General features: G+C 39.1%; 1 protein-coding gene across 2 annotated transcripts; it reads left to right on the top strand.

Moving 5' to 3' along the window:
* The first annotated feature begins 54,095 nt into the window (after positions 1–54,095).
* On the top strand, positions 54,096–123,243 carry gabrb4 (gamma-aminobutyric acid type A receptor subunit beta4). 2 transcript variants are annotated; one of them, XM_023275408.3, is made up of 10 exons: positions 54,096–55,524; positions 57,379–57,473; positions 91,572–91,639; positions 94,142–94,362; positions 104,360–104,442; positions 109,814–109,951; positions 113,404–113,556; positions 115,309–115,565; positions 116,210–116,299; positions 116,603–123,243. In XM_023275408.3, the coding sequence occupies exons 1-10, from the start codon at positions 55,445–55,447 to the stop codon at positions 116,954–116,956; spliced, it is 1,539 nt and encodes a 512-aa protein (XP_023131176.1). In that variant the 5' UTR covers positions 54,096–55,444; the 3' UTR covers positions 116,957–123,243. The 2 variants fall into 2 exon arrangements, with proteins under 2 accessions (XP_023131176.1, XP_023131178.1); XM_023275410.3 differs by lacking the exon at positions 116,210–116,299.
* The last annotated feature ends 6,286 nt before the right edge of the window (positions 123,244–129,529 follow it).

Raw genomic sequence — 129,529 nt, 5'->3', positions numbered from 1 at the left:
TCTTCGCCTAATGAGTGTGACCTTTTGGATGTTTTGTATTCTCCAAAATTAGTCTCTAGGCTCATTTTCCCCCTACATTCATTATCGTATATTGAAAATTCAAATAAGGTGACTTGCTCTCAGGGTTCGTGTGTGTGTGTTGAGGCTTGAGCCACAGGTGCACGGGTTGTCAAGACCGGTGGACAAATGCAAGATGATTTGTGGATGTGCTGCTTTTACTTTCATGAAGATGGAGCAGCGTGTTATGCTCTTGCAGATGTGCGCATTGTGTTGTCAGATGAGATCATCACTGAGCTCCTACCAGCTGTGGAGCCCCCTTGTGGCAGCTGGAAGCAGCTGCTTAAGTAAATGAACAATTGCTTCCATCACTATACATCAAACAGTGTCATGTTCGTGATGTGTTAGATGCGAGGAAACGTGTATTTACGGACGAAGCTCTCCACAAGTTGAAGCAGGAACTTATGCATGCCACATCAGCTAACCATCAACTTGGCCTAATTAGAGCTAATTACTTTCACCATTTAATACCATGCAGTTCATTGAAGCTGTCAGCTTTTCATTTAAGCCATCGTCTAATCTGTCAGTCAGAGGTTCACCCTATCCTCTTCCTACTCCGTTTACCCGGTAATCAAATGCAGTTTTAGTGCTATCTTTCTGTAGACTTGCCCCTCATAATGGTGCCTTCTACATCTTAGAAATTTGTGTTTGCAGGGCTGTGCTCTGTACAACACCCAGACTGCTTTGATCCTGAGCTGTGCAGATTCTAACAGAGAGAACCATACAGAGCAGAATCTATATTGCAACTATACAGCTGTGTTAGATTTTTACAATAATAGATTTCCTTTCATGACAGGAATGTTTCTGACTGAAATGTAAATGTTCGCTACAAAGGCAACCATTGCATTGAAAGCATTACCTGTTAAATTAAAAAAAAAAAAACAGCTAATAAAAGATGATAAAACATCATGTTATGCATAGTATTGATTAGTCTTTGCTGTTATTTTTCCTACCTTTTCCCTAAAAATGGCACATCCAGAATTATTCATGCCCTTTGAAATTGTTTCACAGTTTTGACAAAATGTATTTTGGGCATCATTCCAAATGGTTCCGATCATTTCTATTTAAGGAATTATGACAGACTGCAAATTGAGAACAACTGAAGCAGTATTTTCATAGTCATTTACTAATCAATTGCAAGTCATGGAAAAAAACACAGAGTTTAGTGAGCTGCTGTCCATCACTGAGAGTGAGTTACACATTGTAGCTGCTCTGAAGGAAAAAGAATGGTCATAGAGTTATATTACTGGTGTTTTCAAGTACCAGTGGCCACAATGCAAAATATAATCAAGAAGTACAAGGAGTTCTACACTGTGAAAAGTCTCAAAGGGCGTTGTAGGAAGACTAAAGTGACGGCTGCACCGGACAGAATGGTAATATGAGAGGCCAAGAAGAATACAAGAATCACCGCCAAAACCATCCTGATGAAGTTGAGCAATTTTGTTACCAACATCTCAATCAGACACACAGCAGATGCGGAACAAGACTGGTCTCCATGCACACCAACCAAGGGAGTCTCCAGTTCTTCAACACAGACTCACAAATGCTCACCAGGACAAAGATTAAAGGTTTCGACCAATCAGTTCTGTGGTCAGATGAGGTGAAAATTGAGTTGTTTGGACACAAAGATGTGCCCTTTTTTGGTGACAGAACAGGAAAGCATTGAACCCTAGTAACACCACTGCCACACTCAATCATGTCGGTAGGAATGTAATGCTTTATGGGTGTTTTTCAGCCAGTCAACCTTGTCAAAGTAAATGACATCATGAGAAAAGAGGGTGGCATTAAGATTCTAAAGGAACACATCAGTCAGTCTGCTGAATCACTTGTCCCCGGGCAGCATTGGTGCTTCCAACTAGACAATGATCAGAAACATACGGCATGAAAATGTCAACAAAAGGTTAACAGAAACAATATGAACACGATGGAGCTGCTCCAGAGCAGAATCCCATCAAGAATCTGTGGAAGAAATGAAGACCAGAGTGATGACAAGGAAACCTTCAACCTCAAAGACCTGGAGATCATCACAAAGAGAAGAACTAAATCCCAGTGGAGACGTGAAAAAACAACTGTTAACCATAATAGGAGCTGCTTGATTGATGAAGAGAAAATTTAAGACTTTATCAGTGATTACTGAGAAAGAGTGTGAATAATTTTAGACATGGCATTTTTAGCTAATAATTAGTTCAGATTTATCATGAACATGTCAAACACATTTCCTTACCATCTTACCATCTTTTGTCACCTATTTCTGTCATTTCCAGCCACCAGAAATTATTAGTTATTTAAAAAAAATCACTATAAATCAGAATTTCTCTGGAGTATGAATCATTTTGGGATTAAGTGTAAAATGCTGCATCATGCTTCTGAGGAGTGGCAATTTATGGAGGAAGTGCTGTGATCATCACTTAAAAATCAAACAACACAAATCACTGTCAACCCCACAATTAAATGGAAAATACTGTTGCTCGTTAACAAGTCCTCACACCATCCATCAATCTGTGTGCTTCCTCTAACTGCTCCTGACTCCTCTACTGTAAACAGATACATTTGTCGGTGCACGCCAAATTAGCAGAAGGTTGTTGAGTTTTAGCACAGATCGCTATCACAGATAAAGGAAGTAAAAGTTGACTCCTGCTGTACTGCGTGTCCCCACACAGTCCCAATCTCCACCCAATTAATTTCCCTTTGCGCTACGATATCCCAATGTTCCACTGCTTCCACTTGGGCACTGCTGATGGGGCCCAGTTGCTGTGTAAGTCATTTTTTTTTGTACATATGCATCTTTTTAGCTTCATTTAGTCAGTAATTTTTGCAAGGGTATTATTTCAATGTATAATGAGACCGTGACTACCACTTGGTTTCATGCTGCACAAATGGAATCCCCTCAAAGAGTCAGCAGCAGTTTGAATTCAGACCATTTAGCTCAAAATAATCCCAGATGGGACTCTGGCATTTTTCCGCACAAGATGTGAGCCGCTCTGAGGACAAGAGGTGCTCATGGCCAAGCGCCGCTATACAGCTATGCTTCTCGGTTCTGGTTATTGGCACTCGGGGTGCTGCTGGTTTTCTATTCCATCACCTTGTTAATTGAAGCTCATTGCATTTTCTCAGCATTCTGCTCTTTCATCAGTCCTTGATTAGATGGCAGAAATGAAGGCCAGCAATGTATTTAAATGGAATCACTGCACGCTCGTCCCCAGATGTGTACGTACTACGGGCCTCGTGAGACTGCTTGAGCACTGCTTGTCCCAGTAATGCGTTGCAGTCTATTTGATTGTCGCAACAGAAGTTTACGTTTGCCCTGAAAAAATAGTTCTCTGGAGATTGCACAGACTGACTAGATTAGACTGACTTAAGCTCCCAGCGGTGTATCTGTGCAGTTGCTTTAACTTGCCATAATACTATGAGGCTTTAGCGCTTAACCATTCACAACATACATGTGTGCATATCTATTCATGAGTAGACGATGCATATTTTATTACATGCACCAGGAGGAGTAGCCTTTGTGATGGCTGGCTTTCCCAGTCTTTAGCCAAACAGAAAAAGCAAGTCACTTACTTCTGGAAGGCAATATGAAAGTTCTAGTTTTAATTCAGATCTCCACACTACTAAAAACTAGGTGTAATGTCATACAAATGCACCCATAAAATTCAAGTAACATGTACTTTTGGTGTAATTCTGCTGGATGGTAATAGGAAGAAGGCCTTTTCTTCCCTGTTTTTTTTTATTATGGTAACATAAGTTTTGATAGCATGCAGTATCTGTATCACTTGAGCCACTCAGTGAACAATCAAGTGCCTTTACAACAACAACAAAAAGTTATTCTTTAATAAGCTATCTGTGAAAAACATCCGCTCAATTAAACACTGGCCTCAAGATAAAGTTTCCTGTTTCATCTCTATATCTGCCATAGTAATTTAATTCCATTTCAAGTGTAAATTTGTAATAACTCTCCAGCTGAAGCTTTAATAAACTTTGCTCAGTGCCGTCCTCGACTCACCCTCTTAAATTCTACCACGGTTGTCTGAGCTGCAGAGGAACGCACTGAAACAGAGAGGAGTCTGGATGTTCGCTGTTGAATATGGCAAAAGGAAGCGACTATTGAATCAAGTGATACATCTCCAGTGACTGCCATTCTGAAGGCAGAGTAATTCTCAAGAAGGTTTATTGTTTCTCTCTCTATGCGAATGAAACACACTAAAGCCAACATATGAGGTATTTTCATCATGTTCATTCATGAAAAATGTCATCTGAAGAGCAATAAACATTCATTCTTTTTTCGATATGTCACCAAAGAGATCACTATTCAGCAATACTATGGATGATCACTGTCTTATAGCTATATTGCTATTTGACATCTCTAAAAAGCCAAAAAAACCAAATCAGAGTGCAGCAAAGTGCTGAACATTGTAATTGCGATTTGATTCGCAACATAATTTAAAGTCAAATTTCTGCTCAGTATTTATTGTATAATAGATTTCAAATGTGGTTCAGTATTACCCCATAAAATACCATCTAAATATGAATTGCTGTATATTCTAATGCAAGCGTAAGATCTTAAAGATATGAATTGCTTCCATCAGGCATTTATTTCATATTTTAAATTAGCATACAACAATTAAACAGAATAGTTATCACAAACAATGAGACTGTATTAAGTTCAGTAAAGTAATAATTCCATTAAGAAAAGAATAGCACCGTTCTATAGCTGCTCTCTGACATTGTCTTATTGATAATGTCATTCATGGCTCAGTAGCTGCATCTAAGCACTGCACATTCTGCAATCAACTTACATGAAGTAATAATCATTAGAAATAAATGATCATTAGACATGCTGCATTATATATATCCTAAATTGCAGCCTTTGAGATTTTTTTAATTACATTGTTTGAAATTGCGATTTTGATTCTGTTTGACTAATTTTGCGCACTCCGTCTGGGCCCCATTCCCTCAGCACACAGCAGCCGTGGAAAGATATTGCCGCCTTTCTTTCGTGTCTAAATGTCTGAATGCTCACATTCATGAAATACTACAAAGTCCATGTGAAGGTGGTGAAGTGACGTGATTGAGGGCTAACAAGTCTAAAATCTCTTTAAATGTCAAGTTGTGTGAAAGAACACGCTGTGAGATGATGCATTCATGAATATCTGTTATCTTTTCGAAGATAATAAATTCTTACAGTTGAAATACTGAATTGACATTCTCCGAAGGCGTCATAAAACTGAAAAGTTTCTTAAAATTTCACTGTAAGCACAAAATGTTCCGAAACTTTGGAGGGACTGAAACTGCTGTGATTTCAGTTCTTTCTGTGTCGGTACATTAATCTCAGCTGCTAACTCTCAGTCGTAGCTGCTGAAGCTAAATAGAATAATAAGGACGCAATGAATAATGCACATTTAATGTTAATATTAAAGGAAGGAAATTCAGTAAAAGGTTTGTTCTGTAAGAAGGCATTGGTAATACTAAAACAATGATGAATACTATTGACAGCGCTCATAAAATTCTAATAATGTTGGAAGAGGAGCTGCATTATGAATGCCTCTTTTTAATCCAAGAGAGAATTATGAGACGTAGTCCTCATTTTCTAATAATGTGATTAGAGCTGTTGGAGAAAGATTTTACAGTGGTGCTCTGTGTTTATTTTTTAATTGGCCTTTTTGTCTTCATTGCGCAAATCGCACAAAGCAGGAAGGTTTGGGAGGATGATGTGCAGCTCGGAAGGTCTTGTGAATTTTGCAAGGTACACACATAGTAAGAATGAGCCATCTGCATGTCATGTGTAAGGCCATTAGCGTAACACAAGCCCTCTGGTACGTCTAAATGTATTTTGTGCTTTTGTCTCAGCATGCTCTCCAATAGTGAAGGCACGTGCAGGGTGTATGCCGCATAAGTCCTCATGTAAGAAGATTGCGATATCGAGCTTTTCTTAATTTCCTTAACAAAAGGTTTGATCCTTCATCAAGTACCTGTAAAAACTTCAAAGTTCTCAGATGTACAGATTCACACAGGCCCTGGTGGTTTGAGCTACATGGAGCATCAGTGAAAAAGAACCTGCCTGCAAGTGAGCTCTATAGGCTTCAAAGAGATGTGGATTTTATGAAGCAGAAACTACGCTTTCAAGGTTTTTGGGATGGAGAATACCCAAAAGAATAACTTCTTTCCTGGAACATTTCCTGCAGCTGTCATTCACACAGAACAACTTCAGATCCATGATTTAAGTTGTGGTTTGACATCACCCTTTATTTTTGCACAAATTAATTTATTGGTAATCTAACTAAATGTACACAGTCAAAAAAGACCTTTTAAATAGTTTTAATTGTAATTTTCTGAACAATTGTTATTTTACAATTTTCCTCTGTTTTGTTACTAAAATCACTACAAAAATGTAATCAATTATACACTAACTCTAAAATAAACAGACCAAAACTTTAAATAATGTCCACCTCAAAAAAATGTATTTATACAAATGGTAATTTGTCCATCCATCCATCCATCCTCCATCCATCCATCCATCTATTATTTATACACCCCTTAATCCTCATTAGGGTTGTGGTGAGGCTGGAGTCTATTCCAGCAGCAAACACACTGGACAATGGCGATTTGTGCTTTTTTCTCTGCCAAGGAAGCGGAGTTATGTGACGATCGACATTGGTCTGTTTGTCTGCTAGCAACATTACTCAAAACTGGACTAACTGGATTTGGATGAAATTTTCAGGGAAGGTCAGAAATGATACAAGGACCAAGTGATTAGATTTTGGCAGTGATTTGCCTTATAGTCTGGATCCATGGATTTGTTAAAGATTTCTGTATTATTGTGAGATAGCGGCATGGCATCACTGTAACTATGACAACAAGTGAACACTGTTAGCTGCCTGCTCACGATCACATAATTGCTACTACGAATCGACCGCTGCGGACTTATTGGGACTTATCCGTCCGAACAATTGATTAACTTGTGGGGGTGTTTCAGAGTCCCATCAATTCCTGCTGCCCGCTGCTTAATTAGGTCATGCAGTATCAATGCATAACATACACATGTATAACACACGCCTGTGCAAGGTCATTTTGTTGATATACAACTATATTAAATGGCCACATTTTTTGGTGCCCTGATTTCTGCCACAAATTTTTTCAAGATTACAGTGGTTGGAAATGAGACAGCGACTGAACAGCCTTGACGTAGTTCTGCGCTGCTGTGCTGTTCTTGTTACGATGTTTGATTGCAAAAATGCATATTTGTTTTTTCTTTTCAACTGATATTTACTGTTGTTTGAAAGAAAAATGTATAAGGATTTTTTAAAAATTGGATTTTTTTTTACTTTATTTTTCCATGTTTTGTTTGTTAAATCAAAGATAATATCCAGTACAATCACAGAATTAAAGTATTAATTTTCATGAAAAAAACTGACCAAAACTCTATATTTTTACAAATAGCAATTTGCTCTTTTCCAATGTGTGACCATAACATGACACATGGCTGTATTACTGCATTTAAATCCGCTTAAAATGTCATTATTTTACAAATATTTGCTGCTGTTTTCACCATTTTTACAGTGTTTTCCACCATTTTAAACATATTTCTCTGATGCCTTTGCTGACGAGTTTTTAGCACTGTTTTATGATTTTTTGCTGCAGCGCATGGCAGTAGTAATTCAAAGTAAACCAACAGGAATTAATTATTGATGTGTTATGAGAGACAACCATACATCATTATGGCGTTTTAGGTGGAAAAGCAAATAAGAAAGAATTATTGAACAGGCACAAGTTGGGTCAGTGTGTGCTCACAGGGGGAAGGGAAATGCAAGCGTACTAAAATCAACTTGCAGTCGTGCCAAAGAAAACAAACACCAGCTTCTAAGACCAGACCTTCTGCATACGTCCATCGCTCAGTCTTCTGTTTACATTGGAGAACTCCTGCTTTACATCAAGCACATGGAAGCAAAAACCATAAATACGGTGAAAAGCACTGAGCCTGCAACCAAGGCTGAACAGTTAACACTTTGCAGCTTAAAGAAAAAAAATGTGGCCGGGGCTTTCATCAACAGCCAAAGGCATCTTCACAAGCAGATAAAGAGGAGAGCAGTGAGGGGCTGCGGTGAAAGAGAAACCACTTAAATGTATCTGGAATCTAATATCAGAAAATCCATCATAAGGGAGAGGTGGCTTATAGTAATTTGATATATAGTAACAAAGAATGTGGTTAACATACATTTACTGACACGTGCTATTTTTATCTAAACTATTCCATCTCTGTTTGTGGGAGTGGCTGAAAGGTTCTGCTTTTATTCAGAATGAAAACATAAATTACCAGCTGAGCTTTTAAGAATGTTGTGATTTCTAAGCAATTAAAAATGACTGACTACATCCCGTTTTCTGACAATCAATAAACCTGTCTGGTGACTGGAATTGATCAACATGGTGGCCGAAAGAGGCTGACAAGAAGGGTCATGACCTTTACAATGACTGGAGGAGGTATGGTAATGAAAGGCTCTGAAGCAATTATCTCGTCAACTCCGAGTTTCTCTGTATGATCGATGGACCAATATGGCCTCGTGTCTAGAATCACCTCAAGTCCTCAGTAGCCTCCTGAATGTGTTGGACCTATCAGAATAAGCAGCGCTATCATCGACACGGAGGAATTTGTGTGACTTTAAGCCCCGATTCAAATGTCATGACTCAAAGCACATCAGCAAAGCCTCGGCACATCCTAAAGGACAAAGTTTCACTTAGCACTGGCCACAATTTCCAGCGTCTGAGTCTCTTTTTTCTTTCCCAGCACACACACACACACACACACACACACACACACACACACACACACACACACACACAAGAACGCAAGCAAGTGCTGGTCTGAGAAATGTTTGTGTGTGTCACAGAGTGTCAGAGAGCTGTGCGTAGGTTTGACAGTAGCTTGTGTGGCCATGTGCAGCCAAGACAGTAGCAAGGCTTCCAGTGAAGCATATTAAATCAACAAAAGCAACTCTGTGGTAGGTCTTAGTCATCCTGTGGTTTCCATCAAGAAAGAAAGCAGAGTTATACTTAAGAAACAGTGGTCGCTGCCACTCACAATAATTCTACATCCCTGTGTTCTGCACCTGTTTTTTGGATTGATTTTTACTTTCATGCTTTAAACATTTTCATGGTGAAGTGTTTTAACAATGTAAAAATAAATGATGGTGGATAAAATATGATTCTATCTATTACAACATTAAGGAAAGTAAATACATCTTTAAAAATGGCCATAGGGCCTCACCTCTCTGAAGATCGACACCACGGACTATGTGAAACAAAGATAGGAGAGAGAGCTGGACATAGAAGTAACACAGGACATGTGCCTGGAAAGTACAAGTATCCTCCACCAACTCAAAGGCTTGAAGGGACTTTTGTTGGAAGAACTAATCCGATTCTTTATCACCCTTAGACAGAAATCAAAACAAACTGGCACCCAGCACAACTGCTGGAGGGAATGTGGAGAGGTCATGGCTGATCACACTCATATATTTTGGTCTTGCCCCCATTATCCAGGTCTATTGGAGTAAGGTGACGAGAATTATATCAAAGATCCTAGGTTTTAATATTTGCGTGACATTTATAACTCTTCATCTTGGGATCATCCCTCATGGTGTGAACACAAATGATGCTTACCTCCTTAAGATTTTGCTGGCAGCAAGTAAAAAAAGCATCGCAAAACACTGGCTCCAGAAAAACTGCCCTCCCACAGCCCTCTTTGTCAACGCTGGAAATGGAAGAAATGGAAAAAATTGTGTGTATATTTAGCCACTGAAACAGATAAACGTTAACTACTATTGTCATTGCGAGCAATTTGGATATTTTCAATGCACGCTCACACCAAAATGTGTAAATAATAGCTATACTTGGTCTGCTGTGCAAAAAAAGTGAGATGTTTATGCTTTTAGGGGGTATTCTTCAGGACTTATCAGCCTATCAACACAGAAAACAACTGGAGCTTTGTGTTTAGAACTTCTATGGTGTATTTTATCGCCAGCCATGATCTTTTCTTAACCAATAGGAAACTGACTGAAAATGACACACACGCACACACACACATGCACACACGCACACATGCACACACACGCACAAATACAGCAACAGAAAACTAATCAGTTAGTGAAAATGCCACAAAATAATGATCCCACATGGAACTCAAAGTTCTGTGATTTATGCTTCCACTGATCCTCCTACATTCATAAGCAAATGTAATTGCTCTTTTTTTGTGTAAAGTGAAACAAACTTATAAACAGACATAGGCCAAACAAAAGAATAGGCCAAAAAATTTTAAAAATGCAGGCATTTAACAGTTGATAGCATTCACTGTGAAATGTATTGATTTTTTGCACTATGATCCAAGTTAACTATTACACATTATGATGTGTTTCTGGGTTGAAAATTCCACAGACGGCATCTTCAAGTTGCTTGATGAGTTCAAGCATCTAAAGAGCAATAATCAGCAAATGTTTGGCATCTTTTGATAAATAAATGATTCAATCAGTATCAACACCTCTCCTGATTATTTTCCATTGATAAATTAACATTTTCAGTAGTAGGTACGAGCTTCACAAAGCCAGGATTTACTACAACGCTGCTGGACTTGATTATACAACATAGTACATTAAGGGAAGTATGCACAATGACTGTTGCCGAGAGCTGGATGAGAAGATTGATAACACGTACATGTCTGTGGGATTAGGCGCTGATAATACTGTCTTGGGGACATGTGTACAAGCAGCTAGAGACATCCACAAACACACAGTTGTTGCTATTACACTATTTTTCAACTCCACTGGAATCTGTGTGGAGGACGCTTTGAAAACATGTGCAGTGGGTTGCATCTGCATATTCATGCAAACTACTGCTGAGCATGTGCACCACTACCCCTGAGTGGATGTCTGTGGAGGGATCCACAAGGATTCTTGTGGGCTTGGGAAGATGATGAAATTTACCTCGTGGGCCCTTGTGTACTTGCAGATTCAGAAAGTGTAACATTAAACCACTTTTCTGCTCTACAAAGGTCTATTTTGATCTTATCAACATATTCCATGACTGCACACTACTGCCATTGTAGCATATTCGCCATGTGACACAAATTTTAGCCTACTCATGGACATCTGTAGAGGGGCCTGCATGGAGTCTCGCACATTTGGGAATCTGAAAAATAAATCACTGGGGCAAATATAAAACTATTCTCAGTAACTAGTCTTTGGAAACATCTTGTTTTTTCGTATGGATAAAGTATTATAACAGAGTCAGGCTCGCTATTTCTGTCCTGTTTCCAGTATTAGTGCCAAGCTAATGCTGCATTCGCTGACAACTGGGAACTTTGATGTTCCTGTCTCCAACCACCTAAATCTAAGAAAATGCCGAAGTGTGAAGAACTTCATACTTCGGCATTTTACATCATTCTTCATTCATCATTCATAGCAGCCGAGTCACTAAACTGTGTTTGAGTACAGCTCTTCTTCTGTCCTGTGCTGATTTTGCTGTTTCAGTGAATAGACTTAGGATTTGGGCAAAAAAGGCAGTTCTGCTGCGCTGAAATATAGGATCATTGTCTGAGTTGTCTGTTAAACATCCAAGACTAAGGGCAGTAACATGCTAGCAAGCAGATAGGCTTAGGACTGCCCTTAGTCATTTGCACTGTGCCTCATTTTGTCACTACAGATTTAAGTATTGAAAATCTCTACGCGATGGAAAAAACAGGCATTACAGCTAATCTACAATACTTGAAGTGTCTAACTGGGAGACTGATATCAGATTGGCAGATACTAAATACTAAATGATGCCAATCGCATCTTGGGCAAAAAATTTGACTGGGGAATCCCTACTTCATAGTGTATATCTTTTCTTATCTAAATCTCTTAAACAAAGCAACATAAACAAAGCATATGTTCCAAATCTCAAGCTATAACTTCAGTAGGTTCTTGACATCTCAACAAAATCAGATGTTCTAATATTAGATTTAGCTCCACTGTTCAGCATGCCAGCTCTGTTTCTCTTATCAAGATTTCTATGTTTGAGGATCTGCTGGGAATAAATGTGAAGCTACTAAATTATACAAAGGCTTACACTGTTGCAGGACCACAGATTGTACTCTGATCAGAGCATTTCTTTTGTTTTACTGGATCACAATGTTTTCATTTTTCTGGTTACAGTACTGCACAGCATGGAGATACACTGTTTACTGAGTAGAGAGATTGTAGCTAACAGTCTGACTCCAACAAACACACTGGAACATTATTTGTCTTTATACGTTCCCACAAGGGACAATTAAGGGAAGACAACGTTAGATTTTCACAGTTACTCAGTTGATACTGTGCATTTGGCTTGACATTTAATAACTCTTTGTTCTATGAATTTGATAAATGAATATTTTGATAATGAGGTGGCGGTTCTATCACACTGTGGGACACTAGTTTGAATAACACATTTCAAACTGAACAAAATAACCCCCTATTTGCTCTGGGCACAGAGTACAGCAGCAAACTAGTTTACCATGAATTTAATCCCCCACCAGTGGGACCGTGGAGCTGCAATGTCAAGGTGAGAAATGCAGACTTGCACCTCGAAGACATCCACTACTAATGATCAGATTTTCTTGGAGAGTATGTGTGGAGGAGGGGACGAATAACACTCTGCTCCAGAGGTATCACAGTGGGGAATTTTCCCTGTGGCAATGCAGTCATAACTGGTCAGAAACCCAGACTGAAAGCAGCATTATTTAAGGAACAGTAAACAGAAAATGGATGAAGCTGATTGTTATTATTGACAGTGAAGGTTTTTCTGCTTCCTCCACAGAAGAAAATGAAATTGAGATGGTGGCACCACCAAGTTTGCCCCTGATGCCTCCCACAGCTGGCTGTTTATTGAGCAGCAGCTCAGCTGTGCTGTCAGCTAAAATGCAGTGCTGTTGTTGGCGTAGGTTAGGTTCACATAATATTTGTCATCATAGATTTATTTACGAACAACAGGTTGCAATTTGCAAGATGCGATTACTGAAATTCAAATCAGGTGATGCAGATCACTTTGCTGTTATTGTCAGGTCACAGTTTTTAGCCTTGTGGATGACTGACTACTGTGCTGACAGTAGACTAAAATATCATGAAACTTAGTACTATGAACCCCAGAGTATAAAAGCTGCTGAGAAAAGGTATCCTCTGATTTTTGTCTAACTCAAACAAAAAGTTCAACTTTGGGGTTTAGTGTAAAATGTCTTGGCAGCTGTCTCATGTATTGCTCTTAAATTCAGTCAGCATTTTCTTCTTCTTCCTTTTTTTTCTGTTAATGGATAGTTCAGTGACTAACAACCCTGACTTGGGCATGGGAGATCAGTGGTTCAAATCCCAGTCATGGTCCAGCTGTCCAGTGAGGAGCCTTAGGCAAGGTCTTTAGTGCTGCCTTGCCTGCCTACCTGGTGTTACATCTACTCTCAGATGTACGTCACTTTGGATAAAAGTGTCTACTAAATGAAACTGTAAATTAATGCAGTATCCCTCCATAAGCATTTTTAAGGTTGGTATTTCACTCATAGCAGACCTGTAATAATTTCAGCCTTGCCTCCCAAACATTACATTCCTTTACAGGTTACTGCATTCTCAGTTACATATTGAGGGAAACGTATTTTCTTCTGGATCGCATTTGTTTGTGATGTATCACAAATAGACATGTGTGAGGGATGTGCCAGACCTGGTAACTCAGAAAATGGATAGTTGTATTTTATGCCAAAACATAATATTTTCCTGAACCTGACTTCATAGTTTTGGTGCCTCACTAATTAAACAGTGAAAATGAATGTAATTTTCGGGGGAACAGGTTGAGCTGGTGTATCCATACTACCATAGCTGTAGGCACTTCCTGGGAATCCACATCGAATGCAGCTTGAAGGACAGCGGCAGACTTGAATCATAAAAAATGCAGGGGGTCCTGGGGTGATGCCCACCTCTCACACTTGTCCTGGAGTCAGGGTGGATTGATTCTGTTGATAAAATGGAAGTTTTCTCAGTGCCGAGTTAGTTATTGCTAGAAATGGTGCTTAAATTTGGATCGGTTTTTATTGTTGTTTTCAGCTTTGTCCTCCACTTTACCTGTATCCCATAGAATCATATAGTTGGTGTGTTTCCAGAGCTTGTGTGGTTATCAGGCCAACAGTAACTTAGCACACGCTGATGATTAAAAAAAAAAAAAAAAAAATAAAAAATTTTAAATCAAACTTTGAAATCCTGGCTCTTCTAAACTGCTGAATGTGAATTCTTTACTCTTAAAGCTGGATAGGCAGTGATTTTCACATCACTGGGCCAAAAATCCATGATAACCTTTTAGCATATTGTAATTCAAGTGGTCTGAGAAGAAAGTAGATTCCTGCACCTCCTCCTAGCACAGTTTTCAAGTTTTAGGTTCAGGTTTTAGACAGTCACAGGACTTTTCTCCACCCTTCACTATGGGAGTCGGACACAGTAGATTAGATGGAGTTGATGAATGCTGGGTGTGACAGTGAGATTGGAGGACTTTTTTTTTTTTTAAAGACCAATTTCTACCTACCGTAGTTTTAAATCTACAAATCTAAAAACTTACTTAATCAAGAAAAGGTCAGTCCAAACCTTTCATTCCGAGTGGACTTTGGTAAGTCTTGGTCACTTAAAGCAGAACTAATAGAATCACAGTCTTAGAGTTTACAGTATTGTGAATATAACCTGTCTTGCACAGAGTCAGAACTGACATGTTGCAGTGCATTTCATCCAACAACATAAGTGCAGTAACCTTTCACAGCTGTGCAGATGGTAGAACAGAGTATAAATCATGAGAGCTTGTCAGGGATCTCGCCACAGACAGGAGCACAGTTAGTGCAGTGGAATATAAATTTTTATGCTGCCTGTGGATCCCTGTTGACTGAAAGCGCTTCACGCCTACAGGGGAGCTGTCTGCAGTTTTGGACTACAGTGATGCACTTCCGAATACACATTTTAATTAGAACAAATCTGTTTGGAAGGTTAACAGGTTATATAGAGATTTGTTATCATACCAGCTGCAATTAAAGCCTTGTGCTAAAAGAATAGACGACTATTACATGTGTTTCAGTCTATTTTATTTTCAACAATAACTATTTAGTTTTATATTTGAGCTTGGAGTGGCAGACGGGCAGAATTGAGAGAGAAAAGAAGGCTGGCATGCAACAATGCTCTCCGACTGGATTTGACCCAGGGATGCTTTCATGGTGCACGCTTTAGTGAGCTAAGCCACCGGGACACCCATTCCAATCTCTCTTTTTAATGATAAAGTGTAGAGAGTGGTTCGGACTTTCTCTTTCTCCTTTATTATTCCCAGGTGACCTTAAAGAAAGTAATCCTCACTTTCATCTCTTATTGTTTAGATTACTTGAACTTACCCTGTGCTCCGCTCTCCCCCACAACTCACTCCACCACCTGCAATTAGCACAACATACAGTCATTGTACTTTTAACCAACTGAGAGAGGCAAGAGTACATCATGTCCATGTAAGCTTCACTGCAGTAGTTTCTGAATTGTTTGAGAAAGCACATTTCAGACCGAATTTCCAGGTGTATTAAAATAAAAATAAACTGCAATGATCGGTCTTAATAATATTCTTTGAGTTTTAAATTGAGTAACGACAACACAAGTGTAATGACAAAACCCTGGATAGTTGCTACTGTAGTAATGAAATTAGTCAGATAACTTTATATAATAAATATAGGGTCACAACCTAAATATTTAAATTAAGCATATACATTTTCATTTGATTATTGAATATGTATTGTAGGGTCTTAACCATTTTTTTTAAAAATTAGTCAAATAAATTTATATTTTATTATTCTGTAAATTATAGGGTCTTAACTGCAATACTTCAATTGTTCAAGTAAATTAGTATTTTATATAATACGGTATAGTCTCAACTGTAATATTTAAATTAGTTAGGTAATTTTACATTTAATGAAGTACTGTAATGTCATGAAATTAACGGTAAATTTGTATTGTGTTTCTTCCTATATTGTAGGTGCCCAACTGTAATATTTAAATTAGAGCCAAACAGAAAACTGTCACTGAAAATATAAAATCTGTAAATATGAAGCCTTTTGATAGAAAAATTCTCCTCAGTGTTGGACAATTAAATCATCAAATTAGGTTAATATCTAAATTTGCCACTGGTAATTTGGGTTCTGCATCTGTTTCTGTTTTAGATAGCTATACAAACAACAGTGTTTAACTGGACGAGTATTTGAGATATACGTCGACTAGTTTTTGTGGGACATGAGCTAAAGTAAAGGACGAATCGTTACCATTACCATCCACAGAGCCAAACTGCATGGCTATAAAAAGTTCTCTTGCTGCTTGTTACATTATACTGTTATATAACTGCTGTTTTTGTCTGGTTTAGTGACTTTATTGGGCTTTTTAGTGCATTCTTTCATAAAGTGCAATGCATGAAGTAGTGTCTGATCTTACTTGAGCTATAAGGTTTTTCCAATTTTTAGTAATTACCCACCATAACTGTGAATATTCAGCGTTAAAGGCTGAATGAATTAGCTGCAGGGATTCATGTAAGCTCTAGATTTTACCATGTTTTAAGATTTGCAGGTCTGTTAATATAAGAAACATAAAATCAGAAAGGTTAAATCGAGAAAATATGATTTTTTTTATGACTTAATGGCATTTTGGTTGGTTACACAATTACTCCAGCACCCCCTAATCATATGCTGAGCTGTAAAGTTGGGGATTAGCCTTGGCCTATTTTTCCTTCTCACACTACAGTACAGAAGCTCTTCCTCTTTTTCGTATGTCTCCCTTTTCCCTCTTCATCCTGTTTCTTTTTGGCTCTTTATTACAGTATCACAGCCCTCAATGATCTCGCAAGAGCCCAACACACATGATAATTTAATCGTGTGCTGGTGCAGCTTTAATACTAAGCTGTGATGGGAAACGCTGCAAAGCTGAAGGTGTTGGTGTGTGTGTGTGTGTGCACGTCTTCCTTTCCCTGGCTTTTTCCGACTATTCGTCTGCAATTTTCCTAGTCCTTTATTGTGGGATATTGTACATTCCCGTGAACCTGTATATTTTTGCCTTTCCCGCAGTATGCAAGAGAGGTGAGTTTTCTTTTTACCGACTGTAAAGCTCTCACTCATCCCAGCGCTTTGTCTATTCAGGTTGATTGGCCTGGCCTGCTCTCTGGGACTTTTCCACCGGTACACTTTAATCTGTAGTGGCAGTCTGGGTCTGCTGCCTTGTTATTTGTACTCTTGTAGCACGAGCGCACTCAGTGAAATCACTTCCTATAGCTACAGTAATTGTTTTTGCTATCAGCACCTAACATCCAAAATGAATTAGGGAAACGGCTTTTGTGTTGTCTGTTCGCTCTCTTTTTTTGGACAGCAGCTTTTTCTGGTCGCTTTCTTCCATTTCTGCAACAGCAGTGTCATTACACTGTGCTCAGTGCTATGATATATAGGTGGAAATGTTCAGCAATACGTTGACAAAGAGACTGTTAACAGTTGTAAACAGGTTGGGACTTTGATGCACTACGTACATGTTTTGAGACAATTTGACACGTCACAGGTGTAAATAATGTTAACTGAGGCATCTGGAACACTGGATTTTAGCAAAGCCATCGTTAATGTTACCTGTGTTTTTTCTTTTTTCTTTTTTTTTTAACAATGAGGAGGCAAAATGTCTGCCATTTAAAACAGCCTGTTGCTTGCATCAATAATGATAAACCGTATGATGGAGATAATGAGCTGATATTCATTGAATCCTGATTTTAGTGTAAACTATAAGACTAGGAAATATTGTATAAGCTGCTAATTTTTGATTTGTTATTCATTTGAATTGTTGATCAGTTTCGAACAAAAATGTCACAGATTTGCAGATTGTAACTGTTCAAACTGTTGGCTGGACAAATATAGGTGCTGAATCATGTCACCTTGGGCACCTCAAACTTTAGATACGCATTTATTCAACATTTTCCATTATCATTGATCAAATATTCAATCAGTTAATTGAGAAGTAATAGGCAAAACAATAGATAATGAAAATGAACAGCTGCTGTCCTGGTTGTTTGACTTCCTAACTACCTCCAACAATTTTCCTGTTGAGGTAATGGGCACAATTTTTTAAATAACATTTGCCCAAAAGGTGTGAGAATTCAGATTTGACAGCGTAAAATAAGGTTTTGGGATCACAGAAACGGATGGCTGTGTACACCAGTCAGCCACAACATTAAAACCACCTGCCTAATGTTGTGTATGTCCCTCTGGTGCCACCAAACTAGATGCAGCAGATCATTTAAACTGTTAAAGCTGTGAGCTTCCATGGATCGGACTTGTTTATCTTCCTCATACACATCAGTAAGCACTGGGCGGCTATAAACCTGTCACCGGTGCACCGGTTGTCCTATCTTGAACCTCGGTTAGTATGTATTAACTAGTGCACAATTGGAACACCCTAGAAGACCTGTGGTTTGGAGATGCTCTCATCCAGTCATCCAGCTATCGCTATTTGGTCCTTGTCAGAGTCACTCAAATCCTCACGCTGCCTGTTTTTCCTTCTTCCAACACATCAACGTCAAGAACTGACTGCTCGCTTTCCGCCTCATATATCTCACTCCTTGACAGGTGTCATTGTAAGGAGATCATGAATGTTATCCACCTCACCTGCCAGCAGTTTTAATGGAGCCTTTGTTAATGTTTAATGTTTGCCTCCATGACTGTATGCAACAATATGTGCCTGGACGTGGTGTGTTTAAGGGTCAGATTCATAAACATAGACTTGAGATCTGACCAAGAGTTAGAGAGATTTAAATTCATCTGATGCCCAAAGTTGCCAAGTTCTTGACTATTTTAAACTCCCCTTGAATTCAGGGTAAATCAAACAAAAAAATATATGGCTTCAAAGCAGCTGCTTCAGACTGTTGAGACTGTGACAAAATATTTACATCCTGCAAGAATATAACAGCTACATGAAGATGCTCGGGCTTCTCAATGTTGCAAGAATCACCACAAATGCTAACTCTTCAGTCGGGCTCAGGGCAGTTTTCTCACACAAACAGAAAAAGGCAGTGTCTTCGGTGTATTTTTCCAGTGCATTGTTGTGGTCTCTGAAAACTCCCCTCTCGTGACTCACCACACCACATTGATAGGAAACCACAAATCAGAAGACACATTTTCTTCTGTCTTGGCCTTTGGTTCCCACTGATCAGCAGGAGGCTCTGACTGTTACCATGGAAGCGTGGCTTTAGCTCTGAGGAAGCCTTGGGGTAGGACAGCTAACTTTTAAGGCTTATAATAAGTCTGGCTCACATTAGATTAATCTGAGAGTGAAATTAAGGTAGGCCTAGCACTACAGAGCAGTCTAAAGTATCTCTGTGAAACTGGTCACATTTTATCTTTCTTTGAACTTTAACATTCGCTTCTCTTTAGCTGTAGATGTTTCTCAACTGTGGCAATAATTTCACCTAATATCTCTGATTACAGTACTGGCATTTGTAACCATCTGCAGTGCTGTCAAATATCACAGTTACCTAAGACTGCGTGTGGTAGGAAGTGTACCGTAGACACTCACTGAGGCAGAAACAACAGCAGTAAAATTTGGTAAATGTTTTCTGATGTGTTTTAATGTCACTCATCATGCACAGGGTTTTTATTTGTGTAACATGTCATGTGCATCATGTACATAGATGGCGGCCTTTTTTCTCTTCTGGGACAAAGGGAAAAAGAGAAGAGTCCTTCTATATTAACAATCACAGCCTCATAAGAAAGACTATCTGTTGGATTCGGGTGCAAAGTGACCTTGGCTGTGTCTGGAGTGGTGATACAAGAGGAGAGGACTGACACTGAATGTAAATCACGTACCCCTTTACTTGATTGGAGTGCCATATGTAGTCTAACAGGACACACTATGAAGGGCCACCCAAGTCAGAGGGTGCAAAAAGTGCCACAAATAATAATTCCGCCCATCGGGGGCAGGTCTGAAGAGAGAATGACAGGTTTATGCACTGATTTTAAATGGTGTGTGTCCTTCGTAAAGAGCGCAAACACAGAGTGCTCTGTGAGTGACTTGCCATCCTAACCAGTATGACAAACGGAGGCTGCATGTGGGAATACCAAATGGTAGAAAGGACGAGCTTTTATCACAGACACGATGCAGAAATGTGAGGAAGCAAGCGATGGCAGCACAAGTGTTTGGATGGGTCTACTGTGTGCGTGCGGCTTGTTCCCATCTCTGAAAACTTCCTCATACATAAAGGCCCCAGGGAAATTAGAGTGATGAGAGCGGCTACGAGGTGGCTTTTTTGCAGTGTAAGCTGGGGGAGATGTTGTGTGAATAGTTACATTCTCTGAGTCGAGGGGGCCCTCATGAATCTGGCTGCATTGAGGCGGTTATTCAGTCTAGCTCTTCACCATGAAATGTAATTCTGAGTGGTAATGAGGCAGCTTTTTTTTTCTGCACTCATGATCAGTTGTGAAGATTGAAAGCTGGAGACTCGAACCAATATGTGTAATAGTCCCGCTGCTGTTTGTGTATCCGTCTAAAGTGCCACCGTTTAAATGAGCGACACTTCTGAAATGCAGCCTAACTCATGTGGCTCTTTAACCATGACCGTGGAGGTCCCCGCAAAATGAAGAATAGTTCACAACTGTGAACTCATATTTATTTCCCTTGAAGCAAACTCAGTGAAGTTATGAATCACAATCATGATTCAAATCAGACGTTTCCTCGTCCCCACTGTTCTACTTCCAGCCACTGCGCAAAGTAAATCATCTCTTATACAAAGACTATTCAGATTCCCCATCCTCGGAATAACATTCTCTAATATTATAGCTCAGTAGGTTTATTGTTCTTTGCGTTATTTCTCCACATTTACATGTTTAACATAAGTTGCCATTGTACATAATTCAGTTGGGTTCCATTTTATTAAATACAATGTTGATTTGTATAAAATTTTGGGGGTATTTTAAATCTAAAGCCCCATAATATCCTCTAGTTATTAATCAAATGTGGAGCCTTCAGATGCAATTTCACCAAACTTTGATCAAGATTTGTTTACATGTGTGGCTGTTGTGTCTTCATGCATCTGGAATTTCTTCACATTCATTCACAAATATTAAAAAAAAAAAATATATATATATATATAAAATATTGTATTGACTAAAAAACAATGACAGCTGAAGAAAAGTTTACCAAATATACATGCCAATAATTCTGGATTCAGTGTCATTAATATTGACTGACTGTTAACTCAGTAACTACAGTCCAAAGGAAAAGATGAGTATTAGTCTAAATGTTGCTTTTGTGTTGTGCATGTATTAATGGGATATTAAAACCTAAATGCTTGAAGAAAGAAAATCTTGTTTCATTTATCACTGCAGATTGAGAAAACTCACATTTGTCATACGCTGATTAGAACATTCATCATTCTGTATATACATGATTTTCGAGCAGAATAAATGTCAGTAGGAAAGTAAATAAACATTAAACCCAGCATTCTTTGTGACGCAGCCACATTTCAGATCATACTGATGCTCTTTATGTCTTATTTGAAGGATTCAGCTGTGACTATAATGCCTGATGATGGTTTGAACCTTCATAAAGGTTCCCTGTGTCATTCATTTACCTTGTAATCTGTGGTAAACCAAATACAAATGAACCCAAATCGAAAACTTTATTCTTTACTCTGTCGTCTGTTAATCGAGATGCGACCTTTATTATGGGACAGAGAGGTTTTTTTCCCCCATCTTTTTAAAGAACAGGATCAAAGTTAGTTTCTTTGTTGAAAAAATCTTTAACCTGAGAGATCTTTTTAATTATTTTTAGGATTCTTTGTGCCTCATGTTATTGAGAAGTCCCAGGCAATGCTAATTTTACCAGTCTAAAAATGAAGATAAATAGAAATACATTGTTATAAGAGCAGCCTGTGTCTGTGACACCATGAAGGAAAAGGGCAAAACTGAGACACGTGGTGAATCAGAGCATGCATGCTGTGGGTTATTAGGCTACCAAAGCGCTGCACCTGCCTCTGTGTAATCTAATAATAACAGCTTCTCTACAGTCCTCAGTTAAAATTATCTCTCAAACTTTTTAATTGTAATGAGATCTCATAAATAATCTGAGTGACACCTCTAAAAAAGTTTTTTTCTTTCTTTCTTTCAGCACACTTTTGATAAACATTAGTACTTGTTTCCCTGCCTTTAAATACAGCTCACATATAAATACCAATGTAACAAATGTGCTGATAATGAGACGTTCCCTACTGTGTCTTAATACCACTTTCCCATGAAGAACTCTGCAAGGAAACATTAAATTTGCACATTGATCATAGCCTTTACTTCCTCAGTCCTCAGTCAACAGAATATCTGATGTAATTACAAGTTGCGTATTTGTGTTTTTTGACTGTGGTTTGTGGTATTATTAAAAAAAAAAAAATCTCTGCAGCAATTCCAGGACCTGCATGAGATCAGAGTTATTGTAATAATATTGCCACAGCTGTCAGAGGAATAAAGCCTGTTCTCATCTCCTCCTCTCAGAGAAGTCAGAGGTCAGAGTCTGTCATCCTTTGCTGGTTGCTTTACAGAATAAATGTGAAACGGGGAATTCAAACTGCAAAAATGCTTGAAAAATAAGAGACTCTTAGCTAATGAAACCCAGTTAATGAGTGTTTTGAATGTTTTTAGTGCTTGGAATATGAATGTTTTAAGAATAAATCATGTATAGAAAATCAAAATATTTTGTTATCTTTCATATTTAACTCATCTGTACAGTTAAACAAATGAAAAAACAAAAGGAACATTTTAAGGAAAAATACTCCATACAATTTTAATATATGTACATATACACTACCATTCAAAAGTTTGGGGTCACCAGACAAGTTCATGTTTTCCACTTTTATTCAAGTGGGAGCACTACTCTGTCGGAGCGACTCGTGACAAGGCTCTTTAATGTCAGCAGAGGCTTTTTAACCCTGGTTTACACCTCATTCATTGAATCCATCCTCACATTCAACATTTTCATCCTTGTACCGCAACTCTCTATTAAACACAAAACAAAACTCTACTGTATTGGTAATCAGGCCAGCAAAATCATTGGTTCACCACAAACTCGTGTCTCTGAATTGTACAACTACTCTGTGATCAGGAAAGCCACCCTGATCACAGAGGACCCCTCTGAGCCCCTCCATCACTCCTTCCAGGTACTTCCATCAGGCAGATGTTACAAAGTCCCACTGGCCCGCAAAAACAACTGTAAAAAAATTCGTTCTTCCCACTGCAGTAACCACCCTGAACGAAATGAAATAAGACACTGAACAGTACATATATTTTTTTATTGGCTGCGGTTTCTTTTTAACATTTCCTTTAGATGTGTGTACTTTATGAGCTTGTGTCTTAAGCGCGTTTTGATATGTGTTACATTTTATTGTTGGAGCCTCGTCAAAGGAGAATGTCTGTCACTGTTTGGGGCAGACAATAAATTTACTATTCTATTCTATTCTATTCTATTCTATTCTATTCTATTCTATTCTATTCTATTCTATTCTATTCTATTCTAACATAATTGCACAATGGATTTCTAACCATCAATCTGCCTTTCAACACCATCAGCTAACACAATGTAGCATTAGAACACAGGAGTGATGGTTGCTGGAAATGTTCTTCTGTACCTCTATGTAGATATTCCATTAAAAATAAGCCATTTCCAGCTAAAATAGTCATTTACCACATTAACAATGTCTAGAGTGAATATACGATTAATTTAATGCTGTTTTCATTGAAAAAAAAAAGCTTTTTTGTCAAAAATAAGGACATTTCTAAGTGACCTCAAACTTTTGAACAGTAGTGTATGTGTGTGTATATATATATGAGATATATATGATATATGTGGTCTTACAGCTGTAAACATTTGTGTGTCCAGTGGTGGCAGAGTGAACCAGCGGCTGGAGGTGAAATAATAGCAGGGGCCATTCAAAGGCCAACACAAATCCTTCAAAGAGGACTTCATCAATATGGGGGAAACTGTGACAGTTTTATGAGGAACCGTGCCAATAATGAAACCGAAAAGAAAAAGAATTCTCATGTTGGTTTTCTGTGTGCATGTCACAAATCCCTCAGACTACAGTGAGGAGGAAGCACATAGGATTGAGACACCATCCAGAGGATCTGCGTGGTATTACAGGAAGGCAGGGGGAAAAAATGAGTAGGACTTGAATTTCTCGTTCTCTCATTCATCTGTGAGAAGGCTCCCTGAATCACAGCAGTGGTCACCAGATGGTGCTGCAAAGGCAGGTTTGATCCATGTGTTGGTCGTCCAGGCAGGAGGATGAAGGAATAAGGAAGTGAAGGGGCGCTCGCATCAACGTAATCATCATAACTCTGGTGTCTGGCATGCAGACAACTGACTGATGGCGGCTATAAATCCAGCACACGAGAAAAGAGGCTATTATATATGCTGTGGAGGAGAGTGATGTGTTGCACTTTGGAAATTAGAGAGGTCCAGGGGGAACGATGCTCTGTACTTCTTAATGGAAAAGCCATATCATCACCACAGACATTTCATGCTGTACTTGTCAGTTTGAGCACCAAATGAATGGGATATTGTTGTGCAGTGTGCAGCACATCTAAGATGGAAAATGTTAATCAGGTTAGGCATTTATTTATTTCAAATGACATGAAAATCCTATTTTTTACTGAGGTTTCTAAAGTGTTGCTAATTACTTTATAACACTAAGCCATAAATATGATTGGAATAATACGCTTTAAGTTATCTCTAGAATATTTTTTTAGTTCATTCATAACTGGATAAAAGCATATATGAAAAAAATATAAATCGAAGTAACTTCAGTTACAGTTACTTCGTAGTAAACTGTTCTCTTTTGAGGGTTTGTTGGTGTTCAGTTATTATTCTGTTCATGTAAAGCTGTACCTTACTGTTGTTGGTGGTCCCGTAATGTGGTCCAGGTGAAAGGACTTACAACTGTTGGGCAGTTTCAGCTACAAAGCAATGCACCATATGTTGAATTTGCTTATCTAATCTCAGTGTGCAAAGTAGGGCTGAACAATTAATCAATTTCAAATTGAAATGTGAAACAATGCAATTAGCAAATTGCAAAGGCTGCAATTTAGGATACACAAGGTGTGGCTATTAAATAATGAGACTAATGCTGTAATTCAGTTTTGTTTACTTTCAGAGGTTGATTTTCCTGCTCATTGATCATTGTGTACTGTGTGATTCAGACATGCACACTGTGGTTTGACAGACTTAAGCCCAGTCTCAGTATTTAACAGCCACACTTCATACATTTTGTAGCACGTCTGATCCGGGGTTTAAACTGTTGTGTCAGTGGTTTTACAAATTCATGCCGTCCTCCCTGTGCGACAGTCACACTTTTAATGGTTTCGTGTGTCGTAATGCTCCATGTTTTATATCTATTACAAAGTGGATATTGAACTAAGCTTGACTTAAAGTGCATTTACATACGCTGTCCACTGCTGGTCTCCACAAATCAGATCATTTGCCATTTGATTTCATACAGTACAAACTTGCACTGTTGACTGTTCTTGGCATTGTGGATGTTGGGGTAAATATTATTATGATATGATGAGATGCCAAACAGCAGGGAAGCTCAGGACATTTTCTAGAAGCCCAGAGGTTGGCACTAAGATGGGCGGTGGGCAGGAAAACAGGAGCAGCAGATGGAGTGTCCCATTAGCAGTTGTCCTGTTAGCCGGGGCCAGCTGCCACTCTCTGGGTCCTTCTCTGGGCCTGTCTTCTCCCCTGAGTCAACACAGTAAACCTATTTTCATTTTGGGTTTGTTGTTTTGATGGCTTACTAGTGAACACAAGGCTTGCACACACAAAGCTGCTTGCACGGACCAGACGATGAAGTGCGTGTGTGTAGGATTCATTCTGCAGTCATGGACCACAGAAACATTTCATATATTAGCATTCCATTTTAAAGAGTAACTTAGCACAAGGCTGCCCTCTTATATTGAAAATGTCAAGCATGTTTCACCTCTGATTAGACTCAGGACAAGATATTGATACGGTAATATATCATATCACTTCCTCTTGTGATACTTTATCAATACTCAGGCACAGAATATTGATATTTTTATTAAAATGTGCAGGTGTTCTAAATGGATTCCCACAACCAATTTGACTTATTGGAGTCAGGACTTCGTGACTCCTCATGTGGTGCTAATCAGATGAATGAAGGTACACTTAAAGGTTAAAAAAATGGACTGTGCAGATGGCAGGGGAAAGCAAATAAGGCAGCTAATTAATTCAATCGGTGCATTAATAAAATGGAATAATAATAATGATGCACACATACAAACACTACAGTGGATGTGAGTAAATACATAATTCCTGCTTTTCCCCTGTTTAAGGGTGATCTTTTATTCTTCAGATATTGTAATTATGATAGATGATTGTCTTGCAATGTGTCAAGTATCACTGAAGCCGTTGTTATCGTGGGCAACACCTTCGATAGTATCGTGACTTCCTCTGTGATTCCCACCTATGACCTCTTTCGGGGGCAGCAGCTGTGTGGTCAGAGGTGTAATTAGCTGCACACTCAACTCCAACTAACGGTCATGTTAAGGCATCCTGGAGGACAGCTGTACATCACAGCTGCAGGATGAAAACATTAAACCACTGCAGGCAAAAACTGCATTTCAGGGAGTGTTCAATTACTGTTTAACAACTTTAAATCTGCAATGTTTTTCTTCTATGTGCGTTACATGATGAACCAACAGATGAACTAGAGCTAACATCCAGTCAATGTGAGGAACAGCTAAGGTATTATTTGTGGTTCAGAGCTATAATTGATGCTAATTCTATACAGTATGTACATTGATCAGCTATGACATTAAAACCACTGACGGGTGAATAACATCGATTTTCTGTTTAAAAAGCGCTTGTGTAGGACTGGGATATATGAGGCAGCAAGTCATTTCTTGAGCTTGATGTTTTGGTGATGGCAGCAGGGTGCACTATGGAAGGAAGGTGAGCCAGCAGAGGCAGTGTGACGTTCTGGGTGACGTTCTGCTGGGAGACATTTGGTTCTGGCATTCGTGTGATTGTGACTTTTACGCCTGAACATAGCTGCAGACTGCATACACCCCGTCATGGCAATGGTATTCTCTGGTGACGTTGGCCTCTTTCAGCAGGATGATGCCTCACCGCATGAAAAAAAAAGACAAATATTCAGGAACGCTGTAAGGAACATGACTAAGAGGCTTGTCCTCCAAATTTCCAAGATTTCAATCCAGTCTACAGGATGTGCTGGAAAAACAAGTCTGATTCATGGCAACTCTACCTTTTAAGACTTAAAAGACCTACTGCTATTGTGGTTTTATTATTGTGACTGATTGGTGTGTGTGCTACATACCAACTGTCAAAAGTATACTCTTTTAGCAATTACAAAAAAAGTGATACTGCACATGTGATTGTGGATGCCGGTGTAACTTTACAAAGGTTTTAAAATGTGTTTCAGAAATTTTTCTCCCTAGAATTTTTTGGCTGTGTCACTCACCCACAGTTTAATTTCATTTTCTTCTTTCCAGCTTTGAACAGCCATTCCATTACCGTACTGCAAAGCATTGTGGGAGGTTAGTGTACATCAGCAGCGTGCACAAAATTAAACCTGTTTAATATTCATGCTGTCTACTTCAGTATTGTCATTTTTCTTGAGTGTTGAGAAAAAAAAAACAATTACCAAACACACGATGTACAACATTGCTAGTACTACTGCTTATTACAACAACAATCACGTTAATAATAATAATAATAATAGTTAATAAATTAGGGGGAAGACTATAAATAATCTACCACTGCGTATGTGGGCACTGTGTGTGGTTAAGACGATGCCAGTGGCCCATTCACATGCTGTTGCTTCCATAATGCCCAGTGATAATGATGGGATTTTCTTTTCCAGACAGGCAGACTACATCTTTCACTCACTCCGCTCCTCCATTTGAAGTTACGATCGCATGGTGGCTTCACTTCATTCCATTCACCAATCAAAGACAAACACAAATAACAGAAACACACATGCACTTCTGTACACATGTCCCATTTTTTTCTCACAACCGTTCTTCTTCACTCATCTTTTTTTTTTTTTTTTTTTTTAAATAGCTCTTTGTTCTCTGCCCATGTCTATTTTTATCCCAGCGTTCACGGGAGGAGTCGGAGAAATGACGAGGCTTGGGAGACTTGCTCATCTCCATGGCAACTATATGGCAAGCTTACATTGTCTAATGTATCTCTTTCTTCCGCGTTGTGTAGCTTTGCAGCTCTTATCTTATTATCAGATTTGTTCGGGTTCGTGTCTTAGAGCACTACTTCTCCAGATGCTCCATGGATCCCTTTTTTTCCCCCCTCCATGCATGCTTCCTCATCTCTGCATGCTGTCCACCTCTCAGCAGCCCCCTCCCCCCAGGAGTGGATTGAACTGTCTTTTCCTCTCTGAACCAATGGGCGTGCTGTTGTAGAGTAATTCTGCTCTAACCCACGCCTCACTCATGAGACATAGTTTGGATGCTGTTCGTCTTGCTACCACTGTGGGGCCTACTTTCATGAGACCAAAAATCTCTGTGGGCTTTGTTCGGTTCATGGGGGTTTCCCCAATTTTCCCCCCCCTTTACTGGATCCTACCGAGAAATGCAAATTTACTGGCACCTTACCCAGTCAATAACTGCAGTAGGGCACCCTCTTTTGAAATACACACTGTACTACTGGCCTTGTTTATGATTTCACTAGAAGTGCACATCTATCACTCTGAACCTCTGCGCTTTTTCTGTACTGAATGTACCTTGAAATGGGATGAATTCATAAATTGTTCTCATAATAATTTGATATAAGCTCCTCTATGCATTTTATTTTATCTTTTTAATATCTCAAATTAATTCCCTAATCAACCTGAGTAAATTCATGACAGCATTTGAAATCTTGTCACTGTGTCCACTAAATTAAACAGTGTAAAAAGAAACAACCTGTCCTCTTCCATCACGGATTTCCCAACTGTTAGTCATCTCTTCATCAAAATATTTCAACCGCCATAGCTCGCTGTCTGTTTAAAAAACAGGATGTGCATTCAGTTCCACATGCGGGATTCCTTCTAGTCACGTGGCCAGGCAGCACAAACATATGCTGTCAGTGGAAGCTTCTATGTTCAGTGGCATTAGGTGCACAAAAACACATAGAGAGAGCTGTGGAGACAGTCATAGGAGCTATAATGGTACCAACATGAAGGGGGTGGGGGCTTCAGAGGACGCGCTCCAATAAAACATGAGCAGGAGACAGAAATATACCACAGAGGCGAATGGCAGACTGATGCACGCCCTCATGTTTAATACAGCCTGCACACCATTAAAGAATAAAAGAATATGCTAGCACCCAGACTAACAATGCCAGGTGAGATAATGAAGTTAATTATGTGTTGCCTTTTGTGCCAGGCCACAAGCACCGACAGATGCCAATAGCCCCGAGGAGCTAAGTGCTCACCCATGGTCCTCCAGATTGCCCCTAAAAGAAACCCTTTCACTGGTCTGCCCGTTCCCTATGGCAACAGTCGGTCCCCTCGGCGTCACCTGCCAGCGAGGGAGCAGGTGGAGCCAGCGGGGCCAGGTGGACGCTTCACCTGCCACACTTCCAGAGCTGTCCCACGCATGCCAACACAAACACAAGCGGAGGCACAAATAGTCCAAACCTGCAATATTTCAAGCAGGTTTCATTAAGCAGAACACATGGAGCCAGCTGCATACAACACATGTAAACACACAAGCAAATATAAATAGGCATATTTACATGTGATTAGAGCGCCTACAGACAGCAATATATAACACAGATGGTTGATGCTGATATAAAGGAGCTTTTTCCATCAGCTCCGTGTCCAAGTGAATCTCAAGGCCAGCCCAGCTGAGTCTGTTTGGATTTCACAGCTAATTTCATTTGTGAGAATAGTTTAGTTTTATTGTAACTTATGATCTTACACTCCATTTTTCATCATAACAAGGGCTGTTTACTTGCAACCGTTTCATCCTGCTTGTTATGTGTTCACTGTAGCAGTGGTGGAATATAACAATTTTGAGGCACATGAACTTTATATTATGCTGTTTCATGCTTTTACTCCACTTCCTTCCTGAGTAAACATTTGAGCTTTTTACTACATTACATATATTTGGTACCTGCTGTGGTTTAGAAGTGGATTTTTTTTCCACCTATTTTAGGAAAATACATATTTTAGGATGTAATCATGCCGTCTTTTATACTGGGGGCATGCCACCACTACTTTTTGAAATGGTCCGTTTTTTCCGCTTCGCTTTTAAAAAGCATAATTTGAAAAAAAATGCTCTAAAAATAGCTTGCATTAAGAAATGTTTGCTACCAAATGAAATTGCTTTGAGAAAAATGTGTATGTGCAATTTAAAAAAAACATGCAATGCAGTGCAAATGTAGAAGAAACAAATCTCTCATCAGGGCTGTTGCAAGTAAAAGAACCCAGTGCCACAGTTTGGGGCCAAAAAGCTAAGACAAAAATACGCACAGGGTTCCCAAGAATATTTCCGACAAGCTGTCACTTTGCCCTTTTTGCAGGATATGGCAGCTACTTGCAGACTGGACTATAGCCGTCTGTGATTATTCCAGAGGTGACAACACAATTTCTGGAGTATTTAGAAATTCTCACTGTGGTTGGGCACGAGGGATGAAGTATACAAATGTAAGCCTTCAAAGTCTGTCAGCAACTAATTAAATTACAACTGTTGTAATGATGATTTGTAAAGCTGCAGATGACTGATAAGCTCCTTCTACAGTCTCTTCTCATAACAAGCATTTGTTTTAAGTTTCTTTTGCTTTCCTAGCACATGCACAGTCAGCATGCTCAGTCTATGCCGAGGGATCCACGTGGACAATCCCGAACTTGGGTGGATAAAATGTACATCAAACATACACTGATGGACATACAGAAAGCATCAAGTAGCCTGTACTTGTGCAGCAGACACTGTGTTTTATATTGAGTATTTTTATATTGTCTGTCCATGATATCCTTGGTTATGCCTTTTTGATATTAGGATGTATACAAATATAGTTTAACTCTCTGTAACATCACCCATAAGTTTCCTGAGCAGTGGTTTTGAAGCTTAGTGTGGTGGTTAAAGCCATCGGCATCTTCAAAGCATCTGACTCTGCATGAGTAGATCTGAATGTCTCTGGGCCATGGACTGACCTCACACAATATCTACCCATCACATATCAAGCAGCCACATCCTCAATTATGCATAACTTTAAGTCTTAATACAATTTAAATATGTGAGTTTATATAAAAATTCACCCCATGTACAGTTGTCATGAAAGAGAAAATTGGCCATAGAAACCAAAAATGTTTTTTGCACGAAGTTCTAAACGTGATTATTTCTGCTGAACTGGTAACAGGGTCTATGCGGATTGACTCATTTTTTGAGCCAGCGTCTACTGGCCATTTGAAGAACTGCAGTTTTAGGCACGTTAGCATTGGCAGAACTTTGCAGCCCCAGAGGTTGCTACTTGTTTATGATGAATTGCCATGCATATGCTATTGTTTACAACTCAAACACTCTACTATTGTTACTATTTATTGTCTACTCTGACTTCACAAAGATCCACAAAGCACATTGTTTTATTGTATATACTGATGATTATTGACAGTTTTTTTTAACTTAATTTCATTTCACTTTTTCAGTTTCTTTATCTAAATCTTTTTTTCATGTTCACTCGAAGAGTATTTTTCCTTTTAGTGTTTTGTTTAGCTGACAGTACATCTTTATTTCTACTTAAGTAACTTCGAATGGAGTATTTTTAGGTAATGGTACTGCAAAGCTCTATATACTTATTCCACCACTGCACTTGACCGATACTGTGCATCAACAGTGACTTTAAGTATACACATTTAAATCCACACGACAGTCCTGGTACAGGCAAACGGTGTAGGCAGCTCATAATAGACCACTTTAGAAGACACTGAAAGTACTTGAGTTTGCAAAAAGTCATAAAATGTTGATTATAATCGCTATAATTGAACTTTGAGTTCGCAGTAATCTGTGAATGTAACAGACAGATGAAAAATGCACAGATAAATATAAATGAAACATAAATATTTTTGTTTTTTCACGTGTATTCATCGACTCAGTCGTCAGCCAAAATTTATTTGAATTGAAAACCTTTGCATATTGTGTCAAATATTGCTATTTGACAAAAATGTGATGAATTAATTAAATATAAAGCCTCTAATTAATTAGATTAATTTTTCCAATCACATCCCACCACTAATTTATATGTCTTTACCTTCAGCTAATGAAAAACTATTGGCGCAAGAAGAATAATCAGACAGAGTGCTCCTAATGAACAATAGAGGGAGTGATGTCATGCTGGTGATACAGGGCTGGATGACGGTTGTGTGTGACCCTTGACGTGAAGGGAGTGACAGTCAGGCAATCCACAACAGTATCTGAGGTCAAAGCCCGCCACCCTGAAATACAACGCAATCAATACTGGCAATGAGATGCGGTGTGACAAGTGGTCCATCAATACCTCCAGGCTGAAGGAGGCAGATTCATAAATCAATCCCACCGTTCGGGTTCTGATTGTACAAGAGCACATACAGTAGCAGGACAAGAGGGAACGTCAGCAGTTTGCTGTGTTTTCCCCAACAAAAACAAACCCTCTAAGCAGAAATGATAAAAGTTTCCACATTTATTAACTGCTGCAGTCTGTAACAGAGATCTGTTTTAAATGGATATGCAACAGAATTTTTCCTCTGCATATACAGTATTTTAGGAATCAAATCAGTAGTGATGAATGGAGGAAATACAACATTATGCTGCAAGACTTTTATGGAACTTGACAAACAGATTGATTATTTTGAACAGAGAAATGACAGTGATGGAATATGCCATGATATTAAACTACTGGTCCGATGAACAGTACTTGATGGTTTGGCTTTGACAACTGAAGTCAGTCCCAAATGCCATTAAAATTATATGTTTTCTTCTTTTTCATTCCTTGGCCTTGGTTGCTATCCCCTCATGGGATGATGAATGTGCAGGGAGGCAGTCGCACGCCACTTCTGGGCTGACAGTGTGGGACGAATGATGTAGTGGCTTCTAATTCTTTTTACCAGAAGAGAAACCATTAGCTTTTCTGAACTACTGCAAGACTAACCAGAGGATGTCAGGGGTTACTTATAGGAATTTCATCTATCTATCAGGGGCAGCCATCTATCTGACTCGGAAATTTCCTCCTCTCCTGTCATGCTACTGTTCATCCACCGAAGCAGGAGGTCAGTGGACATAAGTGGTGACATGTGTGGACAGTGTGATATCACACTCCATTGCCTGTTCACTGTCTGCATCCCATTCTTCCTAAAAGGGTGACTATCTGTGCAAGGGCACTAGGATCTGACCTCTGCTTCCACAGTTACCCTCAGTTGGGAAATCAATGAAGCGCGTGCGCACGAGGGCTCCCTTAGGAGAGTTCACATCTGCACAAATCAGTGCTGTTTTGTCACCACCATTTTTTCTCAGCTCTGTCAGATGAGATCAGAAGGCACAAATGTGCAACATTTTCCGCATCTACACTGGATCTTCACACACAAATAACCATAGGATACCCAGGGGACAGGTGATGCTGGCCATACTTAACACATCTCAGGAATATTTACAAAATGAGAGAAATAGGCCACAAAATCTGTAAATACAATGTTTTCTTAGTTGTATAATTCTCACGATCATGTTTCTGACGCATGACTAAACAGATGTAAATTAAAGAATTGCTTCAAAGTAGTGCACATTTTATTATGTGGGCATTGTTGTCAAATCACAAGGCTCTGCCCAGTAGACTCAAATTATCAAAACACGACCTGCACTCCAAAAATTCCTCCAAATCTCTGTTCTCTCTCAGGCTGCACATCTATTTGCTTTGCAGGCCCTTTAGTTGGCTCTGGTCTTGTCTTTGCTTGATACTGTACAGTATATGAGTTTCTCCCCTCAGGTCTCTTAGACATGCAGAATACTGAGCTGTGCACATTTAGGTTGACAGATTAGTTTACATTTGGTTTGACACCACAAGAGAAGGGCTTGGCTTGCCTGCAGTAATGACCGCTGCTTTCTGGGTTGGTTTAGTGTGAAAGCATGGCCTGCCAGGAGAAGTATGGCGGTCCAAACCCTGACCCAGTAGGACCTGCCCATGAGTTCACAGCCCTCTGCTTTCAGAATACGAGGTGAATCATCTATATGGGAATCCATATATACCAAGCAAAGCAGAAAGAAGCCCTGGGGAGGATTCTGTTTCTAAATTAGTGGCCACTGAAGGCCGCATCACGGAAGAATGCATAATCAGGCTTCAAGTGCGCTTAATTCAATGCTGACCATCTTAGGGAGAGAGAAAGAAAGAGAGAGAGAGAGAGAAAACAAGTCAGTCAGTCAGTCATGTGCTTATTTGTAATACTGACTGTGATTATAGTATATGCATCATGTGTGTAATTATGGCATAAATCATTTAAAAGACGATTGAGTCAGATGCTTGCTATTTGAATTTGCGTTACTTGATTTTAATCATTCCATGCATTTAGAGCCAGGTTTAAATGAGGCTGTCATTTTTTACATTTTTCAGATTATTATGAACAGACACATCAGACTAATATGTGCTCCTCATACCTGATTAATTTGTTCCCATCGTTGTGTAGCTACCTCTCTAGAAGAGTAGCGCAGCTGCTTTGCGATGGCTCAGGTCCCTTGGCTGAACCCCACCACAGAAACACACACATGGACACACACACAGAGGCAGACACACATGCATACACCTTCTTTCCCCAAGTGTGAGCTCAGCAGCTGTTCCTGTTGGGAGTCTCTGATTTGGATCACTATGACCGGAACAAAGTCTACACAAATCGAGAAAAAATAGACGCCCCAAGGAAGATCGGTATGAATGGATGTTGGATATGTTGCAATATGTATTCCAGCATTTGTACCTCTACACTGATGCTTTTGAAAAAGGTCTTCCAAGCCACCAATTGAAGTGTGCTTAAGCAAGGCATTTAACCTCGTAGCTCCACGGCACATCCCTGGTGGCCAAAAGCATTAGATTCTGGCGTACTCGTGTGCTCCCTGCCGTTACTGCGTCTAACTCTAGAAAACTTGGCATTTCTAAAAAACATCAGCTCAGCCAACCTTCCCTGAGTAAATTATTGCAAAAGAAGTAAAAGGCTGATGCTAATTATGCCAGCATAGCTGAGTAATATATCAAAATTAATTTTTGTTTTATTATTTCTTATTTAGAAAACTGTTCAAAGTGATGTATTGCATCCAAAGTAATACAGATAGAACACAAAAAATAAAGTGCAAATGCAATGAATAAATCTTAAAGTCTCCAGTCATTGATTGAATGACTAAAAGCTTATCTCTGTGTATGAAAGTTACATATTTCGAAGATTTTTCCTTGACAATAATACCTTCCTATCTATATTCCTAATAGTGTAGACAGATGATTGAAAATTAGATTATTTAAAAAACAAAGGAGTAGAATAAGCACTAATTTTGCATTACAAATTCTGAACAGATTTTCATTGTGTAGTGTGTTCACCAATAAAACACTCTAGCATAGTCAAAGCAAATTATGTTAAATAGGATCAAGTTTGTTATTTATGTTATGCTTATGTTTGACATATTGTTTAGAATTAGTTTATACTTCTACTTTTATTTACAGATAAAATCAGACAATTGTAATCAATCAGTTTAGAAATCATGATATTAATTTTGTTTATCAATACTATAATAAGTAAGTATATTATTGGTATTCCAAACGTGACTGAAAGTTGCGGGTTTTAAGGAAAAGCAGGGTCCTCCAGCCTCTACGTCAGCCAATCAATCCATGTATTGATGTCAACCTAATCCACGTGACCAATGAGCCCTGGTAAGCACTGATTACCCATGACTAACTCCAGTCATTTAATACCTGTCTTACACATATAGAGAATGTAGAATGCCTCAGTAAACCTCAAATCCTCATCTTGAATTTTCCTGCATCTCTCAACCAAATGTCCTCAAAATATTACAATGAAGGCAGAGTCACAGATTGGAATAAAACATTGTTCAAGCTATCAGAAATTGCACCATCAGAGAGAGTAACACTATGTTATAGATTGATGTATATTCATTGACAATGTCTTTCAAGCTAATAGTTATTTCTGTTAGCAACAGCAATAGCTGCAAAGTGGCAACACAGCATTCATTATCTATGCAAATGCAGAAAGAGAAGACAACAGCAAATCTATAAAATATGTTAACAACAGGATTGGAAGTGGCAAGATGCCACTACAGTTATGTGTATGTTGGTGTCAAACATGAAAGTTCTTGGCATAGTTAGCATAGTGTCAAATGAGCGGACTAAGCTGGCCTCACCCGGTTCACTGCAATTTCCATCATCCAATTATGCGACGATAGATTTATCGGTGGATCTGGATACTTGGATTGTGATTTGATGACCCAGATGATGCGCTTTAGTGGTTTGGCTTGTATAGTGATCTGAATCATATGGATGCCATCCAGTCACCACTGCTTGTAGTGCTTGCTTGAGCAATGCAAAATTAATGACATGGGGCAGGGGCACTGTATAGTGAGAAGATTTTTAAACCTGGTTGTAGCTCCTATCTTTATGATTGCATCTTTAAACTTAGCCTTCTCATTTAACTCATACATCCTCTCCATAGTAAGGAGGTAATTATGTTTTTGGGTCATTACAGTGAGCCCTCAATCCTCAAGACTACTGTCAGCGAGGGCTTTGTGCTCATTTTGCTCCATTTTAAGAGACAATTTTGTATTTTGGCAAGAAGACTGAGTGATATAAAAAGAGAGTTACTGATACAAAAGTGAGAGCAAAGGTTTGGTGGAGCATACTGAAGTGATTGACAGCCAATGTGAAAACAGCAGCGCGACTTCAATACTTTACACAACTCGAACGCAACTCATAGTTGCCGTTTCCTCTCTTCTAGTAGAATCCCAATTACAGAGGGCACCTGGTTGTAAATTATTTACTGAAATATAAGTGGTTTTCACTCAATAGCTTGTCAGTGGCTTGTGCAATGGGAAAAGATCATGTTCATTTGTGATCTCCTGGATCTATAGTCCTTACATGGCAGGAAGTGGTGACCCGGTAACAAACTTCTTGTGAAGATGTTTTTTGTTTTTTTTTTTTTAAAAGAGTGAATGAGAAGCTTCCAGATAATTTATGGGGAATGCAATTGTGGTCCACTGACAGTGTATGAAAGAAGCGTCTCCTGTCACTATTGCACATCATGCCACAACATTTTATTTCTCTAAATCTGTTTTGTGTTTGAATATAAGGTTTCAGACAGCGTAGTTTTTTGGCACTGAAAATATTTGCCATAAGACAAGCATTGCATCTTTGAAGGAACTTTTCTGATCTCCCGTGTGTCCAGCAGGGGGGATTTCCTCTGTGAAAGTGAGATTGATGATGGGATTGCATGGCTGAAATACGAGAGAGATGCAGCATATTGAGGTACATTACAGTCTTCTAGTACCTGATTTAAGATAGTGACTTCCAGGACATCAGCAATGGCACTTGCTGATAAATGGTGCAGTTTATATTCACAGATAGATTACAAGATGATGGACCTGATGCCTGGTGCCTAAAAGACGTTAGTGCTTTTGAATATCAAGACGTCTTTGTTTTAGACCTTTGACTTTCCAGGTCTGATAAACAATGTTTGGTCAAAACCATGAACGGAGCTATTTTCTGGTGATGTCATTCAGGGTAATCGTCCAGCTATAAGGCAGCTTGCTAATACATTTTCCAAGTTATTGACTGTATCGTTTAACATTTCAACAACTTATTGATTGAATAGTATTTTGGTAACCACTCATCCTAAGGTTAGATGGTTCAGCAGCATGTGTGAGTTAAAAGATATCCAGTAACTCTGACAAACTTGACTGTTGCCCTGGGACTTAATGGTGTTCACTCCAGCCATATAAGAACATAATGAAAAAGATTATTATGATTAGATATTTTTACAATTGCAGGTTGGTAACGGTTAATTTTTTAGCGTTGGTGTATGCCACTTTCAACTGAAGCTCAGTCATCATGAATGCATATTTGTTGTGGTTAGGTTGGCAGTCATGTGTAGGAAAGGCCCAGAGGCTTCTCCAGTTAAAGACACATGCAGAGGCTGTCAGTGTGTGAACTCTGACAGCTGAAGACATTCAACTACCTTTTGATAGCGGTTCATTTAACAGTCAACCTGGACGGGCAGCCCCAGGCTGTCATATTTGTTTTGGACTTTGTCCATGGCTTGGCTGAATGGTTCTCTCGACTCCACTGCACTCTACAAGACATGATGGTGGTGGTTATTGTGGGTCATTATACATAAGCCATCTGTCACAATGGCCCACCAATGATCTCTAATACTCTCCAACCCATTAAAAATGATTGTTTCATTAAACAGGTTCCAGAATAAAATGACTATCCAGAGATTAGTGTCTATCTCCTGTGGCCAACCTTGGGTACAGGTCAGATAGTAAGATAATATCTAGCAGTAAGTCTGGAATGCAACGGCTAAACTCATTGTTCTGTCCAGGTGAGCTGCTGAGAAGTTACAAAGGCCTTCCTCAAATGCCTGGGATTACCTGATACCACACAGTTGGCCTGGGGAGGCCAAACAGTGAGCTTGCATGCTTTCTGTAAAAGGCCCAGATTCTCCATCTCATCCAAATCACAGCCAAGGATGGCTTAACTGCTTTCTTGGGAATACCCAAGAATGGATTTAGCATGCTGGCAAAGACAGGAAAACACAAAGAATTGTAATTGAGAAGGCAAAAATGTTGGCATTTTACAACTATCGTTTAAGGTGGACCAATGTCATAGCCAGCCATGCCACATAAAGGCATATGTGACATATACTTTCATATGGACAGGAATGAATAATTGATTTAGTTAACAAAAATCGATGACCAAATTCATTACCAATGAATTTAATTGTCAATTAGTTTGTAACGTCATCATGTTTTTTGCTTTGCCTCAGAATGCTCTGACATTAAGACACTGCAACTTATTGGAGAAAAGTGTGTCACCACCTGATGTGTGTCACTGCCCAATGAGATTATATAAACGTATAAACCGCGTTTCTCATGGTCTGACGACATCCATGCCAAGCTCACTGCTGATTGATCCATTGCTGATTTCAGGAGAACTGGAGAAAAACTAGATGAACTAAAAATTCGACCAGGGTTTTCGCTTGTGTAATGCATGTTCTGTGGCCCACCAGGCTTACATTGACCCCTGCTGAAGTTTTTTGAACTACAGTTACATTGGGTTTGCTTAGTTGGGGAGTTCACCAACAATATCTAACATTCACAGTAGCATCAAGTCAGTAACATCTGCTCAGCTTCAGGTCGATGTCAATGAAGAGCAACCAGCGAGATGATCATCTTCAGTACAGCTGGGCACCCAGTTCTCAATCAGTTATCACAGAAACTAAGAATGTCCCTAGCCGACATCATGGATTAGGATAGTAGCAGATTACAGCATGTTTTATGTGACCATTATCTGCACTAATCTAGGTCTGAGTGTTCGTCTGCATTCACTGCCAGGCACAAAAGAGACAATGAAACTTATGGCAGGGTGTTTGGCTTAAAATTCATCACCTCTGGCTGGATGACATTAAGCGTCCTAGAAGTCTCTGTCATGGTGCCTGTTGCTAGCTAAACTGCCCCAATGCTCTCCACTTGTCAACATGAAACTTCCAGTAGTCCAAGGAACTGCCTCCTCAGGTCGCTACAGTAGTAAACAGTAAGAGCAATCAGGTACGATGGCTAATCTTAAATACATTTTCTATAATGGGTGTAGAGAAAACAGGTTGTTTGTCTTTTTGGAACCTTATTGACGCTACATTTCAGACATTGCTCCACCAGAGCTTTACAACAAGGTTTGTGACCACCTACATAACATTAAGGAACTGCAATTTTTATTCTCATTCCATTGCATTGTTATTCAGTTTTCAAGCATGAAAACACTGGATTGATTTTTATAATTTTAATGTACTTCAAGTATCATTCAGGAAAATGGTATTGGATTGGGACTTGGTATCGTCAAATACTAAATAACAAATGACTCAGAGAACAAACAGACTTGATCAGAAGAGCCCTAACAGAAACAACAGGATCCTGCCTTAATGCTGTTATCAGTTTGTTGCTGCAGTGCCAACCACCTGACAAAACAGACATATAGCCTCAGTGGGGTACACACATCCATAAAGGGCTTTGGCATGACATGACAGCATGTTGCCTGTGGTCCCAGCCGCGGGGGACTGCTCAACATAACATATTGAAGCAGGGTATCAGAAACTGCAGTGTTGTTGCAGTTCATTAATTCATTCATTCATTCATTCATTTATTTAAGCTGTTCATAGAAATAATAATAAAAAACACATAGATATTATAATACAAAGGTACACAAGGAGCTCCTTGATCGTCTTTATTGTTGGCTAGCATGTACCTAAAACAACCTCAAGCTAAATTTAACAGCTAATAGCTCAATAAAAACAACTGAGTCATTGTGCAACTCATGATCTGAACAGTGGATTATTTGCTTTAGTAATGTATGGAGTATTTGACTATGAAAATATTTAGCTGCAGCCCTAATGAAGGCACAGGATGTGCTGTAGGCTGTCTCGTGGCTTCAGCCCTGATCCAACTGGAAAGGTTGAAGCCTGTTAAAAGAACTGAAGCAATATGAAAAATTAATTTTTTTAGGCATGTGAGATAATATTTCAGATTCTAGTAGATTCTATCTTATTGACAGGAAAGGAATTACAAGCAGAGATTTCTTTGCTGCAGAACCTCTGAGCACCACTTCAGCTGTGTTTCCTTCAGTGTGGAGGTACAGCCTGCTACAGCTCTGAAATATGGGCATTTTGACAGAAGCTGCTAGGTGTGTTGACAGAAATGCGCATGTTGACAGATGAGCTGTGATTGGCTGTTTGGGTTTAGGCAACAGTTTGAAGGTCAACAAGCAGCTGTTTCTGAAGACCTGCCCTGAACCCTGGTGTGTGCTGTACATTGTTATTCTTCAGGCTAACAGAACTACCACCACACACTTCATTGATCAATGTTGTGCAAGTTAGGTCACAACACATAAATTACAATGAGCATTAGCGTTCTTTCCTTCCCACCTTTTTGGTCTGTGACTCCTTTAAACACTCAACACCATATGTTTTGGTAAAGTGGTGAATTATTGTATTCATGACATCATTAATATTTTATAATAATGTTGAAAACCTACTGTAAATATGAGCTCATAAGACTCATATAAAAATATCAACTCAGATGTTGTCAGCTTTTGACATTTTTAGATAATTTAGGAGAAAAACATGTCAATGGAACATTTAATTGTATTACACAGTTGCTGATTCACACTGATTGACATAACTCACTGTAAGTTTCCTGTACTAAGCAGAAATTGTGATCAGTGTTAAAATCACATTCTTTTTAAATATTTTGTTGCAATTTCACATATAAATAAAGCACTGCTTAAATTGTCATGTTGTGCTAATTTTCTCCTAATGTACAAATCTTTACATTAAAATAAGACTGATTTTTATTCACAATGCATCACTCTGAAGCAAAATTGAAATAAAAACTGTCCATTAACTGTTAACCTGATGTCAAATCAATGCTTTGACTTGCACGTTCTGCAATACAGTGACACACAATACAATGTTGCTGTTATGGGCATATAAATTTAAGCTGGACATAGTTAGGGATTCAGTAAGGTAACGTTAATAATGTTATTCCCCTTGGTCTTCATACATTGTCATACTGCAGTTAGTGGTGTTTTTTTCAGGTGATTGAACATGTTAGTTGTGCTGCTTTACAGAAGAGATACCAATCTGATGTGCTCTTTGCGTATAATTTGTTTGCTTGACATCACTTGCACTAAATCCAAATATCTCCAATCAACAGATGATGATTCATTGCAAGAGACTAATTCTTCATCTTCTGCTCCAGACATTGGATTTTTATTTTGCATGTCGGCTCTCTGTTGTTTATCACTCTTTTGCACAGGCTGCAGCTGCAGGGGTGCAAGTGCAGAGGCATGACGGCTCCCCGTGGCGTCATGCAAAGCCAAGTGTGAGGTCAAGTGAGGCCAAAGCATCTCGATCGCTCCCTGCTGACTGACTCTTAGTTTAAGAAGCTCCTTATTTGATATGCTGCAGATTTTTGTAAGGAGCAGAGGACACATTTTAAATGCCAATATTGCTGTTTGTCATCTTCATTTAATTGCAGGAAGCCAAAATCATGAGTAAGATTAATATTTATTTAGTTGTGCATTGCTGCTTGGCCCACATTTGAGACGGTCTCATTCATGTAGGCAGTAGGGTGGGGAAGTTCAACCTAAAGTGTATTTGCTAAACCATCCAGTCAGTATTTATCTTTCTTTGGAGCAAAAAATTACTAAATACTGCTTGAAACCCGTTCTGTTGCTCATCTGAATAAGTTTTAGGGTAAGATTTTCATGTCCACTTTGTAATTGTCTCATTAATTGGCTTGTACTGCCCACTGAAGTCCAGAAAATCAAAAAATACTCACAGGTATAATACTTAATGTTTAGCAAAAGCACCTGTTTTCTCCATCAGTGACCCCACAGGCAACAACGAGAACATTCCAGATTCAAAACCAAACTTCAATAAGTGACGCAGAAGTGGGATTTAGGCTTTATCCGAATATCAACCTTTATTTTTCAATTTCACATAAGTAAAACTTGAATGAAGATTTACTGGTTGATTTGGCAAATGTTCATCTAGTGAACCGACCAACCTCCATTAAAAAGCAGCACATCCACTCCCTTCTATGGGACCATCTCTCACATCCAGCAGATGAGATACTGCCGTTGCCGTTCAGTAACTGTGATTTCTTAATTAGCATTTAATAGTGTAGATATTAAATTAACAAAGTAATTTACACACAAATTTACTAGAGTTTCCCTTACATTCAATAAATTCACTCAAACTTGCAGTTAAAAAGCGTAAGGATAGCACTTTTCCTTCCAGATGCTACATAAAAAGGGGCCGGCGGGTTTTACACCTCCTGAAATATAACTCATCAATTTCAGTGACATACAATTTTGCTAGAACATTGTCACAGTTTTATTTGCATTCTCCACTTTTTTAGTGTGGGAAATGCATATTTTTTTTGATGAAGGACAAAATGCATATTCATTTCAGGATGGTGTGCTCGATGTGCAGATATTTATTATCGAAGGAGTGTGGTCATAACACAGAGGTTCAAGGTCAGCATACAAATGGAGCTGATTCAAAAGTGAATATCAGGTTAAATAATGTGTGCAATAAATAACAGCTCCACATTACTGTAAAGGGGTAATAAGTAAGATTTTACTGCCCTATCCCACAAAATGACCATAATATATCTGGGCTGGGCTGATAGAATTATTGATCAATTGCAGTGAATCAACACAACTCACCAGATGGAGAGATTTCCTCTCTATTTTGGAAATGAAGCTTTGTGCTTATTGGAATCTGAAGACATTTCCTGACTCCTGTTTCCACCTGCTGCAAGACGGAGGACGGAGCTATGAGCAAACCAACTGGCATCAAAACATGTCTTATTTTATGCTTTGTAAATTAGAATTACTTTTTATTACATGATGATTGTACTTTTCTTTCACTGCTCCACTCTCAGGTGGTTCAAGTGTCTCAGAAGTAATTAGGAATTGTGAAAATGTGACTTTATGTCAGTCACAGCAGCTAGGAGTCATTATTCTGGAGGTGTAGGTGGTGGAGACTTGTGACTTTGCAACATTGTTGAGAACCTCCTGCCTGCAGAAAGTCACTGAGATAAGTCACAGCAACTTCTAAAGCTGTGCAAACCCGTCATTCCCTAATGTAATCACATTTTTTTTTCTTTATGTCAGTTTGACATCTTAGGCCCTAAATGATTAAGTAACTGTTTCAAGCGTGAACATGGTGCGTTTGATGTGGTCCTCATTTTTGTTAAAGATAAAGAGAATCTGATTTTTGCTTTGTCACATGCATTTTAGTTCAGATTTGAATGTTTCATTCAGTTCTTTAAAACATTGAACTTACCATGACTAGAAAAACAATGCCCTCCATACTCAGCCACCCGAGCTGAGATATATATTTGCTCAGGCAATGGATTAGAAAAGTGGTACAGTGACTCGGTGATTAGCACTGTCACCTTGCAGCTTGAAGATCCCCAGTTTGTGTCCTGGCCTGGGACTGGGATCTTTCTGCATGGAATTTGCATGTTCTCCCTGTGCATGCGTGGGTTTTCTCCTGGTGCTCCGGCTTCCTCCCACAGTCCAAAAAGTGCTCACTTTCATCATGTTTAAATATCAAGCTACCTTGTCAATAGCCAATTGCCTTAACACAACAACTGTAACAGAGGTACAAAAACTGGAGTGTAGAAATAATATGCTGAGATTTTTACCTTGTAAATTTTTACGTGCCAGACTGGCTACTGTTGTACTTTTCACATCCACAAGTACTGAAGTACTGTCCAGACAGCACCAGTGGCATCTATACAAGGGCAGGAGTGTCGTCAGACTAGAAAGTAGCGTAACAGCAACAAATCCTTGTCCACAGCTGTTCATGTGTGTCGACAAGGTAGTAATGGCTATTTCTTACATTAGTGTTACGCTTTCTGCATCTGTGAGTACATGACATAAATTTAGTCATTTGCCTAAGTCTGCAAGAGTCCACGTGGACTACATAGACGTCTGTGTGCAGGCTAAAATTTGCGTTGCATTGTGGCTACTCTACAATGACTATAGTGTGTATGCACAGAGTACAAAGATGCTGATGTACTGCATATGTATGGAACACAGTCCTCCCAGGGGACTGCAAATGGACTAGAAAGTAATATAACAACATTTATGTGTCTGTAGTATCAAAAATATACCCAAGTGCATGTCCACAAGTTAGCATAATCATAGCTTTGGTCAGGAGCAGCGACTTTCTTTGTAGCCTTTGGTTGCACATGATGTCCTATAAAACCAGTTTCTATTCATATTACAGTTTCTGTTTGGATTACAGAAAGGAGATGGTACAAGTTAACTAATGAGCTGTAGAGGTTATTTGTAAAAAGCCAGGCTAACTGTTTCCCCATGTCCAGTGTTTATGTCAAGTTAAATGAATCATTTTCTCCCTATATTTACTGTAAAGACTTGACCGTGGTAGCAAACTTCTCATTTAATTCCCAGCAAGATGTATGAGAAATGTCAAACTGTTCCTTTAATACTGTACACATATGGGGGGGTTGTGGCTCAGGTGGTGGAACGGCGAGTCCGCTAATGGCATGGTTTGTGGTGCCTGAACACTAAGGTTACACAAAATTGGAGAAAACACTCTATTGGTGTGTGTGAGTGAATGTGAAACACTGTAAAGCACTTTGAGTATCTTTTAAGTAGAGAAGTGTTATCTAAGTGCAGGCCATTTAGTGCTTTCCTCCCTGAAGTTTGTGCTTGTAATTTACTTAAATATACTGTAGATTATTTTTTATTTAATAATTCATTTTCATTTCGTAGGCCCAGCACACTGTCAGTAAACTAGATTTCCATAGATATAATATGATTTTTGACTGAAAATGAGTCAGAATGCACCTTTAATGTCTTACTATATAGGGCTGATGTCTAGCTATAAAAATGATAGTGTCCATCCATGGCTCATTTAGCAAATAAGATAATATCTCTTCACGTACCTGCCCGACAAAGTCACAGAGCCTCCCACTAATTTGCTTTATGACTTCCTGCTCTGTGTCTGTGTGATAAGCTGTGATAGTCACCTAATCTTGTAACTTGTGGCAGCTGTGAGCTATCTCATCAATTAAAAATTCCCAGTGGAGGATCAGATCCCAAAAGGAATTACTAAAAAAATTATTATGCAATTATGATCTGCTTACAGCTGTGTAATTACACTTGACCACAGTTTGTTCTGCTGTGTGATGGGGAGGGGGATTGCTGAAGTCCGTTTCTTTTTAATTAACCCATATGAGTGTGGCTCATAAACTTACCGCAATGAAATGGCTCAAAAACTTAACGGAATGAAATGTTCTGAGCTCAAACTATGAATGGACTGATTCCATGTGAGCTCCAACCTGTGACATTTCCTAAATAATTATAACCGAGGTATGTTGCTTTCTGAAAATAGCCCTGATTCATTTTTAAGTGAATGCAGACAATTGATGTAACTGTGTCCACCTGTGCCTATTTGAATTAATTCCCATGTTACATTTTTAAACCAGAAAAGCAAGTACAGGAAAAGATGTCACACACAGCAGAAGCATCATGGTTGACATTTTTCTGCAAAGAATCTTAATATTCATTTTTCTGCACTCACTTTCTTCCAGCTACACTGCATTAAAAGGCCATGTCTCTTTCAATGTAAAGCCTGAAGAATGCAGTTTCCTCCATAAAGTGTATGTTTCTGAAAAAATGGAGAATACCACACACTGCAGCGTAATGGACAGGACATGCTGATGGAATGTGGTTCAGTTCCTGGGAGAATTCCCCGCTCTTGTTTCTGATTGGAGGAGGGAAAAAAAACAAACACACTTACATGGGAACAATGTAGTCCAAAGTGGACAGAATGCTCTGTACTGCAGACTTCTGCAAGTCACAGAACAGGTATAACTGTGTTTCTTAATGATGCTGCTCACTCCTGTTTATTTATCTTTTCTATTTGTTTGTTTGTTTACCAACACACTTCACGCTCTTGCTGCACCTACAGCACCTTGCATCGCTAAGCCAACTCCTCACTACGGACTTAAAAGCTTTTCAATGCATCTCAAAATATTTATGAATCTAAATACAGTTATTTTTCTTCAGCAACTGAGTGCCAGCAGTGAATGCTGCAGAAACCAACCTATAGAGTCATATTTGCAGACTCAAGCATAAAAGTCCATTTGGGCAGAGACTATTGACTCACTATTGGGAGGATGGCTAATGGCACTAAAAGAACATGTTTTTGTGCAGAGATGGATGAGGTTATCCTACCAGCACACGGTGTGCTGAACCACCTATTTTGAAAACATGGGCAGGATTGTATAATCTTGAGGGACAAATAATTATTGCATGTACATGTGCATGGTGCGTATGTGCGCGCGCAGCCATGCATGATTTTGATCGATTTTCAATCTATTCCTTCTTTTTCAGCTCAACTGCAAGGCACATTGCCTAAGGTCTGTTTCATATTGTGAATTAATTACTCTCCACTGAAACTGTGCTAGAATGTGTGTGTACGTGTGTTTGTGTACACACGCGTACTTTGTTATTGCAAAGGAAATGACAGTGCAGAGTATTATTTCCCATCTGCCACATCCAGACCTCATACTTTTGAATGCATTAACTCCACGGCTACTGCAAATGCATCTCCCGTGTCAATCACACTTCTTTGGATTTGAAAGATGGGGGGAGAGAGAGAGGGAGGGAGAGAGGACCAGGGGGGTGAGGGTACAAGGTGGTGGCCACTCTTCACTCTTTGAGGTGCTGTGCTTGTTAAGAAAAAAAAACAAACTTAAATGCAGCTATGTGCACTGGAAAGCCTCTGCTCGCTGAATTTTAAAATACCTTTGGCACCATTGTTTTTTTTTCCTCCTGTGTGTATACAAGCTGCAAGCAGTCACGCAGCTGTTTCCATGGCAATATCTATCTGTGTGAGGAATTCATTAACCCTTTCTCGCAGGAGTTCCGTGTAGAAATCCCACGTAGAATACAGATAGGAAAAGAGGAAGGGATGCTACTGTGCTATTTTTGACAAAATGCTACTATTTATGAAGTGCTACATATTTTTGGCGTGTAGTGGTGAATCCATGTTTGCTTTGGTGTTGACATCCACTGTGTTATCAAGACAACAGAAAGCTGCTGCTCTCATGCTTTGACATTTGAATTTAAAGAAAAACTGACATGAGGACACGTTGAATGCAAATAATGGCATTACACGAGTTACCCTTTTGGCAGAGAAATAACAGCGTAACCAAATGATGCCTCTTCTTCACAGCTTCGAGCCATCCTCACAGGGAGAAATAGTAATGCTGTGTTTGATAAAAGATAAATCAATGACGTGCTGAAATCCATCTAGCTGAAAGACAGTGTAATATAAAAGATACATGGAGCATAAAGGAGAAGAGGAATCTATTGCATACACATGCAGACGGCATGTACCTACTCACACATGCAAAGACAAACAAGCACACTTACATACACTCACCCTCAAGAGGGAGACGGAGATAATGCTGTGACTGACTAAACACTTTGCTGGACGACATATGCGTCACAGACGTGCTGTTTTGATATTGATAAACCATTGAGAAGATTAACCTGCTGCCAGACCTTTACAAACACTTAAATATTCATTTTGATTGTATCAATAAAAGGCCGCAAAGGTCTGGTTAAATATGCACCACCCCAAATGTTCTATAAATGAAATGCACTGAGAGTTGCAAAGGGACATGGGTGAGGTAAGGGGCAGAATTACAGATTGGTATTAGTGTTTGTCCTCCATCAATAGCTATTTAGCATCAAGTGTTGTGCCTCACCCATGCTAATTTTGGAGCTGGCAAGCCATGTGACCGTTGGAGATGTGCGCTCCTCTGGTGTGGAGGACAGATGAGTGTTTCAGGTCAGTTAGTTGTGTGCTGCCTGCAGGGTGGCGAGCCTTTAGCTTTCTCACTTTGGAGAATGAACAGGTAGGCAGTGTGTTAAGCTGCTGCTTTCACTGTGCACTCTGTATTACATGAAATTGCACCAAAACACACATGAAGAGTTGTTTCACACAGGCTGGTGTGGCACATGATTAGTATTATTCAGACCCCCTGAGGATAGGCATTATCATTTCTGATATTTTTAAAATACATATTACATTTTCCTCCGATTCCCTTCGAGGGCTGTGACTTTCTTGTTTATGGTCAATCAGCACACGTTCATTAATTTCCAATTATGCTGGAACATTGCTGTGAGCTAATCTAACATCAGAAATGAACAATCGAGCATGAAACCCAGAGCTGAAGCTGACTGTGTTTTATTTTTATTAGCCTGTTTAATAACGGTGAATGGATGTCATTCACGCCAGTCTGAAGCCATAAATCACAAACAGGATTTCCATCTGCCATCCTGCCCTGTACACTGTATGCTGTGGATGTTATTCGTGTGACGCATCATTCTGGCTTGTTTACATGGTTTTCTTTTTCCCTGCAGCAACCTGAGGTGGACAAAGCATTAGCATGCATTTTTCTTTCTTTCTTGTCTGCCATCGATGATTTGAGTGTAAACAGTGCTCCTCACAAGTATTTGGAACATTGTGGTGCAGTTCAGCCTCAATGAGCAACACACTGCACTTTGATTGGGCTTTCTGCCGTAGCATAGCAACAATTGCCTGGTAGCCTGCTTCAAGGTAGTGCTTCAGAGCCGTGTGGCGTGTGTTTTCAAAGCCTCCAATCTCATCACTGTGGTCAATGAGTGGCGTGATGTACATTGAAGTAAAACCTTCATTTTCTCAAAGCTTTAAGGTGCACTGTTTGACAGCAGGGGAGGTGAGCTGACCTCTCAGTGTAACCAAGGTGGGAGATATCAGTGGAAAATCATGGCAACGTCGTATGCATACAGTACCAAATGAATACACTGTGCAAAACCTGGCACAATGCTTGCATAGACCACATGTTTTAGCTTGAGTCAGACTCTACAGGGCTTTTGGAGGGTTGTCCAAGTCATTCTTAATTAGGTCATGAGTCAGGAGGTCAGCCAAGCTCTGTTTGGCTTGTGTGTATCTGCCAGTGTTCAGAGACCTGTGGATGTTCGGACGCTGCTGTCAGACTTGTGTTTTGGTTTCTCCTCTGGTATCTTATTTTGCTTTTGTTATTCCCCCACTCCTCCATCAGTTTGAGCTGTGTAACACAATATATTAAAGACACAGGTCGTAAAGTTCAGACTTGAATCAGGCCAATATTGCAAGCTCAGTCCCTGCAGGTGGGTCTCCTAGTCGGCTTTCAACAGCCAAAGTGACAAAAGGGAAACCCATTTTCCATAAGAAGGCCTTTCTTACAGAGAGACCGACCAAACGTAAACTTAAGCTGTTGTCTCACCTCAGAGACTTTGTCGCTGTAAACTTAACTTCTTCACGAGAAGCCCTGATTGTGTTCTCTAATCAGAGGGAGTGCACAAAATCCCACAATACATGAATGTTAAATGAACTCTCATTGTGTCATCTCCTTTCCTAAAACGCAAGTGTTACACTCATGTCAAAGACTGATGCTGAAGTTGAATGAAGAAAAAGATGAAGCATCACTTAACTGTATCATATGTTACTTTAAGTCGATTGGGGTGTTTGACAGATATGAACAGCGAGAGGAAAAGCGAGTGACTGGAAGGCACCAATGCATTAACCATGTGATACTATTTATATCAGAGGAGCAAGGGTGACCCAGTAACTCACATGTGTTATGCAACATATGAATGGAGCAAAAAAAAAAAAGGAAGAGCACATGGTACATGCACATCTCAGGGACTTGGATCTCCTTGTCATAGATGCCAATTACAGTTAATTGCAGTAATCAGGGGATGCTGTGAATGGTATGACTATTGTGAGTGAGAGTGGCTATAGTGGAGAGCAGACTGAGCATGCCCAGACACTGAGAGGATCCATCTAGCCTGCTGTCACACAGGTTCCAACTCCATATTACAGTCCATTATGTACTTCCACTCTTCTTCTGTGGCTCACCAACTTGACCTATGCGAGATGACTGCTTTTAAAGAATACATATGTGGTCTGCTTTTTCAGCCATTGTCCAGCATGCAGTTACTGCTGCCTTGGCATCTATCCATGAACTGACTGAATTAGAAATTCAAGATTAAAAATTAGAATACATCAAGCCAGTTATACCCCGGTGAATAATTTGAATTTTAGTCCTTAAATTCTATTTTAAATTTGGATTTAGTTTAATTATCTAGCACATATTGTAGGATAAAGGCCTGATGGTGAGTGGGTGAGTTTAATACACCAATCAGCCACAACATCATGACCACTGACAGTTGAAGTGAATAACACTGATCTTATTGGTACTATGTGGTGTTCTGCTGGAAAACTTTGGATTTTGGCATCCGTGTTGATGAGACTTTGACACCCACGTACACGTTATCCCAGAACAAGCAGATTCCTTCATGCAAATGGAAATCCTAAATGTCACTGCAGGAAAATGGACCTCACCAGATCACAAAAAAATCTAACAACCAGGAACTTCTTGGGGAACATGACAATCGCCCAAGATGTTGATTTGACCTCCAGACTTCCTAGACCCCATTCTGATCAAGCATCAGCTGGATGCAGTGGAACAAGTTTGATTCCCAGAGGCCCCACTTCACACCCCAGAGAACCCAGAGGATCCACTGCCAGCATCCTGGTGCCAGATCCCATAGGACACCCTGAGAGGTCCTCTTGTCCAGGCCTGACGGTTCAGAGCATTTTTAACGACATAAGGGGAGCCAACACAATATTAGGCAGGTGGTCATAATAATATACCTGATCGGTGTAAGTTAATGCACCTTTTTCAAAACCCAAATCACCGAATTGCTGATGATTTAGCAATTGCTTAAATTATGGTAAATACGACTATTTGTGTGTCCCTTTTACCAACCTACTAAGACTGAACAAATAATCAATTTCAAATTGAAATTGCAATTTAAATCACTGGAGTTAGCAAATTGCAAACTCTACAAGTCATAGATATATGTTATGTATCACGTCTGAGCCAGTTTAAACTTGTGTTAGTGGTTTTACAAATTCATGGCATCCTTCTTTGTTAGACAGTCACACTTTTGATGGTCTAAGTCTCCATCGCATGTTACGCTGTCAGAAAAATTGCTCTTAGATATTTTCCCAAATTATTCAGACCTACAAGCTATTAGAACAGATAAATTGATATAATTTTATTCAGTGTACACATTGACTCCAAACATCAATCTCTCCCGTTTCGAAAAACGAATTTATTGGTCCGATTAGCAAGTAGAAAATGAGACATGTGCAAGATATTTCAACCCATTTTAAACCAAACATGCAGAAATGGTGCAATTGCTGTAAATCTAGGGTATAGAATAGTTAGAGATGCTCCTTTACTCTCCCAAAAAATGCTGCAGTCCTTTACGTGTGAAAAGAAACAAATGCCAAAAATCAACATCTAATATGTTTCTAATATAACTGCAATTTGAATATACACAATATCATTCAGATAAAAGAAAACCTTTAAAATTTGCAATTATTACAAATGATATTTTTGTTTTGCTTCTTTATTTAAAATGTGCTTGATCTGCTGCTGTTATTGAATGTGAATTTGATTACTAGTTCTGTTATTTCTTCATGAATAAAGTGTAATAGAATAATTTGATTATAATTATGATACATTCTTGATATCCGATGAGTTCCTTTTAATACTATATAGTAATATGATATATATAGATATTTATCTTATAAAATTTTATTTTTCTAGGGCTAATTAAAAGGACTTCTTAAATAGTGGTTGCAAGCAATTAAACAGACTACTCTCTCTGAAGCATCTCTGTAGATAAGGGTTATGTGATCTCTCATAGAATATACTTTATAAAACACTCCTTAAAAGAACTTGATTTAGATTTAGTACTTTAACCTGACTTATTCAGTGAAATTAAAAAAAAAGAACTGTCTGCATGAGTTTTCTACTGCATCTCAGACCTTGAGTTAAGATTTTATTTATTTATTTATTTATGCATTTTTGGGGAGGATTTTGCCTTTATTCAATACAGGCAGTGTAGAGAGACAGGAAACATGGGGAATGAGAGGAGGGGAATGGCACGCAGCAAATGGTCCGGCCAGCTGGGAATCACCGCTCAGAGCATTTGTGCCCATGTGGTATGATCCCTAACCACTTGGCTACTGGAACGCCTGAGTTTTGTTTGTTTTGTTTTTTGGGTCAAACTAACATTTCCAATACCACAACTGAACTTTCAGTCAGTTCACCGATTCAAACACCACATTTTTAGCTGTCAATTATGACTATTAACTCCTGTGATGCAACAAGTATGAACTGTGAAAGCCATGCATGAGTCTTGGTATGTTAATTGCCCACCCTTGGGTGCCGGGTCTCGGTCAGTCATGGTGCTCGTCTTTGATGTACAGTATGTAATTGCAATTTCAAATGTCCACATTTTGTCCAATTATTAATAGGCCATGTCTTGTCCAAAGATAGAAACAAATGTGTATAATTTGTCTGCTTTATTTGCATTAAGGTGACATATAAACCTGAAAACAACACCAGGAAGTCAAACCAAAGTTATTTTTTCCTCTTTTCCGCCTAATATACTTTTTGTTTACAGCTGTGACATTAGCTTTGGGAGGGGAAAGTGCATTTTCCTCATTATGGAGGACAGCAGAAGATATAAAATAGCAACAAATGTCTGTTGCTATGTTTCCAAATTTAAAAAAAAAAAAAAAAAAAGTGAAGCTATAGTCTGATCTGTCACAGTGCTCATGGCCCTGACAATGATGATGATGATGGGGGTGATGATGAGGAGCAGGACAATGATGATGAAGCAAAAGTAGAGTGTGATAAGCTGCCCCTGACACGCCACATTTCTTCTCCATGCATTATTGTAAATGGCGTTTCCCCTCTTCTGTCCTAACAGAAATGGCTCCATGGTACATCAGCTGCTGTCTGCTTTTGTCCCACTGACACCACAGTGGTGACAGCACTCGGTCTACTCCTTTAAATGAGCCTTTGCGCATAGCCTTCGAATCACCACAACTGCATCAGTGCTGGCTGGGTTGCTTAGCAACTGGACAGCACAGAGATCCCTGAAGAAAACCTCCTCCTCTGTATAAAACACAAGCTCTGTGTGATTCTTCAATTGTGATGTGCGCGTTGTTGCCAATTTCCAGTAAGCATGTTTATGGTTCCAATCGCAAAAAAAAAAAACAAGAGCGAGTCCGGCTCCGTGGTGAGGAATTAAATAAATAAACAGAGATTGCGCGTGTGCGTGTTGTTTGCGCGCGCACGCGTGCGGCTGAATGTGTGACTGTGTGTGTAGGTGCGTGCCTCTGCGTGTGTGTTTAAAAAAAAAAGTGGCAAAGTGGAAGAAATGCATGAAAACGCACCGGCACACACTCCCAGCATCCTAATGGGCTTCAGAGAGAATAGACAGACAATTGAGCGCATGAACCGCCTGTCGCTAAGGAATTCACCTTAGGTGTCCCCCCCTTCTCCCCCCCAGCAGGACATTATTTTAATTTCAACTAGAGAAAAAAGAATCGGAAGGCTCGAAGGAGACGAGATTCCCTCATCATCATCACCATCATCATCACCATGTCTCTTTGGACACTGGTTCAGTGTCTCCAGGAGAAGAGGACCGGACCACATTAACGCGCTCCTAACGCCATTTAACGTTGGGCAGCGGAGGCAAGTGGACTTTTCAAATAGGTTTGCATCTTTGACATGTAGTCTGACGCTGTGATACATGCATTGGCGTATCAAGGGCCATCCATATTTCTCCGGCATCTAATTTTTTTTTCACCAGAGGAGTGATATAGCCTGCTCTGACGTCTGCATCAGATATTACCCAGTGCTTTTTCAATGTGCATTTTCCCCTCAGTGACTTTGCGCTGATCTACATCATCATCAGCAGCAGCAGCAGCAACCTGGGGTAAAGAAAAAAAAAAACAACACGGAATGAAGATTTCATTTTTCTTTTTTTTGAACCCACCGCTCCCCTTCAGCCGACCAGCGTTTCCAGCTCAAACAAATATCTTTTAACAACATCACGTTGTGGAATAGTCTGGGCGCCGGAGCCTCGCTGGAACCATGCCTCTTCTGCAGATTTGGACTGGGAAATTTCATCCACCAATTTGATCTTTAGCGAGGCTGCTGCTCACTCATTCATGCCAGTGTTTGTTTGTTTTTTAAGGGGAAGAGCACTTGTCATCACTTTTTAAAAAGTATTGTGTGTGCTTTTTTTATTTTTAAATTTTTGAGCAAGATGTCTGATCTTCTGGTGTTGGTCGAGGGGCTCTGTGACCTGCACGGATTTCCATAGCTGGGGAACAAACAGTGGGGGCCAATTACGAGATTTAAAAAAATAAATAAATAAAGAATACAAATCAAGAAGCCTGTTTTAATGAAGACATCGCATGCGTAGATGTAGGCTAGTTTACACTGCATTTTTAAAAGGCAATTCTTTTTTTGAATTGCCAATTTTTTTTTTACTTTGTGCATTTTCGGGGAGGACCACAGGACTGGTTGGATTATAGAAACTAAATACCAGGATTTGTGGAGATGTTGGGTCGTCAAGAAGATAAATTATGTGGAATTTTCTCTGCTCTGGCGGCTTTGTCCTTCGTATGCTTTGTTCAAAGGTAAGAAAAACGTCGCTTAGAGGAGGAAAGAAAAAAAGGAAAAAGCTTTCACACCAGTAGACGTGATAACCGGTCAATAAAGGGCTGAGATGTGGCAAATCGCATTAACGGGGTACCCAGGCCTACTTATTAGGGGCATCGCTGCCGATATATTCCCCATTAGATGCTGCTGTGACGCGCGCGAGCGTAAAAATATGCGCGTGCACGCGGCGGAGCCTATTGTGAAACGTAACCTACTCCCGATATCAAACCCCAGATATACGTGTGTGTGTGCGTGTGCGTGTGTGTGTGTGTGTGCGCGTGTGTCGGAGTTTCACTGCGATCCTTTCCTGAAATCACAACCCTCTTTGGGCTCCAGTGTGATTAGATGATCGGATCAATCAACCGATCATCGATGGATCACGCTGTGATGAGCAGCTACATGTATGAGTCTACATTCCAGATGCCACTCGGCCTGCAGCCCTACTTATTTACCCGGTATTCTCATTCATATCGTCATCTTAATTGGCCCGTTTTATTCACAAAACTGGGCAACATCTCAACCCAGCAGGTTGTGATCTTCTGAGGATTGTCAGAAATAAGCTGCCGTTTAGGCTATTTAGTGTTTACAGCATAAATCACTGCACAGTCTCCTGATCAGTTATTGTTTTGATGCTAAAGCCACTCATGTATATCCCTTGTGGCCTTATAGTCTGCAGCAACCTCTTGAGACTGAAGTGCTTGCTGAAAGCTGGGCTGCACTTTTTTTTCTTTATTCCATTCCCCCCCAGTAACCAATGAAAATAAGTGTAATCCTGCTTGTGTTCCAGATGTCATTCATATTCCCTCATTATGATGCTCTCAGGTGTCAAACCCACAAGTCGTGGAAGCGGCCAGCTTGATGAACAGCTGCACTACCTATGAGCTAATTGAACAGTGCTTCCCAGGCTGAGCCCAGGGCTAGTGCTCCCACCAAGGGAGCAATTTCAGCCCACTTCCTCCCCCTCGTCTCCCTTCTTCGTGCTCGTTCTGCACCTTCCCTCCCCGCTGTAACAAGGTACCTCAGCTGGAGAGCTGGTCTCAGTCAGGTGATGCAGGTCACGGCACCAATGTTATAGGTGTCAGTCAGACTAGAACGGGCCATACGTTCCTCCTGGGGATTGTCTGTCTCCAGGCTCAGACCGACGAGGCCACTGACAGCATGATGGGAGGCTGTGTTATAACCCTGCGCTTATTTAAATGCACACCAGAGTCTGGGCTTCTTGCTGATAGAGAGCCAAAGAATCACTGTTTTGAAGGAGTGGCGTCAGCACCCCCAGATGATCAGATTAATATGCCGTAGGTGGGGAAGAAAGAGGGAATTAAACGCACAAGGCACATATTTAAACCTTTGCCATGACAACAACACAAGTGTTTTCAATATGATGCACCTGAAGCTGCCACACACAAAAATGCATCCACCAGATCTAATTCCTCAGTGTGGTCATCAATTAAAATTTTATTCTAATTGCTAGGTGGTGACAGTCGACGATGTGAAATTAAAACTGAGGCTCACTAAGACTGGCTATGGAACATCTGATGAATTAACGCTTTCTTTGGAGGAAGTGGGAAGCATGCATGGATGGATTTATTTGTGTGTTAGGTGTTGTTTAATGCATCCTAAATCCCCACTTCCCCCTGTCAAAGCCTCACCATGTTGACGTAAAGGCTTCCTCCTCAAAGGCAGCATTCATGTCATTAATGCTGAGAACACAGAGTACGTGCAGTAATCATTTTCAGTAGGTGTGCTGTGGAGACACAAAATGTCTGTGACAAAAGTATCAGACAGTCCTATTTTTGTTGCTTATGAATGCCTCTTGTGGTTTGTGCCCTCAGCTCCTCCACTGGAAGCTCCGGAATGTCTGTGGCCAAGACTACCGTGGACAAGTTGCTGAAGGGATATGACATCCGTTTAAGGCCTGATTTTGGAGGTACGTGCTGCGATTGCATCTCGTTTTGGGGAGCTCAGGCTGCGTTGTCGAGGGTATTTACGAGTCAAGGTTTGGGGGGTGATGATATTTGTGAGTCATCCCTCTGAAATCTGTCGAAGAGTTGGCCTGTGGTGAAATATAGGAGGAGAGCTTTGAAGTGACTGCTACCATGTCATTACTATGCATCTATTCACATATCGAAGATGGCTGCTCCTCCAGAAGTAGGGCACACATGGAGAAGAGCAGTCAAACACTATGTTTTTAAAAATGTAACAGGGGCAATGTATTGATTTTTATATACTTTTCTGATTAGACATGCTTTATGGCTTCTTTGTGTTACATTGCCTCATACATTTGCCCCATTAACTTTTATTAGAAATTGTGCATCAGCTCATTAGAATGATGTCTATGTGATAATTGCTGAAAATAGACAGCATTGTTAGGGAGGAGTCATTCATGAATGCTGTTTGAGTTGATTGTTTTACTGTTTTCTAATCTTTTGTTATTTAACAACAGTATAGGATAAGCAGCTTAAAAATAGCTGTATATTTGAATCGTAAACTAGCTTATTGACAATAATTTAATTACAGAAACATATTTAGAAGAGAAAAATCAATATTTGCTAATTAAGTGTGGCACCTGTAGCTACAGTGTGCAGAATTAATAAAATAAAGGATGGTTCCTGTTTAATTGTGTTGACATTAGCATGTGGGGCTACCAACTAATGACGTTATATCTCGACACTGACTGACAGGTATAGTGAAGACTCTAATTCAATACAGTGTCCATGATGTCCTGACTCATTTCAGCACCTGTTTTATTATTTCTGGTATACACATTTGAAAACTCTGTATTCACAAAAAGCCTGTGTGGCTGCTTATTACTGTCCAAAAAAACCCCAAAAAAAACCAAAGAGCAAAGCAGGCTCCCCGGGCATGTTACTGGAGTGGGATATCAATTTAACAAGAGCAAATGACACAACAGAATGTCTGTCATCAACAAATTTTGCAAGTGTTTCTTCACTGAAAATCAACAGTATCTGGAAACATATTAACATGCTCCAAAATATTCATGCTTGCAAAGCTGTCCCATTCTCATCCACAGATAGTTGAAATTCTGTCCTCTATTAGTTTCTAAGATTTTTACAGGGGGTCACAGTATATGACCATCTGCACTAAGATAGTATTGAGGATGTTATCCTTTCAAGTACATTAATGAGTGCAATAATGGCTTATGTGTACAGTTTAGCCAAGTCAGCAATGATAGACCTGACTTTGAACTTAATGAAAAAATAAACTTTAATAATAAATGGTCGACAGGGACAATATAACCTAAATACAAAATATGTGAATATTCAAAGCAGCCGGTTATGTGTAAAAATAATGAACAGAAAATGCTGCATTAAACAAAATCATGCAGTGATTTCATGATACAAGAATGCTGCATGTGACAGTTTGGTCTTTGTAATGCTAAAACATTTCAGAAATATTGAAATAGTTTCCAGTGAATTTCAAATGTGGAACTGAATCAGTTTACATTTTGTTGGCTTTATTTGGCTGGCAATTATTATATTTAGCAGATGCAATCTAAATTGTGCTTATTAAGTGTATATTATTTACCCCTACCTTTTTTAAATACGCTGCAGGCAGCAGCTTGTCAGTCCTACGACTACGTCATACTTGGTGAGAATGAGAGCAAGCAGTGAAAAACATATAGCAGGTGCGCCTCCTCATATAACCTTCCTCTGGTTGGGTGCTCTGCCAAAAGCAGATGCTCTGATGAAGGCTTATGTGCCAAGATGCGTTAGCCTGATGTTAGCCATTGTAAAAATATGTTATAGTTGAGGTTAAGTCTTCGTTCTGTGTTTTGGAGTGCTGCCATTCCAGAGCTGTTTTATAGATTCAGTGGAAAGAAATGAGAGCGAGCAGTAAAGAAATGTCATTTCACTTTGTTTCTGATTGTTGAAACAAGCTTAGAATGCTCAACAGTAGTTTGGGACATTTCGCATTTAATTTTCCATTTGCAGCCAATTTCAGTTTGGGAATTATCAGGATGAGAGCCCCAGTCCCTTTTAAAAATATTAAATAACACTCAAATGCAAACAAACAGTGTTTCAAAGTCAATGTTTCTGCAACATATTCACACATTCCTCTGGCCCATTTATGTAGCTCCATAGCTGTGTGGTTGGTGCTTGCAAATGCCAAGTCTTTGTGTTTTCTCTCTGGTGTTTCAATTAGTGCTTTCATAACAGTTGGCAGCAATTTGAACAAATCTGAAATACTTCAAAGAATGTTTTTTTCTGGTTTGAACTCATCTTTATTGTCCTCCTCACCAACAGCTGTTTTGTATCTCATCATTTCTAGACAGAACAAGAATGAAATGAGACCAAGACATATTGTGGATGAGATAGTTGGTAAAAGTCAAAGAATACAAAAAGCTGGATTGAACATGTAGATCTGATGAACAAGCAGCCAATATGTGTCTAAAAATGATCTCACTTTCTCATAATAGAGCAATTCAAAACACACATCTTGTTCACAATGAGTTACTAAAATTACCGTACATTGATTATGTGCAAAAGATCAGCTGAAAGGTACATGCACATTGTATATTTCTGTGTAAAAATGACTTAATCTGCAAAAGAGAAAGGAGAGAAATCCAGCTCTGACTTCTCGGTGTACACAAATATCTTTTCACCTTTGCACAACTGTGACATTTTAGATCAAACAGCAAAAGGGAATAAACAAGGAATTCTCCTTATTTCTGGTTTAACAGTAAACGATTAATAATATCTGTGTATGTATCGGTTTCTCAAAGATTTGTTGATTCTCGGCTGCTATTGTCTAGCAGGCTGTGAATGTGCTGGAGCGGGTCGAGCAAGTTTTAAAGAGAGAGTATCCCAAGCAGAGAGTAACTGTGCTTTACCCTCAGGCCAGGGAGCTGTAGTCCATCATGTCTTGATATTTCCAACATCAGTCAGCTACTTCTGCCGTGACACAACTGCTGACGACCTTCAACACTCCAGATTCAACAAAGAGGGTTTTAATTTGGCACAATGCTAGGCACTGGCTGTGGCTCTGAACAGCTTGGCCAACACCCGTATTTGAAATAAAAAACTAGCCCAAAGGTGCACATAAATGGAAAAAGGCTGCATGAATGGCCAGAGAGAGATCGGTAAGAGTGATGCCGTATGGTTTTACTCATGTGTAGTGGGCTTACAAGCAGCACATCCAGATGAAAATCCTGTTCTGCTGTCCCTCTGTTCCGACTCTGCCCTCTTCTTCCCATTGATCTGTGAGCTGAACTGGAATTCGAGAGAAAAGCTCTCAAATAGTGTAGAAACCCAAATGAAATGGCAGCTAAACCATCATTCAGGATTTTAGAAGGGATCTACATTGAAATTTTCCTGCAAATCTATTTTTTTTCAAAAATATATTACAGAAAAGCTGGTGGATTTTTGTTATTTTTTTCTGCCTGATGCATTAATTATAAATGATGTCTACTCTTAAGATTGTAGCCTTTGGTTGTAACACCTTCAAAAACAGCCTTTGGTCACAGAAGTGAATCATAAACAACATCGTCCACGTGATCTGAATGATGTATTACAAAGGTTTAACTTTGAGGATTACTCAATGTTTTTGCTATGGCACTAGGATACTCTGTACTTACATTGTTCGTGAGGAGATATGAAAGTGTGAATTTAAAACTGATGCATCTTACTACTACAAATACTACCACTCTCTAATACCTGAAGTGACAGATGGGCTGTCATAGGAGCAAGAATGTATTTGCATTGTACTCTGCCTTTGTCATCAACATGACGTCTTCAGGTTTACTTCTGAGAATGTATGTTGATCTCTGGTTAGGGCGAAAACCCATTTCCTGACCAAACTAACTGAAGTCACGTTTAAAAATGCATGGCTGATTGCGTCACTAACCAATCACATTTCAGCAGTGCCTGTCACCAGTACTTGCACGCTTGCTGCTTCGGTGTTGATGAGGTTTATCTTCTCCCATTTAATATTGAACCATAATGAAATAAGGATGAACCCCATTTTAGTTCCACTTTCTCATTCACTTTCATGTTCTCGCTAATGCCTTTTGTATGCTAGTTCTGTTTACTTACTTTTAATGAAATTCTAACTAGGTTTAACTAAGCAGCAAATGGGCAAATGCTTTTTAAAGGAATGGGTCCTGCATGAAAGCAAAATCTACATGATTATCAAACAAAGTTCCTCTCATGCAGTATTGTTGTACTCGTGCTGCATCTTCCAGTGAGCTGGTTCTTATATTACAATACAGATTACGTGGTAAATTTGATGTGTCTTCAAATAAAAAAAAAAATAATTATGGGGATCCTAGAGAGTACAGCTTTGAGTAGTTTGGTTTAGCTGATGGTTTTGCTGGTTGTGTCAGCTGAATAGGCAAATGATTTAAGAGGATGAGCGAGGACGTCTTAAGATGGATGGCAAGATAGACCTCAAAGCAACATGGCCCAGTTTGGGAGAGTCAGGAGATTTGTGGAGAGAACTAAAGCTTAGAAAGAGTATAAGAAAATGGGACACAGTATTCTTGCTAATGGGACTACAGATGAGGTGGGGCTGAAGTCTGCATCGTAGACCAGAGTTTCAAAGTTTGCTGCCTTTCCAGCAAGTAAGGAAGTGGCAAAGCTGCACTGTTGTGTCGTGTATGATGACATGCTCTGAGGCAGGATGGTCTGAAGGTTTAATGATGATGCTGTGCCTTCTGTTGAGTCCCCATCTCTAACTTTCAAGGAAATGCTTGACATTATTCAGCAACCTGAAATATTCAGGGGCAACTGAAAATGTTCTGCATCATTAGATTTTAGAGGATTTTTGTTACCATTTTCATCCACTCCCCATTCAGGCTGATGCACACATACGAGCCTGGACTCATACTAATGGTCGCTTCTTTGGATGTTTCAGCCAGTTGCCAGTGCGCCACTATATGCAAAGACTGAAGCAGGATCTGGGCACTCACAGTTTCATTAAAGTGAAGTTGCAGTCCCTGGAGACCATCCTCAGAGCTTTTACTTGTGTCAGACGTGACATAAGGCATCCTCTGATCCCTTCTGACATGGCTGACATGAGGAGAGACGCAAAGGAGGAGATGGAACATTTGCGCTAAATCTGGTTCATTGGGCCTTTGCATTTACCCAAGTTGGCAGCGCCCATCATATCAGTGATCAGTGAGCCCGAGCACTTTCAAAAGCACAAGGATGTAACCACTTAGTGCAGAAGTAGCCAATCGTGTGCCCCCAGAAAACCAACAGTCTGCAGGTTTTCCAACAAATCAAAGAACCATCCCACTGATTAGCACTCTGCACCCTGAATGAAAGAACTCATTGGTAAGACATAAAGTATCACATGGGGACGAAAACAGATTGTTGGTTTTCCATGGACCATGTTTGGCCACCTTTGATGTCGTGTCTGTAGCAGTCGGCTCCATTTTCCAGTGAACAATGGACTCTGTTGCATGGTATTTCTCATGTGCCTTTGCACCCTTACAGCATTTTAATAACCACTGATACAGTGGCAGAGCACCGTACAAACCTGAAACAGGTGCTGAAGAGTCTTTTAGACACTGGGCTTTGCCTGGAAAAAGGAGAAATATTTCACTTTCATCGGGTGACTGTGGGACAACACAATCATCACAGTGGGCTTGTAGAAAATCGTAACCATCAAAGAACACGGCAGGCCCAGGACCCTGTTTGAGTTCAGGTCACTTTTGTACATTTTAAAGTATTATGCCAAATTCTACATACCTTTTCTACCAGTGACTCTGCTGTACTACCTGATTCCCAAAGATGCAAAATCTAATATGATGCACCCGAAGGACTGATGACAATCTATTCATAGCCACTGCTTGGTTATTACTGTATGATGCAGACATCCCAATAACCACCTGATGCCACCTCCAGCGTGTGTCAGTGCAGTGCTTCATGTTACAGAAAACCCCATTGGTCGTTGACTCTGTGAACACACTTTTATGATACAGGCTGTAAAATATTTGATGTGTTTGAGAGACATTGCATCCTATGGATGGCCTCGGGTAGGATAGAGCAGTGGATCCTCTCATCCAAGTGCACCAGTACATCATTATGTACACAGTGAGTAAGGGCATTGTACATAGACTAGGCTGCTTTCTATGCATACTTGCTACAATATTTGTGCCATTTAGACTGTGTGCTTTTTTTAATTTGTTTTTGTTTTTGTTTTGTTTTAATCAGGTTTTCAACTGACCTTTTAAATTCTTCTTATCATTATTTATTTATTATCTTATGTATTTTTACTCTTTTAACTTTTTGCCCTTTTACTCATCTTACATCAGGCCTTTTATTCTATCATTCTATCTTATACTTTAAAGTTTTAGTTTTTTAACTGCAGTGTTTCCTCGGGGGTGTTGTCCACACTGGGGGCTGTATCCAGTCTGCTGCTGGGGGTGCTGGTGCCCCTGGCGGTCATGGCCTCCTGCGACTCCTCCCAGTGTGGACGGCCCCAGTGGTGGCGGTTTCCACGATCGTCACTGCCATGTCTCCCTACTGTCAGTGTTGAGAGAGTGTGTGTGTGTGTGTGTGTGTGTGTGTGTGTGTGTGTGTGTGTGTGTGTGTGTGTGTGTGTGTGTGTGTGTGTGTGTGTGTGTGTGAACTATATGGAGGGGAAGAGGGATGGGTTTTCTTGTTTTAATGTTTTTAAATGTTGTTGCATTTTAATTGTATGAAAAGTGCTATATAAATAAAGTTTGATTGATTGATTGTTTTTTTTGTTGGAAACTCGTGTAAGCTTTCACAGCGGTTTAGATGGTGGATTAACACTTTGTTGGCCATTACTATATGTGTTATGTTGGCATAAACATCGTCTGAACAATGATTTTCTCCTACCCCACAATTAATCAGAAATTATGGAGCAAATTCACTGGAATCATCTGGATACCTGATCAGAAAATCCTTGCCTCTTTCTTGGTCTCTACATGTGGCCCAGTATAACAAGAAAATAGGAGACCAAATTGAAATCCTGTTCCCAGTATTCAGCAAATCAAAAAATAGCTCCTCCAACCTTTTACACGCCCAGGAGAGGCCAAATTGTCTCTGACTTGACTTGCATTTTGAAGTCCATTTATAAGGGAGATGTTCCTCATCTGTCCCTCGAATTGTTGATGCTCACTCAGAGTGAATTGCAGGTGCCATCACAGCAAGTTTTAGAGTCCACAGCCTGCCTGATAATATTTTGACAGATAATAGGAAAACATTCAACTATGACCTTTGTAATAAGTTCATTCAACAGAGTGGCGTATGTCATGTGGGCACAGCTCCAATTCACCTTGGACCTAAAGGTTCCGTAGAATAAGCAGTTCAGATAGTGAAGGGGGGCCTGAAGAAGATGACTGTTGGATGCTGAAGGACACATTTCTGAACCATCCCATACTGCAGACGACCATGAGCTGCACAGCTGCACAGAGCTGTTAATGCAGAGATGCAAAAGAGTTATGATCAAACATACAGTTTAGGAAATTATTTAACTAAGACCTTTATAACAGAGGTTGACATTTAATTTGTGATTATGTACAGTCAAACACCAGTTCAATATTCGTTCTGTAACAGTTTTAAAATGTGATGGAGCATTACCACATAAGGCAGCTCCAAAACTGTCACAACCACATGGCATTAAACCACTGACACAGCAGTGAAACTCTAGCCGAGATTCACTACATAACATATATCCTAAATTGCAGCCTTTATGATTTGCTAATAGAAATTTGAGTTTAAAATGGCTAATTTGGGCGCCCCAGTAGCTCAACTGATTGAGCAGGCGGCCCATAAACAGGTGCTATAGTCCATGAGTTCGAGTCCGCCCCATGGTCATTTTCTGCTTCTTCTTCCCCCATTCTTCTCCCCACAATCAACTATAATAAAGGTTAAAAAGCCCCCCCCCCCCCCAAAGAAAAAAAAAATTTAAAAATTTCCAATTCAATTTGAAGTTGATGCAGCCCTAAGTCAGACTCCTCAAAGAGTACAACCTTCTCAGTGATGCACAGAAGCCTTTAAATCATCAGTGGTGGTGCTTGCAGTTGTTGGATTGTAATGAATATGCCACCTGTGTGCAGCAGTGTCACTCTGTTACATGCATGCAGATTGCCAAGAAATTGTGTAGAACACAGGTTTCTTGTAGTTTTTGTTGGCAATTTTATCATTGACATTTTCTTTCATTTTCATGCACTTCAAGGAGCGTTTGGCTCCACATTCGGAAAAAACAGAATTATCAGAGGTGCACTGATTTACCACACAGTTGATCCTCACATTGGTCTGGCCTTCAGCAATATGTACTGTATGTGGCAACAATGTATGTGAACAAATAGGTGAGTAATCACAATCAGTCACAGCAATGCGCCCATTAGAAAGCAATTTCGTATCTTTCTGCAGAAAATGTTTGTTCATATTCTCTGCCTTGTTCTTCCATCTCATATCTCACCTTTTCATATTGCTTCTCTCATTTACGCAGCCTCGCATGCATGCGCACACATGAAGGCCTTCAAGAGTGCTTCAGACCTTGCATGTCCCTGCATCAAATGATTATTGCTCTGTCAAGCTGTCGGCCACTTCAATAAAATCTCGACTACAAATGCGGCCTATCCCGTATAACACCTTGGTATCTGCAAACCCTTTGAAACATGCGTTGCAGTTTCTCGGACAAGTGGCCTCAAATGCTGTATGATGAAGTGGCTTTCATAAAAGTGATGACCCATAAAGTGTATCGGAATAAATATATTAAGTAGAGTAATGAAATACATAGCCTAGCTAAATCATTTTCATAAAAGGCCTGTTTAATTATTAACCAGTCTCTCAGTACATTTACAAATATTGGTGTTACCTTGTAGTGACCAGAGTATTTGAATATTTTCTGTAAATAACAGCATTTGCAAGAAAATTGTTATAATTCCTAATATTCTTGATGTTATTCCTAATATTTCAGTTCCTGCAGATAAATTGTGCATCTCTTCTACTTACCGTACATAACCACTTTATTTTCTGTGCATTACAATTGTGCACATAAAATCTGCTCAGCATATGTAGATGGTCTTCTTACACCATGCAGCATAAAATGTATTGCAGTCATGGAAAAGCTGTTCTGTAGTCCACATATCAGTGGTTACATGCATGTCTTCGTCTTTGCTGCCTGTGATCTAGTAAGAATCTGTGCACCTCTGCTAGCAGGTGTCATGGACTGTGCTAAGTAGGGTCTGCACTGTTGATCAGAAAAAAGGCCACAGTAGTCTGACACTGCTCCTGTAGCCATTATTGATTTGCACATGTTAACTTGAATCATGTTGAAAAATGGACCAGCAGTGTCCAGAATTGCTCAAGATTCTACCAAGAGCAGTTCACTGACTTGCTATCAATATGAGCAAGAAAAATGTAAAAACAAACCAACACTCAGCCAGTTGGAGGAGATAGACGGTTCAGCTCTCACCTCATTCACACATTCGTCCTTCTGGAGGACATGTTTCATATCAAGCTGTCATCAACACGGGAATGGGTTTTATGATCTCAGCTTCCACCATTAACAAAGCATGAAGGGTGACATATCACAAATGCTGTCAACATGCCATTCTTCCTGCTGAGCACTAAGTCGGTGCAGGACATTTCTGGACTGCAAGGAACCAATTGTGTTTGAAATGTACTTCACCACATCTGATACTGCAGATGTGTAACTGGCTGTAATGGGCTTGTTTTTATTTTTTATTTATTTAAAATAGACTGTAAATGGCTGGCTAGGAACGACACAGTCTGTGTTCAAATACAAGTGCTGATCATGATAAGCATTGAGTGAAGTTGAAAGTCCACCCACTAAACATAGTCAGCAAATGTCCAGGGGATACTCTGAGGCAAGCACTTTTCAAATGGTGACTTTGGGATGAGCTTGTAATTATAGAGACAATGTATTTTTACATGCCCAGCCCAGTGTAGACAATACTTCAGCACATCAGACGAGGCTCAAGAAATGCATAGTAGCAGTCAATGCACCAAAATATATGCAATATGTAACCTTAAGAGTTAGAATTTTACTTTACTTTACTGCTACAAATGAAAATCACGATGTCCACCATTAAATGGGAAGGGCTATCAGCGTAAAGTACATACCACTGTGTTTAATGTGATTGCATAAAACTGCAAGTTGCTCTACATGCAACTTTAAATGGGAAATCAGTCAGCAAAGGACTTGAAGCTCTTTAATTGATTAAAGGACACATATATCTTTCTCTTTTTATCATGCAGGAAAGAAAATCTCTTAGCTGTTCTGGTAGGTTTTTAATAAAACACTAGGTGTGTCTGTGTGGTGGTAAGTCAGTGTCAACTAATCAGTCGTAGTGAAAGTCAACGTATATCAATTTTCATTTCAAAATTGTTTAACCAGGATACTACACATCACCCACCCAAAGTTGCACAATTTGTTGCTTCTGCATAGAAGATCCTGTTGCCATACTCAGTATTTTGCTCTTATTTTCCACAGAGCGAGTCTCCAAAAGTATATCTCTAATAATAGCACAAAAAAGTTAGCAAAAGCATCAGATACAGTTGTTTTAAACACAAATAAAAGGTACATTTTTGTCCAAACATGTGAAATATATTTCTAAACAGTCTGTGTTGGAGTCAGAACAACAGCAGCCGTGTATTGCAGTTTTATTTACACTGCTCTGAAAGTCGTATTTGTAGTGTATGTACTGTAGTCTATGAGTCTGTTTCATACTATTCAGCTTCTTTTCAGTGGTTGTTGATTATGTCAGCATTTACATTGTCTTTCTGCCCTTCCTATACGGAACATGGAAAATAATTTAGATTATCAGCACAAATATGGTTCTGTGATGCTTTCCTAAGCTACTCTCCTTCCTTATTTTGTCCTTGTCTGGCGTAATAAATAGCGATAATAGCTTAGTGTGTCTTGAACGCTATTTTGTCACTTGTGCAGCAGAGAAAATGAATTTCGCCGAGCATACTGTAGATGTGCATAAAGAGGATGACAAAGAAACTGGAGAGCCTGTAAACGTCTAGCAGCAGGTGCTGTGCCAGGATAATTTATGAAGTGTTGCCCAGTGGTGTAAATAGCCCTGCAGATTTTAGAAATCCATGAGACTGATGAAAATTGCAAGTGATGATCTTTTCAGTGATTGTACTGGATAGCTCCAAATGCAGAGATTGGAAAATGTTTCTGTACGACATGTATTAATGAAAGTTCACTGGTGTACCTGTTAGGGAGAAAGGACAGAAAAGAACATGCCCTGTCCAAGGACTGTAATGTCACAGCAACATATAGCTCCACTGAGAATATAACAGAAAGCATTAAAGAGGTGACTGTGAGAGTCCCTGAGGGATTTTCTGGGGTCGTGGAGTATTTTCAGTTTCATAGGGGTTATCAGCACTATGAATAAAAAAGTGGGTTTAGAAATCTCATTGAAACAACAAAGTCCTAGCATTGTCATGTAATACCCCCTTATTTTAGATCAAAACATCACCATACATTTTGTTCCTATATTACAATTATTTAATTTGCTTATAGTTTACTCAGTGCTATGAATTAGTCACCTTATTGTTATGCTTTGAGCTGAGCTCTCTAGACCTTATATCAACTTATTGATGCGACACCATTACTAATATATTAAAATACTGCAGCATATTCTTTAAATGTGCATTCCAGAGTGAATGAAACTGTATTGATTTGACCTCCACATGGTATAAAAACATAAATATAGTGTCTGTGATATCACCAGGAGCTTTTCGAATATGCATTTTTTTAAGGATGGCATTGAGCCACCAACAGTAAGGAAAAAACAAAACTTGTGTAAAAGAGTACAGTAGCCTCAAAGACCTGACAAGAAAAACATTTCCTCAAACATATACCTTTCTCTTGTTGCCACCAGAAAGCAGGTATAGACTGAGCAACATTAAAACTACCAAACCAGCAATGCAGCACAGACCCATTAGGCTATTGGACATATTACCTCTCGGGGTGTTCTGTGGTGTTTGACACTGGGATATTGGCAGCTCATCCTTTGGGTCCTGTGGCTTGAAGGGTGGCGCCTCCATGGATTTGGCTGGCTCCAGCACATCCTGTGGATGCTCTACCAGGTTAGATTCTGGGGAGTTTGGAGGCTTAAGCAATATCTCGGGCTCTTTGTTGTGTTTGTCAAGTCATTCCTCAGCAGTTTTTGTGGTGCGGTGAAGGACATTTTTCTGCTGAAACACTCTCCTGCATTAGGGAACACTGTTGCCATGAAGAGGTGTGCTTGGTCTGCAACAATGCTTAGGTTGATGGTACATGTCAAAGCAACATCCACATGAGTGCCAGTACCCATGGTTTCTCAGCAGAACATTGCATTGTAACAAGATGATCAATGTTACACACTTCACCTGTCAGTGGTTTCAGTGTTGTCACTAATCATTGTACAAGAGGAAGTAGAAACAAAACATCTTGGTCGAATTTGGATTCCTCAATGTGTTCTCTTACAGTTGGAGTTGTCTTAGTGTAAGAACAGTATCTCAAGGCACTTAGCATTCAGCTATAGCAGCTGCCGCATATTACTGCCTTAACATTATCCAGTGAAAGTTCCCTCAGCAGCACTTATTATTTATCATTATGTGTGACCAATCAAATCCATCCACCTCCTGAGTTTTATAGAGATGCTACAGCCAAAATCTAAAACGCAGAACATATATTTTACCTAGAAAATCTGAACACGAATGAACAAAAAAGCAAAAAGCCACACCTTTTTTAAAAAAAAAAAAAAGCTTTCACTGACAACTCAAAAAACAACAGTCTAATTTTTTTTTTCATGAAGCTTTGGAAATGGGGTTGGATTGCATGACACTGTGAAGATACTGTGTCTTTTAGACTTTGTACACAAAAATTCAAAGACAATTTAATGCCATATATCCCACAGTACTTTTGAGGCTCATATTGTTGTTGGAATAAGAAAAATGGGGAAATTACGAGGCCAGATGTGCAAAATTTGTTGCTTCGGAGAAGGAAAAGAAAACCTAGTAACATTAACAAGACCTCAGTTTTGTTTAGTTTGGATTTTGCATGTTATACGCACATTGTACATACAACAAGCACAGTTTGTTAAGTCATATTACTGCTGGTTCTCCACAGCAGTACAGCTGTCTTTCAAAGCTGTGGTATTGCAGGACTGGTTATTTATCACAACATAGTGCAAAGGAATTTGACGTGAGCCTTTAATGGTTCCAAATGAAAGAGGAGCAGCTCACAGAGTTTAACGATCTTGACCATTAAAAGGCATCAATAGGTGCCAGGACCATGGGGATGTGAGAACCAGATTCTAGCTGTACTGCAGCTTGTGGCTATAACTGTAAGCACCTGCTCACTTGATATAGGCGACGTTCGTTCAACCAGCCTGATGCAGCCTGGTGCCCGCTGAGCCTGTGGCCATATCATCAAAGTATGGTCACCTGTCCCTGTCTGCCATATGCAGCCTGAGTTTTACTGATCTCATTTCCCATTGACCCAAATGAGTCCCAGCTGCAGCTTGATCTTGTTTGTAATGGAAAAGCAGTAAATGTAGCCATGAAACTGCAGATCAGTAGCAGCGAGACTGGTGAGTAGAATAGACACTTAATTGACCGAATATGAAAAGGAGAGCCGGGACATGTAAGTCAGAGCAGGAACTGCGTCACTTTATATTCAGTTTGAAATGTACTACACATGCTGTAATTGATCTGAGGCTATCCCTTCTGTCCTATGAGATAACAGACTAAACTCTATTCACATATGTGTGCAGCTATTTACAGAAATCACTTCCCACACAATTTTTTTGCCCTCTGTGAACATGACTGCTGACTGATGTGTGCAGGACATCAGTAGCAACCTGTATTTGGCAACTGCAGCCATTAAATGATATATGGAAGCAGTTCTATCAAGGCCAGTGGACACTTTTGCAATACTGAGAACAATCTGGTAGTCTGTGTGCTGCCACGTGTCAAATGGTGGGCTGTTTTGCATATGGGCTGATAGCAGAGGCCATCGTAATTCAGTCTCAAAGTAATGCCTATTCAGCGCAAAACAGGAGTGTGTTGTCAGAATCCCTGGATGGATGTTGGAGCATGTACAAGTGATATCTATCCTGATGAAGAGAGAATGCCCAGTGATTTATTACAGAGGAAACACAGGGAAAATGCTCAAGCTGGGCGCTTTTTCCTTTTCCCTTCACTTAGATTTTCTATTTGAATTAAATGAGGTGTGTATGTAGGCAGGCAGAGGGGGGCAAGGGTGGTGAGGGATAGCATGCAGGAGAAAGGACATACTTCATCTTCCCATTCAAAGTGTTGTTTTCAGCAACTTTGAAATGAAGGAGAAAAATGCTGATAGAATTGCACCAGAATGTATTGCAGTGGACTGCAAAGTACAAAAACCCTAGGTCAGGCATTGGTGAGGCATCCTGCATGCAGGGCATTTTTCCCTCTTTTTTTGATTCTCCTCTTAAGGTCCCCAGTGACTCACTTTTTGAACCTGCGGTGATTGATGGTAGGTGTGCCCTTGACAAGGCCAGGATAGGCTGGCCAAGGGCAAGATGCAGCTATCCAATTGTTTCACATAGATAAACAAGGGGGAAAAAATGTCATTTACAGCATCTGGAGATAGATGCTGTCAGCCTCACTACCAGGAAGCACGCTTAAAAGCCCATCTCATTATTGAACTCCAACAGCCAGCCGTGTAAAACGGGTTTCCACATAAAAATGATGTGTGCATCATGCAGGGCTGCAGGAAAAACACAAAATGGGAGAGTGTAGATGTTGTTGACAACAGTATAAGATCACCATTAAAAATGTCAAACACAGACTTTATGGAAGGTTTGTGATATGATAATTGGTCTTTGTTGTTGCATGTTTTCCTATATTTGGCCTTGCCTACTGTAATATCTTTGTTTTATTCAAGGATTTCATATCGGGATAGAAATAAGTTGTATTGCATTCCCGTGTGTGTGTGTGTGAGGTCAGTGTATACGAGACCGCTTTGTAAAGTAGGACAAGATAGAGTGTATTTCATTTGTGATTTTAATCTCCATGCAATGTGGTGTCTAAAATGAACAGTAAACTCATCTTTGCTGATTGCTTTGATAGATGAGACCAATCTCCTACAAATTACATTCATTTAAAGACATTGAAAATTCTTATCCATCAAAGTGATATAACATAATGCCTCAAACACACAGTAGTTCCCGCCTAGCCTATTTACTATATATTACACTACATTTACTGTCTGAAATTTTAGTGTCTGACTGTACATGTGTCCACTAGCTTCAAAAATTCTTCATTTATGAGAATGAAAATGTAGTGCCTGTTACATGGACATAACTTTCTGCTGCCAGTCCCATAATGCAATATTTATATGATGCGAAAAGGTAATTAGAAAGTGCATAAATCTAAATTCACTTCTCATTGTTGGGTATTCATTATATAGGTATTACTGGAATGAGTGAAGAAACGGGGTGATTTCAGACACAGCTCAAGTCAACTGTTCCATTTTAAATCAGTGCACAATGTGTATTGAACTACGGATAACCATAGCAACAGCAACTTCTGCTTCATGCTGTGTAGACCATGACATAATCATGATAATATGCTCTCAGGTGTTCTCATATAGACAATAACCTCAACGCCATTTTGTGTATTATCACTTACATGCAACTCTTTTGCGACAGCAGTCATGTACAGTGGTGGCTGTCAGTGCAGGAGTTAGAATGATGCTCATGTCCATGCAGCCAAGTCTTAATATCACTTTTAAAGCGGCAAGTGTAGTTTTAATTTTTTCAAGGTGTTTTCTGAGATACTTTAGAAGCTGTCTTGATGATTGTGCGTAGAATCTAGCATTACTTATGCATGCTACTGGTATATGATCTATTGCTCATATCTGTCCTACAACAACAACACTGTCTCACAATACTTCCGTACCTATACAAGTAAGCTACATTCTCACTTGTGTTTTAAAGGAAACTGATTTTCCTCTTGAAAGGTAAAACTATGAGGTAGTAGGAAATACTTCCAGTTCGATGGAGCCTCAAAGTACACTTAAAACCTTGATTATGCTCATGTGTGGACAGGGACAGCTGCATCGCAGACACATCATTTTTGTTATCATACTCTTTCTAGTCTGTGGGGTTCTGCTTTGAGAACTCCATTTCATACATGTGCAGTTGACTGTATCTACATATTCCATGCAGGCTCTCATGGATTTGGAGGAATCCTGAAATTTACATCATGCGTACGCTTGTGGACACAGAACTAGCTTTTGTGCTGTTTTCTTGGTCCACCCAAAGGACTCTGTTCTGTACATGCCAGTTGGTCGGCATCATATTCCACACAAGCACACTGCTGCCAAACATACATACTACTGCCTTCACAGCATTATCATTGCGCAGACAAGATTTGTGGCTGCAGGCAGGCATGCGGACTCTTGTGGTCTTGGAGAGATGACGAAATTTTTGTCACATGGACCTTCTCACATACTCTCTGATACGGAAAGTGTAACACCACCCTTAAGGCTTGATTACACTCTTTTGCAAATGTGCATACAGACAGCTGCAGACACCAGCAGGGCTCTGCATTAGGTTGTAGCTACGTATTCAGTCCATGCATGTTACTGCTGAGCATTTGCACTGTTGCACTTGGAACATGTCATCATGTGGACAATTTTTCTCCTGCATGCAGATGTCTGCAGAGAGATCCATGCAGACTCTTAAAGACTTGGGCATATGGCAAAATTTATATGACATGGACTTCAGTGGACCCTCATGTAATCACCCATGACGTGGAAAGTGTAACACTGGCCTTCGATGGTCGAGGCATTTCACCCAGGAGATGGGGGCTTATGTACAGCACGGGACCATTATTCTTAGTTTTAAATTTCATTTTACTTATTGTTTGGTTAATTTCAGGCATTGAGTTATGTAGTTAGGTTTAGGAAAGTATCTTTTAGACCAAAAGTTTCACAGATTTTTTGGTGCTTCTTTTTCATTTTCCAAAGTACCAAGGTGATGAGTTTCGTGCCATCTAATGTATGATTAGTTGCCTAAAGGAAGTGAAAGTAAAGGAATAAAATGAATAGCAGAGATATGTTGATTACAAAAAACATTTACCTCAAAACGTGATTGAGAGCACAGCATGAGAACAAGCCACCGACAAAGTTCAAAGTATTGAGCTTTGTCATCATAAGAAGTAAAGAACTTGTGTAGATTTCTGTTTGTTGGCATTGTTGTTAAGTGCATGCTTTCAAAAAACGATCCATTATTCAAGGTTTTTCTTTGGAGTCCATTGTGGCTTCAATGTTGCAGATACACTTAGCTGCATTTATTAAGTCGTCAGTCAAATTTGACTATGCAAACATTTGAAAATAACTTGAGCATGTGTCACTATGTCACATTGTTTCTGCTGGTTTATGCTGAAGAGGAATCGAGATAAAATCCACAATTTTACAGTGCAATTGCTGCATTTGTCAGACATATATTTATCTATTAACTAAAACCACATTTGTAAAGGAAAAACCTAATTCCCATTAAAAGCAAAGGAATGAAATAGATCCACCCATTTTCCTATAAGGCTGCGTGTCTCTGCAGTTCAGATGTAGATGTACATGTCAGTTGACTGATAACCTAAACTGACTGTAGATTTCTTCTAGTAGAACCACACACCTCTTCTATTTCTCTCCATCTCACTCTTCCTGCTTCCTTTGAATATACACTGTCACTCTTCCTCTTGTCCTACATGAGTTTATTTAGTTTTATTCCTTTACATTTGTGCGGTTTGTTCTTAAGTGACGACTACCAAGAAGTGAGACTCACATGGGTGAAAATGTCAAAAAAGTGTAACACTTTATTATAATATTCTTGAAATATATCCTGCATTTGTCAGTTCATGTTCATTTTGGTATGTTTTTTCCTTTGTAGTTTACATTTTGGTCATTTAATTGTGGATGGACGAAATATAATGACATCTGAAGCTCTTAAGATACGCTCCAAGTAAAAATAACACCCAAAAACTCATTATTTCATGTCTATAGCTTCCAGAACTCCCCAGTATTTCAAAATTTGGGATCCGTGGTTGTCTTTATTCTTAAGTTTCTTATCAGCTTGAACAAGAATGCAAAAAGATTCAGAGGTAATGTAAAAGCCTATTTGTCAAATGACTTATTCACTCGTGCGCACACCAGAGTTAGTGCAGGGGTCACAAATTATATATTAATAAAGAACTAATTCATGAATTCTATTCTGTTGAGACATATTAGCCATGATCGGTGAGGAGGATCTACACATAATTACTGCAGGTTAATGTAATTACGCAGACGGCTTCAGCAGGACTTAGCAGTACATGGCATGCGACTAAAGCAACTGGGATTTACTGCACATGTAGGGTTACTCAGGAGATTAGCTTGGAGACGTGGCATCAGTTAAATGAGACAAAGACAGATGTCCTTCTGGAAGAAAAAATAATAGTGTTAATGGCATACATATCTTTCATACCTCTCCATCTTTTCTCAGTTCGAGATTACAAGAGAATTTCAATGTGTGACTTGCAAAATAAATTAGGCCTCTAAGTAAATAAATAATTAGTTGGAGTGTAGAGAACTATTAAATGAATTATGCACTTTTTTAGCCAATAGTTTGTTAATGGCTTCAGGAAAAAATCCTGCAGTGGACACACTTTGTCCTCAAATACCCGTACATGGCTGCTTTTAATCATAGGGAGCCAAATTAACCTTCATGAGTCTGTATTTCCCTTAGTTTTTTACTTCATTTTATTGAAAACAGAGTCATGACTTCCACCTCCCCTTGTGTGCTATACGAATATCATTAGTTTGTGCAGTACACTGTTGTCAAATCCAGCTCTGCTTATCTTTTTATAGTGTAAAGCATCATTTTGAGCTAATTTAAATGTAGTGTTGAATGAATATTCGTCTGTTCGAATCCATTTTACTTCTATGATTGGATATTTCCGAAACAAATGGACAAGCTTTTCACAGATTACAATTACACTTTCTTCCTACATTTAAGCAGTGTTTAGTTTTGCATGTAAACTGACTACAAGTCTACTAAACTAAATTAAGCTCAACCCGCTTATACACTCTTCATCCCTTTAGAGTACTTTAATAATGTTCCTCTCGGGATTGTAATATATGAGTTGGAAATTCCGCTGGTAATACGTGCAGTGTTTCATAATTCACTGACAAAGTCTGTGTATGTAAGTAGGAAGCATCATTCATTTCCAGCTTTTTAGTGGGGAATCTAAGTAGGTTTCATATATCAGGTCCAAGGTTTGTGACAGGATAGGACGATAAGATGAGGCCACCTTTACTTATCCTCTGTCTCTCTGACTTTCTGTGATATACTGCCTCTGCTCTTCTGTTTTAGCTCATCATTTTCTTTTGTCTTCTCCTCTGTCCTTTTTCAGTCCTTGTGCCAGCGTCGCTTTAATGGTTTCCCGTTATTCAACAGCTATCACCAATCTTAGAGTGCTGTTTCTTCTTCCGCTGTTGCCTTAACAGGGTTCTGTGTAGTCCGAGCTGTTCATTAGTGTCAGTGCTGGCAATTTTACAGATTATTGTTATCTGTAAGGGGCGAATGCTTTTATTTGATCAGGGCAGTCAGAATGTGAGTGAAATTTCATTTTTAAAGGTGACTTGAATGTAAAAAAAAAAAAGAAAAAGAAAAACAATAATGGAAAGAAGATAACACACAGGAAATAGTATAAGTAGCAGGGTAAAGTAATGTTGCGTCACTGTTACTGATATTTTAATGACATTTTTTAGTTAGGAGTAAATGTTGCAGACGAGTAGAAGCAGTGCATGTTAAACAAGGGACTGAAAAGAATGGGTAGAAGCTGGCTAAAAGACAAAAAAGAAAGCGACAAGCAAGGATTCAAACAAACTTGAAGGAGTCTGATGTTGGACCTTTGTTTTCTGAAAACAGCACTACAGCAATTTCATTAATTATGCAATGTTGAAAAAAATAAAAAAGAAATGGATATGGAAAGTGCCCAGATTAAATGACTGAAGTTGCAAATATTTGACACAATTGATTAGGCCCCAAGCACCAACATTAAGCAGGACTGCAGAATGAATTGTTTCTTGTTGGACTGTTAAGCAATAAAATCACACTGGGGACATTTATGCTGAAATATCCAGCACACTATTTCCCACATTAACTTTTTTCACGGCAGACTTTAATCTTTAAACAGTGAGCGCTTTGTTCTGTTTATTCCTCGACTGAGAAGCAAGAAACATAAAAATGTATTTCCTTCTTTTTAATTAGGTTTTGACGAATGCCAAGCAATTCCATACCAACACTTTCCCCCATTCTGGGCCTTATATCTCAGCCTGGTCACCTCTGTCTTTGTGCTGTCCTCTTACCGGCCTCATCAGGTACAACTAGGATAATTTGACATTTAAGTTTAAGTGAAGACACACCTTCTCAGTCACCTCATTAATCGGCTTCTCTGTTTTTATATTCTGCAAAATAAACTTAAAGTTATATATTGTTCAAGTTAAAGCACAAGTTATCAAGCTAATTTGTACAAAACATCTTCCACTGTGGCATCATTGATGAGAATCATCTTTTAGAGAGCTTTTTTATGTGGTATTTATCTTTATGTTTGGCATGCTTGATTACTCTGTGTTGGAAAGGACATGTCCACACACAGATGGGCGACAACTTAAAGGAAAAAGCCATCATAAAGTGTGTTAGTAAGGTGTTGGGTCAACACATGCCTTCAGAACACCTTCAGTGCTCCTTGATGTTGATTCTTGAAGTCATTGGAAATCTACTGGAGTTTTCTTCCTAAAGACATCAGGTGTTCTGATGATGGTGGTAGAGATGGTTGTCCCACGTGTGGGTCCAAATCTCCCATAGGTGCTCAGTTGGACTGAGATCTGGTGACTGTGACAATTACATCTGATTTCCCTCATTTTCATTAAACCATTCAATGTGTCCTACGGATGGAGGCACTGTCATCCTGGAATAGGCTGCTCCTATCAGGATAGAAATGTTTCTGATCAGGATAAAGCTGATCCCTCATTCCATATTAATTTGCAGTAAGCTTCCTTCATAGGGGACAAATGAACCTAAATATTCCAGCAAAATGCTGCCCATAGAAAGCAGAGCCACTGGTTCCCCTCACTGGTTCTGGTTTTTCCTTTAATTTGTCACAGTTCTGTATGTCCATATATGGAAAATACACAAACAGCTCTGCAGACAGTCATAGAGTCAAGCATTTTACTTTAAAAATGATTTCTAGGGGCTATTGTACAGAAAGAAAGACAGTTGTACAAACAGTCTGTTCCAAGCCGCAATACTTTTGTTTATAAGACAACCTTTGTTTTTGGATGTTTACAAAGACAACATGCTGGCCTCACAGAAACGAGATTCTGGGTTGAAATCTGCCAATCTGTTCATATCTGTGATTTTTCTGTGTACAGTTTGCATCTTCACTCTGTGTTAGGCGCTCCAGTTTCCTCCCACAGTCCTGAGACATGCAGATTAGGTCAACTGGAAACTCTACATTGCCCGTAGGTGTGAATGCGTTTGTCAGTCTTTGTCTGTTAGCCCAGTGATAGACGGGTGACCTGTCCAGGGTTTACCCTCACGCCCACTGCATGCTGGAATACAGACTCCAACGCCTCACAACCTTGACGCTTGTATAGAAAATGGAAGAATATTTATTGAATTATAAAATGTGCTGGCGGAGAGCTGTTGGTAGGAGTCTGAGCTTACAATAAACCACATTCATAACTCCCCATCTATGGCAATAAGCACTGGGCTTATATACCTTACCTATCTATGTGTTAGAACTTATCACGTAGAGGTGCAATTAAACATGGTAGTAGAGATAAAGGTGATTCAAGATGTTAAAATATGATTTTGTCATTTACATCTTCTTGTGTTGTGAGTGTGTGAGGATATTTAAGGTCTTGAGGTGAGGGTGTAAATATATTATCAATACTGGAGTTCCTTGTGGTGACCTAAATAACTTCATTCATGAACACAGTCTGCATTCACAACCCTGCGGAGTAATGTTTGATGACTTTTCCCATTCCCTTGATGTAAAAGAGAGAATCTAAGGTTTTATGTGGTGTTTTTATATGCTAGAAAAGACTTCTTTAAGCTTTGAAACTGCAGTGTACCGGTGACACTCAAAAACACAGGTTCAGACCTCTGTGGTTTCATATGGACGTCCTGTCCTGTCAGCTAGCAGGGTGGACCTCTCTGTATCACTATTCTTCTTCAGAACCAATTTCTGGTTCCAACATGTATGGCTACGTGCAAATTGCCATTGTGTAACAGAGTAGTTTTAGTGTTTGAGCAGTCGTAGGTGAGCTGTTGTGATTGGGTGGGGGTGAGTGGAAAGAGAGGCGGGAACTACAGAGATCTGCATGTTCAAGTCGACCTTAGAGGTACAACTAAGCCATTTTAAGGCAGAAACTGACTCTTTTAATGGATAATATTAATGGGTTGATACAATTAATATGTGCTTGTGATGATCGCTTCCTTTGATACATTTCAGATGTTTCTGTTTTGTTTTTCATCCAAGTTTTTCATCCAAGATGTAATATACTCAGATTATTGTTAATGCTTCTTTCTGCAATATGTACAAAGTTTTTAGACTTTAGATGTTTAAAGCCGAGGTGTCTTTTGGTTTCAGATTCATTCTGCAACATAACAACAATCCCAAATGTACAGCCAGAGTAATATAGAACTGTTTATGCTTACAAGAAGAATAAGGAATTGATGGCCCATAATTGGGAAATAGTCAGTTGCAACAAATGTTTCTAATGAGATCTTTTACCCTGTATTTTTATTGTTGTTTTCCGAGGTTAAACATCATGCATCATGTTGCGATCACTGAGATTTATGGAGTTTAGGAATCTAAATGGTGCATTTAGTTTGAATGTATGGGGTTAACATAAGATTTCGTGACTGATCGCACCAGTAAAACTCACTTCCCAGTATGCTGGGTGGCTGTAATAACGTGAAAACCGTGATTGAATTGAGCTGAATTTATCATTCCTGGCATAAACACTGTGTAGATTAATTGAATTTTAAGGCATCAGTGTTATTTTGTAATCGACTGATGCCTATTAACGTCACTCTCTGCTTTTGTGAGCAACGGTGCCTTTTCTGTGGTTTCTGCTATTGTTTTGGCAGATCTCTGTAACCTCTCTATTAAATGCAGGTGAACGATTCAGTGCAAAGCAACATATTGTCATGTTTGTTAATTTCTGAAGAAAAGGGCTTCATGAGAGCAGTGGCCATTGAAAACAAAAGCAAACACAGATTCGACTGGATAAATCATCATGCTTCTCTTGCAACACTGTAGGGAAAATGCTGCACAGTTGCTATGGAACCCTCTGTTGCTAGGCAATGGGTTGATTATCAGAGTTTTTTTTATATAAGAGGCGGTGTTTTCTTTGCTGCCCAGCAAATTTGTTTTCAGAAGGCTTTACAACTGACAGAATATGTGGAATAACATGATGCTTTCTTCAACTTAAATTTATTTTGTCCAGTTTCATATGTTTATTCTCTGAAATGAACAATCAAACGATCTGTGTTTACATGAAACCTCATGGAGGATTACACTGGTTACAGTTAGTTTTAGAGAAATGAATTCTTCTGTTTTCTATGCATGTCATATAAAATCCTATCTGTGCCTTTTAGCCTCCTTAAGGAGACTTTTGAGTCAGATTCCATGATGTGCTGATGCTGAATAGGCTGTGATGAGATGTCTACTCATCTTTGGAAAGCTATTTTTTACTTTAGCAAAAGCACAGACTCAACCCAGATATGCCAAAAGAGGTAACATAACCGCTAATCTCATCACCTGTTTGCTGGTAATTTATGCTGCTTCATTTATTTAAATATTCAATTTCTAAGCTGTAGAGACAGGGAGAGAATATTATCATGTTGCCCTCTTGTGGCTGCATTCAGATGTCTGACTGATTGAGCTTCTTATTAGTGGAGAAAGTAATTCATCCTTTTTTTCTTTTTTCTTTTGCTTGTTGACTGCTGCCTTTGTGTACATTTTATTGTTTTCAGACACGTCATCAGATTAAAGTGTGCGCTGGTATCACTGTCAAACCTAAAGCAAACATGGTTCATATTTTTATACTCGAAGAAAATACAACACAAAGCATCAGCAAAAGATATCAACAGGGAGGTCTGATTCTCTGCAGCTCGGGCTCAGTGTCTGTCCTGATCTGATAAACATACTTTCTGTCTGTAGTCTATTTAACATTAGTGTAATTATAGAAAAAGCATTTACACAAAAGCACACAACCACTCGACTCCTGTGACGTCTGATAAAGCCTGCAGTTATTCAAGTGGCAGACATTCCTTATATTCTATTTCTTTAGGCGAAAATTAACACGGTTAACTCAAACAAATGCTGGAATAAGCGATGGCCTGTTGTGCCTTTAACCGTAATTTACATAGAGAATGATATGCCAAACGCAAAATGAATCTCACAATTTATTGATGCTCTGCTGATCAGTGTAGGAATTACATTACAGTTGTGATCCATACGAAGCATCATGCAGCATCTCATTGTGCGGAATCTTAATTGGGTCAGTATTTCACAGTGCTGAATACTGCGTATGATCACTACGAGGGAATGAGTTACTATTGCAGCTGTTTTTTTGTTTTGTTTTTTTGTTGTTGTTGATTATGCACAGTACTCTAATGCAGTTCAAGGAAATGAACATAATAGGATCTGTTAAATACAGAATAAAAGAGTGAGAGCATCTTTATATGTAGCGTGCAGTAGGAGATTTGGTTGCTATTGATAATTCATAATGGAGGCAGTTTGTAATTTTTCCTAATTTGACACACACCCAGCTTAATACTCATTGACAAACCATTTTTACTGTAAACTATAAGTGCCCATTTCAGCATTATATATGGTTTGGTTATCACTGGCATTGTTTATACAGGAACATAGACCAGCTTTGTAGACCTGTTTGATTTCTTTTGCAGGCAATAATGATCTCTTAAGCGTTTGTCAGATGTGTCAGATGTGAGATTCCATTGTTATGATATGAACTGCCATTACCATGGAAAACATGAAATGGGGCAGCCTCACTGCCCACTACATCAGTGGAGCTTGTCTGCCCTGCAGCCAGATAAGACTGTCAGACTGGAAGCAAAATGTGGCGACACATTGTTGGAGTTGAGAGGACAGCATACATAGATAATAAGCAAAGGAAAGGACAGCGAGGCTAAAAAAAACAAAAGAAAATAACTGTCAACAAGGACTGAAAAGATGATAAGCAATGCAAGATGCATGACTGGCTTGTTTTTTAACCACTCAGGGAATCTACTGGACGCTGCAGCTGTCGTGTGAAGCTTCCAGCCATGCTAATAATGCCTCTTGGCAAGAAAACAGTCCTTCAAGTAAATCTCTCCAAAGCACCTTTTGGTAAAAAAAATAAGTGCTGACAACCTGAAAAATATTGAAATATTAACACGTTTAGTCTACAACAGCAGATGCTACTGATATTTTAATTGACATTAAAAAAAAACTGTGTCAAGAAAGCTGGAACTTGTCAGTCATTTAAGAGAGCTAGATAGCAGTATGTTATTGATTTTGCACTAAATGATCAGTATGCTTTTGGCAAGTACACAACAACATTAACATAGTGGCCAGTTTCCTGTAGACAACAAGCTCTTTGATTGTCAAAACATCAGCTGTGCCGTTGTTGATTGTCAGCTCTGAAGGATTTCAGATGACTTGATTGTGTGTCTGACTGTTAACACAGTTCACAGTGTGATTGAATAATAATCACCTCCGTTGGCACAGTGAAAACTGGAAGATACACTGTACAATATGCTTCATGCCCACCTCCAGACATCCCAGCGCTACAGTTAACTGCACCAAAATTCTAAAAATGACCTGAGCAAAGTGCACATGATGACTGAACAATCCTGTCTCACAAAAATCACATTCTTATACAAGTAAACTGCATTCTCACTTACGTTTTCTGAGAAACATATTTTCTCACTGGAAAGTAAGACTGTCTCAGTGTCTCAAGTCTGCAGCAGGACTCGACTGAAGACACCACGATTAGTGTCTGTTTGGTTCCACTATTCTTAGACTTTAGGTTTGGTTTCACTCACTGTTTGTTTAGGTTTAGGTCCTTGTGTGGTTTGTGCAGCTATCATGTTTTTACAAAATGCAACCATTTCAGAATATGTCTGATGTTTCATTTCCTGGGTTATCAGGGTGATGAGCCACTCTTCATCTAATTTGTTTGGCTGAAAAGGAGGGACAGTAAAGAAGCAAAATAAAATAAATCTCTTATTAACATAAAGATATGTGAATGAAAAATGTAATTCCGACACATCACTAACAAGAAAAGCACTCAGAGAGACCAGTACTTCACCAATGCTGCTCAGTCTTTGTATCATTTCCAACGGCTGAAATCTTTAATAAAAAATGACCTTGTGCTGAGCACAGACGTGTATTATGCATGTATACGTTATGTATGGATAAGGAGATGCATGATCTAAATATGTAGTGGGCAGCGGGAATTGATTGGACCTGGAAACACCCCCACAATTTAATCAATTGTTCCTTGTATCATATCCGATGGATAAGTCCCGCTGAATTTGAAGTAGGATCGCAATCATGTGATTGTCAGCAGGCAGCTGATGTAGTGTTCACTTGTTGTCATAGTTACAGTGACACCGTGCTGCTATCTTGCAGTGATACAGAAATCTACAACAAATCCATGCATCCAGACTATAAGCCACATCACTTGGGTTTTGTGTCATTTCTGACCTGTGCTGAAAATTTCATCCAAATCTGTTAGTTCGTTTTTGAGTAATGTTGCTGACAGACAGACAGACAAACCAACACTGATTGTCACATAACTCTGCCGAGGCTGTGCCTGCTTGGTGGAGTAACAAAACATAGTATGATTAAAGTCAGGATAAAATCAGGCTGATTGGATAATTCGTTGCAACTATATGGCATTCAATAAAACATCTATTGCAAAAAAATACATTCTGATACCAAATCAAATACTTGGCCTCTTGTCAACATGATTTTCATGCTTTTAACATAAAACCAGGCTGGTTTCTCCATGTTCAGTCTGTATGCTAAGCTAACTACCTGCTGGCTTTAGTACTACATTTCCCAGACTGATATGGGAACTATTGATCTTCTATTCTAACTCTCAGCAAGAAGGTGATTGAGAATGTTTTCCAAAATGTCAGACTCTTCTTCCAATGAATTTTAATAAGTCACTGCAAACTGCTCTCCTATGTTATCGTCACTTAATGCTAGTAACTAATCATTCATCTTTGAATTTGCATATATCTGAATAGACAGCGGTACATTTATTCAAATGGTATTTAAATAAAGTCTTCAGTAAATGTATTATTATTAACATTTAATGTTGCTTCATACATTTTTTACAAACAAAAATATGAACAGTTTATAATAGTGGTGCATTGCTACAGATTTTACTAGATTTTTACAAATTTTACACACACACACACACACACACACACACACACACACACACACACACACACACACAGTTAACTTGTGTCTTACTTTTCCTGTTTATTATGAAGGATTCTATTTATTCATAAATACTGTTTTCTTACTTGCTGTGTAAATGTACTCCTGCAGGTTCAGCTACAAGATTCTGGAGATGTATATATAGTTTGGGAGTATGGTTTAGCCTTTGGGGACTTTAAGCATTCACATCATACCGTTTTACTCATTTAATGCAAACATTTTTGGGGTGCATCTATATCGTCATACAGAGTGTTTTCTAACTTTCTGAATGTTAATAAAAATGGTCATGGAGTAGAATGCCATTTAAGAAGTCACATCTTTTGTGGGGAATGTGACTGATATCAGAGTTTCAGTTACTAGCTATTTAGGATGGGTTCTCTTTGTAACACACTACCGTTTAACAACAAAACATCACAAATGAATGTTTCTGTTATTGATATGCCTGTCCTTCTTCTACACACCTATCTCATGAAATAGATTTGCAAAGTGTTCCTCAATCTACAGGATAAACTACCCAAAACTATATAAATCGGCACATGGTACTATAGTTACTTTTTGAAAGAAATACATTTATTTGTAACAGAGTAATTTTACATACACCGTAGTACTGCTTTGATTTAATTAAATGATCTAAATTTTGCTTTTGTTATCTTGTTCTTTGTCATTTGTGTGCTGTTTTTTGTTTGTTTGTTTTTGCCACCAGCAACAGTTCCCCTCCTTTGCAGTCAGTCTTGCTCACAGCCAGCATGCACAGGAGAAAATTCATGCTGGTAGAACCTGTGATCATTGCACTGCCATGTCGTAGTCATCAAAGGCCCCACAGGGCTCCTTTACTTTAGGAAATTTTTGTTAACCTTTTCCATCCTCTTGAATGCTGTTCCTGTGCCCAGTTTGGCAGGGAGGAAGCCACATGAGGCAGAGTTGGTAGCCAATTAAAGATCAGAGCATATTGTTTCTTTCTCTATTCAGTTTTAATGCACCACATCTATATCCAGCCCATCGTCGGACATCTGCTTGAAACTGATCCCACTGTGATGTTGGCCAAGATCCGTCAGCAAACCAGAGCAGGTTGACACATTCACTGGCTTCTTGGAAACGTAGTGGAAACTGTTTACACACTAGTCTGATGATTGAATACAGATGATAAGGTTCAACTCCTGACATTACAATCTCTTTCTCTCACTGTTGTATAAAGTCCGACTTTTGATACTCTCACAAAAACACAGACTAAAAGGTGACATTAATTAGCTGCTTGTTATCAGTTATTAATATTATCTTCAAAGAATTTCCAACAATGCAAAAGTAAAGCAGTCTGCAGGCAGCGTTTTAAAAGTTGGTTGAAAACTATGAAATGTTTATTTAAAGATCTGAAGGTTTTTTATAGGGAGGCGTTGTTCTTTTTCTAACTTGTGAAGTGCAAGTGCAGGTAGCAGTTTTATTTTGAGAAAGCTGCGGTGGCAAAGTGAATGCCTCTGTTTCACTAAAGCAGGGTCAAAATATGCAGAGAGGGAGAGAGAGGGTGAGATTTGGTGCTTTCTGTTTTCATCTAGCGAACGAATGTACTTTGACATCCCTGGGGAAAACTGTTACTGGTTGCTTTCACAAAGTGCGATGGAAAATGGCCCTACTTTTGCCAGAGATGGGTCGGGGAATATGACGATGCTTGAGGGCGTTTAGTGTAGTGGGACAAGCCAGGGAAGAAAAAAAAGGATTCCATGGTGTGAGATAGAGCATAGATGGGCCTTCTCAGTCAAGTGGTTTCCAGGTCAATATTTTAGTGTTTGGAGCGAAACATTATGATAAACCCAGTATCAGCAGGAAAGGCCCCATAGAAAGAAGTGATCTTTTGAGACATATTTGTGCTATCATAGTTTTAAGACTGTTTGTGCTGTTTGTCGTTTATCTGATGGTGTTGAAATCGAAGAGAGTCTTGCAGCAAAATTTGAATCAGTGACGCTATAGACAAATACTGTCAGGCTTTAGGGGAGAATTTCCTAATACCTTCAGATATTGGGATTGTATCGGAGAATAACGTATAATAGTTTCATTTGGAGATAAATAATAACTTGTGGCGTTCAGAGATAACTTGACAACTCAACTAACTGCATCTACTTGTTAACATATGCATGAACAGCCCACCATACAGCTGCTAAAGGGTTTTCCAAGCATCTAGCAAGGTTTAGCACATTTCTGTGTGCAAGTACAAGTCCAAGCTGCACCACAAGCTGCCCTGTAAAAGCACACATGGTACAATTTAACAGGATTTTTAGTTTTGTTACTTTTTCCTGTATTTTTGAGATACAAGAATATAAAAACATGACAAAAACAAACTGTGAATTTACATTTCTTAGACAAAATAACCTATAACTATGAATAATTATAAAATGTTTCATCTTTTAAAAGAGAATTAGAAATTCGCAGAATCTATTGTATTTCCCATGTTATAATATATGAAACTGTGACATTCAAGATTAATACTGTAAATACATTTCTGAAATGAAACACAATTAGTCACAATTACTATGAAAAGGTTATTTAATACCACAGAGATAATTTTTTTGATTAAATGGGAAATATCTTTTTTTGGCTTTGAATTATTAATAATCACTGATAATTACTGTAGTAGCTGGACTAATGTTAGCCACAGGAAACGAGTCACTTCATAATGTAAATCGGGTATGCAGATTATTTTGAAGACTACAGCTCAAGGAGTGTGGTGGAGTTATGGGACGATCGGCGCTGGTTTGTCTGTCTGTTACCAACATTACTCAAAACCAGACTAACAAATTTGGAAATTTGAAATTTTCAGAGAAGGTCAGAAATGACACGAGGACTAATTGATTAGATTTTGGTAGTGATAGTGATGTGGCTTATAGCCTGGATCCACAGATTTGTTAAAGATTTCTGTGTCATTGCGAGATAACTGTAACTATGACTACAAGTGAACACTACATCAGCTGCCTGCTGACAATCACATGATTGTGATCCTACTACAAATCGACCGCTGCGGACTTATAGGGACTTGAAATGATACAAGGAATGAGCAGCCTTGCCGTACTACTGCACTCTCTGAGTGCTTTTCATGTTTAATACTGTAGTAACTCGAGGGTCCTATCTAAATTCTAAATAAAATTCTTAAATAAGCAGTTTTGTGAGATAGTTACGGTGTTTCGATGGCTAAGAGCATGGTGGGAGTTTAACTTGCAATGGGCCACCATGACAGAGACTTCTGTTGCAGTTAATGGTTTCCAACAAGTCTTCGTTCACTGGAACCATACTTAAGTGCACAACATTTTAGTATCTGTATGGTTCATGGCATACAACAAATGTGGTGTCAAAATGGAGAGAAAATACTTTTTTTTTTTTAACTTTAAAGACCTATTAAATTTATAAGATTTTTTTTTTTGTAGAGTTTTGTTATTACACTTGTGATCTAAAATTAATAGCAGATTCTTGCATTTCAAACGGACTTACCGGTTTCACAGTAGTGTATATGCATTTGAGAACAGAGGATGCAGTAAAAGACATTCATCACTCATGAATAAGGAACAAAATGATTTATGGAGAATGGTTTTGGTGCAGACACAGACAAAACAACAATCTTTGTGGTCCCACGCTGGGTCAGATCCTTGAAATGTACCCTGCAGGAGGATGTCTGAGCCTGCCCAAGCATGCAAACAACTGCGTGTTAAACCATTTGTTTAAGCCACAGTCAACAATGGTCTCGGCTTCCCGATCGCTCCAGGTCAGTGAGCCTTCGGTTCTGAATTGCTTGGGGTGCCTGGGCCCTCTTACACTTTCTCTGAAGTCTACTTTTTGTTTGTGCTGGAGTGTAGCGATATACTGAAATGCTCTAATGCAATGTAGAAGTAACTATTTGATAAATTAAGTAGACACAATGACAAAAACAGACATTTTGGTCCATGAGGGCGGTGTGATTTTAAAACTACAATTCAAATAAGCTAATTAATCATCAACTCAGATACTAGTATGAATTATAATGTATTAATTCTAGTCATATTTCATGTAGTAGACTATACAACAATCTCTATACAAGTAGTTGAAGCAGACATACAGTTTGTGGGTCTATGTTGTTATTACAGTGATACTATAGTTAGTGAGGTTAAAGTGCAGACTGACGGCTTGGTTTGGAATGTATTTTTAGGCATATCTATTAATAAGATGTATAGTCAAATAACCTTTTAGGCATCTAGAGTCTTTACTTCAGGATGATGATGGTATTTGGACACATTAGGGTTATATTAGTGATTTTTATACATTGTCAAAAATCCTTATGGGTTCTGAACCGTGCAAATCTACAACCCTTAAACATCATCATGACTCCTGCTGTCTACAGCAGCTGTCAAGTTTTTTTTTCCCCCATTCTTTTTACATTTCAAAGTGTTTTATTTTAAGATGATTCAGAAGAGAAGCTGTAGGTCTGTTCTGGTCAAAGAGAAAAAAACAATCTGTTTTGTGAACTTGTGCAGCGCATCAATCAGCTGGACCTAAAAATGAATCACCCTTTCCTCCATGAGTCACAGCGGGCCATAACTGTCCATACCTTATCCTAAAATGTGCAAATCATAGCAAATTATTACCAGAGCAATTAAAGATGACTCCTGCCTGACGCTTCAGTGCTACTTGAACTTTAAAAATATCTTTAAAGCTTCATTCTGTTTCAGCAAATAAAGCTGATGGAATCTGATAAGTGTAGAAGATGATGCCATGGTAATTTTAAAAGAAAAAAAGTTGCAAATGTGATCTAACTTCCATTGTTCAGTACTGGTCTCATCCTTAGCAGCTTCTGTTTTGTTACTAATTTGTGCGGTGAGTCACTGAAAAGGATATAAATATAGAATGACAAAGAGAAAAGGGGGTCTAGAAAGACAGAACGGGAAAAGCAGCAATATACAAGAGCAGTAATGCAATCATTTACCCACTGCATTCCTTCATTTAGGTAGAAAGCCATAGAATTGGTTCTCTTTTAAATATAATGATATATGTGATAGCGTACACTGCGGTACAGCTGCTTCTGTGTTGTTTATGATTCCTATGCAAATAGCATTTCCACTATAAAACCATGAAACATTATCGGAAAATACTGAATCAGCTCTACCACTTGAACCAATCACTGCACTATTTGGGCTGTTTCCGTTTTCTGTGTCAGCAATTCATATTTTGTGACCTGATCAAGCAAAGTAAAGGTGACAAGAGGAAAGGAATGAGGAGGAGTGTTGAGGTGCATAGATGGCAAGAGAAAGAATTTGTATTAATAAAACATTGAGAATCAGTGGCAACAAATCTGTTCACTCCCAAAGGCCACTGCCCGGGGTAACAGCTTCTCAGGTGGTGGGTGCCGAGCATCAGAAAGAACAGGCATAGGAAGAAAACAAGTAATATGTGGTGTGAGCAGCTCTCTCTGCAGTTCTGCGTCTACCTTCTGCAGCATTGTGTCGGCCAACGAGGAAATGTGGTTGTGGTGTGATGCAAAAATCTCAGAGTTAGCTTGGATCAAACCTAATCTGAAAAGAGCCGACGCCAACAAAATTAATAAACTTTGTGCAGGCTGGAGGCTCAGGGAATACCACAGCACATGGTAATTCATCATAGCAATTACTCAAAGTATATTGTAAGCACACAGATGTTAAGTACATATTTTGCTTCTGAATATTTCATGAATTTTCTGAATTTGAGACAATGTGGTATGAAGGTGTATCTGTGTCTCCCTGTTAGTGATCATATAAAGAGTCATAGGGTGTCTGAAGTCGCTGGCTACTGCCTACAGTAACTCCTCTTACATGGGCTCTGTGGATGGATAATCCTTGTAAACCTAAAGGTGTCTGAATACTGAAGTGGGCTAAGTGTTTATTGTACATGTAAGAGAGTCAACGTGCACAGCTGCTTACATGTCTACAACATGTACTGTAATCATGTAAATGAGGCATGGTTTGCGCTCCGTGTTCCTTCACATGAGCTGCTTGTCTAGAAATTAGTGTGGATGAGTGCATTTCCTCTGTTGTTTCATAAGCTTCTGAGAGTAACCCATCTTTGCGTTGTGTTTTGTATACACACCCACCGCCGTGTTGGACACTATGCGAAGTATGCCTGTGTATTTGAGCAGTAGTTTGCTTTTAAATGTCATTTTTCATCAGTGCAGCTGCAGAAATGCAAATAAAGTGTAATCTTCTATCTGATGTGAGCCTTTTAATGGGGATTATTGCAGGGCTGATGAATGAGTTCAGTCTGAGTTGAAGTGTGCAGCGCTCTGTAAAGAGAGGACAGTTGCTCTCTTATGCAAAATGAGTAAGGCATTATTGGTTTTGCATTCACCAGTAAACAAAATCTGATGGAGCTGAATTTATCAAACTGTTTTAATTGCAATTACAAGCAGGGTAAAGGGAACCTAACTGGTTATAAGTTATCACGTTTTAGTCCATTGAATGGATGTTTTTGTTTTTGGGTCTTTGGTGATCCCGGCCTTTCCTTTGCTCCCACAGGTTCTCCAGTCATCGTAGGAATGAGCATCAACATAGCAAGTATCGACTCCATCTCAGAAGTGAACATGGTAAGTTGAAATCTCCTTGGGCTTGTCGTTTTTATGTTTGTCCCCACCATCCAAAATGTGTCCAGTGAACCTACACACAGCAGTATGTGTCATTGCCAGCAAGGAGCTTTATAGAGAGGGAATACCATCCTGTCCAACCTCAAAATAGTTTTGTTCCTACACAATTAAACTTTATTCTTCATAACATTTTAAGGGAAGTCTGTTTTTGCCGAATTATGTCACATCATAAATGTACTTAAAATCAGTCCATCAGATTCATTTTACTGCTTTACTGTCACTCATGTTCAATTAACCAATTATGCATTAGATGGGGTGCATCACCCTGGCAACACAGAACATAGAGAAGCTTCAAACATGTTGTGAAAGGGCCATATTTCTCCCCAAATTGTTCCATTTCCAAAACCCGAACCAATTTTGGTGCCTAAGTTTCTAACATGGTACTATTGCTATCAAAGTGTTTACCACAGTGTGGTGTTTTTACAAAAGTTGCCATGTAGTTTTGTCACCTAAACCTAACTAATGAGTGAAAACAATGATGGAGTTTTGGTCCCCACACTGGGTGAAAATTCTGTTCCATCCTTATCCATTACCTCCTTCGAGAACACTGTGGCTCCGTCAGACTGGAAGCCTTTCCTACAATGTCACAGTTTTACCTCTTAAAGTTAAAATGTGTTTCTTTCAAAACAGAAATGAAAATGCAATTTAGCTGTACAGTCTATTTTGAGAGACTAATTACAACTAACCAGATCAACTAGAAGGAGTCGCTAGTGCAACAAAGACATGATCCCTCACTGGTTTCCCTGCCGAAGACGCTGCCAGCTGTGTTTTAGACGGATCAGCTGGACTGAAAGGCCAAACCATGTTGAAGGATATCGCTACAGGGTGTCATGTGTTAGTCAAGAGTTTTACATTTATTGTTACTGAATGAAACCTTAGTTGTCAGAATGAAAACAACACCTGACTGGGTGTTTTATGTTGACCGACTGATCTTCTGGCCCTGGTAGAATTTCTGCAGGTAATGCAGGACATTCTTGTGCCCTGACAGACGTGAGTGCAGTAGGGCAAAGTAGTGAAGAAAGCAATATGGCAGATGTCTGACGTCATTGTGTCTCTTAGCACTGTCTTTATTTTCACTCAGCGTGACATCGTCACTCACAGCGCTGCTCACTCCTCCCACATGGTGCGGCAGCTTGTCTGTCTTCTATTGTTTTCTTTTACCCTATCTTTGTTTTTGTCAATTTGTCTTGTGGCAGACTTTGTTTTAACTATGTTTGTTTATGATTTGCTTCATATATCTACATTCTTGTAGAAAGTCTTTGATTCATGAGAGGATTAGATGCACAGTAGAAACATGGGAACACTAACTTACTCAAATACTCATATTTTTTTCTGAGTACCAACAGATATTTTGCGAGATATAAGAATCGCTCTTCCAGATTAAACAAAAACACATAAAATGTTAATGTAGCCGCTTGCTGGTTTTTGGAGGCAATCAAATGTCAAAATGTTTGTTGTTTGTGTTTTTCTAAAGGGAATTTAGAGTGCATTTCCTATATTTGCCTGTGAAATTTCTCTTTTTTAACAACCAATGTGACTGAGAGGATAGATTGATTTGTTTATCAGTAGCGCTTCTTAAGCCCTGTGACCGTTCATTTGTTCAGAGGGGATACATTTCAGTACAAAACATTTCATATCATTAATAAAAAATCATAAGGGATACAGGACACCAGACGCCTTAATATGCATCATGCTAAAGTGTGAAATTTAGCTAATCTTTTTTTTTACTTAAATTGAAGTGTATTAATCACAGATTAATTATTGTTTTTTAAACTGTGAAGGTTTTACATTAAGCCAATGTGTTTTCCATGATACTGTGAACAGTACAACACTTTGATGACAGGGACAATGATGCATTAGCTGACAAACATTACATCTACGCTTGAGTGCTTTTCCAATTAGGTATTACACAGAAGTGCATGTATTTGTAGGTTTTCTCCCTGTGTCCTAATCCTACTCTGTGCCTTTTTACAAATACTGAGCCCTTGAGCTTTTATGTCCAGTTTAGAAACAACTTTCCTGATACGTGATCATGTATGCATATATTTATCACTAACAGCTTTTGCCTCTCTTTTAGTAAAAGGACTCAATGGAGTGTTTTTTTTTTAGTTTTTATTTTCATGTCTTCTAGTATGCATTATGTTGTTCTTGCGTGCTACATTACTTGAAGCTATTTTTCAATTGTTATTGTAGAACTGACAATAACTACTCAATGCCTTTTAACCACAAAGTAACATGTTTGTGATCACATCTGCTTTCATTTGTTGCTAACAGTTTGATCACCCATGTCTACTGTTATCTGAAAAGGCCACGTTGATATATATAAACTCAACAAACTTATGAAACAGAATGAAATTATTAGCATAACGTGTAATCATGTGTAAATTAGATGTTTTGTTCTATTTGACTGTGAATTAATGTTAATTTTTCCTTCTTTCTCTCCAGGACTATACCATCACAATGTATTTCCAGCAGAGTTGGCGAGATAAGCGTTTGGCCTACGGTGAGCTGAACCTAAACCTGACTCTGGACAACCGTGTAGCAGACCAGCTGTGGCTCCCTGACACCTACTTCCTTAATGACAAGAAGTCCTTTCTTCATGGTGTGACAGTAAAAAACCGGATGATCCGACTGCACCCCGATGGCACCGTCTTATATGGACTGAGGTGAGAGCAGCAGAAACTCTCTTATGTGCATTTGATTCATATTAATTTTTCTTTTCACATGTATCTTCTTGGTATAGCTGAACTTCTCATACTAGTTGCAATTTTTTTTTTAAAGAATTGTGTGGGCTTTTCATACACACAAACTGGCAGACACGCTTAGTAACAGATGATCAGTGTTAATTTTAAGTGCATAACTGCAATTTTGTGGCTAAATAATGAACCACAGTGGTACTGAGTCATTTTTTAAAGAAGAATTCACACATTTTTATTCTTATGACTTAAGTGATGAATTCATAAGTAATAAAAACATTGCTCACTTTAGTATATTCAGTATAATTTGCTGCCACTGACCTACTTGGACAAGTAATTAATTCCAGATAATGTTAGGTAGCTTTGAGTAGATATTGTGGTTGACTGATTTTAAGTTCCCCTCAGTGAATTTTTTTAATTTTTAATTTTTTTTATTTATTTTAACCTGCAGTGTACAGATAACAGTCTCTAAAACATGGATTCAAACTTTTATGAATTTATACAGAACAGACCTAAGAAACCAATCCGGTCAACTTGCAGGGTGGGGCTTCCTGTGTCGTTATTCTTCTTCAGAATTAGTTTACGGTTAAAACATTCATCCATTATCTACACACTGCTCAATCCTTATTAGGGTCATGGTGGGGCTGGTTACTATCCCAGCTGACTGACAGCTACAAATACAGACAAACAATCACACTCACACTTACGCTACATTATAGCATTTAGCATTATCATGCAATTATTGCTTGTAGCTAAGGTGGCTCGTATTCATATTAAGTTTCAGATGTAACTATATTGTAACAAAATTGTCTCAAATTATATGTGGCCTGAGTTTACTCTTGCAGTCCAAAAACCAAACAGGTCAGATGAACTGGACTCTGAAATGCTATAAAATGTGAATGTGACTATTTGTGGCCTGCTGTTCCTCGGCAACTGGCCCAGGGTATTTCTGTGCCTCTTGCTCCATTCGTGCTGCATCTCACCCTGAAGAGAAGCTGATACAGTATGGAAAGAGACTGGATGGACTTTAGTTGTCTTTTTAAATTGTTCTTCTCTGAAGCCTTAATAATGCAAGAAGTTGAAGCCTCTGAGAAACTCTGTATATACAGTAAAAACGTTTCATGCGTGCTGGGATAGGCCTCACCTCCCTGCAACCCGAGACAAGTTTAGCATATATAATAAATGGGTGGATGGAATCACCACTATTTAGAAAAAGCCACACTTTTTTGTAACCTTCTAACTGCTAAAGATAGACACATACAATACTAACAATAACTTTAATTGCATATGTGCTGTCTGTCATTTGTCAGCAGCAGTAATACAGCCGGGGGAAAATTTAGCTAACTTACATGTGGAGCTAGAAAAACAATATCAGCCCTCCTAGTATAACTGTGGTAGGATGAATTATGACAGATTTATTTTTGATCACAATAAACAGACTTTAAAGTTTTATTTATAAAGTTAATGGTCCACAAAGTGTGACCTCAAACAAACAATCACAGCTTTTTGGAGGAGGGAAGGTGCTTTAAAGCTAAGGTTCATTGACCCAGAAAGGCTAAAAAAAGGTTTAAAAAGCACAACACCTCCATTTCCCACATCACTGTGACAAACCAAACAATTCATTCAACAGTAAATGTGCACAGAGGGACCCAGAAATCCCCTGGGCACAGCTAAAAGTAAGAAAACGTCTTGAGGTTTGTTCGTGCTCAGAGCGGATTGCTGCTTTTCTTAACACAAATCATTAAAATAAAGTAATTTGATGGAGGCAAAGAAGCTGGGAACATGTTTTGTTCCATGAATAAAAGAAAATGGCAGTGACAAGGTTTAGATCATATGAAGTAATGAATTATTAATGCAGTAATCAGTATTCAGGAACTCTGAATTACTGAATTGGTGCTGACACAAAAGGAGACGTGATGGCAAAAGTTTTTCTTTCTCCTTTCATGACTCTTCACAGGACTATTATTGCTCCAACAGAAATGCAGCCTGACTGATGTGGAAGTGGCAAATAAATATCTGTGAGATGGTCTTTGTTTTGTCTTCTACAATTATGCATAGGCTCTGGCAAGCTAATTTTAGCTGGTGACCAGACGAGGACAATCTTTACTGATGTGTCTGGTCACGACAGAGAGAGAGATGAATAAATTATTGCTACGAGGAATGTGTTATCAAAGGTAAGACGGGACGGATTGTTGGTTTGGCTGCATTGGGTTTTTTTTCTTGTGTACCTGATCTCTGATAAAGTAAGTTCATTTAAAAATGTGCTGCTTTGGCTCTGATGTGGCTCTCTATCTGCAGTCACTACACTGTGGTATCAAACATCACCTCGCCCATAGTACTACCTGATTGGTGACAGTAATCAAAATTAAAGGTTAAATCCTAAAAAAATTCTTAAAACATTTAAAACATTTTGCGCTGGAGTTTGTGTTATTCTAAATTTTTGACACTTAAGGATTTCATTTTTAATGCAAATGTGTATTGGTTCCAAATATCGGTCTCCTTGATTGCTAATAATCTGTATTGATATTGACCCTGAAAAAACTGTCAGTCGACCCCCAATGAAATGTCCTGTTGGCTTGTACCTCTGTAAAGGCAAGTCAGATCCGCTTCTAATACCTGACTCCTACTGCTGTTTAATGGGGGCCTTCATACATCCTATTATGGATAATATTAATAAGAATAAACCAAAAAGTGCAAGCTCTGCTTTAATCTCATTAAAAATGTACCTTTGATAGTTTTTAAATATTTACAAGCTTATAAACTCTGTGTCACCTCCAATTAAAGCAGGTGGAGACACAGGAGAAGTTCATGCCAAAATGGTACCAAAATTACGTTGCACCACCCGATCTGAATAAACATTCCCAGCTGCTCCACTCAGCACTCTGCATGCAGTTTCCTCTGGGAGCCAGAGAAGCGGCACAAGCATCGTAAAATGGACTTGTGCCAGAAGATAATGGTATTACACCTGCATTTGCACCTCTGCTGGTTTTATGCATGCATGAAACAGAAAGCCAAGGCCGTTGCTAGGGACACCAGCACCAACATCTCATCTTCAGACACACTGGGGTTTACTGTTATCATTCCCCACTGCAGTAATGGTGTACAGCAGATGGCATCAAGCCCTTGGATCTGTCCTCCAGACCATTTTTTCAGCAGTGTACAGTAATTAGAAGCAATGCTTAATCTACATGCAGAAGTGATTCCAGGACCTTTACATGCCTCCTGTAAGCATGTAATTGAATCTCTTTGTTGAAATGTTTGACTTTGCCCAAGGGTTGTGTGGACATATTTTTTCTCGAGAACAAAAGACCCAACTTCAACAATTGATATTCTCAGTTGAGTTCATTTGAATGTTGTGGCTCTCAAGTCTGACTTCTTGAGGGTTTTGTCGCCTTAAATGCATTTTTTTGTAAAGACCGCCTGTTTGAATCTGTCCCCTGTGCTGTTGCTGAGCGCAGTAGAATACAAAGTATGGACAATCGCATTACACACACTACTGCACCTTGTGCTGCGCTCGATCCACTCACTGTGAAATGTGCTGCTATCTGTGTTTGTCTTTTTCTTTGCCTTTATTTACCTCGATTCCTACTTTTCACTGTGATTTTAATCAGAGTTGTGTTGATGAACCAGTTCTATTTTTATGGTCATTTTAAGCACAAGCTGACAGTCTCTGTGCTTCACAACCTCACCCTCTTTTCTTAACAATCGATCTGGTGTGGAGTGTTGAATGGTGCATTCTCTGTACCTGCAGTCTTTATTCTGTCAGATTACGAGTCAGATTGCACCAACGTTTCTGACTGCATCAGCTTTCACAGAGATTGTCTGAAGGGTTTTGAAGCAGAGCGGTGTAACCCACTTTCTTAGTTTTTGAGAAAAATTGGTTCAAAGTTTTATGTTTTCAAGGATGGTCTAACATTCAAAGCGCCATTGTAGCGCTATATTTGGGTTGTGGGTTAGACCACTAAAATCTAGATCATAAAATATTAGAAATTATACATACAAATTATATTAAACTCGGTTCCGATTTTTTGTGTGTTAGACCTCTCTGCTTCAAACCCCCTTGTCTAGTGTCACGACAAACAGAAACAATCTGATCTAACTGAATAAAATGGCACTGCTCCACTCCATCCACTTGATAGATCTAATCAGTAGGTGCTTGTCAGGTTAAGATTTGACATATATTAATCCTATGCATAGTTGAAGTAGTGGTTCACAACTATTTTAGCCTTTGAAAATAATATTATTAATGAAAAATAATATGAAATAATGATTACAGTAATGATAATAATTAATTTTGCGACTCTTTGAATGGTGTCTGGTTCCAAAGGTTGGTAGCCACTAGACTAAAGGACCAAATTATGTAAATGTATTTAAAACTAGCTCCATCTCAACTAGCCACAGCAGTAAAAACTGATGCATCAGTATTAAAGCTGGAGTAGGCAGTGTTCTGTTTGCCTCACGTGGCAGTACTTCCATACTAACATTTCATTATGTTGTTATTGAAGTGGTCTGAGATGAAAGCAGACTTTTTGCTCTGTTCTCAGGCTTTAGAAAATGTAGTGCATGGCAGACGATTTTAGCCAATCATAAGGCTTTCACCCAGTTCCAGTGATATAGGATAAACAGCAAAGTGATGAGAGGAGGGTGAGGTGGCATAATGGGTTAGACAGAGAAATTTCACTACAGAGAGCAGGATTTGAATCCTGTGTCAAGCCACAAATTCATGTTATCTTTTGACTTGACTATCTTCATGTGGTGGGAGACCCTCCCACCACACTAGCTAGAGGAGAGAGGGAAGATCTACCTTCTAGATTTCAGCACACCCAAGCTTTACCAGTCCAATCAATGTCAGAAAAAATAATATCACTAAGAGAGGAAGTGCTTCTGCCTTTCATACATTTTGCTAATATCACTATTGTACTGTTATTTAGGGCTTAGGATGCAGGGTTTGTACTTGAAATATAGCATTAGGCCTACATTGATGTACTGGTACTTTTACTTTAATGCGGGATACGAGAAGTTTTTTCACCAATACCAAAGACATGTAAATGGCATTGAGTTTAAACTATAAATTGTTCATGGATGTATTGTATGCCTGCCCATGAGTCATTTCTTAGAAGCCAAATATGGATCAATGATGGTTCATATGTAGAAAAATTACCAAAATTTTGGTAAAAATCTGGAAAACTGCGCCAATTCATCACCTTATAATTCTGATTTTAAGCTCTTGCTAGAATTTACATTTTTGTATGTATTTGAGTCATTCTGTAGTTTGAGCTAACCTTATGCTGTACTTTTCTGTAGAAGGGAGGGAGGAGGCTGAGTGTGAAGAGCAGTGCAGGAGAGCGTTTGGATGTTGCAAACAAAGTCATTTTGAACATCAATAAAAGAAGTCAGAGTCAGTAGAAAGTGTGGAGCAGGTTTTTCTGACTTGCCAGTGAGTTGAGAGGCTGAATCATTGTCAGCAAACTGACAAGCCAGTTTGATAGTGCTCTGGGTCCTGAGAGCATTGAGGGCTTTGTTGAGCTAAGCTCTCGCCAGATTGTGTTTTCTCTCTTCCCATTTCTGTGAATCTGCTCTCTCATGTTCCTCTGTTTATTAAGCCAAGCGTTGTGATAGTACAATGATCTTCTTTGGTAAGCAAGCTACCACACGGAGATAGATACGGCAGTAGACTGTGTAGGCGTAAAAAACTATTGCTCACATATCTAAAAGCCTCTCTGTCTGTAGTGCCAGGCCTCTGGGATCCACCTCCAGATTGCTTTTAGTTGTTGTGTTATGTTGGCATGATGCTTGGCCAGAAATGCCAAGACTAGCCTCTAAAAAGGAGTTGGAATTCACCTTTTTTTTATTCGCTACTTCAGACACTAGGCACGCTATTCAGCTTTTTGTTTCGTTCATGAATTGTGTTTGCATTGCAGTGAGTTTAAAGAAGTTAAATTTGCAACAAAACACTGATTTTAGCTTTTACTTCACACATAGGTTTCTCTATATATGTAGATGTTCTGTGCTTCGTAGTGTTAACGATCAGTCCAGTGAGATGACAGTGACATATTGCATATCTTGAAAGCTATAAAGCATACAGACTGCTGTGTTGGAGAGCGCTGCCTGCTCAGGTCTGAGGCTGCTGACCATCTCTGGTGGGACTATAAGTTGCTGACCTACATCTGCTGACATTTCCAAATCCCAGGCCCTCACTTTGAGCCGTCCCACCTCGTGCCTACTCAATGATGATTCTCTCCTGACTTGTTAACTGTCACACATAAAGTCAATTTTATTTCTAGTGGGTGTCTTTTTTCTTTTTTTGCCAAGGGGTAAAGAATTCATTTCTGTCCATTACTGTAAGCTGCTGCTGCTGCTGCTGTCTGGATTTCACTGCTTCACTGTGCTACTGTATCAGGGGTATTGTCTTTAAAGAACAGTAAGAGCATCTTGACAGGATATGTCTTCCTGTTTATGATCACAGAGGACACAAGACCTTGCTTCAACATGGGGTTTAAGGCAGCACATTGTAGGTTTTCTCTATGTTTTAGTTAGTAGTTTGCTCCGTTTTTCACTTGGTGCAACTTTAGCACACCTTGTTCACTTATTTTTTTGTTGTTTTTGATTATTTATTTGTGTTTTTTGGTTATGTGCTTGACTTACCGTTATTTTATGTTTTGGACTGATAAAGTTTCTTTATAGCTTCATAAACCGCTGTGGTTATAATGTGTTGCTACGTATCTAATTTCAGTATTTGTTACTAAACTTCCAGGCCCTAAACATGTATTTTCTCAGTCAACCTGAATGAAGGACTCATACATTTACACATTTATGCTATTCATTGCCACAGTTTCTAAAATTAAAGTTAGTGCACATGAGATGTTTTCCCTTTTTTGTCTCTTTTCTTTGTCTCCTCTTAGCGGTTTGAAGTGAGAGGGGCTCAGTTTTAAAAGGTGGCGCCACATACTTCCAGAATTTAACATTTAAATCAGATGCTTATTCTCTTTGCTCTTTAACTCCTCCCCATATAATATACTAGACAATAAAATAATTTACTCAATCGTGAGCAGTAAACTGAGATTTGATTTGATTTAGCTGGATTTTTTTTCTGTCTTCTTAATTTATAATATATAGTTTAGTTTTTAATTTGTTTGTAGTTTTTAAAGTCATCAAAATTGCATGTTATTGCAAAATACTTTATGAAGTTATGTTTTTAACTGCTTATCACCTGAGACTGTCCCCCATATAAAAATTGGATTCATAGGTCACTTGGGCACGGAGGTTAGTGCAATATATAGTTGTGCTTTATTGCAAAAAATAGGCTCAAGTGGCCACGATAAATGTGATGTGATGAAAGACGGAAGTGAGGTAACCAAGTTACAGAGCGAGGTAGTCAGGGTTAATGGATGGGTCTGCAAAATGCTGGACTTTAACACAGAGGATTTCTGTTCATTTCTCATTTTAAACTAATAATAAGTATTGTTCCGTCAGCTTAACCTCATGTTTATCAGTGGAACTATTGCAATGAAGGACTGTGACTGCTCATTTAAAATGGAAAAACCAACATTCCTTTTACAGACACACTCCGATGAAAATGTATTTATTTATTTTTTATTACTTTCCTACCATGTCCATATGGTGTTTTTTGTAGGATTGAAGACACGTCATGGTGGAGACAGACAGTCAACACCTGGACTTAGCATGTCCACTTTGGAACTGCAGTGAACCAATGACAGCCTCAAAAACATGGATTCAGACTTTGAGGGTTTCTTTTAACAAACCTTAAAAACCAATCCTGTCAGCTTGCAGTGTGGGGTTTTGGGTATCACTAGTCTTCTTCAGAATTGTTTTCCAGTTTTTATGTCTATGGCTGAATTACTTCGGGGTACAGCTTGCCATTGTATGGCATAGGGTAGTTGTACAGCGTTTGAGCAAAGTTGTAGGTAAGCTGGTTGTTTGAGCTGCAGCAAATGAGGAGGGGTGAGTAGAGACAGAGGCAGGGACTTAGAAGATCCACTCATTCTAGAGGAAGCTATGTTGTAGACTTACATCTAAGTCATTTTAAAGCAGGAAGGAAATATTTTCATGGAAAACAAATCTAAATATGTAAGTTTGACAGACAAAGACACGTTTTTAGGGGTTAAATCCATAACCAAAGAGGTTACCATAACCTTAACCACATGCTTATTGTTGTAAGGAAGGTCTTCTGTTTTAACCCAAAGCCTGATCTTTCTCTAACCCTCGCAAGTTTGTTTCTGCACCTAAACCCAGCTGAACAACAGTGATGTTCATACTGAGAAGGTAGAGAACAATTCATCTGTTAAGTTGGAAGACGTCCCCCACATTCATACCAACTGCAAACCATGTTATTCATGGTAACTTTGCTTTTATTTCAACTTTTGGCCTCAAATCATGATTGCCAAGTGACCTTTCCCATTAATGTAATTAGGCATGATGTTATCTTGTCACAGTGTGTAACAGTAGTGGTCCTGCTATACCCTCTCAGCAGAGGAGCACTGTGAGACAGCAGGGAGTTGCAGTACAGTGGAGCAGAACAGAATGCAGCTTGAGCAGCTTAATGCTTGTGCAGCAGAAAGCAGCTCTGTGTCATTGTGAATAATAAACACATAGCTGTCACACATTTTGTTTATGTATGATTTTCTTTACCCTTCTGGTGCCTTCTCCCGTCACGGACCCAGAGGCCCCACATGCTTGTGTGTTAATCTGGCCAAATCAGCTTTAGCAGAACATATTTTGTTTTCCAATTACCTGTCGACAGAACTCTGTTCACGCTAGCGTGACCAATTTACAGACTCTGTGTTCGAGCAATATATTTCCAGCACAAATGGCTTATTATCTACTGTATTACTAATTTGAAGTATTTTAGATTCCTGTGTTCAGTTTCTTACTGCATCAATGTAAAACAGCAGACTGTAGCAGCATTTGTGGCTACTGTGATTAATAACGTATCCAAAGTATGTTGCATCCTTTAAAGGGTAAAAATTTCATATCACTCCCATCATGCTCTGACATACAGATGTACACTGTCCACATCAAACTTCCTCTGTGAAAGTGCTGGTGGCTTCTGACACAGAGATGATGAGTTGAAAATTAATTTTTCTATTTCATTTACACAGGAGGCCAGTAAGCGAATGAAAACTGGTATGACAAACACATACCAGCTGGTATGAAGAGGAGAAATGTAATTACTAAAATGTGCTGCACCGGTAAATATCTCAGTTAAATGCCACAGACCCCTACATGTGTAATTTGTAGCCAGAGCTGTTTTCCTGGGCTACTGGATTTATTGACATTAATAAACTGCAATGCATACATCTTTCCTAAAGCTACCTGGCAGAAATGCATATCTTAAAACTAGCAATAAATAACACACATCGACAAATGCAATCCCTTACAGAGGCTGAGCAGTTAGTGATCCACATAAAAAGAAATAACATCACCCGACTACTCACGGAAACACAAAAAAATAAATCACATTTAAGAGTCCGTGGAAAAGTAGGAAAAATAGTCCCATTCCCACTCAAAAGCAAAGTAGTCCTTTTATTCTAAGAGAACAACGGTTTTCTCTCCCTGCCTTCTGCTACACAAGCAGAGTCTCCGGATCTGATGACCCTTAAAAGGTTTAAGAGGTTAAGAAAAAATGGCCTACACAGTTACATACAATCAAAGCCATTAAGATAGAGGTGGTATCGGCAAAATGTCTTCACCATATTATAAGCTTAAAAGCCCATCATGAATTATTGAACGGCTGCAGTGCTTTCATGTTTATAATAAACAACCACAAAATAATTGCTTTTAAAGTGCTCCTTGAGTACATAGCGGGGATACTGGTGGCTCATCATAGTGTACATCATGCTGAACTATGACCTCTCTCTTAACCTTTTCCATCATTTGTAAGAAAAAAAGTCCTAATTGTCTGTGCTGCTGACTTCATGTGTCTTTCTGCTCTGTCTTTTTCTCTTAGAATAACCACGACTGCTGCTTGCATGATGGACTTAAGGAGGTACCCGCTTGATGAACAGAACTGCACCCTGGAGATTGAAAGCTGTGAGTAACGCAAATGAACACAAGTCTTGACGAGCAGTTTGTCACCGTCAACAGGAAAACGCCCACTGAACTTACATCAACCTTCAAAAGCAAATAGCAGGGTTACCTCAAAAATATGACATGAAATTACCATAAGTGAGACTTTTTGGTCAATATATTTAGAGGCGGCATTAGTGAAATATTGGGCATCTTTGCTAATGTACGCAATTTGTCAGATGATTTACCCCTCGAGTTGATTGTTGCCTTGAGATGTAAGAAAAAAATCACGGTGCTTGGTGATGTGCATTGATTACAATCCCATCAGTGTGGCGGATGGATGAGGCCAACTCGAGATGTTTCACTCGTGAAGGCCAAATAATAACATTAATACTGGGAACTTTACACAACCTTCATGTGTCATGCAATGTCAGCATACATTAACATAGTTTAATATTAGCCATACTCATCAACTTATATGGGGTGTCTGTAAATTATTTATATTTTTCCCCCTTTTAAATTGCTTATTGATGTATGCATAACATCATATGGATATAAAAAATCTACATCAGTATATGCATGATAAGAGTTCAGCCATGTGGTCAGATGCAGCCATCAGCAGATTTTGTTCTGCTATAAAGTTGCAAACTTCAGCCCTTATCAGTTTTGTCAGGGCATCGGATTTGGGACGCACAAACATCGTCAGCTGTGGCGTATTCTCCCTCTGATGTATGTTCCTCTGGTGCAGTTTCTATTTAATATCATCCTTGGCATCATACACACTGGACGCTGGCACCTGATTGTCTCATACACAGACTGTGTAGTATTCTTTGTTTTTTGCCGGTACAGTGACACGGGTGACCGTCAGTTTTTGTTGTCTTTTTAATAAAAATTAAATTCTGACACATTTTGCTGTCAGTTATGGATTTTGTGGGGATTTTGCTTTCTTTTTTCATTGACTGATACAGGTGGACATCCAAAGGAGTTGACATGTTTGTATTCGCTCTACCCATCAGGTCCACAGTAAACATTTAATTAAATAATTTGCACATGGCATGTAGATTGTAATCAATATGTCAGTAACAAGAAAGTAATAATTAGTGTGCATTAGATACCATTTAGCACCTCATCATTTAATCATTTAGAAAGTGATCAGGGCCCAGATATTCAGATACTTTCAATAAGATACAGATAGGGTGACTTACCTTTATCTACCAGTTTAATTTTGATCTCATACTGTATTTGTCTAGCACAACTGAGACAGTGTCAACAAAAACAAAAGCTCACTTTTTTTTTTTTTTTTTTTTTTATACATGTAATGAATAAGCCACTATACTTATCTAATGATTACTGAAAAGAACAACCTGCCAAAAAAGCAGAGGCTCAAAGAATCAGGGGTCCTGGTTTAACCACACAGAGATGCAAACTGACCAAAGTTAGACTCAAGTCAATCAAATTAAGACATAAAAAGACTGCAGAGAGATGCTAAATGAACATAAAAGGATGCAAAACTACCATGATGAAATACAAAAGGACTCCGAAGAGACTTAAGACAACCAAAATAAAACTTAAAGGGACAAAAATGAGACACAAAAAGACCAGACAGAGACAAAATACAACAAGAAATAGACACAAAATGACCAGAGACAGGTAAAAGTAACCAAGGTGAGACTCAAAACACCAGCAACAAGACCCAACGTGTCCACAAAGAGACACAAAACAACTACAAACATATCCAAAAAGACCAGGAAGAGGCACAAAACTACAACGAGACACCAAATGACACAGAAACCTGCACGATTGTACCTGTTGTTTTACAATACCTCCAAGCCCAATATAACTTAGAAATCAGGTCTGCGTTTCCATCGTAACAATCAATGATGGCTGTTAACTAACGGAGTTAGTGGTCATGTCAGCATACCTAAACAACTGCTAAAAAGCAACACTTTTCCCCCTCGGCAACATTAATGTAACCATAAAAAACCTCTTCTGCTGCCTAATGTTACCTGTGGTCACCTCTTGGCTGTCACTAGCCTCCATCCCTCCCTGTTGGCTCGGTGGGCTGCTGTCAGTGCCAGAACTGAGCCACATGGGTGGAAGAGAGCCAGCCGAAGCATCGCTGTTGACCTCACAAACTCAGCTTTCTCCTCCAAAATAGAGGCGACTGTCCAGTATATAACTTTAGCACCACTTCTGTAGTGTCTTTAAACTTTTCCTGTTGTTCAGCTCCTGGCTTTTGACTCTTTCTTTCTTTGCATCCTGACAATGTTTTTTTAGTCTTAATTTTAACAACATTGATGCTGATTTCAAACAGTGGGTTTAATGGTTTTTAATGCTGTCACATTTTTTCCCATATTTTTGTCTACCCTTGTCCTTGCAAAAATATTCATTTAACTGGTAAACTATTCTATAGGGCATTTCTGAGCTTCAGAATTTGAAGCCTTGATGCAGTCATCCATGTGTTAAGGTCTTTAGTTACCCAGAATTCATTGCAAATTAGTCCTACTTCAGATATATTTCAGGCAACATCAGTTGATAAAATGGTAATAGTCCAGGCAGTGAGCTTTAGTGGTGTTGCTAGGCAGATTTTTTGCCTGTTTGGACAGAACCAGGCTTGTGGTTTACCCATTTCCAATCGTTATAATGAGCTAAGGTAAACGGCTGCTTTCTGAAGCTTCATATTTTCCATACAGATATCAATGTAGGGTAGATCCCTTTAATTGTCAGCAAGAAAGCAAATAAGCATATTTCCAACAGTCCAGTTCAGTTAGTTCCTAATTTGTCATGTCTCTTCTATAGTAACTAGGATTTTGTTGAGCTTATTGCCGTGTTTCATTGTTAAATTAGATTACATCAAAGAATAATAACAAAAACCTCAAATCAACATTCTTCAAAACTACTATACCAAACAAAATTTCCATTTTTCCCCCAATGGTTCCACTGTAGTTTTTTGTCATTTCACCCCACATAGAATTTTTTTTACCATTTATGTTTTGACCATCCCTTTAAATTTCAGTTAAGAAAAATAAATAAAAGTAATTTCCAAGTTGCGATCCTATTCCTATAGAAATCAAAAATACATGTTGCAATGTCAAACATTTTGGTGCATAATTTTCATGTTTTGTTAGAATATACACTTTGGCTTCCCAAACCAGGAGTCACAGAAAAACATCACTCTCATAATATGGATTTTTTTAAAATGTTTTTTAAATGGTCAAAATATCCTGACTTTCATTTCCTCTTATGGGTAAACCGCAGAACATCTTGCATGTGCCATAATGCACCAGGTTTTTTTGTGAGATCCTCTATTTGTGGTAAATTCCACATATTTAAACTCTCTGTCTTTGGAATTCTCAAGAGCCACAAAGTTAATATACAACTGTTTTCATGCTTTTTATAGTAAACACTATGATTAGTAATCTGGCATTTACACACAAACCTGGTGGAGCTCCCCTTTAAGATCATTATTGGATATTAAAGATGATTTTGATTTAATTGTCACCGCCAAGCATCTGTGAAGTATCTTCGTAAGTACATATAAGAGAAAAAAATGCACACTTTACTTTCTGTAATTCAATATATCTTAAGAATTGACAGTTGTTTCACATCATCTTTTTTCAAAAGCATTAATTTAGATGAATCATTAGCCAGGAGAAAAATGTGCTCGTGGTGTAATTAAAAATTGTATTTGCTCGAGCATTTTCATTGACCGCTCCATCAATCAAACACACTTTCTGAATACACCAGATATTTTGTGGTTCTTGTTGTTCAAGATAAAACTGCAGAGTGTTTCCCCTCGGGAATGTCAGTAAGCAGTGAAATATGGATAGGCCATGAATTAAAAAGTTGCAGGAGCATCTGCAGTTTATGCTCATGGAATGCTATGCACTATAGTGAATCGTGCACATTACCCATCAGTTTGATTGATTATTAGGCGGGCAGTTGTTTCAATTTCATGGACAATGTCACATTTCCTTACCCTATAACCTCAGAGGGAGATTTAATGGTAATGAATCCCGGTCCCTTAGTAAGTTTAATGCCATCCAGGTCTGGACGTGGGGTAGTAGAATGTGAAATGTAGTAACACTTCCCGGACTGAGAAATTGCTCTGCAGTGGATGCATACTAGCCCACTGACATAAATCTGCTGCTGTGGTCACTTTCAATTGCACTGCCAGATGAGAAGAGGGTGGTGTCACACCGAGTGGCACATGTTAATGAATATTCATGCAGGTAGAAATGCATGCAGCTCCATAGCAGTGTGGACAGTGGAGAATTGGATTGGCAGACAGATTTAGATCTTAAACAGAAATGTTTTGATGGAGTTTGTTACTTAGTTAGTTCTGTCTTTGGTACTGCATGCTTCTATTTTAGAATAATGTCTCCCTAAACCCCTTCTCATCCCACCGTCTGACTACACTACAATGCAACTTTTACTAGAGAAATGCAACAATTAATTTGATAAACTGTGGAGATAATATTAAACCTACAGTGCAGAACTTTTGACTTCCCCTTTTGGCGTCAACACAAACACACGTTTATGACGTATGCCTCACTGTCCATTGCTTTCTTTTATTATACATTTATATGTATAAGTTCTGCACTCCAGCTTTAAGTTATACCATAGAATTATTAAGTGATTGTAGCCCTTTCCATGTTGGTGGCATTTTAATTCAGAATGTTTGCTGTGAAACTGCATCAAACATATACTTTCACAGTCTAGTTCATGGTAGAGCACATTTTGAAATGGGATATCTTCCTTTAACATTACTTGAACTTAGCTTAACCTGATTGACCTGAACATTCAGGAAAGCTGATGCAGAGTTGCATCTGAGCAAATTTAGGGTAGTAAGGAATTATTCTCACAGAACAAAATCCAAAATATATCATTTGATACACAGAGATGAGTTCTGAGAGGTCAAATCAGCATCTGGAGAGGGATTTTAAGCTAAGTGAAAAAGTGCCAGGCACAGCACTTTCCTGAGCTACACCCATTTCAAGTGGTTTAGCTTTGTTGTTGTTCATGACCATAAAATTTAGAACTGCTAAATAAAGTATTTATTTCTAAGTTTTTTTTTCTTGACGGGGCCATTAAAGGGTTAAAGGATGATCAAAATGAAGTCATTTTAGGACGTTATCATATATTCTTGTAATGCAGTGGCATCCATAGGTCAACAGATAAAGATCCTAAGACCACTGTGTTGCTCTGAATGGCTTTAAAGCAACAAAGGAAGAAACAAGGGTTTGATTTGTCAAAGCGACTTTCACATGTTATTCATCCCCCTGCAACAGACTTTAAATAGAAGCATGGTTAACTTTAATGCTTGTTTCCCATCACATTTACTCTCCTTGTTTCATTTCCCTCTCTCCACTCATTTGCTCTGACCTTGACACAGATGGATATACCACAGACGACATCGTATTTTTCTGGCAAGGAGGAGACAGCGCTGTGACAGGCGTCGACAAGTTGGAGTTACCTCAGTTCTCCATCGTTGGCATCCGCTTGGTGTCCAGGGAGGTCAGGTTTACAACAGGTGAGACAGCTAATTAGACTGAAAGTCTGCATACACACAAATGATTCTAACACCATCCATAAACATCTCTGTATCCATGTTGCCAGCGTGAGCTCTGTGAGTGCAGGCATCATTTAATACGTCATTGTCACTGTGGGGAATTTAATTATATGTGATCATGCAGAAAGATAATTTCCTATTCAGTGCAGCGGATTGAAGGTCACTATTTTCATATATTGCAAGCACAGAAAAACAGATTTGCAATAAACAAAATGCAACTGAAGAATGACACTCACAAGCTACCTACTATACTAAATAACTACAATTAATTCACTGGTGTATTTTATTGTCAACTTCATTAGGGGCATTAGCAACTTCACAAACAAAGCAGAATAAATGTACAGAACTTGTGTTTTTTTATCTATACATCTACTTTACTACATTTAATGGGGACATGCTATAATTTATACTCTACTACTTATAACTGAAGCTGGCAGGTTACTTTCCAAATTGAGTTTCTAAATGCTAAATACACTTAGATACTGTGGTGCAATAAAAGCACCTTAAACTAAATATTAATAGCAAGTGTAGTAGGTGGTAGTAATGTAATGGTTCAACATAGCACCACTTGAAACAGCTGAATGTTTACTATTTTTACCATTTTATTTACAATGTGGTACTGTTAATTTTCTTTGGGAACTCAGTTATTTACTTTCTTGCAACGAGACAGATGGAAAGATTGATAATACTTGCATTTCATAAATATGACGCAATGGTCAGCAATGGGTTAGTTTAGCTCATTACGAGTTTAGTTCAGTTTCATTTATATAGCTGCAATTCACCACTCGTCATGGGACCTTACATGATTAAAGAGAGACACCAAAGAATCCAAAGATTTCTCCATTATCTCGCCCTTTGCTGGTGGTGGAGCCACAATTTAGCACCAACAAACACCTACTGAAGTCTGTACTTGGATGTTGGAGAGGGTGGTGGTGTAAGTTAGCAGACTATCACCCAGCAGACTTGAGTTGAAGCCCCGTCTTGGACCATCACTATAATATTATGTTTGACCTTAAATATTCACATTTAAACTTTCTCTTTCACTCACTGCTTTTCTCTCTGTGTTTACTTGTGTTTTCAGACAGGGATTGCTAAAGTTCAGTCACCAAACGTACCTGGGTTGATTTTGTTTTTTGTTTGTTTTTTTAAAGTATAATGGTTTGGGTGAAAATACACCCTGTCTCTGCCTTTCCCACATGCTACAATGCTCCATTTTGTACTTTTCCAGGTTGACGATTCCACCGGAGATTTTGCATGCACCTATTAACATGACCGCAAGAGGTCACCTACATCATCGTGTTTCTGTTTATCAACACTCAGAATGGATAATAATGCACCTTCTGGCCTAGCAGAAGGTCGAGGAGATCCCTCCTGGTCCATATGTGTGGGAATGATTTGCGATGATAACAGCCATCTAATGGGCTGATAACGTCCGGACTGGGTGCTCGGGGGGGGAGGCTGCCATCTGCCTGGACTGGTTGGGGTGAGGACGAAGGGGAGGAAGGGAGTGATAGCAGATAACAAACAAGAGAACAATAAATGATGGGACCATTAAGCACAGTTCAGGAACATGCAGCTCTGGAGCCAGAAATACCTGCAGAAAGAACAAAACACAAACTACGGGAGAGAGAAGATACAAAGTTAATGGCATGCGATGGTGGCATATAAATGAATGGAGAGTTAAAGAGAGGATAGTAAAGGAGAGGAGCTCAGGGCATCATGGGGAGTCTGTGGGCCTATAGCAGCATAACTAAAGGCTAGTTCAGGGTCACTTGAGTCAGTTCTCACTATAGGCTTTATCAAAAATGAAAGTTTTAAGCCTAATCTTAAAAGAAGAAATGGTGTCTGCTTCCTGAACCCAGGCTTAGAGCTGATTCCACAGGAGAGGATAGCTGAACGCTGTTCCTCACATAAAGAGTGGAAGCATTAGGAAACAGCAAACCCTTATCCAAAGATACACAAAAATGCCTGCAAACACCTTCAAACTTTACATATTATCACAATATAAATTTGTATTACAACCAAAAAAAAGACAGCTTTAGTGCTGGACTATTTCTTGGTTCAGAACAGTGACCTGGTGTGTTGAGCAACATGATGTTTCCAGGCAACCCGCAGGTAACTCAGGGATGAGATATAATGTTTAGATGGATTTTTTCACCTTAGAAAAGAGCGAGGCTAGCTCATTCTACTTGTCCTTAGGTTAAGATAAACTAATACTTAATGGACTTTATTTTTCATATTCAACATACAGATGAAAGAATTTCAGCAAGAAGGTGAATAAGTTCAGCTTATTTCTGACAAAGATTCAAAACTGGCTTTCGATGTGTTACAGGGGAGAAGATCTTTCTCTTCATTCACAAAAGATAAATGTGTTTGTGATTTGAAACCTTTGTTTAAATATACCAGCTGTTGTCTGAGCGGACGCTAGTTCCCCCTCAGCAGCTGCGCAATTCTAAAAAGAAGACAAAAGTATAATTTATGTATGATTGTCATGTTCGAGTTTAATGAAATCCAGGAACATTTGTTGCCACCATTAATCTGGCATGTACTTGGGTGATCTAAGGCGTTTGTCTCAAACTTGATGAAGAATGTATGCTAAGATATCGATTCATTAAAAGATTTACAGGAACCTGGAGATGATGAGGTCATTCATCATTGTGCGTTCCCCACAGCAAAGAGCTTTTTAGATTAAAACCATTGGGTTTATGTTAAGCGATCTGAAATAAAACTGTTGTTAAAATACATAGTACAGAATTTAACTATATTTAGAGCAATGTGTGTACTTTCTCACCTCTTAAATATCTGTCTAAAGGTAACAGAGACCTGTGAGGTCCTGCCTTGATGCTTGTAGTGCATTTTGCATTGTATTCTAGTACTTTAAATTAAAGTGCAGTCAAAAGACCAGTGAATGACTTGACACAACTAGCTGATATTTTCTTGCAAAATTTACAATGAATAATTTACCACCTTGCAACAGCATGTATTCTCCCTCCTCTCTCACTGTAGAGGCACGGGTTGCAATTATCCACCTTTAAAATGCCCTTTTGCTAATGTTTAGAGGACAGAGAAAGTGCGAAAGAAAAGCAGAGCAGCTCACTGTGACAATTCTCAGAGGGATGCTGGAGCTGCCTGCTGAGATAGGGGGTTGCAGAAAAATCTGCCGTGTTTGCGACTTTCTGCCATGTTTAATTGGAATCGAACTTGTCCCTGGAAAGGAATCCATCGCTTTGGGGAAATTAAGTGCTCCATCTGAACAAATGGAGAAATGACTACCCTGCGCGTTGTCAAAGTGCAGACTTTGGAACTTTTAAGTTGTGCCAACATTTCCCTCTTCTTTCCTTTTTTTCACTGATGTGTTTTCACTTTTGCCCTGCTCCTTTCCAAAACTATCACTCCATCCTTTCTCCTTACAGGTTCATATCCAAGGCTTTCACTGAGTTTCAAGATTAAGAGGAACATTGGATATTTCATCTTGCAGACATATATGCCCTCCATCTTGATCACCATCCTCTCCTGGGTCTCCTTCTGGATCAATTATGATGCCTCTGCAGCTCGGGTGGCCCTGGGTAAGACACAGCCACTGCTGCATTATTAAACTTCTAATGGTCCCTATTAGAATCCATTTATTATCACAGGACATGTAGCTGTCACACATGCTAAATGTTCCTGTATAAATTGTCTGCATTTACAGGCACCAAATTACTAAAAAAATGCAGCCCACAAATACAGGCTACAAACAGCATCAGTTATTTGGTCATAATGCTCCTGTGGAAACTCTATTTGATGGTCCCACTAATGATTTACTGCTGTGTAAACCCCAAAAGTTGGAGCACTGGTATACATGCTAAAAGTAATGACAAGTAAATCAATGTCTAACCACTTATTGAAAAACAGGACTCACAATTCATCATATATGAAATGTAATCCCTTAAATTAGTATTATATGGAATGTAACAATATTCAGAAACACTCACTAACACCACCACTACTGATGACTTTTATTTAATTTACTATCCAGTAAAAGTTTGGGGTCACTTAGAAATGTCCTTATTTTGGAAAAAAAAAACAGTTTTTTTTCAATAAACATAACAAATCAAACGAATCACAAATACAGTCTAGACATTGTTAATGTGATAAATGACTATTCTAGCTGGAAACAGCTGATTTTTAATGGAATATCTCCATAGGGGTACGGAGGAACATTTCCAGCAACCATCACTCCTGTGTTCTAATGCTACATTGTGTTAGCTAATGGTGATGAAAGGCTAATTGATGATTAGAAAACCCTTGTGCAATTATGTTAGCAGATGAATAAAAGTGTGAATTTTCATGGAAAACATGAAATTGTCTGGGTGACTCCAAACTTTTGAACAGTAGTGTATGCCTGAATTATTGTGTGTGCATATAATGACAATAATAACTCTCAGATGCCCTTAAATTTCTAGTTTTGTGCAAAAGAAAAACATATAAAAAAAAATTAAATGCCTTGAACTCCATGAAGCAGTAGCATAACATTAATTTAAAGTCAATATTTGTCCAAATTACAAAAACTGTTTTGACACAGGTACTAGGGGCTCTGTAAATAAGGTGACAGCTGTAAAAAAAATAATATGGCATTAAACAATATTTATTTTGAAGAACGGATGGTGACAAATTAAAGGAAAAAATAAAACTCTCAACCCTACAAAGTTTCTCTTTTCACCTTTATTCTGTGATGAAACATTCCTGTCCTGATGGTCTCTTCCAGGAAGACAGTTCCTCCATCCATAGGGCATGAGTGGCTTCTGAATGGTTTGAAAAGATGTGAATCACATGACATGATCTTTAATCCCCAAATCTCACCCCAATTGAACATCATTGGTAGACTGAGTATTATTTAGACCGTGCTCTCCACCTCCACCATTGGAACATGAAATGAGAGAAAATCTAAAGAATTCTCCTCTCTCCAGTTGAGTTCAGAGAATTGGAAAATCAAAGAGGCCCAAAGCTTCTTCTTTCTGAAGTTTTTTTTTTTTTTTTACAACTTTTCAAAAGTTTGCTTCACATTTTCTTGTCAGTTGCATGTAAACATGGCTACTGAAAGTTCACGTCTTTCCATCTGCTCTACAGCATTCTGTATTGGCATTGTGCAGCATATACTGTACTTTATAAGTGCTTATGCAGTGCAGTATTGTTACATTTACATCAGTAAGTGATCCAAAAACTGCAATAGTAAATAGTTGTTTTTGACAATAATACAGTGTAAATGTGTAAAGAAACTTGATGAAATTTTTGTTTCTGACGGTGAACTCTGTGTTTCTGTGTGCTGCTTTACTCAGGTGTGACAACGGTGCTTACCATGACCACAATTAACACCCACCTTAGGGAGACTCTCCCAAAGATTCCGTATGTGAAAGCCATCGACGTCTACCTCATGGGCTGTTTTGTGTTTGTGTTCCTGGCCCTGCTTGAATATGCCTTTGTAAATTACGTGTTCTTTGGCCGGGGCCCTGCGCAACAGAAGAAAATCAATGAGAGGCTGAACAAAGCCAACAACGAGCGCACAAGATACGAAGAGAAGCGCCTGAGGGAACAGGTTTGCATCTTCATCTGCTTCCTCTCTTTTCACTCCACTTCTGTGTCAGTCAGAGTTCAAGTACAAAACTAGATCTATGTTCTGCATACAAGATTTCCAGCCACAGTCATTTAATCCAAAGACCCATGAACACTAGTCCCCAACGTAATCTTCCAAAAGCATACTGATGCCACCACAGCCCAATATGCATTCACCCACCATCATCCATTGCTTCTCCCTCAAGCACTGACTGCTTTTTATTGAGCATAGCCTCTTTCATTGAGATACCTATTCATCTAGCTCAACAGTGGTGTAAACATTCTCATTTCTTATTTAGGTTGTTGTCTATGTTTATGCTGTAGGCTTTATTCACTCTCACTCTGCCGCCTTGTGTTTTAACATGTGTTTTCCTACTAAATTGAACAAAGCATTGAAATGCAAGATGCATTTCCCACAATTTGGCAATAACCAATGCTAAAATGGTCAGACTGAATGAAGCCCACCCTCTGTTCTCTGTGTGAAGTACTAAATGCTATGCTTATTCAGAAGTTGTTCCTGTTAACTTTATGTCTTATGCATTGTGTAACCTTTGAGAAAAATGTGCTTATTTGCCAGTATTTTGTAGCCGTTTTAATGTTCTCTTCATTTTTCTTTCACATTGCAAGGACTCCATTTCCGTGCCGTTTCAAACCAACACCTTCAGGTCATTTACACAGCGAAGAAATCTGTATCTCGAGGAACAAAGAAAAGTTGGGGTACATTTATTTAGCAATCATATCAGCTGTAGGCCAGCCCTCACAGTAAACTCTGATGGTTAAGGCTGTTCAAATTACTTGTGGCTTTTTTTGAAAGTGAAAAAAACACTAATAGAAAATTGTTAACTATATCTGTTGCATGCAAGAAATGACATTCCATATCATCCCTACATTTTGCTTAAGCCTGACAGCTTTGGGGATGGGAGGGAGGTTAACATAAGTATCTATTTTAAGGGGATTTGGGGCTGCTGCTCAGCATTGCAGCCTTCACTGACTCTCGGTGTCGGTTCGCTCTCCTCGCAGGTGGATGCTTACGGAAACATCCTCCTCACCACGCTGGAGATGAACAACGAAGTGATGCCATCTGACGTGGGGAGCAGCGTCAGTGACTCTCGGAATTCGGTCATGTCCTTTGACAGCTCCGGGGTCCAATTCAGGAAGCCCATGGCGCCCCGAGATGGCTTCAGCCACCACTCGCTGGATCGCAGCGCCATGCGGAGCCGGGCCAACTGTCGGCTACGACGACGCTCCTCCAAGCTCAAGTTGAAAATCCCAAACCTGTCAGATGTTAGCACCATTGACAAGTGGTCCCGGGTCATTTTCCCTATCACCTTTGGATTTTTCAACCTAATCTACTGGTTGTACTATGTGAATTGATGTGCATCCCACTAGGAATCATGGGCCATATTTTGAGAGCACATTAAATTGGCTTTGATACAGTTCCAAAATATGTATACACATATACAAGTTGAACATATGTATATGCATATTTCTATATATTATATTTATATATACACGTGTGAAATCTGAAGGACCTTTCTGCTGTACAAAATATTAATAGGATGACTTGAATGTTTAAGAATAATTGTGAGAGAAGAATTTCAAGGCTTTGAGTTTCTTTTTCCTCCTGAAACAAACAAACAAACAAACCAACAAACACGAGATCCCACCAGGGGTTTTTGGAACTAAAGACTGCATGATATTTTTGCTATAAAAAAAGAGAAAAAAAGCAACGAAAAAACGTGAAAAAAAGAGGAAGTGAAAGCTCTCGAGAGAGAAAAGATGTCTCAGAGTCCCATTGACTTTTTATTGATACTTATTGTAATCAGAAATCCTCTACTGCAGCTCATGAAATCAGTGGTGGCTTGTCTGTTCAGGCATCAGCTGAGTGAGATCCTTGACACCCCCCCGTCTCCCCCCAACCCGTCTCCCCTCCTCCTCCCCCTTCTTCCCCCACAGCCCCACCCCTCACCCCTCGCCATTACCCATGGATAACATGCACGGAAGATCTCCGGTTCTACTATGTACAGCAACCTTGTTTGGATTATGTGTTGTTCCTTGGGTTTTTTGAAGTGATATTGTTCTCTTTATCAGACATCAGCTCTGGCCTAATGGTCTCCATTAGAGGGCTGCGTGGATGGGATGTTTGACCGCCGCATTCCCGCCCAGAGTCAACGCAAACTTGTATTCCGTTCTCTTCTCATGTTATTTTTAGAAACACGTCCTGGGAAGGCGGGAAGGGAGGGAGCCGGGTGGGGGGGCTCTTTTTCATTATGGTTAAAAACAAATACTGATTATTGTAGATATGATTTTGTCTTGAAAAATACTGTGATTTCAGAGAGTGTCAGAACATGTTTTAGAGCTAGGGCATTATGAGATAAAAAGAGTCAAAGGTATGCATTACTCATTTTGATTGTTTGAAAAAAAAAACATATTCTGTACATTTTATCATTCAGTATTTCATGAAAGTATACTTGTGTTGTTTCTTTCCTCCTGATGGTCGATTCACATGCTCTTTAGATGCAGAGTTCATTGACGTCATATCCTGCTTTGTGTTTGCTAAAAAGGAAAATGGGGAAGAGGGGGGATTGCTTTTGTGATTTGTTTGAAAATTATTCCACGGTGAAGATGTTCGAACATGTATATTCAAAAGAGTCAACATATCCGCCCACAGTTTGACCAGTTGTCATTCAGTATACAGTATTTCTTTGTTTGTTTGAGCATTTCTTCTGTGTTGGATTCGCCGTTTTCTGAAGGCAAGATTATTCGATTGGGATAATAATGGGGCAGAAGGTGTGGGGAGGAAGGATTCAACATTTCACACTCAAACTCAGTCAGTGCCGTTCCGTAAAAACACTCCGAACCCCGAGGATCAGAAACGAAAGCCTGATCAGGAATGATACAGTGATTCTTGGGGAAGAACACGTCCGATAAATAGCCATGAATTGAGTGAAAACATGACCAAAAGGCCTATAATCCATCTGCATTATTGTAGTTTTGCTCTTAAACACACACACAAACACTGCATTTTCAGCACTCAGGTTCATTTGCAAAGAAGAAAATGTACTGTAGGACCTTGATATTTATTTTATGTATATACTTATTGAAAAATCAGACTAGATAATTGTGTTTATAGATTGCAGATTCCAAATCGAATTTGGTTTGCGTATTCACCAAATAAGGATGGACGAAATACAGATGACTGAGGCTTAGTTGACATTGGACATCATGGTGAAGAAAGGAAAATCCATGTTTTAGCTTCAGCTGAAGTGCATTTCAGCGTTTTCCTCAGTGCCACCTCCACTTCAGCAAGCAACGAGTAAATACCTGCACATCCAAATCTACTAAAGAGAGAAATTATACATATATAAACATGTGGGGGCATAAAGAAGATGGAGGAGCAGCAGAGTAACGAGAAGAAATATGGGGGTATCAATTTAACATCAGAAACCACCTCTCCTCTCTGGTGTGCAGGCTTTTGTATGCATAAGATGTGTTCAAAAAGGAATACTGATCAGAAACCAGTTTGTCTCCTCAAGTCTTTGTGTTTGTACAGTGAAGTGGTCCGAGCTGTGATCTGGGTTTAGTATTTCTTTTTGTTTAAATTTTATGCATCATTGTCATATTTTGTAGAGAAAAACAAAGAAACTAACTAGTAGTCCATAAAAAAAATACACACAGGCAGTGCTGAAGTCGATGAGAGCAGCAGGAAAACAGCGAGATGAGTTTTACATTTGTCATCTGTGAGTCCAAACGTGTGGCCAAAACATTGTGATTAAATGTGAAAAGAAAGTGTTTCATGAACCATAAAGCAGGTTCTACTGTGATGAGGAATATGTATTCGGTATTGTAATGTAGTAAGCATAAAAGTGAGAGTGGTAAAATCAAGAGTTCTTCAAAAGTTGCCAAATAGGAATGAGTTACGGTTGAAATGCAGTGCAAACTTGAAAATGCAAAAAAGGAAAATAGTAGTTTTACAGAAAAAGCTCTCCGCTGAGTAAGCATTACACTGTCAGGCTCTTGATGGACATTTTAGAGCAAAGAGAAGCAGAGATGTTTTTATTCCTCTCAATCCTAATTGTCAAAGTCTGGCCTCCTGCAGTGCATTTACCCACAGTATCACATCTCTTAAGGCACAAATGCTATATACAGCTTTTTCTACACATGCAGTAGTCCTCCCCAACAACTGTGAACTGACTTTGATGTGTTAAACTGTTGAAGTTCCCCTTTGACTCATTATATACATCCCTGTGACACGTATGCTGCAACTTTCAATGTGACAAATGACATTATTATAAGGTACAATTCTCTTTTTGACACTCGATTTTTGCAATCAGATGAGAATCAAATTACAGTTTATTCCATTATTGGTATAGTATTTCTGATGTTCCCTTAATTAGGGGTATTTCAGACATTTGCATTTATGTTACAGGTAGAATTTCTTACCAAATTCAAATAAAGGCAGGTGGGAATGAATGCGGGTTCATACAAATAATACACATTACAGTGTTTTCTTATATATATTTTTGCATCATTTCATCCCAATCTGCACACTAACAGCTCGTCAAACTGTTCAGATGGAATATGATGGATCTTTACTAAGACTGTGAGGCCAGAGTATTTGTTTCAGTGCAAAATAAGCACATATTGTTTGTAAAAAAAAAAAAAAAAATATGGGCAACCATAAATGTTTTTTGAAGTAAAACAATGGAACATGTTTGACTAAGAAGCAGCCTAATCCATCTCCTATGTGATCTCAATGAGATGCACTTACAGTACATTTTGTAATGTAGCTGAACACAAGTATCAAATTCTGGTTCAGGTTTCCAGAAATGGATACAAACATGCCTGTTCAGGTATTTTTTTCTTTTGAAAACAGTTGATGCATATCTTTACTGAACTCCACACACATATGGAGGAGAAACATTAGCAGCCCTTACATGCTCGCAGTTAATATATCCACCACTCATTTCAGTCAGAACATGTAATACCTGCTTTCTGAACATGAAATCAGCACATTCATCCCAAAAGCTGTGAGGATCTTCTGTTTGATGCTTTCTCCTTTTAGGATATTTGCTTCTAAGAGAGAGAAATTACATTTCTTTTGACACATATGTTCAAGGAGTAGACGAGGAGGAAAAAAAAGTGTTGAACTGATTTCAATGTGAATTTTCTTGCCTCTAGTGTATATGTGTAATTACATGTGAATTGTACTGTAAATATGATATCTTTCACTTAATAGTTCTTAATGCATGAACAAAAACATGGCAGTTCGTAATACCAGCTAGCCTCACTGCTAATGGCATGGACAGCTTCTCTAGCATTGGCATACTTCTGCAAACGAAACCTAAAAAATGAAACACAAGAAATGCACGGTGTGAACAAAATAATGGTAGAAATCAACGCAAAGTCCTCAAGCAGTGACGGAGATTCTGATGGTTTCATCTGTTAAGTCCAGAGTAACGCTAATGCTGGCGCTGCCTGGAAATTACAGGATGTCTTGGTGCACTGTGAGCGAATGGGAATCTGTAGCTGAGCGTTCCCATTTTTCTGATCTGACCTCAGCAGGAGATTTCAGCACTGCACACCTGCTGCGTTTACCTCAACAAGTCACTCACGAGTCTACTCAGAAAGTTGCGGGCATGATCGGCTAGCTGGCTTATAGAGGCTAGAGGAGCAGGGTTGCCTTAAGAAGGCGAGTGGGATGTTCTTTCCTGTTCCTCAATAAGACAGTCACGTGTGCCCTTGAGCAAGGCACTTAGCCAATTGCCCAGGTGCAGCTGCTCAGTTGCCGAAATCTGTGCAGGAAGGTAGCATTTTTTTTTTTTAACTAGGTGAGAGCATTGATAGAAAATTTGTTTCCTGGATGAAACACTTCCACAAACGTCCTTTAGTTCTATAGGAGTAAATTAACCGAACACTGTCATGTGATTACACCGAGTCTGTTACATTGGGGTAATGCTCTTTGATTCTTGTGGTACGTACCGTGTTAGATGCCTTTTCACATTTTGCCATAATTAGCAGTTGGGATCTAATATGGAAAAATTTCTGAGTCACGTCACTCTCCGTTGACTCCACTTTAAGAAGATGTGCGAGTGAATCTCCTCCACCAAAACACCAGAACAAGGCTGACAGACTCCTCACTGTTGGAAGAACTTTGCTTGGTGCGTTCATTATTTTGTACGTACCTTGTAGGTTTTGTTTTGCATGACCTGAGTTTTGAAAGGTTTATTTTCATATATTTTTACTCCACACCATCCGACTCATCGCCACAGCCAGGAAAAAGAAAGATCCAGTGTTTACATGCTCAAATTGCACTTGTTTTACAGCCAGCTCTATAATTCTTGTGAAACAAACTGTTCGTAAAACTGGAGGACAAATGTAACCATAGAACGTACATCGTGTGATTCCTGCGAATCATGAACATGTACTTCTAGAAGATGTATTTACTGTATGTCACGCAATTTGGAATAGATGCACCAAGTGCATGCTGTAGTTTTATCAGGTTCAGCATAAGCATTAACATCAAACGCCCTTCAACTACAAAGGATGTAAAGGATGCTCGCCAGTAGCATCTGAACGTAAGCCATGTGATTGCACACTGAGTGGGTGTTCCCTGTATTTTCTCTTTAATAAGTTGCCTCTGGTTATGGTCTGTTCTTACTGTATGAGGAGACTTGCAAGAAGCTTTGCTGATTCGCAGTTACACATCAGTATACTGTACCTCCCTCTTTGGAAGAGTCTAGCAGGCAGACTATCTCATGTTTAACCAGTAGGTGAGGAAAGATTTTCCAACACTTTATGATATTTGGCAATGAAAAAACGCAACCCACAAGATCAACAGCCCATTTATTTTTCAGTATGAATTAGTAAATGATTTTGTTCATTTCTGTGTTCATTTCTGATTTATTGTATTTGTTGCATTTGTTATGGATTGTTATTCTTACTGTTGTTGTTGTTTTATCATATGAAGGAAATGTAATTCATCTGATATACTGGCACTGGAAGAAAAATGCATTTGGTTTTTGTACTGTAATTGTTTTGTTCACATTGGGCGCTTATTTGATTCAGTTGTTTAAAAAGGTGTTTGATTTCAATTGGAGTATCACTACTCATGGAATCAACATTTGTGTAGTATGAAGTTGTATTTTTTTTGTCAGTGCAAATTAATGTTATAGTGTCAATCAGCTTTTTTAGGTGTTTGAACAAAATGTGTTTTTTACAAATACAAGGTGTTCAAGTATGTGGTATAAAAAGGGTTATCATTCAGACAACTGACTTTTTACAAATAAAGGCTTATACAGTAAAGAAAGCTAATGTCTTTTCATTTGCCCTTTGTGGACTAATATACAGCATTGTTTCATTTGACTTTGTATTAATTTATTTTCAGATATTAGTCCCCAAAAGGTAAATAGCATACAATGTTGCAAAATAAGAGGATAAAATCAGGTATTTTACCATTGCTATTCCAGGTTGTTGTCAGAGCTCTCACCTCTTAGTTGGTGTCTTGCTTTTGATAAGGACTGTTGGATATGAAGACAGTCCGAAAACAAAATTTAAGAAAAATCAAGAGTGTCTTCTTTTAATTTGATTACAAAACATTGCGCGTTTATGAGAATATACCTCCTTTCATACCCTATTTCCTGAATAAAGACGCAAAGTGACTCCTGCTGACAAGTGTAATATTTGCCCCCTTTATCAACTACTAAAATCTATTAACCAGAATTTGCTCATTTTACAGATTTCTCTTTTGACATTGTTGGTAAATGTAAAATATACATACTGTGATGCAGGAAGGCCTGTCTGGGGCAGTTTGACTTCTGCATATTTCAAGCACTAGATAATTAATTTGGTTTGTCTGGCAGCTGAAAGTCTTTGCAGAGACTTTTTGTCCTCTGCTTGAGGACGTGACGCTATATATGGTTGCACATTTGGATTTTTTTTTTCTTTCTGGATGCACTCCGGGCTTGAACTGCAGCAAAGGTTTTAGGTGGTGAAGGTGAAGAGAACACCCTCTAAATACGACTGCACTTGGAGCGGAGAGAGCAGTAATGATTCAGTGGGGCATTTGAAACATTGCGTTCCAAAGAATGTCTCGAAATTTTAGGAAATAATGTAGGAAACAATGGCGTCTAAGTCAGCTTATTGATATTGTGAGTTCTGAGAGGTAGTTTGGAGGCCTTTGGGTGCAACCTCTGCCCCACTTTTGATCAACAACAAGATGAAAACATTGAAACACTGTGAGCAACACATTGGAGTATCATCTACTATCACCTCCAAATCAATTTAAAAGGCTTTTCCTACATATATAGATGATCACAACTTTATTAATGCTATTGAAAGCAGTGTAAGATAAATGAAGAGACAAGACAAGAGACAAACTGGCATTATTTCATTGTTTTTTATTGCATGAAACAGCAGCATTTCAACAAACTAATCACTGCTCAGTATGAGGTCACACTGAGACAGGTATTGATTAGCTGAAGCTTGGTAACCCTTTGGTCTTATCTGTTTCTTTCTGTCATGGGATGATGCAGGATTAATTGTGCTGTTAGCCAATAGGCCTTTTTCACAGAGGACAATTTGGGTAAAGTTGGTAAAGTACAGGTGTTTCTACCAACAAATGTCGCAGTAGACTATGACAAAGCAGATACCAGGACGCTAAAACTGACAACTAACTGGAGTTTCTTTTTAAAACCTGTGGACACCAAGACTCTACATTTAGATCTTATTTGTTGCTAAAATTTACTGCAAATTGTGCCTTTATTCCAAGTCAGACTTGAGTAAAATCACTTTAGAGGTCCATTAAAAGTCCCCTCTTTCATATACAGCACTAAGCTCCTCTCTCTGTGGAGTTTTCATGTTCTTCCTGTGTCTGTGTGAATCCTTCCTCCCACAGTCCAAACACATGCAGGTCAGAACCACTAGAGACTTTAAATTGCCCCGTGGGTGTGAATGTGTCTGCCTACATGCGTGTTAGCTATGTGATAGACTGGAAACATGTCCAGAGTGAGCCCCAGTGCATGTCGGGATGGACTCCAGCCCCCTGTGACCCTGAACAGGATAAGCAGTTTAGAAAGTGGATGGATGGTTGTCCGCTACATGTCACCGTCTTTGATTAGATGTAATTATTTGTGGATTTGTTGCTTATATGATCAGAAAAACATATCCATGTGGCTTGAAATCTTTAACAATAATCAACATATAGCAGTGGTTAATTGCACATTGATGGTTTTAAACAGTCGTGAGCTCCAGGCTGCATCGATGATCTTTTGAGCAGCAGCATCCGCGGACGCTAACACTTCAGTGTTGTCAGGAGCACGATCCAAGGCCTTATGTGTAAATGGTGCACATGCATACAAATGACATGTACACAGCTTAGTGTGCGTAGACATAGATTTCAGGGGGAATGCAGGGGATATGTCCCCGTCAATATTTAGAACTCATGCATTTATTCCTCCTCGATAAAAGCATGGAAAAAGCAAAGGACTTTTATTTTGAAAAAACGCTAACATTTCTCTTTCTGCCCGAATTTTGTGCATTCCTTTACATAAATTCATAAATTGATGCAGGAAGGGCACAAATTGGTGCATAAAAAGTTACCAGAATGTAGGAATTAAGCAGTTTTGCTGTTTGTTTTTCTGGTTAATGCATCCCCTTATGTCAAACTGAAATCATTCACCCATGTTGGTGTGCAAAGTTTAGGATTTACAGCATAAGAAGTGCATCCATCCATCCATTATCTATTCACTACTTAATCCTCACTAGGGTCGCGGGGGGCTGGAGTCTATGTCAGCTGACTTAGGGTGAAAGCAGGGGACGCCCTGGACCGGTCACCAGTCTATCACAGAGACACAAACAATCACACTCATATTCACACCTACTGGCAATTTAGAATGACCAATTAACCTCAGCATGTTTTTTAGACTGTGGGAGGAAGCCGGACATACACAGGGAAAACATGCAAACTCCACAGAGAATGTTCCCAGGCCCAGGCCAGGATGCAAACCGGGGATCTTCTCGCTGCAAGGCGACGGTACTAACCACCAAGTCACTGTGCATCATACCACTGAGCCACCCATAAGAAGTGCACATGAAAGAGTAAAAACATCATGAGAATTCAGATTTGGTGAAGGATTAAGTGAAGCAGTGTTATTTCAGCACAAAGTCCAAGTCAGATTTCTAATAACCACTGATGATGTGGAAACATCACTATACAGATTAAGATGTGAGAGATGGAGCTGAATATGTATATTATTTTCTGCAGCTTAAGACTTACAAAGGTACTAACTAAATACTAACTGACTAAATGCAATTATTTTGAACAAAAGCAGTCCAGTGAGCCGAGCAGCTAGTTTCCTAGACATGGATTAAGCCTAGTCCTAGACTAAAAGAAAAAAAATCTATGAAGATCTTAATTGAAAACATGTTTTTTAGTTTAGGATGGGGTATAATTAATGTCTGGAATAATGAGCCTAAAAATTTACAGCCACACAAACAGCAGCTACTTGGAAACATCAGGGGTTTGAGCTAAAAGCTAACATTAGCATGATGTTTTTCTCACAACTGTGCTGATGTTTAGCAAGGAACATCTACCATGTTGTCTTAGTTCAGCATGTTAGACTCCTATTGTCTGCAAATTAGTGCTAAACATACACTGATAGGAAAGGCATTACCACAAATTGTATGTAAAAGATGGGCGTAGCCTCTAGGTTTGAAAGTGAAACCAATGTAGAAATGCCTCATCCTGCATTCTTTCTAACAACCAGCAGGCGTCGACTCCTCTGGTTGCCTAAAGAAATGTGACTGTATTGTAGTCATTGAGAAAATGGCCCTGTTTCTTAATTGATCCGAATATTTTTTCTTAATGAATCTGTGGTGCTAATTGTGAGTTTAAAGTCCCCTTTAATACAGCATGATGTTCATTTTGTAAATTGTGGTCCTATTTCGAGTGAAATAGACAATAAAGCAGGGGGTTCCTTGCAGCTGACAGTTTGCTAGTATATCATCTTGCAGCGTATTTTCGGGTTCTTAGTCAAATCCCACGTGTCATCAGGTCCCTAAATTCAAAACCTGAGGCTTCAAAATGACACTTCAATCAAATAACTGACATCACGGCCCACAGTTTAAATATAGTCTGTCAGCATTACAGAAGATTTGCAGGTATTCTTTCATAAATCAAATTATTAAACAAAACAAAGTCTTAAATAATCCAACATATGCAGGTCAAGACATTATACAGGATAAGCCTGAATTTGAACAGCTTCGCAGTGAAAACAATAATGCCAAAAGACAATTTGGCATCATTTCATTGCATTTTTATTGGCTGAAACAGCAGCATTTTAACAAACCAATCAGAACTACTACTAAGTGTGAGGTCACACTGTGACAAGTATCGATAATCCATAGTTTGGCGATCCCTGAGTTTTATCTGCTTGTTTCTGTTGAGGGATGATGCAGGATTATTTGTGCTGTCAGCCAATAGGCCTGTTTCACAGAGGACATTTTGACTTTTCATTGTAGGTAAAGTACAGGTGTTACTACTAACAAATGTCCCAGTAGACCATGACAGAGCAGATACCAGAACGCCGAAACTGACACAACTAAATGGAATTCAGCCATAATGATTTCATTTGAAAACCCATGGACACCAAGACTCCACGTTTAGGTCTGATTTATATATTGTTTGCAAATTTTTTCCAGGTCAGGATTAAATGAAAAATCTAATGTTGCTCCACAAAATATATTTATATGTATTCAAAAAGGAGCTTTTGATGTTCCACTATATTCACATGCAAACAAACACTACAGAAAGAAAGGTTTTGCTTCTGCTGCCAGGTTGAGTAGCAGCTGTAAGCCTAGACTCAAACATGCAAAACAGCCTCCTACCAGCCATTAAAATAACAGCTACGACCTGCCTCACTCCTGTTTTTGCCCAGTTCCCCGTTTTTTCTGCTCCATATCAGTTCTTTTTTGAGACATAGCTGTTTTACTATAAATAATGCATAGAGGTAAGAAAAGGCATGAAGCAGCGCTGTTACAAGGAGAGAAAGACGTTCTTTAAATTTCCAATGTATGCAGTATATAGCATAAACCGACATAGTTTACACTGAAAATGGAGCCACATGTTATTCTACTGATTAGTATTTTTCAGAATCATTAGACTTGATGGATCATTTAATCCTGTTCATGGTAGTTTAATTGTTACAGGATTTTTTTTTCTGCGTCGCACAAAGACACAGTGGGACCAAAGATCTCAAATTTGGACTCATCAGACCAAAGCACAGATTTCCACTGGTCTAATGTCCATTCCTTGTGTTTCTTGGCCCAAACAAATCTCTTCCGCTTGCTGCTTTTCCTCAGTTGTGGTTTCTTAGAAGCTATTTGACTATAAAGGCCTTAACTGGTATAGTCTCCTCTGAACGGTTGATGTAGAGATGTGTCTGCTACTGGACCTCTGTATATATATGCATGTAGAAAACATGTTTCTGCTTATTTCACACTTTGTTGTTCACTACATAATTCCATATGTGCTCATTCATAGTTTTTATGTCTTCAGTGAGAATCTACAATGTAAATAGTCATGAAACAAAGAAAAATCCCTAAATGAGAAGGTGTGACCAAACTTTTGACTGGGAGTGTATATGTCAGTCCTTTCTTTAACAGTTCGTGTCTGTGCCAAATCAAACAACTGAAGAACCATTAAATTGTCGAACAGTTGATGGGTAGCTGCAGTTGATCTTAGTGAGCTTTGGAGCTATCCATGTTAATACCAGAATTTACAAATATCAGCAGCACTGATTTGTGGTCAGAGTTCAAATATTGATTCTATGGAATGAAAACCCCTTAATACATAACCAGGGAACCTTGGAGTCAAAGCTCCTAATGCATGATCAGGTCACAAAAACATGTGGCGAAGCAGCTTGTTTGGGCAACGTCACCACAGGAGATGACTGAACTGTGCTTGAATCATTCGGAAAACATACAAAAAACATGTTGTTTAAAATGCAACTAGAGTCTGATACAAAGCCACATTTCCATTCACTATTTTTGTGGTGCATTTTATTTTTCTTTGCACCTCTCCCAGGGCTGCTTTTCAGCTCTGGGACACAGGTTGCTTTTATTTCTGCCTCTGAGGAGAGATATACTCAAATCCGACCACATACCTTGTGGGTAAAACAAAGGAAGAAGTGACCTCCAGCTTCCATATTCTCTGAATTGATTTGATTACTGCTGTGACAGACTTACTGCGTCTGAGCTGCTTTGTCGTTGTGCGTGTTGTATTTCATCTTGCTTAGCCTCCTTCCATCGCTGTGACCTGTGTAATGATCCTGTGCTGACGTGTCCTCCCTCTGATACGATGCAGATTTAATGCACAGGTTTGTCCCTCCTAATTGATTTCTTTTAATTTACTCTCCATCGACTCCACCAGGCTCTCCAACAGCTGATTACACCTCTAAGTGAGTTCACCTTGAGCAGAGCTAAAGTATATAAATAATATGTCCAACATGCCATGATGAAGAGAGATCACCTTTATTAAATCCAGATCAGCTTATAACCCGTTACAGCTCATTAGAATGTGCTGAGAGTAACCTTTGGAAAAGCAACATAACTGTAGAGACAAAATGAAGCGTCTGTGTCTGAGTGTGCCTGTATGTTCATGTTTCTTTCAATGCATAGCCTCCTTCTGCATTGGAGTGCATGGCTTGGCGTGGAGAAGATGGATACAGAGCCGGTGAAGCAGCTCAGCAAAATGTGCCTTCCATTTCCGTGTTCTATTGTCAGCACTCCATATAAAAACATAAAATATTGAAAGGGTGCATTAACATGGGTCAGGAATTGATGGCTGTTCCTCTGTGGGGAAAGAAAAAGAAAAGTGGTCAAAAAGCAGCGTGGATGCTGCGGCTTTGCGGTTTAGAATATTAGCTCTTGCTTTCTGCCAAAAACATG

The sequence above is a fragment of the Amphiprion ocellaris genome, chromosome 14 (genome assembly GCF_022539595.1).
Source record: "Amphiprion ocellaris isolate individual 3 ecotype Okinawa chromosome 14, ASM2253959v1, whole genome shotgun sequence".
Lineage (NCBI taxonomy): Eukaryota > Metazoa > Chordata > Actinopteri > Pomacentridae > Amphiprion > Amphiprion ocellaris.
Note: the sequence above shows the minus strand (reverse complement) of the source record. Positions and strands in the feature narration are given on the sequence as shown.

Excerpts from the sequence above, each read along its gene's own strand:
- gabrb4 (XM_023275408.3), top strand. The coding sequence starts at position 55,445 with ATGTTGGGTCGTCAAGAAGATAAATTATGTGGAATTTTCTCTGCTCTG. Across the intron at positions 94,363-104,359 it reads ACCGTCTTATATGGACTGAG|AATAACCACGACTGCTGCTT; the intron begins GTGAGAGCAGCA and ends TTTTTCTCTTAG. Across the intron at positions 113,557-115,308 it reads TGCAGCTCGGGTGGCCCTGG|GTGTGACAACGGTGCTTACC; the intron begins GTAAGACACAGC and ends TGCTTTACTCAG.